This window comes from Melospiza georgiana, chromosome 10 (assembly GCF_028018845.1).
Source record: "Melospiza georgiana isolate bMelGeo1 chromosome 10, bMelGeo1.pri, whole genome shotgun sequence".
Classification (NCBI taxonomy): domain Eukaryota; kingdom Metazoa; phylum Chordata; class Aves; order Passeriformes; family Passerellidae; genus Melospiza; species Melospiza georgiana.
The window spans coordinates 9,717,802-9,831,966 of record NC_080439.1 but is presented as its reverse complement, the minus strand read 5'-3'; the positions used below and the strand labels follow the sequence as shown (position 1 = coordinate 9,831,966).

Here is a 114,165-nt window from a genome sequence, read left to right as displayed (position 1 = left end):
CAGTGCAGGAAATCCATGTGGGCAGGCCTGGACCTCACAGGTTTGCAATGCTGGTGCACCCCATTTTCTGTACAAGGAGTAGTGAGAGAGTCCTGGGAGTTTGCCATTATTTTCATAGGCAAATAAACATCTCTTCTTGGTAGCGTCTCAGGTGATATCCACCTGGCCCCAAAGATGTGAGGATGCATCCACATTTAGCCCTAAACTTCAGTCATAGCTGCCAAGACAGCACCAACCCAAATGGGATACCTGTATCCTACCATGTGGGATGAGAGACCCACAGAGAACATGAGGACACAGAGCAGGGTTTGAACTCAGCACCACCCTGACCTCCAGCCACAAAAATTTCTACAATCTTCTATCACCTGAAGCCCTCTCCAGTCCCACCCTGAGATTAGCTCTGTGGTTTCCAGCCACAGCAGACCTCCCAAGGAAAGTTTTCCATTACAAGACAGCTTCACATCAGCTGTATCTAAGCAATACTTATTTTCAGCAGAATCGTTTCATATAAAACACCCTTTCTTGTCTTTCATCTCTTTCTCAGGGGCTGGTTAGTCCTGCATGACAGTTTATTCATTCTTGCAAGAACCCAGTCCCTTTTCACTGCTTTTGAGGCCACTGATTTAGCTGATTTACAGGTTACCATTGGTGTTCAGTGTTTGTTCATGGCTCCTGTGGCCTACTGCAGGTGTCTGAGTCCTTCTAGACTGACTCAAATCCACCTACCACACCAGGAGTATTCATATCTCCCCAGCTCCCCTCCATAGCCCATGCAGACAAGTCCCAAAAAGGAACAATGTCAGGTGAGCTGTCCTTCCTTCAGCAGGACTTTCTCCTTCATTTGCCAACATAGCTGTAAGCAACATGCAAAAACTGCTTGCTGTGCTCTCTGCGTGCCTGTAGCCTCCTTCAGGCCTCTCTTTCTCCTCCTCCTTTGGTTTTTCCATGAAAGGAAGAAGCCAACAGTGGATGAGCCACTCTGACATTTTGCTATCACCCAAAAAGCCATTTGTAGAACTTGTAGAGGAGCAGAAGGCCTAAGGAAGGTTGAACTTGCAGATACACTATGAACTGTACTCTTGGCTATGTCATGTAATTGCAAGGTATTTTTTAATATATATGTATTTCTTTTTTTATATATATTACATTCTGTAAAATACCTGATGTCAGATAAGGATGGTTCTCTTAGACTTCCTCCTGAGAACAAAATAAAACTTTTGTATGTATTGAGTTTGTGCCCTGTGGCTTTTATTCCAAGAGGAACATGGTTAAGGCTGGTTGCTGATATCTGCCATGCACGCCTGCACTCCCAGGAGAATCTTCACACCATCCCTCACTCTGACAGCTGCTCAGCCTTGGCCTGTGCAGCTTCTAGGGCTGAGACAGACCCTGAGCAGCCCCTGAATACAAATCACAAAAAAAGGGCAACAGAGGAGATCTTGCCTTCAATTATTTATAGCCTTAGCACATCACTGAAGATGGGGGTGGTGGCAGGAGCAGAGGGCAGCAACCTGTTTGCTGAGAATAGCAATTAAGTCTGGGTTCAACTGACATGAGGGAAACAATGTGAGGTTTGTTTAAAAGGTGTGAAAAATCAGCCCATTCCCACTTATTGTTGGACTGAAGGAGAATGTCCTCACAGCAGAGGATCTGCATGTGAGCTGAGACAGGGACAAAACTCTGCCAGACATCTCTGCATCAGAGACTGTGAAAATCTCCACTCTGGAGGGAGCTTAAAATAATGGGGGCTGTTTCCTCCCATGTGCCTGCATCCAGGGCTGGGAGCTGGGTTATTGATCCCTATTTTCCTATGACACAGAACTGAAAAACAGCACCAGGCTCCTCTGCACTGACGGCAGGGAGGAGGATGGTGGGTCTGGCTGGCTCACAGGTCTGCCAACACTTCCACAGACATCACGGGAGTAGAGGAGAGGACAGAGAAAAAGCAAAATGAAGGCCTGGTCCCCTGAGCATTAAACCATCATCTATGAGATCTGAGCCTAGACAGCCCTGGGGCACATTATAAAATATTGCTGCCCTTTAACAGACCGCTGGTGAACACAGACTCTCCCCGCCTCCCGTCAATAGCTCTGCCGGGAAATCCTGACCCAGCCCAGCCCTCGCCCCCTGCTCACCAAGCTGTGCCAGCCCCGAGTGACCCACGGGCACTGTGGTGGCTGCAGGGGGCTGGGGACAGACAGCTGAGGACAAAAGTGAGACCAACAATTGGTTCTGCATTTCTGGCACCTCACAACCTGCCGGAGTGGTGAGAGCTTCTCTCCAGGGAGACAGGCGTGGAGACAGCTATTTATCAGTCTGGCTGTGGTGAAAAGCCAGCAAAACATCCCTGGGTGAAGTTTTGCTGTCCCTGACTGTGAGTGCCAGGCATGAACTGAGAGCTGGCTGTAGCAGAGCCCAATCTCAGACAGACTGGGGGGGCAGACAGGACCTGCACAAAACCCACAGACTGAGCATCCTTCTTCCTTCATCCTCTGGGATGGGCTCACTGCTCCCACGACAGCCAGGCCAGGAGTGCTTGCTCTGAACCCAAAAGTGCCAGGAGCCCCAGAAAGAAGAATTTTAAGGCAGTTTGCTCAGAAACTAGTAATGGTCACAACTGCATGTTGGAAAGGGGTATCCTGGAAAGAACCCCAAAAACGAGGCCATGGCTGAGAAGCCCATTCACGCACATGTGGCTCTGAGGACTGGGGAGGAGATGAGGGGGCTGCATGAGGGAGGGGACATGCTTGCACAGAATGAGGACACAGGCAGGCAAGAAGGCAGCAGCGAGGAGGGAACCAGGGGAAAAGGAGAATATTCACACTGGGCCATGGAAGGGGGAGCACAGGGGGTGTGTAAAAGACTTGCAGGGGAGCAAGAAGTGGGTCTGCCCTTGTAAAAGAGCAGAGAGGCTCAAGCAGGAAAACAGAGACCCCTGCAGGGATGTAGTCTCCACCAGAGCTGGCATCTCGGGCAGAGGCGAGGGAGTTCCCCCTCGGCATCTGGGTGGCTGGGGAGGCACAGACAGCCCGGACACGGTCCCTGGGGCTGGGAAATCCTCAGCATGGAAAGAGAGGGCTGTGGGCAGTGGCAGCAGGAAACTCGGCCGTATCTTTGCTGTCGGGGAGGGGCGGGCTGCTCGCAGCACAGGAGGGAAGGAAGCTGGTCCGGGCTGCAGGATCAGCCTCGTCTGATCACAGCAGAGCACTCATCAGAGCCACTCAGCCACAGACCAGCCCCGGACACACGTGGGGTGGGCTCTGGGGGGACCGTGCTCCAGGGCAGCAGCTGGCCACAGAAACGGGAGGGAGGGAGGGCATCCCCCATGCGGGGAATGCTGTCCCCTCCCAGTGCTGGCGGGTCACTGGTCCCAGTGGTTCCCGGAGCAGTGCCGGAGACCTGCAGCTCCATCTGGTGGCTCCATGGCCAGGGCTGCTGAGGCTGCAGAGAAGGCGCTGTTGAAGAGAATGGTCGGTGGGATAGAAGCAGGTTAGAGCACTTAAGAAACCAAATCCACACGGCGTCTAGAATACACAGTCTTTTCTTGTTATATTTTTTTTTAACCAATTTCTTGTTATATTTATTTTTTAACCAATAGCCTGCAGGTTGCCTAGCTGAGAATAAAGACGAACTTTACAGTAGCAGAAAAAGCAGCATAAAGGGCCCTTCAAGGTACAGCAGGGAGGAGAGGACAGCACATGGGAAGCTGCACAGCCAGGGATTGGTGCTATGTGAGCCACACTGAGTTTGGTTATTTTTTTTCCTTTGGTCCATCATTCTTCCACTAATTCAGTCACAAAATCTTTAATATCGTACCCATCTTCAGCATCAAATCATTTGCAAAGCAAGGAGAGGACGGATACAGCTGCCTCAGTGGTTCTGCAGGTCTGCTTCTTGTTGGACTAATTTGACAGATTTAAAATCTATTTCAGTACCCAAAATTGTTTGGAGGTTGTCAACTCAAATCTGCTACTCAGGTAAGCAGCATGGCTGCATCTCCTGGATTCTCCTGTGACCCCATGGAGATGGATTTCCCATCCCTGGTGTCACCAGTGCACTCCCAGGTGACAGCCCTCACAATGCTCTCTCTCACAGGGCACACCTTGGCCCCCCAACACCACTTGCTCACCCCAGCGTCCCGGAGAAGACAGATCTTGGTAAGCATGGTTGTGTTTGGGGCTTGTGATGTACAGGTTACAGGCTATTTCAAAAGTTTATTCATGTTGCTGTGGTTTAAGCTTAGCCAGTAACTAAGTACAGCACAACCTCTCACTCAGTCAAACCACCCTGCCCCAGCACGACAGGGAGGAGAATTGGAAAAGGGTAAAGTCTGTGAATTGAGATAAGAACAATATTTCAATTGATAATTGAAATAAAATAAATATTAATAATAATAACAATCATGAACAGAGAGATAGAGAGAGACATAATAAAGACAAGAAATGCACACTACAGTTGTTCATCACCCTCTGACTGATGTGCAGCCCATCCCCCAGAGCAAACAGCCCATCCCAGCCAACTCCTCCAGTTTATCCACTGAGCAGCATGATCTATGGTGTGCAAAGTCCCTTGGGCCAGTTCTGGTCAGCTGTCCTGGCCCTGCTCCCTCCCAGCTCCCTGTGCACCTGCTCCACTGGCAGAGCACAGGAAACAGAAAAGTCCTGGACTTAGAGTAAGCACTACTTGCAATTACTAAAACATCAATGTGCTAGCAACATTATTACTCCCATATTAAATCTAAAGTACAGTGCAGTAACAGCTACAAAGAAGAAAATTTTCTCCATCCCATCTCATCCCAGCTGAAATCAGTTGTGGCCACAGGACAAGCTGTGCCCACGGGTGAGTTCTGCAGGAGCCCAGCTGCCCTGCTGGGAAGGTGAGAGTCAGGGTGTTAGGCTGCATGGGGACAGCACGTTTCCTCCCAGCCTTAAGTGACCCACCAGGTCCCTAAATCCCTGAAGGGTGAAGTAGCAGAAGGCAAGAGTCTGCATCTTCCCCGTTGTAGCCCAATATTTGCAATTTCTGCATAACTGGGGCCTAGACTTTGGACTTGCTGCCACAGCCTTCTTGCAACTTGCCAAGTTTGGTACCCTTTGCTCCCTCTGCAGGGTACCCAGACAGCTGGCCAAAGGCAGGGCAGACTGGGCATGTGCCTCTCTGTAAGCAGAGCACCCTGGGAGATAAAAACAGCCCCAAGCTTCCCTTCATGATGCCCACACACACCTAGAAAAGGCTTTTGAGACATTAAAAAGCACAAATGCATTCCTGGGCTGAGGAGAAGGAGGTTGTTTTGTTCCTGCAAGTAATAAACCTCATCCTGTGCTGGTAGGATGAGGGTAGCTGGGAGATTCATCCTCATACAGAATATGTCTCGTAAGAATCCACCAGACCCATCAGTCTTCCAGAGGTTGTTGGGTAAGGTGCCTGGCTGAGGCATCCCATGCCACCAGGAGCTGGGGAGCTTGCTGAGCCAAGAGCAAGGGCTGACTTTGGGTATCCAATTTTCCAGGCAGTTCATCAGTCTCCCTATCCATCACCCCAGCTCCTCTCTGTGATCTCCAGGTCCCTCTACATGATGGTCAAATAAAGCACAACGAAGATGATCAGTGCCAAAACACCGAGCAAAGAACTGCCAATGCAGCAGCACCATTTCCAGGAGAAGTTCCTGTTGGAGGGTGAGGGGTGGTGGGCCGAGGCTTCATGGGGCCTTAAGCCCTGGTGTTTCAGGGTCTGAGATGTCGTGGTTTTTGTTTTACTCTGGGCAACTTGTGTTGGGGCTGACTTCAACTTAGTGCGATGGGTCCTGGCCTTGTCCACACCAACCAAGGGCTTGCAGTCATCTGATCCCAGGGATGACCATGGCTCCGTGTGATGGGTTCCAGCCTCCCCCATATTTGTTAAGGACTTCCAGACATCTGAAGGCCAGGCCACCCATGGCTTGCTGCTGTGCATCCTGGCCTTGTCCTCACCCATCAAGGGCTTCCAGGCATCCAGTGCTAGGGCCCTCTGTGACCTGTTGCAAATGCCGAGCTCGCAGGCCTCGCAGTGGGCACAGTCGTGTGGCCCAGTCACTGGTCTATCCACCACGACTTCCAGGAGGTCAGAGGGCTGGACAGGTTTCTTGTAGAAATACTGGAGGATCTTTATCACCAGGTTGTGCAGAATTGTCTCCACAGTGTCCGGGCTGAACTGAGGATCCTCCAGCCGGGAGTTAGGGCAGCGCCTGCACTTCTGGCGAAAGATCCGCATCCACACCGTGCCCCAGCCTGGGCTGTGGTACATGTGGAACACAATGTGCACTTTGGCAGAAGACCAGTTATAAAAGCACTGGGAGCACTGAAACCTGTCAGGGCAAAGAGGAGACCAGCTCATCGCAGGTGCCCCATGCTGAGCTAGAGGCTTTCAGCACAGTCAGTAGGGACAAGGGTTAACACAGACTATGGACTAACTTCACTCATGCAAGCTTTACACCAAACTGTCCTCCCCCTGACAGCATGATGCCTGTCTGGGAAATTCACCATAGATGTGAGCTGAGGGCTGGCCCCAGCATTAAAGATTTCAGAAGCCAGGCTGTCTTTTGGGATCCTGGCCCCACTGCCAAAAGCAGGGGCCCTTGGGATGGGTAGCATCAGGTCCCTATTTGGGAGACTCCATCCTCTCGCTCGTGCTGGCTCATCACAGCTCAGCAGAAAGCCAGCATCAAGCCCAAGACTGGGTGAGACAATAAAAAGCAAAACAGAAGGAAAGTGTGGGTGGAGGGTGCAGGGCAGGTGCAAAGATATCTTGAGGAGCCAAAAGGTGTGCAACCACAGCTCTTCATCTTGCACAATTTGTATTTGGGCTGGCAACCAAGGTCTTCATTTGCTGCCACTCACGCAAGGTGTCTGAGCAATGCCCAGGGTGGAAATGTTTGGGATGGGGCTTCCCATGAGCAATGCAGAGCCCCAGACTCCCTCTGCCCAAGGCCCTGCAGCCTGGTGCAGGTGCAGGGGCTGCTGAGGCATCACCCCATGTCCCAGAACACAGTGGTTCTCCCTCTTCTCACCCCCTGTGTGCAAACCCAGAAGATTTGGTTCTAGTGAGATATAACTCCCCCTACTTGCTGAAGGAGCTCTTTTCATCTTAACAATGACATGGAGAAATTCTGGCCAAAGAGCAGCTGCCCTTTGGACCTGCTGAACTATTCTCCCCTCCAAATATCATGTTTTCCAGTTTGGCAATAACCCACCGAGATTCAAACAAAAATTAAGAAACCCTTCACAGCCTCATCCACCTCCAAACTCCCCCTTTTTGCTCAAAACCCCATTTCCCGCAAGCAAATTTTGAAAAAGGAAAAGGTCCACATATCAACCCATCAACCCTGATCCCCCTCCAACAGGGTCCATCAGCAGCCCCCTACCTCCCAAGAGCACGGCGCGGCATAAACTCCTTCCAGCCAGGCTTGCAGGCCTGCACCTGCAGGGTATCATCCTCCAGAAGTGTCCATGGATCTGTTACGTGCATTTCTTCAATCTTCACTGCAAAAATGTTCTGCCACATGCTCATAGTTCCACTTGAAGCTGGGGAAGGGGTAGTGACCAAGCTTGCAAGTCAAGCTTGCAGCTTCTGAATGCACATGTGCAACTGCCTTTTCCCTATACTTTTCCTCCTTGTACAACAATGGTTTTGTGCTTGGAGAGGGGAACCTTTGCTCCTGCATGAGCAGCACCACCCCATGCAAATCTCTGGGTCAACAGTCTCTGCTGACACTGCACCAGGTCTTGGCCAGGTGAAATCCCTCCTAAAGTAAGGACAAAGCAGAATTCTTCAATATATGCACATGAACCCCTGACCTTGGAAAGCCACAATGCTGCTCTGTCCATAGGCAGAAAGACTGGAAACAAAACCTCCTGCCAGGCTGCCCACGCCCATTCATGGCAGTGGGGAGAATTTAAGAGAGATTTGCCCGGCTTAGGAATAATGAAAGTGAAACCCATCGAAAATGCAGGACTCAGCAGCTGATAAAGCTCCAGATAACCTTATCTATCTCAGTAGCTGCCACCAACCATGGGCTATTTTTACCTATTTTCAGCCAATTTGAGCAGAAAAAGGCCTAACATGAAACTTCAGGGTGGAAAGTTGGGGAGGACAGCATAGTGCATAAAACCAAAAGAGATGAGGTGTGCTCCGAGCTGAGAGCACCCAGGCAAGGTATAAACAGCAGGGCTGGGGCTGCCTGCTGCCCTCTGCCTCCCAGCTCACCCCTCTCGGAGTGCAGGTCCCCCAGGAAATCCCATGGAGAGCAATGCAGGATGGAAAGCAGGTTAGATAAGATGCCAAATGATAACAGGACTTGAGTTTGAGAAAGATCTTGATAAGGCAGGTTTAACTCCAGGCTGTCCATGTAGGTAAATCCCAGGAACTACAGCCTGGCAGGGAGGCTCTGATGTTTGCTGCTGGAAGGGAAAAGTCAGCAAGTCCTTTGTACCAAGAGCCCTGTAACACCTTCACAACGTGCCCTGCCCCTCCTGTGACAGCAGAGGCAGGAGATCCCAGGAGATCCCAGGGCAGAGCAAACCTTCAGCTTCCACATTTTCCTTCTTTGTAGTTCCTTCCACTCTCAATTACACCTTGATATCATAATCTGGAGCAGGACTGGAAGGACAGAAAGTGCTTGGAAGCAGAGAAGCCAAGACAAGGTCTTCAGGAGGCTTATGAAGAAAGCCTTCACCTATGGATAGACCCTGAGTCACCCCCTTGCCAAGACCCTTGTCATGGGTTCATTGGGTCCTGCTTGGGCTGGGGCAGTGAACTACAAACAGGGCAATGAAGGAGGGATCATCCCACCAGTGTTTTCAATGTTCACAGAAAGGAGCTGGGGGACATCCCTGGCTCAGGGCTGGTGCGTGAGGAGGAAGAGACAAAGCAGCAGATCTTTACAGCCTCCTATCATTCCTTTCCCTGGGGCTCCCATGTCTATAGGTTCATTATAGAAAACCCCTTCATGTATCCTGCCACAGAGGGGTCTTCAGGGCTGCAAATCTCATGGTGCAGAAGGTGGAGCTAAGTAGGGAAAGGGCTGGCCTCACGGCTGGCACCATGGCCAAGCATGGCATGGGGACCCAGCCAACACACAGTGACAAGGATGGAGCCCCCACCCTGCAGCATCTGCCTGTCCACTTCACCCCTTCTGTGTTATTGTCCAAGATTTACCCTGTGGGGGTTGAATGCAGGAAAGACCTAAAGGTTTTGACACCTTCCATTTACATCTAGGGCATGCCTGTGCTAAACATCTCCAGCTATTTTGAGGAGGAGAAGCCCCCTGGAGACACTCTCATATTCACCCAAACAAGGATCTGTGGTTTCAGCCCAGCTCTTCCTCCTCGAGCCTGCTGACACAAGGCATCCTCCCCACAGGACAGGCACCACTCCCCACACTCCCCACCCTGGGGCTAAAACACTGCCCCTCTGGCACACTGCTCAGTGGGGATACAGTGGCATACCTGGTTCCTGGTGTGGGAACAGGTCCCTGCCTTCAAAACCTGGCTGTGATGGAAACCAGTGCCTGCTACGTCATGGCAACACAACTCAAATCACGACCCACAGTGTGCTGAGCCCTCACAGTCATCTCTGACACAGCCGAGTGCTGGTCCCTCTATTAGAGCTTTTGACTTGCCTCTACTAAAGGGACTTTCCTAGAACAGCCCACAGAGACGAAATTGCTTCGACATCCTGTTCCATTTCACACACACCTCCCAGCTCTGCCCAAGCACCCTGCTGCTTATCAGTACCTGCCTGGAAACAAAAGCTGTTCCTACAGGATCTCCCCACAGCCTGGCCTCAGCAGGGAGTGGGGACATGCTCTGTCCTGCACACAGTGTGACCTCATTGGGCTGGCAGCCCTTGCCAGGGCCAGACCCTGCCAATCCTCTTCACTCCAGCACGCTGGCCATGGCTGCTCCGTGGGATGCGTGAAGGAAACACACAAGGTGCAGCCTCAGTGGTAATTTCCCTGCTGTTTTTGCACAGCACAAAATTATTTTTGACTTGAGCTCCCACCCCTGGGTGAGCCGCCTCTGTGTGCACAGGAAGGTTTCCCGAAGTTCTTTCTCCTCCTCTTCATCTCTCACTATGTGTCAGCCTCCACATTCCCCACTCTTCCAGCCAAGGGACAAAGTGCCCACATCGCCCATAAGGACTCTCCTTAGCCCACATGCACCCCTTTCCTGCTGGGACATCCATGCCTTCCTTTGGCATGGGTCACCCCATACCCTGGTGGCTCCGTCCTGCCAGCAGTCCCTGAAAAGGGCAGAAAGGGGCATTCAACCCCAGACCCCATGCAGGACTGCAGAAAGGAGCATCCCCTCAGCAGTGGGGATGCTGCGTCCATGGGCACATCAAGGTTTACAGGACAGATGAACTGACATCTAAGCAACAGGGCAGAACCCTAAACACTTCTCACTGCTTGCTTCATACTGAGGCTTTTTCCCATTCTGAAGACTTCCCTCATTTTTTCCTGAACACATCCAATTCTTTTACATCAGTCATTCTTTCAGGAAATCTTTGCTTGTTTCTCTAGGTCGTCAGGGTTAATTCAGTTTCTAATCCCCCATCCAAACAGCCTTTACACCCTCTTTCAATAGCATCTTGCTTTCATATGAGCCTAGCTTCCCCAGAAAATCTCTGTTGGATGTGTCTGCTGCACAAGCTATTGATAACTGCTCATGGGATAGAGCTTCTTGAGAATCCGTCCACCCACAGTGGCAGAATTTCCCATTTCCTCATTTGGTTATGAGAATGTCATGTAAGGCAGCACAAAGATAGCATCACTCCCGCTTTCCCTGTGGTACCCAGTCTGCCACCCTAATGAAGAGAAAATGAGGATGGTTTGACACACATTCCAGCTAAATCTGTGTTCTCAGCCCCAGCACTTCCCTGTCAGTGTTTGCCACTTGGTGGTAATTTGTTCCAGCAGGTTTCTGGATATTGAGGCAGGTTGGCTCATCTAGAATTTCCCGGATCCTCTTTTTTCTGCTTCCATGAAGCAGACAGTGAATTTTGGACATTCATATCCTCCTGGGACATGGCTCCATGACAGCCCTCTGTGCCTCAGTCCCCCTCCAACCTTGATGCATTTGACAATGAAAGGTTGTCACCCCTCGTCATGGTGAAACCCACCAGCTCTAGGGACAAGCAGTGGCTACAGGTTCCCTTCCATGCTGGACTGTCTGCACAACTGAACCCTTGGAGCAGAAGGGCCCACCTGTCTAAAGGTGGATTTGAGGAAAGGAGGATCAGTTCCTCAGGAAATAGGGCTATGCCCAAGCTGGGCTGTAGAGAGGGCACATTGCCCCGTCATCCTGGATTTCTGGGAAAGAGAGGGATGCTGAGCAATGGAGAGAGATTTAAGGGGGCAAATGGATGTGAAGATATGGGCAGGTATCACTCCACATTAGGCTCCTTGTTCTGTGATGATCCTTCCAGGCATAAGGGGCGAGCTCGACCCCCTCCAACAAGGCTCTGTGCCAGCACCATGGGCAGAGAGTTTGGCCTTGGGACAGAGGAGCAGGCAGGCACAGGGCTCCTGCCTGGCCCTCCAAGCCCCATGCACCAGGATCTGGACTGTCAGCTCCTCATTGAGCATCACATCCTACCAAAGGGAAGAAGAGAGAGGAGAAGAAACTCTGGAGGCAACTCAAAGCAAAACTAGAGAAAGCAGAATGAGGGTGGGAGGAGGAAACACAGATACTCTGCAAGCTACAACAGCTCAGTGACAGGTAGGGTGAGCCTCTCGGTGGGACAGGATGGAGGAGATGTTGTGGACCCAGACCCCTCAGGATACACCAGAGCTGTGCAGCCTGACCGTGGTTAGGGGTCCAGGCAGCCTGCACAGCAGCCCACCCCTCCCACCACCAAGCACAGCACCCACCAACTCCCTCCAGCCTTTCTCTTCCAGGAACAACAGTCTCTTTCCCAGATAGCCAAGGCTATGGCAATGCTCCCACACAACAGTTCCTGACAGACCAGTCCCACCCACAAGCCATCTCATGAACCCAGTGGACAAATAACCCACATACCTCATGCATCACCTCCAGTCCAACCTGTCCTAATCAAAAACTTCTGAGACATCCCAGTGACCAGGACAGTGCTCACTTGAAACTGACCCTGCTGTCCTACAGCCTGACCACCCCTTCTTCCCTCAACACCTGCAATGCCCTGGTGCTCAGGAACAGTGATTTGCTGATTCATGGCATGGGTCTCCTCAAAGACACAGCTGCAAAGAGGATTTCCATTCCATCTTCATCCACCTGTCCAGTTTTCCCAAGACATGGTTTATGAGTTCAGGTTTCTTGAAGAGAAGCTTGCTCAAATGTTGTTTCCAACCACCTTTAATCAAGGCTGGGATGTATAAGGAGCCAGGCTGGCTCTCAAGCATCATGTAGGAGGTTTTTGCTTGCTTAGGTATAGCCCAGGCACGTTGCCACACATCCAGCTTCCTGCAGATGCTGACAGGGACCAGTCCCAGCTCTCTGAGATCTCCCAGAGGGCTCTGGCCATTGCTCATCATCAGGACCCTAGTGTAGGACCAGGCTGAGGCTCCCCAGAGGTCTCAGAGGGTGTGTGGCCTCAGAGGGCTGACGAAGCATTTTGGCACTGAGGTGGTGGCAGCCTCTCCTCGGGGGTGCCCGCGGTCGGAAGCGGCTGCTGTAACTGCCAGACCAGACTGCACAGGAAATGCAGCAGCTCCAGCACACACAGCCTCCCCTGGCTGGTCCTGGCTCCCAGCTCAGCAGAAGCTGTGGCACAGGGATGGGGGCCTGAGGGCATGTGTGTCTGCAGGAGGGTGGTATTTGGTACAGTAGCTGTGCAAATCTGAGGGTGTGCACACAAATTTGTCTGGTGACTTGTTTGCACGTCTCTGCGTCATGAGCATTTGTGTGTGCTTGCACTTGTGTGCACACTTGATTCCCCATTCCCAAGAAGGATAGTGGGGTGTAGGGCCTGACACCCATCTCAGGGCACTACTTGGTCTGGGGAAGCTCAGGCAGCACAGCCAGTGCCAGGCCAGGTTCAGGGGAGTACAGCTCATGTCTGTCAGTGCTGGGCATCCTGTGCTCCAAGCAGGGATGGGAGATGGTGTCTGGCAGCCTGGAGCATCCCCAGCACTCAACCCATGCATCTTGAGGCCCCAGCCTTCCTCCCTGCAATGGGCAGGACTGTAGCCAGGCTGATGGGGATTGGAGTGACACAGGCACTGCAGCAGGCTGGATGCTCTCCCATCCCAAAAGGCAGTGGGAGATGCTTTTGCTACACCTCCAACCCCACTGGATGGCTTGGGAGCCTCTGGTCAGCTGCAGACCACCATCCAACCAGAGAGGAAAGGACTCAGCCACAACTGCACCTGGAGGAGTCATAGCTGCAGCCAGGGAGTGCAGGAAGTGCTGAAGATCTGGCACCTCTGCTGCCTGAGAGGTAGGATGGAAAATATGAAGCAGGGTCCACCCTCTCAGCTATGTCAGTGTCGTGTCTGACGGGAAAGCAAAATGCAGAAGTGCTGACTGAGCTCCCACTTTCCCGCTGCAGCTGCTTCCTGCCTCGTTTGCTGGGGCCTGCTGGCCACAGCAGGTCTCTGTCAGAGCTGCTGGGGCAAAGAGCAGGGCTGCTGCTGGCAAACAGCCCCGATGGGCTGAACCATGAACTGCCATGAGTTATGGGCAGTTATGGCACTGCCCGTGGAAGCTACTGGGAGCCTTCAGCAGCACTGGGGACCAAAGGGGACACCCCATCCACTGTCTTACCCTGAAGAAAGGAGAAAGCTATCCCAAATGGATATTTATACCATCTAGTCCCCTCTGGAAGTTTCTCATGGACTTTCCAGTCCCCACAGAGTACAAGATGAGGTGCCTGGCTTGCCTCACCCCTTCCCCCAGTGCCCAGGTTTGCTCCCACAAGGCTGCACTGGTTTTACTGGGGGGTAAGGGAGAAAGAAACCTGCTGACAGTGCTGCCAAAGTGTAAGATGCAAGTGACTCTTCTCAGTTTTCACTGAGTTTCACACTCTCCTGGCAAGCCTCTGCTGCCTCCAAAGCCACTCCTTACTGGGGTTTCTCCTCTCTCAAGCAGCTGTCATTTCTTCCGCTCTGGTTTCTGGCACGTAGCACATCTCTTTCAAGAGAGAAAGTGGAAGTTTGAAGCCAAAAAAGCTGCACTGAGCACCACGATATGAGCTTTGCCCTGGCTAATGGCAGCCAGACCCCTGGCACAGCAGGGATGCTCATCCCCATGGAGTGGGTGAGTGCCCCAAGACAAGCCTGATTAAGGGAGAGTGTTGGCTTTCAGCCATGCCTGGGTGACCAGCTCAGACAGGGGCAAGGAGAAAATGAGCATTGACCTCTCTAAATTCTTAAGAGCAGCTTTGTGGAAGAGCAGCTTGCATATGTCACGGAGAGGCCCAGGAACCACAACAGATGCTGCCACCTCCCAGCTCTGCCCTGCACTGCAAGAGCCGTTATTTGCCTGCCCACGCACTTGCCATCACGAGTCAACAAACTCCTGGATGCAAAACTCTTTATTCACCCCCATGGCCATATCTGACTCCCACCTGGGGAGGGAGGGACACAGGGGTAGATTACCCCTCATGTAGAGGAGGAAAATGCCTGGAGACAGGCAGAAGACCAGCTGCCTGCTTCCCAGGGGTTTCTGAATAGCGGTACATAGGGCAGCCTCTGCTCCGAGCAAGAAGCTTGCAAGAAGCTTTGGCTCCTGTGAGCAGCATCTCACAGGATTCACTCCAGTTCTGACCTCCAGCCCTTTCTTCAAGTCATGCTTTGATAGTTGGCTCAGACCTAGGGCAGGGAAGCAGCATGGCTACTCCAGAGAGCACTGGGTGAAGGTAGAATACTGTAAGTCACCTTTGGGACAGACCTGTTGGCATCACTGCTCTGCCTCAGCCCTTTTTCCCTGCCTTGAGTGAAGAGGCAGCACATGGAGCACAGCAGGGACCTTCCTGATCCTGTGGTACCCACCCCATGGCCACAACAACGCTGTGGTGAGAACTGTTCAATACTAACTCCAGCAGCAGCATCTCTGTTGCTTTAGTCCTGATATGCTGGATTTTCCCAGAGTGAGGGGCTGGGGCAGCCTCTTCATGCCCACACCCTGGTGAGGAGGGACGCTGACCCTCAGCAGGGCAGTGATGGCAGCTGTCGAGTCCTCTCCTCCCGGTGTTTCTTGCCATGCTCTGGTGTGACAGGTTTCTCCTCAGGGAAGATGATGGTGGCATATTCAGTCTGCTCAACTGGCTGAGTCTTGGAGGGCACTGGGCTGTGCTGGTCCCGCTGAAACTCCAGCACACCATAGTCCACAGTGGATACAAACACCACGGGGGGCTTCTCTTCCTTCTGCAAGGTAACCCCATCGTGGTGGTTCAGCCTCCAGAGGTACCCACCATCCCCAGCACACACCCGTTCTTACAGCAAGTGCCAAAATCAGCTCTGAAGCATCATGGGAGAGTGAGAGTGATACGCAGCAGAAAGATGCACAGACCTGGGGCAGAACATGCACAGAGGAACCGCACCATGAGCCTTGGGGTCTCAGCTCTCTGCCTCTGCAGGCAGGCTGGACTCTGCCCGCCCGGCCATGGAAGGCAGGGCTGTGCTAGGAGCCCCTTTTTTCCACCTCTCCATTGGGCTCCAAGGTGGATGGTGTGCAGGAGAAGAGCCTAGGGCTGAGTTTGCTCAGCCCAGAAAGGAGAGAGTAAAGATCAACCTACTCACTGCCTTCAGCCACCTACTGAATGGGGTTGGAGAGAAAAAGGAAACAGATCCCTCCTACAGGTGCCTGCCTAAAGAGAGGAAAACAGGCACCAGCTGCAACAGAATAAATTTTAGCTTGATATATTGGAGGGTAACATCCTCCCATTCTCTACAGCAGCACAATCCACTGTCAAAGAGAAGCCTGCTTTGAAGAAGAATTGGATTAGAGAGTCACATCCTATCTTGGGTAGTTTTATTTTGATTTTGTGATGGGGCTATGCTGCTGCAGGTGCAGAAAAGCAATTGTAGCCGTGCAGAAAAGATCAAGCAGCAGCAGACAGAAGAAGTGAGATGCTAGTGAAGAGCTGATAAAGGAAGGCCCAGCACCCTCCTTGCCCCGGTGATGCCACAGTGCTCTCCTGCAGCACAAGCAGGGTGGCAGAGGCGGAAAACTCACCACTGGCATGTTTTCACTCGGTGGTTTCTGCACATCTGCAAAGTAACACACTTGGTTAGAGTGAGGAGTTTTGTGTGCCCCACCCAAGAGCACTGGACACCACAATCTTTTCACCACACACACTCCTTGTCCACAGGGCCTAATACCCTGAGCATTACAAGGACAAGTGAGACATCAGCCCAGAGTCTAGGGTTTAATCTGGGATTAGTGGAGTGCAGCAGAACTCTCTGTGAGTCCTTGGGTGCCTGTGGTGTGTCTGAGGTGATGCCCTGTGCTGCAGCAGGGTGAGGTGCTCCAAAGGCACCTGGGCAAGGTGCATGGGAGGGATTCAAGTGCACCACTAAGGCACAACACTAACGAGTGGTGTAGAGCTACAGCACATGGTCTGGGGGCTCTACAAAGGGCAAGCAGAGCTCAAAGCACCCCTCTCGTCCCAGTTTGGAGATATCTGTCCCCCAGGGGCATGCCACAGCTGGGTTTAGCACATTGAACCAGTCCATGTACCCCAGGCAGCTGCAGACACCTGGCTGACCCCAGGTCCCAAACTGGGTTTGTGTGGCCTCCAGGGGAAACATACCTCGTCTCCTGTATGTGAAGGTGAGGTAGCCGAAGATCAGCAGCACAATCACTCCAGCCAGCAGGAGGATGCCCAGGAGCATGGCCTTGATGTGCTCAGAGGGGCTGCCTTCCTCCATCTCCGGCTCGTCAGTAGCATTCACCTGGGGGGCTGCTGCAATGGGCATTCAAAAAAGGGGGAACAAAACAGCAAGTCAGGAGTATAACGTGGCCTCTACAGTCCTTGTGAAAGGCAGCAGGGGAACATAGGGCCGTCCTCAGAAAGGGCTCAGTGCCATGTAGGCTGTCATGGTCTCATTTGTCCTCCAGGGTGCAAAGGAGAAAGGACAGGGCAGGGCTGTGCTCTCCTGACCCATGTCAGGTCCTCTGCCAGCAGGTTACTGCCTGCCTTAACCCCTGGTGCTACAACAGGCTTGGGACCCATCCCCATCAGCTCAGCCCCCAGGCTGACCTGTGACTATCAGCTGGGCCCTCTTGCTCTCCATCACTTTATTGGGCTCATAGAAGGTGATCAGTCCACAGTAGTAGAAGCCTGAGTCATTCTGGTGGAGGTTCAGGATCTCAATCTCAAAGAAAGGAGTGTTGTTGATGAGCCGGTACTTCTCTGTCTCTGTCGTGGGCTTGTATCGGCTGATCTCAGCAGTTTTCTGGGCTTGGCTGTGGTTGGTCTCCTTGTACCAATTGAGGCTGTACTCTGAACCAGAGTCATTCTCCCTGGAGATATTGCAGTAGAAAGTGGCTTTGTCACCTTCAGGGCGAGTTAACACTGCTGGGGAGATGGTCACTGTTTGGGAGAGAGGATACAAGGAGCAGACATGGTTACAGCAGGCACAGGTCTCAGAAACAGCCATACCCTGTGTGGGAGCCAGGGATGCAAGCCCAGTTCACATCATCACTCTGGGACATGGGCAGGTACATCACTCCATGTCTCTGCCATTCCAAATGTATGCCTACTGGCTGGAGAGGGACTCTCAGAGGTAGCAACTGTACTGTGAAATGGTTTCAGCAGACCAAATTGTGCTCCGGGCTACCTAAAATTAGCACTGAACACCTGTACCAGGGAAAACAGACTTTGGGGGTTGTATTATTTTTAAATATATGCTGTATGTTCATGTCTGAGTCATCCTCTCTCCAGCTGAGGTTGACTCTGAAAGTGAGCAGGAGGACAGAGTCCCAGGCTGGGGCAGTGTCTGTGGTTCAGCCCATCACATGCCTGGCTGCCTGCTGGGATCCTCTGGCTCTTTCCACTACACAATGCTGGGAGTTCAGACCAGGCAGGGGCTGCCCCTGGCACAGTATTTGTCATCTCCAGCCTGAGACCACCTGACAGGGAAGAACAACCTGCAGCTTACAGTGCCATCCTTTTCCAGGGGCCTGTCCTCTCCCTGTGTGTGCGTGGGCAGCCAGGTCCCAGGGTTCCAGCTGGGCTTGCCAGGCTGCTCCCAACACAGAGTCCAGCCAGCCACAGGCACAGGCTCCTCTGCTTTAGCAGCAGCCCTGCTGCTTCACCTCATTTCCCTGCCCATTATCCGGGTGGGTTCATCCATCCTGCCTGGTGGGAATGCTGTGAATGTGGGCGAGGCACACAGTGTCCTGCTTCTGCCAGTCCCACACAGCAGAACAGCTGTTGTAATTATTTCTGTTCAGAACAATGAAAAGTGGGAAGAAGCATTTTTCACAAGGGTTACCCAACCAAGCTTCCCCTTTCAGAAATCACCACCGAAAGCAGCCCCAGGGCTCGCACGCAGAGTCAGAAAGTCCCTCCTGTCCCCCCAGCTCTGCCCTGAGGCCATTAGCACCATAACCTCAGCATCACCAACCAGAAAAGGAACCTGGAAATTCTGTGAATAAATACAAAACCAGATAGAAAACTGGGCTGAGAAATGAGGGTCGAGACCAAATAGGAGGTAGGAAGGAGAGAAGTGCCCCAATTCCCACAGGCGGCACTGGCTGTGGCAGTGTCCACACCAAGAGATGGGATTTCTGCCATGTTTTGGATTTCTTGTGTTTAACAGGAAATATTTGGCAGGTTCAGGGCTTTATTTCCTACTAGTGCCAACAATGAATGAAGAGTTCAGATGACTTCTGAAAGTGGATGTTGGGTTTACATGTTTTCCTGTATCTTCCCAGAGGTAACATCTGCTCCAAGGGACACCCAGCCTCTGCCCACCCTCAAGGCAAAAAGTACATGAATTCACCAAAGAAACAGCGGGCTGGAAGGAAAGGGCTTCATCAGCTTTATCAGAGCTCTCACTCACCCTGCCCAGACTCACACCTTCCCTTCAACCTCTCCTTCTGCCACAAAGTTCACCCAGAGCAAGGACCCTAGATCCCTCAGGATCAAGTCCAAACCAGGAGTTGCAGCCCAAGGGCACAGACTGAAGCCACAAGAGCTAGGAAAAAAAAAACCCACACCCCCCTGGCAAATCCATAAGCTCAACACCAAGTTCCAACCACCGTCACTGTGTCACAATACAGCTCTGGTGTCCTGTCCCCTTCTCCATCCTTTAATCCTATTTCTGCCCCAAGAATCCCCAAGTCCTTTGCTTCAGCTGCACATACCCAAAAGCTTTGAGGTTTCTGCCTTCTTGATGCCAGAGCTAGTTTTTAACTACAAAGCTCCCAGCCCTTAGACATCTTCCACCAGCATCAAACAACATGGCCATGCCAGCGAGCCCGCCACACTCCTGTACCTACCCTGGCGGCAGCAGGTCAGCATCGGCCCACAGCAGAGCAGGATGGCACAGAGGTCAACCAGGGCCACCTCCACGCTGCCCCACGACTTCTTAGAGGCCCCTGGAGCCATGCTGAGCCGCCGTGTCCCCTGCCCAGGCAGGCGGGAGGTGCTGTGCCGTGTGCGCTGTGCCGCTCCCGGCTCTCTCCGTGCTTCCTTCCCCGCAGAGGCAGCAGCTTGTTCTCTGTTGTACACAGCGAGGGCTGGGTGGAAATGAAACGTACCCATCTCTGCCCCAGAGGGAAACCCGGGCTGCCTCCCGCCCCCAGCTTCCTCCTCACAGAACCAGGGATCAGCTGAGCCAGACCTGGCCCCTTCCCCTCCCTGCGCGCTCCTGGCATGTGCCCATGCAGGTACCCAGCTGCCAAGCAGTTGGGGACAGCTTAACAGAACAGCTCTTCTGAGCCTGCACCCTTTTTGGGGAAAGCTTCCAGGGTTGGAGGAGGCAGGGACCACAAGGGACATGTCCTCAGCTCTGAGCCTGGCCCATAAGTAAAAGTCATCTTGGGTTCCCAGGCATCCACAGGTGCTCCCACTGGATGCCCAAGGCAGTGGGGTTGTGGGACATGTGGCATTGGGTGGACAGGGTCTGAAAACCATGGGACACCTATTGTAGGCTGCTTCCACCAGGATGGAATGGGATGGGAGATGAGGAGGGGGAGGAGGAAGAGTTTTGCCTCCTTAGGTGTTTTTCTTCTCAGATTTGACGAGAGCAAGGGCAGGTACCCAGGGTGCTGTTATTGGGGCAGAAAACTTCTGTAATTTTTTGCCATCCATGCTCCCCTCTCACTACACTGACTAATACTGGCATAGGAAATAACCAGCGGTGAAAGCACGCTCTTCCATTTCTCTAAAACACAGCCTCGGTGCCCCACAATTTTGAAAATGTCACGGGAAAATTAGTGACTGAAAATTAATAAGAAGGATGTGATTCTAATGATGACTTTGCTATTTTTCCAAGCTTCCACAAACAAGCTGTGGGGCTAGGGCTTGCTCACCTCTCACTTTCAAACATGTCCCTGGCAGGCGAGTGGGCTGGGGCAGCCACCCCTAATTTCATAGAATCATGAAATCATAGAATCATTAAAATTGGAAAAGACCTCTAGGACCATCAGGTTCAGCCAAAAACACCATACCATAAGGATGGCCAAGGAGGGGGTTCTGAGCTGGGACAGACAGGGCTCACCCTGGGAAGGTGGCTCAGTCCAGCCTGTCTTGGTCCTCTTTTCCAGTCTCCTCCTGACATTTGCAGCAACACTCCTTTCTCATGGACTGCTGGCACTACTTGAGCTGCAGAGCCAGGCTGGGTGCTGTGACCACCTTGTCACCTCTCTATGCCATCTGGCCAGAGCCCACCATGCTGCCTAGGTGGGTGGCAAAAGGAAGTGCTCTCCATCATGTACAAGGGTGCACGTGGGTTTTGACTTGGACATCACCTGTTCCTTCAAAATTTCCTAGATTCCCACTAAAAAAAAACCCTGACTAAACTAAACTAAACTGAACTGAACTCCAGGAAAAAAGGAAATTGACAGCAAGGACTTTTCCACCTTGAGGCTTTATGTCCCCAAATAGTGACACCAGGCACGTGAGCCAGGTGTGGGGAGGCTCGTTTGGCACTTGCCACATGTTTTGGTTTCTAGAGGTGGAAGATGTGATGGGTATCACCACCAACATCACAACTCAGCAAGCCAGGGGGATAGGCAGGAAAAACTGGCTCATCCTCCCCACCTCGTGTGGCAGCAGCGGAGCTGATTAGAATCATAGCACAAATTGCTCAAACTTTCCAATGCACACTTGGTATAACACAATGAACAATAGGTATAACTGGTACCCAGGGTGGGGAGGCTGCCGTGTCCATGAGAAACTAACAATGGCAAGATGTCTTTTCTCTGAAACAAAAACCCAACCCATGGTGATGAAAAGAATAAAAGAAAAGATCAAGCTGCTAGGAAGCTGCTGTGGAGGAAAGTGAAGTGAGCAGCAGTCTCAGGTGTCAGCATTGCAGAGGAGCACAGCCCCAGCCCCACAGCAGCCCTGGGGCTTCAGGCAGCCTTTGAACCCTGCCTGCAGCCGGCCAGACCAGAACAGCTCACCCTGGCTCCTCCAAGTTCTCCAGCATGAAGGAAAACAGCCTGGCTCCAACCATGATGCAGCTCCCTGCTCGTGCTGGTAAATCTGCTCCAGCCCAGTGGGATAGATGGTACACCTTGGAGTTTGCTGACAAGCTCATAAAAAGGTCCTTTGGTGCTTAAAAAAATATAAATTCTTTCTGTGAGTTGGAGCATGGCAAATTGCATAGGACAGTCCTTTTCTATTTGTCCACCAAAAGATGAAAATTAAGTCTAAAAAGTAAGGACAAGCAGAAATAAGTGAGAAGACAGTTATTTAAAACTAAGAAACAGCAACTGCAGCAAGCACATGTCACACCAGTTCATTGGAGCACAAATGTCATAGTTTTTCTCCAGCCAGAAGCTGGTGAGTTCCATCTGAGACCCAGAGGAGGACCTGGTCTTCTGCAGCCATCGCTGTTGGGGCACACAGCTGTCACCTGAGCACTCACCTCAGAGGGTAGAGTCAAAATGTTTAGAGGGTAGAGCCCCAAAATGTTTAAAAGCATCTGGGTTATTTAAGGAGCACTGAAAAACTGGAAGAAAAAGAAAGTTGTGATCAAACATCTCTGATGGAGCTGACTGAAGCCAAGAGGTGCATGACCTTGAAGTCCAGGGAAACCATAGCTTCCCAGGTGAAAGAGGAAACACAAACTACCACAAAAAGGTGCCGAGGAAGAGAAGCCCACACGTTCCAAAGATCCTTCCCCCAACGGTTTAACTGAATTCACATCTGTGGCTCTGACCCAGGCGGGAGCCGAGTGGCTGGGGTGAGAGGAGGAAACGGTTGATAGTGTTTGCAAATAAATACAGAATCATGAGGTCTTTCAGATACTTATCAGAAATTATGAAATTTGCATGAGCAGCAACATCTGACCCTGTGGGGACAGGCAGCGTGCTGTGGTTGTGAGTAAGCAGCGGTAAGCAGTGAGTAAGTACAGGGATGGAACAGAGACACAAAACTGTTCCTTTAACAAGCAGAAACCTGCAGGGCCTGGGCAGAGCACTGGTAACTGTGATGGGAAGGTGCCACATGGGTATGGCAAAGGATCAATGTCACCTCCAGCATGGCAGTGAGTGTTCCTGCTGGCGGGCAGAGCTGACACCCAGCCCAGTGGTACTAAGGATTCTGCCAGTCCATCTCTAGCAAGAGGTGCTGGCAAAGTCTGTGGAAATTAGGAGCTGCTGCTGCTCAGGGTCTCAGCAATCCATCCATGCTCAGAGGAGGCTGGGGCAGGATCTGGCACCAGTTGGGATATGCCTGTGCAACCCAAGCAAAACTCTGGCAGTTTTTCCTCCTGGAGCAACCTCACACCTCCTGTACCCGAGGGGCACCTCCAGGCACACCTAGCCCTGTCACAGCTCATGGCCCCCTCCAGCCTCTCATCTGTGTCAGCAGCATCACTCCACAGCAGCACTGGCTGTGCCCTCACAGTGTTTCCATTCGGAGCTGGGTGAGGCACACAGGGACCTTTCTCAGCCGTGTCATCCGCTGCACGTGGGAAGCACAATTGATCGCAGAGATCGCTGCTTCGAGATAACCTGCAGAGGAAACAGAATGTCAGCTTCTCAGCAGGGGCTGCAGCACATGCCGCCTTCCCTGTGACACACAGCTGCTATGGGCAGGGAAAAGGGCACAAGGATTCCGGGGAGCAAGAATTTTAGGCCTTTATGGAGGATTTAAGAAGTTGCTGGAGGAAAGGAGCAAGGCTGGGATCTCCTCCCTGATGTCTGGGACGTGTTGTACAGAGGCAGGAAGGGAGCCCTTCAAGCCCTTGGCAAGGCTCAGCGCAGGGGCTGTGGCTGCTGGCTGGTTTGGGACAGAAGGGGTCACCAGGGAAGCACCCAGTGAGGCCAGGATGTCTTACCCCACTCTCTCCCCATCATACCTCCAGCCACAGCCCAGGCAGCAACTTCTTCAAACCCTTTACTTACAGAATCACAGAATGAATCAGGCTGGGGAAGACCTCTGAGATCGTCACATCCAGCCTATGACTCAACACCACCATGACAACTACAGCCTGGCATTAAGTGTCACATCCAGTCTTTCCTTAAACACCTCCAGGGACAGTGACTCCACCACCTCCCTAGGCTGTCCATTCCAACATTAATCACCCTCTCTACGATGAAGAAATTCCTTCTAATGTCCAACCTAAACCTCCCTGGGAATAGCTGTGCCATCTCACCCTGTTGCTGGTTGTTTGGGAGAAGGGGCTGACCCTCGCCTGGCTGCACCCTCCTTTCAGGGAATTGTAGGGAGGGATAAAGTCCCTCCTGAGCCTCCTTTTCTCCAGACTAAACACTCTCAGCTCCCTCAGCTGCCCCTCACAGGATTTGTGCTCCAGACCCTTCCCCAGCTCCACCGCCCTTCTCTGGACTTGCTCCAGCACCTCAGCATCTTCTACAAGCCATTTCAAAATTTTACAATTATTACATTTATTAAAATAGCCTGCAATTATTTAACACTTATTTACCAACTACTTCATTTAACAAAAAAACCCCAAAAACTTAACTTTTCTTTTCTTTCTTTCTTTCTTTCTTTCTTTCTTTCTTTCTTTCTTTCTTTCTTTCTTTCTTTCTTTCTTTCTTTCTTTCTTTCTTTCTTTCTTTCTTTCTTTCTTTCTTTCTTTCTTTCTTTCTTTCTTTCTTTCTTTCTTTCTTTCTTTCTTTCTTTCTTTCTTTCTTTCTTTCTTTCTTTCTTTCTTTCTTTCTTTCTTTCTTTCTTTCTTTCTTTCTTTCTTTCTTTCTTTCTTTCTTTCTTTTCTTTTTTTTTCTTTTCTTTTTCTCCTTTTCCTTTTCCTTTTCCTTTTCCTTTTCCTTTTCCTTTTCCTTTTCCTTTTCCTTTTCCTTTTCCTTTTCCTTTTCCTTTTTCCTTTCCCAATACAAATGATACCCCACGCTGCAGGTACACGCACACAGCCCAGCCCCGCAGCCCCGCAGCCGTGCCCGGGCGGCGCCGCGCGGGGCGGGCGGCGGAAGCGGCGGCAGCGGCGGAAGCGCCGCGGTTGTCCCGGTAACCAACGCCGGGGCCTGCGGGGCCATGGGCGAGCTGGGCCCGGACGAGGGGGCCGAGGGCGCCGAGGGGGCCGAGAACACGTACAGCCTGCGGCCCGACCTCCAGCACCGGTGAGGCCGCCGGGGAAAGAGGGGCCAGCACGATGGGGAGCTTTGGACTGGGGCGGGTGGGCCCCAGGGGAATGTGGAGCTGCGGTGGGAATGGCGGGAGGGCGTCCCTGGGCGTGAGGCGGTGCGGGTGTGGGGAACGGGGAGCCCCGAGGGCTTGGCGGGCACCGGGCTCCCACACCAGCTCTACACCCACTGGAGTGGGGGTGCTGCTCGAGGGGCAACGTCCAGTGCGGCTGGTTTCACCCCTGCCGATAGGTGTTTGGCTTTTGGCAATATCTCCGTTTTAGTGGAGCTTTTTTTTCATCTATAATTTTTCTCTAATACATGAAAGCTATATTTTCCGAGGAGTGGCACTGTGTGTGTTTCTACACATTGTGTGCAAACTTTCCCACTTCTTTTTACTTTGTTTTTTTTTTTTTTGTTTTTTTTGTTTTTTTTTTTACTTTTTGTTGCCATGATAGATTTAAGTCCTCCACAGTAAAAGAATGCATCCGTGCGATACTGAAGGAGAGGCTGGCCGATGTACAGTACAAACCAGAAGAAATGGCTGAACTTACAAAGTCGTTATCAGACACAATAAAAGACAGACTGAAAGGTAAGGAGGTCTGCTGGGGCTGTAATTTCTTTTCTTGCCATGTCCTCTCCATTTTGACAAGATCTCGCTTTCTTCTTGAAATGTATTCTTTCCCCGTTGACTGACTCGAGTCTGCTGGTATGAAGCAGTCTGTCCTATATATATGCATTCTTTGCCTGCAGAACTGGAGATCTAATTCAAGCAGACAAGATTTGTTTTCGTATAACTTGGCAGGTGTGTGATGTCAGACTTGGAGGGTCTGCAGGGGAAAAGAAGCTACATTAGAGAGAAGAAAGAAGTGATGTTTCACTGCCTTTTGATTCCATAAACAGAACCATTCCTGCTCTTTTTCTGCTGTGAGTTAGATCAGAGCTGGAATAGCAGTGGAGATCAGAACAAGGCTCAGGGGGCACAGGGAAGGTGGGAGGGAGGAGCAGTCAGCCAAGGAGGGGTGTGACTACAGCCTCACAGCTCTGGAAAAAGGTTGTGCTGCTGCACAGGATGCCCTCCAGCATTTTCGAGTTCAAGAAGAAAAGTGCAGGCACCACCAGGTGTTTCCTGAGTTTTGTGCCGGAATAAATATATGGATGTGTGTGCTGGCATGGACACTTTTGTCCCGTTCTTCCTGGGGACACGCTGGTGCTCCACCTGCTGGGCTGGCCTGCCGTGGTGGCAGGAGCCGTGCATTTGTGCTTCTCCCAGAAGCTTCACATCTGCTTCAGAGCCAGCAGCAGCAGCAGCAGCTGTACTCCCTGCACGCTGAGCTCCTCTGCACGGGGCTTGGCTTCAGTCATGTGCAACCACAGTGGCAGCAGCCTGAAGCTAGGCTGGCCCGGGGTGGCCACTTTTATCAGCTGGCATCTCTGATAAGCATTGACTGTTGGATGTTAGCAGAGCCAGCATGCTGCATTCAGTCCTCCAGTGGAAACGGTGCTGGAGTCGTCCCGGGACACTGCTTTGTTGAAGACAGGCATTGGGATCTATATTTGATTTCAAACATGCCTGTTCTGATTTGGCTTATGGAACATTGCCATGGCCTGATTAGATCTAGCCTGTGCCCCAGAGGTACTTTTTACTGTTGTGAAACAATAGCACATCTCTGAAGGCACAAAAATAACACAGCTATTATGTGGCCTTTTATACCACTCGGGAGCAAAGGAAACACCTGTGTGGCAGAAGAATCTCACAATACCTTTGCATCAAACAGTTTTAAAATAAGGCAGTTTTTTTCAAATTGCATTTTGTCCGCCAGCAGCCTTATTTATGTTCTTTCCATGTGGCCAGTTCTTGAAAGTTGTCAAAGCAGAATGCTGACCCACAGTGTATCTGCTCAGGGGTGTCCAGTGCCTTAAGATGCAGCTTCTGATGGATGCCAACTACTCTGTTCACCCTTCAACTCCAGCAAAACCATGGTACTCCATACTAGGAAAATGAAGCTTTGCAAGGCAGTCTGTCCACTTGGCTGCTTGCATAGGCTTGTACAGCCACTTGCTTTGTAGCCAGAAATCTTTAGCTTTCAGGGTCGTGTCTTGGGCTCATATATTTAAAAAGTTATTGCTCTCACTATTATTTTTTTCTCTCTCCAGAGGAGGGATTTGACAGGTACAAGATGGTGGTGCAGGTTGTCATTGGAGAGCAGAGAGGAGAAGGAGTGAAGTAAGTTTTGCATCTTCTAATTGTATTTCTAGCATGTTTTCTGGGTTTAGGTGTAGTTTTTTCCTTTGGAAGCTGCTTCCAATTTCCCTTGCTACAAAGATCTGTCTGCAGATGATAAAGTATAAATCACTTTCTTTTCTCTTTTAGTGGCAACTTGAGTGCTTAGGTTGTGACTGGTTGAATTAGCCAGTGATAATTGGCTCTATAGTGGTTCTTAGCAAGCTGAAATGCTGAAAATCATTTTTGAGGAGTGTGGTAGAAGCCTTTTGTGTTGTATTCATGATGAATTAGGGTACACCCCCATCCATTCCTAAGGCCCTGCTGGAGCACAAAAGCCATAGTAACTCACTTCTGTCTAAAGCCAGAAAGCTTCCATAAGCACTTCATTTACATTTTTCAGAAGTTTCAGTTTCTATAATCCTGCTGCAATACTGCCATGGGAACCAAGCCTAGATTCCCATGTGGGTGCTGAGCACTTGCAGTCAGCTCCAGATGCCTGCAGTCAGATGAAAGAATTCCTCTTGGCTGCAATAGTGGGCTGTAGCTTTCCATTACTCATGGGTAGGGATAAAACAAAAGGGAACAGCTCACAAGGTTTATGTGCTTTATCTGCTGGGCTTATCTTTATTATTGTGCCTGATACTCCAGCAGAAAATAAGTGCAGCAGAGCCGTAATCAGAGCTGCTGCCTCCCTGTTCTGGAGGTCAGAGAGGAATATCTGTACCTGCTGTTCTGGCTTTTGTCAGGAATGTCTGTCTGCAGGCAGGCTGCTCCACAAGCTCTGTGCCAGGGTGAACAGTTCAGTGTTCAGGTGGTCTGATCAGAAATGTGAAGTCCAGCCACACAGGCTGACAGAGCAGTTGGGGAAATTTTCCAGTTTGTAACAGACAGGAAGCAAGATTGAAACACAATCACTGACATCCTTAATGCAAAATACACCTTAGTGCAGTCACTCATACATGATGGGACTGTGCCCCTAAAGGAATCCTGTCAGCTGAGGCTCACTGGGGCAGGCAGGGAGTGGGAGCCTTGAAGCAGAGACAAGGGAATGTCAGTGTCACTAGACAAGGCAGCAGCAAGATCTCCCATGCAATATCCTGTTATGGTGTGGTTGTTTGTGCTCAGGATAGGGCTTGGGTGTAGAAGTCCATCAGGATAGTCAGGGAGCAGAGGGTACAGATATGAAAAGACTTGAAGAGGTCGTGGTCTTGTAGCATGGCATCTGCCAAGGAATACGATAGCTCCCTATAAATAAATTGGGAGTATGTGCCATGAGGGTGCAGGAGGTGAAGGACAAGAACAAATAAGCTAAATTAGCCACTGATATGCATCAGCCAGAAGTCAAAGATTCTTAAGCACCACAGCAATGAGATTTCAAGTCCTGCTGCACAGTGGAAGTGGCAAGGTTGAGAGCTGATGAGTTTGAAGGTGGAGCACATACAGAGGGGATTACAGATGTGGTAGAATTCAGCAGTAGAAAACCAGGCTTGGCATTCAGGAGCATACTTCCCAATCCCATTACCTTTAAAGCAAGCTCAGTTTTGTTTTCAAGGGAAGTATCTGTGATCACTTAGGTCAATACACATGAACTCTGGGTAATGTCCCTGTCTGGCTCCTTTGTCTAGCATGGCTGCACGATGTTTCTGGGACGCTGACACTGACAGCTGTGCTCACGACGTGTTCATGAACGTAAGTATGGGCTGGATTCTCATGGCAAGTGCAAGGCTACTTGCTTTTGTATGAGAGGCAGAGTGACCTTAAATACGAAGCAGAAAAGAAACAACTGCTAGAAGGAAGGAATCAAGATTCTTGAAACAGCCTGATTTACATGCTTGTTCACAAAACATACTTAACTTTAACAGCCAACATAGTTAAAGTTCTCCCCTGAGTAGGTGACACAGTACAGTACAAAAGTCATTGTAGTCACACCATTTACTGGTGGGGAGAGAAAGCACAAGAAATTAAGAATTTTCTTACATACTTTGCTGAACTGCAGTCGTGGAGCATGGCTGAAATCCAGGACTGTGCCAAAGTCAAGGTTTTACTTTATTATTATTTTATTTTAAACTGACACCTAGATACCTGTGGGTGTGTGGATGGAGGAAATTGAGGCAATTCTGGCATTCACATGCACTCACCTGGGTTACACCACAAGTGAGGTGAATAAGAAACTTAAATAAAAGACAGAAAATTGCTATATATTACCATACAGTTATGATCTGGTCTAAATGTTCCCCGATGTTTGCCTGTTCCACTAGACTAGCAAAAAGCTTGCCTTGACTAACACAGAGCTTTTCTCTGTTTTCCCCAGGACAGTCTGTTTTGTGTGGTGGCTGCATTTGGCTGCTTCTACTACTGATGGTGACAAACATTGCACAGAAGGATGGACATTGGGGAGAATGCTTTGGAGTATTTTTTATTTAAGTGTACAAAAGCATCATACTCTTCCTTGAGTACATAACACAATTAACTGCTCTACAAAGCACGTCCTACACCTGTGCTACACACTACAACATTCCCTCTTCCTTGTGGATATTTATATAGCTTTAAGCACAATATTAATATTACTATTATTATTATTATGTCCTTTATTTAAATGGCCCTTTGTTTTTGATATAGTGTTGGTTTTGTCCTAAAAGTGTATTGCCAATAGCCATTGCTTCTAAGGCAAACTCAACTTTTGTCTCGAAAGGGTTCTGTTACTTTTATTTTTTATGAAATTAATGCAATATTTATAAGAAAAAAAATAATAAATCTATGTATTTAATATTTCTTCTCTTGTGGTATTTTCTTCCACTCTACAAGATGCACTATCCTGGATAGCTTGTCTGCATTTCTCAGGTGAGCATTTTGACAATTCTTTGTAAATTAATCCACAAAGCTGATCTCTGATTCTGGTTATCCAGATTTGTTCCTATGACTCCTACAACAATTGGGCTATGAATCTCAGCTGTATCACATGAGATGGTATTAATTGATGGAAAGTCGAGGTATTTAGGACATTAGGTCAGGCCAGCAGCCCACACACCCCGTGACTGCCAGAACTCCTCCCTGCAGTAAGTGCTCCTTGGTTTGGTGCAATTTGGCACCCCTGGATGCTGTGAGTGATCACTGCTCTTCAGGCTCTTCAGCAGATACTGCAGTGATTTCCCAATCTCTCTATAATCGTTTTGGAATATGAGGGTGGATGTTTGGAGACCAGCTTTGCTAGGACTCCAGCCTCAGAAAGGCTGCAGTAGATCTGCAGAAGAATGCTAAATCTTCTCGTCTCCCCAAAAGTTGGAAGACCAAGTGGGTTGCTGAGACAGTGGGTGCCAAGAGAGTACATCTTAGTGTGCCCATTGGAAGATGGGATGCTCTGTGGTGATGCCTGTACTCTCTCTGCTGACAGGGCAAGCACAGCTGAACCATTCCAGTGGGATGAACAGCATTCAGAGTGCCAAAGTGGGGTGAGGTGAGCTCTGAATCCCACCCTCACCAACTGTTACAGCAGAACACACCCTCCCCATGCAGCTCTTGGAAGCCGGGGATGTAAAAAATAACAACGCATCTTCTGGAATCCTTTCAGTGTGCTGGAGGCAGCACACTGCTGCTTCTCTATTGTATTAGTTTGAAATATTTTGGTTATGAGTCTTCCTCTCCTTTTCCTCTGGTGGGAAATGAAGGGTAGATTCACTGACTGCTTCGTTGCTGTCTGTGGCTGTCACCCACTAACGGACCTGCAGAGAGATGTGACAGTGATGCTCTGTTTCTGCACAACCTGGGAGCGTGACTTTTGGGGAACAGCAAAACCCTCCACACAACATTTTCCAGGAGCTGGTACATATGACCTCAGACTCGTTTTGAAGCTTTTATAAAGCCATGGCTGTTCAATCAGAATGTTTAACCTTGCACTTGCTCCATTTTGGAGGTGTTTAATGGCTTCTTCACAAAGATGTTTACAACGCAGGTGAGCAGATTTCAGTCTGTAATCGCTCAGCCTCACCACCCTTGGCTGTGGTGAGGAACAAGTAAGGGATGGTGTATTTCCCCTGGAGAGAGATTGAGCCACTGCTGAAGCACTGCACACCGGTGTGGGCAAGCAGGGCAGCTCCCTCCTTCAAGAGCCTCCGGAATTTACACCAGATACATCCATACACTGGATGAACGGAGAAAAGACTTCATCAGTCTCCCCTCCTCACGATGGGAAGCAGAGGGGCAGGTACTGATCTCTTCTCTGTGGTGACCAGTGACGCGACCAAAGGGAATGGCCTGAAGCTGTGTGCTGGGGTTTAGGTTGGGTATCAGGAAAAGGTTCTGCCCACAGTGGCTGGGCACTGACCAGCCTCCCCAGGGAAGTGGTTATGGCACCAAGCCTGGCAGAGCTCAAGAAGCGTTCGGATAAGGCTCTCAGGCACCTGGTGTGACTCTTGGGATGGTGCTGAGCGGGGCCATGAGCTGGACTCGGTGATCCTTGCGGGTCCCCTCCATCTCGGGAGATTCTGTGACGCGCAGAGCCGCGGGGCAGGACCGTCGCGAGCCGGAACGGAGGTTCCAGGCGCGGATTCCCGGGACGCGGCTTCCCCGCGGCGGGCCGGTCCCTTCCGTGGTTCCGGGCGGACACGCAGCGGCTCCGCCCGCGCCCCGCTGGCGTCGGCGGGAGCGGGGCGGGGCCGGGAGCGGCGGCGGGGCCGGACTCGCCGCGCTGGGCTGCGGAGCGGCGGCGGCGGCGGCGGCTGGTACGGCGGCGTCCGGCGGGAGCGGGGGGCTGTCACCGACGGGGCGGGGGGTGCAGGGCACGGGGAGCGGAGCGCAGCCTGGCACCGGAGCGGAGGCTGCGGAGTGCGGTTAGACCGGCGGCACATGAGGGCACCGCTCGCTCCCCCTGCGGAGCCGCTCGGGGGTCCCGCCCGGGCCCCTCTCCCGGCGGGGTGCTCGGGGCACGGGCTGGGGGCTCCGGGCCGTGCTGGCCGGTCGGGACGTGGCTTTGGGCGAGAGGGCAGTGTCGGCTTGGGTGGTCGTGATGCGCTGCGTCCCCTTTGTGGGGACTTGGGCAGAGGCCGGGGCTCGGGCGTGATCCTCTGGGATGGCAGCACTGGCAGCCGAGAGCAGCACTGGCGGCTCATTGGGAAACTTCTGTAGTGCAGCCGCAGCGCCTGGATGTCCCGGGGGCTCCGGGGGACATCCCCCAGCCAGGGGACACAGCCAGGGCCTAGGGAGGACAGTGACGAGGTGGCCCTGGCTGCGGCGGAGCAAGGTGTGACCCAGCTGCTGCGTAGGCACACATCCTCTCTAACCCTCTTTTTGTGTCCACCGGAGTCCTGGCTGCACTGATTAATGGTTTTGTAATGGGACTTAAAGTCCTCAGGAATTCCGAGAGCTGAGATGCTCCTCTGGAGTCCTCACTCGCTGTGGAGGGCGGTGCAGGATGCTGCAGGTGGCCTTCGCTCTGTCCCCACCCTGTGATGCTGCTGCACCAGGACCCTGGCAAAGGTTGGGGTGGTCAGAAACAGGTAATGCTGCGTTTCCATCTGCAGAAGCCCAGGGTCTGAGGACAGCCACTGTATTTGGTTTTGAAATTCAGGTGACAAATACCCATGCATTATTTCCCAAATAAGTTTTCCAGATATACACAATTAAGGAATTTCCTGATTTTGAATTTTTTTCCTGTGAGATCTGGGTTGTAACACTCTTTAAATCACTTTTCCAAGAGCCACAAACAATACTGTTCCAGTAGGGAATTGGTGTTGATGTGTAAACCTGCTAAAGGAGGGTTACACCTCCAGTCTCAAGAAGCTCTGTTGCTAATCCCTAGAAACAAAACAGTGCAGAAGTCGGGTCAGAATAGCCACCTATTCTCACACTTTATTGTCTCTGACAGTATTTTTTCTGGTATTCTGTAATAAGTAAACCCTATTTCTGCTGCTTCACTCACCCAGCAGGGGCTGTCACATGTCGAGACACTCAGTGCCTGGAGGTCAGGGTATACCCAGAAGGGCTGTGAATTCACAGAGGTCCTGACAGCAGTTTCTCTTTTTTATGTGTATTACTTAGCAGCACTATCTAGGTGACTGCACTGAACTGTTTTCAGTTGTGGTTAGACAGTTATCTTCAGCCATTTGGGACTTTGTTGGAGAAAAGCAGCATCTTTTCATCAATTGCAGGTCATGAGTACCAGAGCTTCTGCTTGAGAGAATATCAGCCTGCCTGGACCAGTAGGGGATGCAAGGCCTAGGGGGTTGTTTTAGCAGGTGTAGCAAAGGTGAGGATGCTGTTGGCCTGATGTGTGGCACTGGCTGGACAGGAATTCCTTTTATATGTTCCTGTGGCTTTTAACACACTGTGGGACAGCTGCTTTTGTTGATCTTGATCCAAAGTGGCTGAAGCAGCCTGTGTTTTACAAGTGCACAGGACTGTGCCAGATCCTGCAGTAACCTTTTTAAGGGGCTCAAGGGCTTGACCATGAGCAGATGCTGACTGTGGGGAGTGGTGCCATCTGTCTGGAGGTGAGCAGGCTGGGTCATATCTATCAGCACTCTGCTCCCAGGCAGGAGCTCTGAGTCTGGAGACTGGGACACAGCTGGGCCTGGCAAGCCTGGGCTGGGCATGAAGTTGCCTTGGAGATTGGGCAAGTTTTTGAAGCGCTGATAGAAGAGATCCATGATGAGTGTTCTGTCATTAACCTCTCCCAGGTCTCTGTGTCTCCGCAGATCTCCATGGGGATACACACCAACCAGTAAGGTTAATTGGAGACTGGGTGTTGCACATGAGGGAGAACAGGGGGAAAAGGATTCTCTTCACTCTATGGTCAAGGAATGCAGAGGAATATAGAGTTGCTTTGGTACTTTATAGCCTGGCAAGGGACCTATCTGAAGTGACTGGACTTCTGCCTTTTCCCTGAGGCTCTTGCTTACATGCTGTCCATGTGTCAAGGCAATTCTCTGCAGACAGCTGGCAGAGTGCAAAGTTTAGTAGTGTTGACTGCAGATGAGTCAGCAGAAGAGAAATATCTTGTTCCTGTAAAGTGCAATGATCTTGTAGGCAAAGCAGCAAATGACAGTCACATCTGACTGTGCCAACGCCTCCCAGGTTCAGAGGGACGATAGGACAGCCTTGGAGCGGGCGGTGCCACCCAGGGAGCTGCGGGTGTCCCGGGGCCTCCCTGGTGCAGCTGCCAGTCTTGTGCTTTGGGTCCCTGGTGGGAATTACAGCAGCTTTGGGCTGGAGCATTTACTGAGTTGGTGCAGCAAGCTCGTTTTCAGTTTAAGTAGCAGCATTTATTTTGCTTCACAGGTAAATCTGCAAGTGAAAAGCAGCAGAAGTGGCAGAAGAAATCCTGCTGCTGATGTAGGTTTGCAGTTAATATTCTCCAAGAAGTTCTTCAGGACATAAAAAAAAAAAAAGGCAGATGGGCCAGGTCCTCATGCCATCAGTGTGCCTAGGGTGTAGAAAGATCTGACCTGCTTCTCCAGTGGAGTGTGATGCTGGAGTTCTCTGACACCACCAAGACTGGAAAATGGCAGCACTGTCCATAAAGATGCAGACAGTGAGGTAAAGCTTTGGCTAAGCAGGAAGATTTGCTGGACCTATTCTCACCTCTTCCACATGCCAGAGGGGTCAGCTTTGGTGTTGTGGTTAAATTCCAGTTCTGATGATGCTGTAGTTAACTGACACCAAGGGAGAAGTTTTAAAATCCTTCCCTGCCTGTATTTTGCTTTCCTTTCTAGTAATCAATGCTTGTCCTCTTTCCCCTCCCAGAAGTGCCTGTGTTTCAGTAGGATTCAGTGATTCCCTGAGAGGAAAAGCAACTCTTTTCCCATCTGGCAGTCAGCTGCTCCTTGCAGAGCCTGTGCAGGGGTCTCTCTCTCGATGAGTTAGCTGGCAGGTGATGCAAGGCCCTTCTTTGATACAGGATACACCAAAGAAATATTTAAGAAGAAAAGCCCTGAGTGTTTTATAAAGTGGTGCAGGGATTGTGATGTGCCCATGGCTTTTCCAAACGGGGCACTTGCAGCTTTGCTCCTTTGGAGCAGTATCTCGTATTCAGCCATGAACTCAATAATGCAGGAGGGTGACACCTTAAAATAGAACAATATTAATATTTTACAGCAAGGCTCTTTCTTCTGGTTATGCTTGGTTTCTATCTTGGCGTGTTCAGAATGAGCTTTGAGAGTTATCTTCTCTTTCCTCTTCCCCATCTGCTGCAAATGTAATTAATTTTAGAGCAGGCAGTGTTTTATGCATTTGGAGAAGCAAAGCCATGTCCTCATGTGTTAAACTCAGCTTCAGGTGCTGGATCCCACTGTTGGTAAATAATTGCTTGAGATGCTATTTTAGTCACTTAGGTCAAAATGAAGCATCCTAAGATGAGTAGGCTTATTGCAGTAAGGTGTGGTGTATTCCCTGTTTTTTGTGAAGCCAAGCCTGGTGATGGGAGGACTTCCCAGAAATGCACCATCCACAGGACAGAGGTTTTAAAGTTCTGAATAGTGGTAAAATTATTGTTTCATTTCTGCATTAATTTGAGTAATTAACAGAGCTGTGTCACTCATGAGATGTCCCGACACTGCAGAGGCCAGTTCAGCAACATCTCACCTGTCAGGCCAGAGCAGACAGAGCATATTTATCCCACCCTTGAAGCTGGCTTCTCACTTGGTACACTGGGGAGAGCTGCGTCTGTGTGGCTGATGCTGTCTCACCACTGCTGCTGATTTAATGCACAGTGAATAATAGAATCTCTGAAGCTAAGTTGTTTTTTGCCATCGTTTAACTGACTGTGTATACCCTGAGAAATGGAAAAGTTAGGGTGGATGGTTGGGTGTGGGAGGAGCTGGAAGAAGCTGTTGGAGTTTTCTCCTGAGCTGGGACAGTGCTGCCCTGTACTGTAACCTGCAGTTCTTTGCCTGGCCATGGGATCTGCACCCAGCAGCAAGGGGCTGCTGATAATTCAGCAGAGACTGTACTTGTGTACGGTGAAGTCTGGTTGCTCTGATGGGGGAAGAGCTTCACCTGGTTGTGTGTGGGGCTGCTGTGTCTGTGCTTCAGCACCAAAGCCTCTGCTTTTGATGTTTTGCTGGGCAGTGGTTCAGAATGTCTGCATTCAGCCCACATTAACAGACCTTTTAATTCTCTCCCAAGGGAAGGAAAGAAAGTGGTCAGAGACCAACAGGTGACTTGAAGCACAGTGAAATTATTTTAACCAAATAACAAAAAAATCGACTGCTGTTTGCCCCCAGTGTTTCCATGAATTCTGGGGTTACTTGAACCAGAGACAGACATTTGCTGCTTTTTTTTGAACTTCATGGTTTCTGCTGGGACCAGGGTGGTGAATGACTGACACAGAGTGTGCTTGCAAGATGACACCTTGCAAAATGTAAGAATGACTCGTGTCATACCCTGTGTTTTTACAGAGGCACTCTGGAAGTTGCTGCATTTATAGCACGGATCTCACCTGAAAGTCAAATGCTTGGTTAAATGTTTAAAGACTTGTACCTGAGGGTTCCAAACTTTTTTGCCTGAGGTTATGTTTGCACTCTCCCATATGTTTGTTCTCGGGAAATAGTAATTTAATTACAGGAATGGGGGAAACGGCAAGCTTGACTCACAGTGAGTACTGGATGGCTCACACAGTTCTGGAATGTCCTTGTGGCTGCTCTTCACTGTCACTTTTATCTTCTCAACAATATTTTTTTGGCTCCCTACTGACCTAAGATTCTCTTTCCTTGTTCTTAGTACATAGTGGTAGGCCTAGCAGAGCAGCCGAGGATACTTTTATGTATGTAGCCCCAAACCAGTTCAGCTGTGTCTGACCCTAAAACTGCCCATAAGGTATCATCATGCTGATGCTCAGTGGGGTGGGAGAGATATTTGCATCTCGTTAAACTGCATTTGTCTTGTTACTTTGGAGCATTCCTTAACCTTGAGTCATGTGTGCTTGAGTAAGTCCGATCACTAAATCTGCTATTTAGCAGCTCTTTCACAAAACACACCCTTCTTGGCTGCCAAACAGCAGAGCTTTGCCAGTGGCCATTTGAGGGCAGTCACAGCTCCTCACGTAGCTCATCCCAAACAGAACACTCAGCAGAGCCCCTCTACTGCTGAAAAGGATGGGATTCAGAGGGGCATCTGCTCTTTGTCACACCTTGCGCTTGCCCCACCTAACATTCCAGCACACCCACTGCATGTGGGTGGGGAGGCGTTTTAAATTCCACCCCACTCTTGTTATTAGGGAGTTGAAGCAGCACCTTAGCATCGTTAAGGATCGTTGCTGGGTGGAGGGGCCGTGCTGCTCTCCAGGCCACAAGTGCCACGTGCTGCCCTGGAGAGGTGCACACTTCAAGTCAACAAGAGACATAATGCTGTTTTCTAGTTTTTGCAAATCTAGCACCCATTTCTAACTCCTGCAGCAGCTGGAAAGGGAATATTCACTGCCATGCCTTCCTATAAATCCCTATTTTTGCTTCAGCTGTGTGAAGCAGGAGTTACTAATACTCCAGGCCCCTCTGCAAAGGTACAGTGACTCCAGCCCAAAGCACAGATAACTTCCCTCTTTATAACTGTCACCATTTCTGTCCCAAATTGGTGGTATGTCTGTCTGTTCATCAGAGAAGCAGTTCAGCTGAGCCACCACTAATTGCAAGCTAGTACATAAAGTGCCAGAAGTGTGGCCTAATGTGGTGTCAGCAGCTGCTTCACCATCTGCTGAGTCACCACTGCGGTGGGGACAAGGGACAAGAGGGGAACACGGTGGCAGCTGTCCCAAGGTGGGCTGTCCTCGCTGGGGAGCTGCAACTTTGTCTTACACAAACAGCAAAGCAAACAGCAAGCCTGTTTAAAGTCATTTAAGTTACGAGCCCTTCCTTTGCCTTTATCCTTCTGCATAGACCCTCCTTCCTCTCTTCAAGACTGTACAGGGAAGAGAAGGAAGAAGGACTGTACATGCACACCCACCAGCTGCCCTTGGGGGTGTAAAGGGTAAAGAATCCAAATGAGAGCTGGATGAGGGCTGAATGTGATGTGGGCATGCCATATCCTTAGCTTGCCTTTAAGATGCAAAAATAGCATTATTAACCTCATAGTAATGATTTATAATTTGCATTGCAACTCTTGTTTCAGTGTCTCTCCAGCCAGCTGACTGCTGCATGCTTCTCTCTGCAGAACAGCTCTGAGTTGCATTAAATGATTCAGTATTCCCACCAGGCACTGTTTGTCAAGCCTTGGCAGCTGATGCCAAATACAACTGGCTAAGCCCCTTGTGAGGTGGCTGTGTCTTTGCACTGACCTTCTGTGCACTGTGCCTGCTGTTGACTGATTCTGTTTTGGAAGAACTGAAAAATATCTCTTTTCTTTTTTTTTCCTTTTTTCCCCTCTCCTTCATTTTGTTCCAGTTCTTTCTGGACGTGCTTGGCAAGATGGAGCCGCCGACCTCATCCAGACTGAATTCCCGAAAGAGAAGAAAAGATGGATCAGGCCCTAATGGGGCAACAGAGCTGGACGGAATCCCTCCAAAAATGTCCCGACGCTCACTCGTAAGTAAGCAGAGATAAGAATTTTGGGAGCCTGTGAGACGAGGACACTGAGCTGTAACAGCAGGAAGATACAGGTGGTGGTTTATCTGTGGACAGAGAAAACAAGGCAGGGGGCAGGGGATAAGAAGCAAATGATAGTAGCTCTCCTTCTTGCAAATCCAGTTTGGAATCTTCCTTTGTTCATACTAATAACATACTTACAACGTGGGCTTAAATTAGGTCTGAGGCAAGCATTGCTAAGCTGCTTTTGTGGTGTGTCCAGCTTGTCGCTTAAGCTGAGCCAAAGAGGCATGCATTTAGATAGCCACAGAGAAGCAGGCCTTTCTCCCAGGTGGGTTTTAAGTGACCCACTGGGAGGGAGAAATACTCAGGAGAAGCACATGACAGCTGCAGGAGGGTCTGAAGCCTGTGAGCACCTGCCGAAGGGATCTGTTGAATCCATGCTCTGACACACAGGGAAGATCACTGTTCATTTGATTTTCTTGGTCTGGAGAGGGACCACATTTATGTTGCTGGTACTTGGGAGTGCCCAGAAAAAAAAAAAAAACCACAACAAACAACCAAAAGGATTTCTTTTCTAGGTCAACCTTGGGGTAGCTTTAACTAGCTAATGCTAGCAGGATCTTTTCTGAAGGGGGTATGATCCAGTTAATGCTACTGACAAGGGCTGTCTTTAACTTGTCCTTGCCACAAGATTGCGACAATTGGCTTTTTATAGTTCTTCTCTGCCCTCTTCCTGGAGCTGTCCTGTGCATCACGTGTGCTCTAGTTGTTCTTTTCTTATCTCTGTCAAAAGCCAGCTACCATCCCTGCCACGTCGTACCAGGGTCATGGTCCTTGGCAGAATGTGGTGATGTGTTGCAATCTTCCTCCTCGATGACAACATTTTGCTCTTCAGGAGGGCTTCAGCCCTGTCACAGGGCATTGACAGTGGTGGTGAAGTAAGAGCAGCACCAGCAGTGAGAACTGGGGAGGCAGGCATTAGGAATGGAGGCTTGAGCTGTTGTGTGACTTATCCCACAGAACATTTATGCCCTTCACTGTTGCCAAAACCCAGCCTGTCCCTCTTAAAGATCTCATGTATTTCAGTAAGGAAAGAGAAGTGTGCAGGTTATTTATTATTCTGTGGGAGTCACTTGCTCTTCAAGTTGCTATCTGTCCTCTGTTAGAAATAAAGCATTGGCAAACAGCACAAGACAAGTAATATCCATCCACTTTCTAAGCTTCCTGCCTGTTTTTAGCCACAGGGCAAATACAGTTCTCCTGGTGAAAGATTTTTTTTTTTCTTCTTTTTGCAAAAGTTTTATTTATTATAGCAAGAGTAATAGTGTTGCCTAACTGTGAGATTACCTTGAAGCCTTTTCCACTCCCAGCTAAGCAGCTGTTGGCAGAATGTTCCCCTGAAGCAGCAGGGCTCAGCAGCAGATGGTGGTAACAAACCTGCTGACACATAAGCCTGTTGTATTGTGCACATCAGGTTGAGTTTTGACCCTCAGTGGCCCTGCAGGGGAAGGGCAAGGTTCAGGCAGGACCTTTTGAGGACATGTCTCTGTGTTCCTCAGATAATTTTAATAGGGCTTTTTGTGCTTCTATTCCTAACTTCAACTAAACTGCCACGAATCTAGTTTTATAGGGAAGTCCTAGACTTACTGGCAGTGATGAGAGGAGAGATTTGCAGGCCTTATCTGCCAGTAAGGATCCTGGTAGAGGAGGTGCTGTGTGAAATGTGGAGCCCTTGGTAACTTAAAGGAGATGTTCAGCAGGAGCAGCTTGTTTGACTGTCGTGGTCAGTGGTTGTTTTCCTGTGCATTTCACTATAAGCACTCTGATAAGGATTGACACTGGCCAGAATAGCAGTGGTTTTTCTGGTTGCAGTGGTGCTGGATGCTGCCAGCATTCTGCAGTGGGACAGGAAGCCAGAGAGGAAACTGCAGATTAGCCCTTTCAGCTTGAAGGTATTATTGTAATGATTTGCAAGCTTGTTTCCTAGTGTTCTGACTCAGGAACAAGATGTCCATTGCAGCCCTACACCTTCTAGCTAGAAGGAAATTCAGCTCTTTGTTTTGTAATGGGAAGGGCAAATGTTTCATTTCCATTCAGAGCAGACCAGAAATGATGGCTGCACTTCAGCTGTTGATTAAATGTACTGCTATTGTCAAGCTAGCAGGCTGGAGGGGTTTTCTTGCAGCAGTTGGAGTTATTCTGACACAGATCAAGATGAGTCTGTCACTTGTATGGCTCAAAAATGGTGACAGCACACACATGCTCTCAGAGTTAGTGCTGCATTGGTATTGCTTTTCTGCTTGTTCATACACTCAGATCAAGGAGCTGTTACAGTTTGTACATCACAGCACAAACACTCAGGCACAGCAGACTGATGGTCTTGCCAGAGTGGTCACAGCTGGAGCTGTGACAGTGAGGTTTGAGCTTGGCCTGTGCTGCTGTGAACTGCTCTTTGTCAAAAGTCTGAGTTTAGCAGCTGCAGCTCTGACCTTCTGATTTTCTTGCTCCAGTAGAAATATTGTCTTCTGAAATCTGCTTTTCTCTCTCTCTCCCTCTCTAAACTCAGGCTAATCAGCCTGCAAGGCTGTTTTGAGGTTTTACACTAATTATTCTTTTGGTACACGTGTCTGAATTATGCAGAGGCAGTGAGTCACCCGGTGGCTGGGACACTGTGATGGCCGTGCTGCCACTACAAACTGCCCTCACTTTTGCAGTCTCTCAGTGAAACTCTCCTGGCTCTTTAGGGCCTGCGGGAGCCAGCCCCGTTCTCAGATGAGGTGGAGATCGACTACAGCAAACCATACATCAGAGTGACCTATGAAGAAGCCATGAGAGGGACCCCCTGTAAGTAAGAACACAGACTGGAAGGGGATGGTATGAATGTTGGGTTTGGGGGATGTGGGTATGATTGGGATATCTCTGAGACCAAGCCAACCTTGTGTGTTTGACCAGGTTTACAGCCAATGACAAAGTGAGTGCTTTGGTGATTAGATAACTGTTTCCATGGGAAATTTGGCTGTCAGTACACCTGAAATTCAAGTTTGTATGTGTGAGGAGATTACAGATACTTCTTTTAAACTCTAGCTGAGCCACTGACAGCCATAGAACTCCACACTTTCTGTTCTACTATGTCTGAGGCAGCTTAAAGTTAAGCCTTAAGCCCTTTAAAAGTCATATTTTTTAAAAGTCATATTTTCTGAAACTTGAAACAGGCAAGTAAAACCAATTTATATCCTTGTCAGACTGTCCCATTCTAGCCTCGATTTGAATTAAAGTCAGTGTCATTAAACACCACAGGCCAGCCCGTCAACAAAAATCTGTCCTTTTATTCTCTAAACCAGGCTGGGAAAAACACTGTTGTCTTTGCAAGTCCACAGGGGAGGCAGAGGCACAGCTGACTCCTGAAGGCTCTCTCCTGCCAAACAGAGTGTGCAGACAGTGCTGTCTTACCTGGGCTCTCTGTTGTGGCTACAGAGGCAATAAAAATGCTGCACTTCTATCTGCTTGACTGCTGAGAGATGAACCAGCTCAGACTGAGACCTGGCTGTGGTTTCCTGCTGGGGTTCTGAAAATCCAGTGTATTTCACAGTCTGCTTTTATTTCCCAGCTGAAAATCTCCAGAGTCTGCACAAAGGTCTCTGATTCAGCAGTGGTGGCTCTCCTGCCTGCTGAGACTAAAACACAGTGCACACTTCCTTGTTGCTGTTTGTGTCTGTGCTCAGGAACTGCAGCTGCTGCAGGTACAGAGGAAAGATAAGGATGTCCCAGCCACTTTCCAGAATGTGAATGAATATTCATAAAGGTCTGCTAGGACCAGTCCTCTTCTGGCATACAGAAAGCTTTTGCAGTCACAGATCTCCTTGGCTCTTCAGAGCCTTCTGGCATCCTCAGATTGCGGTCTTAGAACCACTAAAAAATTATTGTAAGAGGCTGTCCTCAAACTGATTCCTCTGCTCAGTTTGAACTTAAGAACCCTGACCTTTGCATCAACTCCTCTTCTTGCTGCCTCCCAGTCTCTGTCTCTGGGTACCTCCAGGGCTCTCCCCAGACCTGTGGGGTCTCAGCTTCCTGTTAGGTCCTGTTCTCTCTGCCCTTCTTCACTGCAGCTTTGCTGTCCCTGTGCTCACCACTCCTCTGAGTCTGTCTGTCTGAACTGAGCCAAGAGAGCAGCAGGCTGTTCCCAAGTGTGTCACATACAAAGAGTGTGGCTTTTGATTATCAGCAGCAAGAGGACTGTGGTCCTGTGTGGTCCCAAGATCAGAAACCTCCCACTGTTACATGGCAGTGCTAGACTATCTCACTTTACCTCTGTGCTGCCCTCAAAGAACTGAGCTACAGTTTCTCCTGGCAGAGGTGGCCTGAGGGAAGTTTTGATGATGATGATGATGATGATGATGATGATGATGATAATAATAATAGCTATTATTATTATTATTATTATTATTATTATTATTATTATTATTATTATTATTATTATTATTATTATTATTATAGCTGATAATGCCAGTGATTCAGCAGAATTGTGTCTGCTTTTCTTTGAGTAGTTTAGCTGTGTTTTTGAATAAGGCTGTACACTGCTTCTTCCTAGGGGAGCTGATGCTGCTGGTCCCTCCACCAGACTGTGGCAGCAGGCTGCAGAGAGGGATGCTGTAAAGGCCTTGAGATGCCATCCTAGCAGGCAGGAGGAAATCAAGCACCTGTGAAACATTTGGGCCAGTTCCCCTCTGGTGTGCAAAAAGTTAATTCTGCATTTGGATTTCCATAGAAGGGAAATGTTCAGGGTTTGCTTTACCCTTGGTGTCTCCTTCACCTTGTTTGGGTGATACATGGTAGGCTTTCAGTCTGCCTTTATATGTGGCTGTATTTCAGCTCTGTGCTCAGATGCATTTGTTTCCACATGGGAAGGCAGAGAGCCAGGCATTTTTCTTCATAGTTCTGTCCTGATTATGGTGCTGCATTCTGTAACACCTCCGTGACTTTCAGAAGGTCCTCAAACGTGAGTATGAGCAGCAGCTGCTTCTCCAGGCAGGCATATTCACAGCTGTGTCTCTGTTCCTTTGGCACAGTGGATCGCCCTGTCAGAGTTTATGCTGATGGAATATTTGACTTGTTCCACTCTGGACATGCCCGGGCCTTGATGCAAGCAAAGAACCTCTTCCCAAACACATACCTCATTGTTGGAGGTAAGGAGTGACCTTGTTGACTTTGGCTGTTGCAGGAGTACAGTTGAGCTCTGTCTCTGGTTGTGCATACTGGGGTTTAGTCTTTGTGGCCTCAGTGACTCTCACTGCAGACACTTGTCCCAAATGTTGCTGGAGTCTTATTGCAAAACTTTGAGGGCTGGGTATGTCTGCAGAAAGATATCCTGCACCAAATGAGTACTTAAGGAAACGATTTTTGATTGTGCTGTTTTAATTTGACCCATCTATTTTGTGACAGGTACAGGTGAGTTGCACATCTGAGTATCAAAATATATTAGGGATCGTTGAGCATCTACTTTTGACTCATAAATGAGACAGCTAAAGTATGAGCTCCTCCCATGGCTGCTTTGTTCACCTGTATTGCCCTGCAAGTCACTCCCCAGCTCCAGTTTCCTGCTAGAGACTGCTTAGTGTCAAACAGATCCCAGTGGGAGCATGGAGATCACAGTGGTTTCTTGGGCATGTGCCTGGACACCTGGAAGTCAGTTAGGCCTTCCTTCTCAAAATAGAAGTTCCCATTTTGTCTGTTAGGTCATAAGTCTTTAGATGGTGCCAGGAATATCCTGCTGAATGCCTGAAGGGATCTAGCAGAGGTGTTTCAGCCAGGCTCCTTCAAGCATGTAACAGGAGAAAAGATACCCCTTCTCTGGCTGCTGCAGTGCATGGGCCTCTGCCCAGGCAGTGCCTCTGCTCACCCCTCCACCCACACTGAGGGCACATCAGGCTGTGCATGTTGTCCATCAGGAGCTGACCCCTACTCAGGCTGCACAATGATGCTGAAGTATGAGAACTGAAAATACCTTTAACTAGTTTTATCAACTCCTGTTGTCTTCATGAAGAAAATGAAATTCTGACCCTGCCATAGAATGATTATAACATCCTTGAGTGTTTGTTTCCTTATCACAGTTCCAGTCATTGCTGAGAGCATTCTAATAGTGATGTGCCTGCACTTCTTGTGTGCTACAGTAGTGTCTGGAAGGGGAAGGGAGGGAGGGAGGAGAGCTGAAACAGTTGCTCCAACCTACAAACTGCCCTGAGCTTAGAAATCTTAAAGGCTGAAAGACATCCCCATTTACATGAACACTACAACAGACAGGAAAATAACTTCAGGTCAAACTATTGACATGTAGCAAGGAGTGTAATGACATTCTGTGCCTCTGGGAGACTGCTGAGGAGAAGGGCAATGAACTTGCACCAGGACTGAGACAAGAGGCCACATCCCAGAAGAACATTAGCTCCAAGCAGGGAACAGTCTCCCCCAGTCTTTATCATCTGTTTGTCTAGAACATATAAATAAATCCAATACCAGTGAGACTGGTAGTGTCTTGTTTACTTTTGAGTCTGATAATCAAATAGAACTCCTTCTTCAGTATCTTACAGTGCAGATTATGAAGAGTTGTTAATTTACTTTCTCATAGAACATAATAATTAAGCTTGATTTCCTGTGAACTCCCCCTTTGTTTTAACATAAACTTTCCAAGAGCTAGACTGTGGTATGGCATTTTATGAAATCAGAAGTTCAGGCAATAAGTTTTTTCAGATTCCAAGCCTGAGACATCCATTGCTTTAAAGGTGGATTTCTGAGCAGCAGGCCCCCCAGGTGCCGTTTCTTATAGAAGAATGGTCTTCTGTGTTAGCTGGTTTTCTTGACAAGTGTTGAAAGCTCTGGAGGCTTTAAAGGCTTGGGGTGTGTGGGTCCCCAGCTTGGGCAGAAATTCTCCAAGCAGCCTGCCCAGAATTGCTCAGGAGTTTAGTGCCCTGTAGCACTCCCTGTTCCTGGTGTATTGTGGCTGGAAGAGCTGGGTTTGAAACACCAGCCTCTGTCAGCTGCTGGCATTGTCAGGTCCAGCACAGTGTGGGCCAGGTCCTTTTATTGTAAGTCATGGGGGTAAGTGCCTCAGACTGTGTTCTCTGCCTGTTTCTGCAGTGTGCAGTGATGAGCTGACCCACAACTTCAAGGGTTTCACGGTAATGAACGAAAACGAGCGCTACGATGCTGTGCAGCACTGTCGCTATGTGGACGAGGTGGTGAGAAATGCACCCTGGACCCTCACACCCGAGTTCCTGGCAGAGCACAGGGTAATCTGTGACATCTGATCTCCTTGGAATTTCGATTAGCCTCTCTCTGTTTATAGCAAGAATTCATCTTTGGGAGTGACCTCTGCCTGAGCAAGCTGTTTCTGTTGAAGCGCCTTAAATATAGAATGAACTGGGTTATGGGAATTGAGTGGGTTTCTTGGGAGTGTAGAAGCATTTGCTGAGCTGGTATGTAATGTTAAAATAATGTAGAGATTGTGACATAATGAAAAAGGTTCTTGCTATTTCAGTAGAGATTGGTGCTGGTTACAGATAGGTGTGAAATGCAGTAGAGAGAGGAATAGGTGTGTTTGAAGTGATTTCTGGGTGGTGTCTGGTCCAATTCCCTGCTTACAGCAGGAGCAGCTTAGATATACATCAGCCTCCTTGCCACAGGAGACCAGACAAGCTGTCTTGAAAGCCTTTTATCAGCTGGTGAGATAAAGTGAAAGGAATCTCTTAACATCTGTTGAACAGCTTTGGGAGGTGAAGGAGTCTCTAGGGAAGCTTGCTTAGTTTACCGTTGTTGTCGTTAACAAGCCATTTCTCTGTGGAGCTTAAAGCAGCTGTGTACCTATTCCCAGCCTTTTCTTTCCCCTCTGTCATGTGCTTACAATTCACAGGCAATTGCCACTGAGCACTTGGGACTGCTCTGTGTTGTGTTGTTACAGAGGGAACGTCCTGCTGTTCTCTCTCATACCCCTGAGTGGAGGTGTTGAGCCGAAAGTTACCATCTTTCGACAGCAGCAGGAGATCTGCTCGTTCCAGATAAAATGTTGACTTGCTTTTCTAATTTTCAGATCGACTTTGTTGCACATGATGACATCCCCTACTCTTCTGCTGGCAGTGATGATGTCTATAAGCATATAAAAGAAGCAGGTGGGTCCCCCTCAAATTCTCCAGGGCTTCTTATCAAAAATCTTCTGTAGTTTCTCTTGTACCTCTGTAATGCGAGATTATGCCCCTCTGATCTGCCCAGGAGCCTGTGGTGGCAGGAAGGAGAAGCTCAGGGCCCTATTTCATAACACTAGGACTGTTCCATGGCCCAGTATTAATTCCTAATTTCAGTCTAGTTATTTTGATTGAATTAACAGCAACCTCTTGAAAACATACTACAGTTTAGCTTAGAGATTCTCACAAATGGGAAATCTGATGAACTTAGCAGAGGGACATCTCTAGCTGTTAAATTCACTGGGGATGCGGCTTTTTTATATCTATCCAAACTCAGGCATCAGAATGTTATATTTCCATCCATTAAAATGCAGGACCCCTTGTCCTGTCCTTGTCCCCACACTACTCTGTATGCAGTCAATATTTAAGCCAGCTAAAGTGAAGACCTTTTCATTAGAATACCTGCTATTTTGACAGGGTTTTGGCATGTTTTGGTCTTACTTAGGCATCCCAGAAAGGATGGCTCTGGTATTGTACATTTAAGGACAAAGATGTGAGAGCAGTTAGCAAATGTTGACAAGAGAAGTTGTTTTGTGACAGAGGTGGCAGCAGCTTTTTGCCTTGTGTCTTGCTCAAGCTGTCCTGGGTCCTTTTCCCCAACTTTAGGCATGTTTGCACCAACCCAGAGGACCGAGGGCATCTCCACATCCGACATCATCACGCGCATCGTGCGGGACTACGACGTCTACGCCCGGCGGAACCTGCAGCGGGGCTACACGGCCAAGGAGCTGAATGTCAGCTTCATAAACGTGAGTGGAAGTGGGTCTCACCCCACGCTCCAGGAGCCAGAACCTTGCTGAGTGTGAAGGGAGTCTTGTCTAGTGATAGCACAGTCCTGCCATGTGCCAGTGAAAGGCCTGTCTGCAGAGCTAAACGTTGGCACCAAACCAGTGTCCTTGGAGTGAAAAATAGACTTCCACCCCTGAAAGTTCCTCAGGGACCCACTCAGAGGAACTGCGGGGCTGCTAATGCTGCTGTCTTGTTAGAGATGTCTTGATGATGTCTTAACTATTGAAAGAGCCAGAGAGAGGGTGTGTGGCAAAATGTATGTTTTTCTTGAATGAAGAGTGAGTTGTTCTTGACAGGAGCTGCTGTCTCATCTCTCTCCTCTTCCCCTAGCCACCTCCCTAGGGTAGAGTCATTTGTTAGGATAAAATCTGATGCTGTTTCCACTGTACTGTTCCTTTCCTGGAGCTGCAGGAGCAGCAGTGCTTGGGTAGGACAGAAGGATATGCCCTGATCCTGTGCTGTGCAGCTCTAGCCCTCAGAAAGAGTACATGGCAGAAGACATTTTTGATGTTGGAAGTAAAGTCATAAACATTTTTTTTTATCGCTCAGATACTGTGCCTGTGAACAGCAGTGAAACAGGAGAGGTAACGGCTGCTTGGCCTCTCCTTGGCACATAACTCTGCCTCTGTTTAAAAACACCCAGCAGAAAGACTGGTGCTGGTTGTGATATGCAGAGACCTACAGCAAGTCACTCGAATCTAATCTGTGTGCTGTATAAATATTTCCCTCTTCAGTGCACTCCTATTAGATAGTGCTTATCTCTGGCTTTAGTCTTGCTTTGTGTACTGTGCCAGTGCCTGCCACAGAGTGTCTCACAGCCCCACTGTGTCTGCCATGTAGTCTAGGAAAGAAATGTCATAGAAGTGAAGGAGGAATGTCACCAGACTAATGGAGATGCTGAGTCTCAAGCAGCAGTTCAGGGTAGTTACACAGAGCAGAGATGGTCTCCACTCAAATCTGGTGAGCTGTATTCTGATCCACCACTCTCTGTGCAGGAGAAAAAATATCACCTCCAGGAACGTGTGGATAAGGTGAAAAAGAGAGTGAAGGATGTAGAGGAGAAGTCAAAGGAATTTGTCCAGAAAGTGGAAGAGAAGAGTATTGATCTCATTCAGAAATGGGAAGAGAAGTCCCGGGAGTTCATCGGCAATTTCCTGGAGATGTTTGGCCCAGAAGGTGCACTGGTAAGGAGCTGCTATGGGAAAATGGGAAAGGGAATTTTGGAGACATTAACAGACATTGTAGGGCTTCTACAGGGTCTGCAGAGGAAAGGTCTGGCATTTGTTGCAGTGCTCAATGTGCTGCCAGTCTCCAGACAAGCTGTCCCAGGTTTGGGCAGCCTGTTTTCAGGGAGTACCCACCATTGCCAACGAGATAATGCCAGGTACATTGTAGAGTGAAAAACTCCCCTGTCCCAGAGCTGACCTGTAAACTCCAATTTGTGCCCTGCTGACCACTGAGCTGCCAAGGGGATGGTGGTCACTTTGTCATTGGCCTAAGATGAGTCTGAAGCAAATTGTTTATGCTAGGCTTTCCTGCACTGTTGGGTGAATATCACAGGTATTTCATGTTAGAAGTGCTTGAAAAGAAGTGGTGATTACACTGTGTGCAGTTTCCAAAGCCCAGAGTGATGCTGGGGCTTCTTCTGCTCTTAAATAGCATGAAGTTCTGAAGGGGCAAAACTCAAAATGCTGCAAAGGGTGTAAGTAATGTCCATTTCCATGAGTGTGCAACCCATGCTAACAGTCCTCCTGCTTCCCTCACCAGAAACACATGCTGAAGGAGGGCAAGGGCCGGATGCTGCAGGCCATCAGCCCAAAGCAGAGTCCCAGCAGCAGCCCCACACACGATCGCTCCCCATCTCCCTCCTTCCGCTGGCCCTTTTCCACCAAGACTCCTCCTTCCTCCCCTGCCAACCGCTCCAGGAACGAGTCTGCAGTCACCTATGACATCAGTGAGGATGAAGAGGATTAACCTACCTGCCAGGATTTGCTGCGGACCGCTAATCGCTGAATCCTAAGTCCAGACCCACTGGGGAACTCTAAATGAGCAAGAGAGCCATAGGAACAGGGCTGATGGCTGAGCACAGGGCCTTGGAGGCACCCGTTGCTCATAGCAAGGGCTGCTGCCTGGAAGCACATTCAAACCTCCTCTCCCTTCTCCCCCAATCCCCTTTTTATTGTTTACGTTCTAGCGGTTTCCAGGGTGAAGATGGTTTTTATATTTTAAGAAAATATTTGTCAAAAGGGCAAGGAATAGCACTCAAGCGTGGCTTTTGTTTTGGTTTCTTTTCCCTTGTTAAACCTCCAGGCAAGAGAGAGAGTGGGAAGACCCATCTGTCTCTTCTTTCCTTCAGCTCCTCTGTCTTATCCCCCCCCATCCCCAGGCAGTATCTGTGCCACTGCCAAACGAAAGACCCCTCAGTTCCTCAACCAGCATGACCTCGAGAGCATGCACAAAGCAGTGGTGTAATGAGGCTTCTAGGAAATAGAGACATCCCTGCTGGGCTGGAGCTGATAGGAATCTGTCCAGCAGACCCTGTAGTGCTCGCATGCCTCTTAACTGAGCTTCCCAGCGTGTTGCAGTGAGGACGTGCTGGGCACGGGTACCAGCTTGGCACGCAGGAGCTACACCTGGGGAGGACTTGCAGCACTGTAGAGTGGCACACCCTGTAAAGTGCACAGCATTCACAGCTCCAAACTGTAGAGGGGCTGCAGGGGAAAGGCCTTGCCAGCTAATCTTAACAAGACTGCTAAATCCTGAGCTAAAATTGAGCCCTCAGTTGCTGTTGGAGAGAAGAGAATGAATCTTTGCTTCAGGGCATTTGCTGTTGTACATTTCCTTGGGTGTGAGAGCCCAGGTAGGAAATGAATGTGTCTAGTCTTTTGAGAAGTTCCTTGTTCCAATCTGTGGTGTGTTACACATTTTAGTGTCTGTCCAGACAGTCCCTCAGCACTGTGCTCTGTGTGTGTTTGTCTGTGTTTCAGTTGCTGTGCTGTAGGGGCTGCAGGAATCCTTCACACTGGTGCCATGAAGTCGCTGCTCTAAGGGCAAAGCAGCCAGTGTGCTGCTGCTGTCAGTGTGTGCAGCTGGACAGATGAAGGGCCCCAGTTCTGTGTGACAGTTACCTGGCTTGTGCAGTACATGCACAAATCCATGCCTGCTCACTCTGCTCCATGAGGCACGATGGAAGGAGCATCAGAGAGTGCTGCAGCTTTTTAAGGGTATTTAAATGCATAGTGCTCGTGTGAGTCCGTGGTCCAAGTTGTGCCTGCTGTTGTGTCTGTGATACACACTGAGCTTTGTGGCCTGTGGCTCCCCAAGGGGACTTGCCCTCCTCCTGGCTGAGCAGAGCAGGTCCTGCAGCCAGCACTGGAGAAACTGGCCTTGCTGTCATGTAGCTGTGGAGCTTTTCTGCCAGGGTTTGCCTCTGATAACCACTGTCTCTGGGTGGAGCTGCTGGGCTGAGTTGCCTGTATGCTGTGGTGCTGGGAAGAGAGGACAGCTCAGAGCCCTGTCAGCAGTGCTGCTGGGAGGTCTCCAGAGCAGGATGTGAGGCTTGGGGAGCAGCACGTGCAAGGAAGAAACTCATCAAGTGCTGCAACAAGCTCTGCACACTGTGATGCTTCCAGAGCACGTGGTGGCCCTGGGGTAGGAACAGGCTGCAGCTTCTTTCCAGCTTCTGTCTTGATGGTCTTTTGTCACGCTGCCCAAAGAGCTTGACAGAGGTTATGTGCTTCTCTTGAAGTCAGAACCAGTATGGGAAAGGGTATTTTGGGGATCACTAATCTGCCACTTGGACCTCTTTCAGCAGGGATGTGCACAGCTGTGGGAGCATGGCTGGCTGCCGTGGATTTTAAACTCTAAGGAGCAAATAACAGTCACGTGGTAGAAGCCAGTTGTTAATCCTCTGGTTTATGAGTGGTAGAACACTTCCTTTGTATCACTCACGTTGTCTCTTCCCTCATCTTCCCTTCCTCACCCTTCCCTCAGCGTGGATGTTGCAGTTGCGTCCCTGAGCCAGATCACAAAGGCCAGGCTGCTTTAGAGCCTTACTACTGTTTTAAACACAAGTTATGCAACAGTGTTCTGTAAGTTTGGGTATCCATGATGTTCTGGATTGTGGCTTGTTCTGCAGAGACCTTAACAAGCTTGGTCTCTTTGCAAATTCTGGGGTGCTTGGCAAGCCAGCCATGGTTTTACATGTAGCTTGGAATAACAGAGCTGTTTCTTGTAACCAGTAATCTCTGCTTCCTCCTTGCACTGAAATTAAATTGGACACTGAAATCCCAGTCTAGTCCTTTATTTTTCCTTTGTTTTGTTTTCTTCTGGATTGCTGGACCAGTCTTCTCCAGCACTGTCATATTTTATCGGGGATAGGTAAAGCTTGATCTTTCAGCAAAACATGAGCCAAGTTCCCCAGGCTCATCTCATTCCCACAGATACACCCAGTGCTGCTGCTTCAGGGCTGTTCTGCACAACTCTAAGCCATCCCTTCCTCTTCAAAAGAAGCATCCAGAAGAGACATGAAGCAAAAAGTGCAGAAAAACAAAAGTTTACTAGCATGCAGTGAAGAGCCCTGTGGAGTTTGATGCTGCCAAATCTAGAGGCATCTGTTCATGTGAAACAGCCCCATTTCACTTCCTCTGTAGATCTGGGGTGTGAGCCCCGGGAAAGGATTTTCTGATGGCAAAGAACAACAGCAACAGACAGAATTGAGAAGGACCAGGGATGGTGGTAGAAGCAAGAGCATTGGAGAATGCTGCAACTTTTCTTAACATGTGATCTGCTCATTTGAAACCATGGGCTAAGTTGTGCTTCTGGTGTCTGTAATGAACACTTGGGGTCAAAAGATTACCCAGTGGTTTCTGCAAATTGTTACTGCTCCTGATGTCCATCCCCGTGTCTAGAGCAGATACTGGTACTGGACTGAGGCTGGTTAAGGCAGCATTGACTAATTCCCAGTGTTATGAAGGTGCTTCAAGGCTCCTTCCTTTACCTGGCACCTAACTGGCAGGTGTGGATGCTCCCTGTGTGCTTTCAGGAGCAGCTAGTCCCACAGAGGGCAGGCCCCAGGGACGGGCCAGATCCATCCTGATATCCTGGTAGAAATCACCATTGTCCTGGGCTTGCCTTGGCTCTGGGACCCCAGCCAGCAGCACCCAGAGCTCAGTGTCACAGCTGGATGTTGGGCATCCCGTGACAGTCCCACACCATGGCTGTGTTAGTCTGGGCTCCATCCTCCTCCCCCTGCATGGAGTCATCGCCCACCCAGCCTAGGCAGAGATAATATGAAGCCAGTCACCAATGCGAGACTCTTGTAAATATTTATCTTTACTCAGTGCTAGACAAGAGCCCCTGGGCTGGAGGTGGCTCCATGGACCCCCTTGGCTTATGGCTTTCAGGTTTCAGACCTTTCATTCTGTCCCAAGATGCTCTTTCTCCTCCTGCCTCTGCTGCTGCCAGCAGCTCCCCATGGCCAGTGGAGGAGGAGAAGGTTGTGCAGGGTAGACCAACCCCTCACCCCACTCTGCCCTTGGCACTCCAGTCTGTCCCTCCTGCTCACGCCTGGGCGTCGGAGGCTGCGGGTGCGAAGCTCACGGGCTGGTAGCCCGGTTTGTCATCCTGCTTGCGGTAGTACATCCGTGTCAGCACCGCCAGGATGAAGGTCTGTGGGATCAGCAGCTGCACGTTCATCTCTGGAACAGGAGAGGGGCCATTTGAAGCTGCCCTCAGCCACCATGCCCACCCCTCATGCTGGCTGGGAGTGCTGCTCTCTCATCTCCTTACTTACGCTGGGACCTGGCCTTGGAGGAGAAGGGCGGTGAGCAGGCAATGCTGCCGTTGTTGGCCAGGATGCTGAAGATGGCAGGCTGGAGCGCTGTCAGGAGGAGCAGGATCTGCAACCACCAACACCCTGCTGTGAGGGCTGTGCTGCTGCCCAGCTCTCAGCCTTCACCTTCCCCCCGTCCTGCAGCCAGCGGGGCTCTCACCCAGCAGTGGCTCCTGCCCCACCATCTTCCCTCATGCTGCCTCACCCCATCACTGCTGCAGAACCCCTCACCTAGGAGGGAGCGGGGCAGGACAGGGGCTCACCTGGAAACAGGTGAACTTGGCCTGCATGTTCTGCTCAGCCAGGTGCAGCCGGGCCTGCCGGAAGAGGATGCCCAGGCCCCACAGCCCAAAGAGGGCGGAGGCACCAATCAAGGTGTTGATCCAGAGGGCCACGCTCTCCCCTGAAATCTGAGGGGGACACACAGAAAACATTAGTGGGCTGACAAAGTTCAGGTGGAGGCTTCCTGTCTAGGTCATCAACCTGCCCATCCCTGTGCTTTGGCACTCACGTCAGCAGGGTTGTAATTCCCATCGGTGGCCAGGACCAGCCCCAGGAAGACAGCGACTGCCTTGAAGAACGCGTACTGGAAAGTCCCCAGGATCATCAATTTAAGCTTTTTCCTGGCATGGTGAGAGAGACAGGTAGCACTCTAAAGTCCCCAGGTCTCTGCTCAGGGAATTCTCTTCCAGCCCAGCAGAAGCACGGGGTGAAAGCTCTCCAGGGGCAGAGGTTTATCCCAGCTCCCCCTCACCTGCTCATGGTGATTTTGGGCAGGCAGGGACAGCAGCAGCAGCAGGGCCCAGTGCTGACCACCATGGGCACATCCTTCAGGGTGCTGAGCAGTGCTTCCTTCCCCCCAAAGCCCTCCACCATGACCATCATCAGCAGGTAGAAGCAGACAGCAAAGTACCTGGGGAAGAGGAGGAAGGCAGGTCAAGTGCTGTGGGCTCTGTGGTGCCCTGTCCCAGGGTGGGTGATACTCACGCCGTGGTTGCCATCTCCACCACCATCATGGAGCGCGGGAACCACAGGCCAAAGCAGCTGATCACTGACACAACCTGGGGGACACGTGAGCTTGGCACACTGGCACTCCCCCCTCCTGCGGACTGGCACCCCTTGGGTGGCCCTGGCCCCCCAGCACCCCCAGAGCCCAGCTCACCGTAGGGGCTGAGCTGCTCCAGCAGAGGGTCTTCATCTTGATAGGGCAGCGGATCTTGCGGAAGAGGTATGAAACCTCTTCCACATAGATCACAATCGACAGCAGCGTCATGATGGTGCAGAGGCCCAGGATGATGAGTTGGGCCATGTCCAGCTCTGCCAGGGAGGGGTGAGAAGCTGTCTTCATCCTGTCCAGTCCCCCCTGGGGAGCTGCCCCTCGACCCACCACTGCCCAGGTTTAGGAAGCTCTTTGCCCTGCCCTGGACATGCCTGTCTATGCCGGAGCTGGCCTTTCTGTGCCACTGTTCCCTGTCCCATGACAGCTGCCCCTGTGCTGGCCCTTCCTGGGCTGTCCCCATCTCTACAGGCAGGACCATGGGATGGGAGGCTAAGACCCTGGCACCAGTTTCTGACTTCTGAGGCTGCTCCATACCTGCTCTTGCCTCGGCCACCCTACCACCTTTATCCCTGTCCTGCTCCCGCCAGCGACAACAGGAGGGTCCTGCCCACCCTGTCCCCCCACGTACGGTGCAGCAGATGCTGGGAGGTGGGCGGCAGGGAGAAGCAGGCGGCCGGCACGCTGAAGTTCCTGATCAGCATCTCCACCAAAGGGCGGGAGAACCTGCGGAGTAGAACCGGGAGTGCTACACAGGGACACGGGGACACCCGGCCCCGCAGGGTCCGAGCAGTCCCCTGGCTGGTTTGCCTCACCACCAAGGCCTCCCTTCCTTTACGGAGGGAATGAATCATCCAAAGTTCCGACCCAAAAAGTTGGATTTGCCCGGCTGCAAAGCGGCACGGGAGTCTCCAGCACTCACCTGGGGTCATCTGCCAGCTCCCAAGTGGGCTCCATCCTGTTCGGCTCCTCGCTGTCTCCGTCCCGGTGCCTGCGGGGCTGCTCGGCACCGCCTGCCTCGGCTGCCCCGGCCGGCCCACGGGGTCAGAGTCCCCGGGGCAGGGACCGCGGGACGATGCCGCTCCTCCCTCCAGTTCAACCAGAGCCTGCAGAGCCTCCCTCCCGCTCCCGCAGCCGCGGGCACCCATTGGCGTGGCCTCTCGCCATCCCGGCCCTCCGAGTGCTTTGGCCACCAGGTTATCGACCCGGGAAGGCAATTGTCACCCGAGCGGGCACGCCCGCGTGTGCCAAGGCCCGGGGCGCAGGGCGCCTGTGCTGGGGTGACACCGCTGCGCCCTCGGCAGCGCGGACATGGGCTGGTGGTGCTCTGGAGGCTCCGGGACGTGGGCTCACGTCCCCTCATGGGTGTCCTCATGTCCCCTCAGCAGCAGTGTCGGGGTGGGGGGCGGTGCCAGCCCCTGCTCTGCTCCGTGGGCCCTGCGAGGGCTCCGGGGGTCCCAGCTCCAGGCAGCCGGGGCTGAGCCCTGCACGGAGCAGCTCAGGGGCACTAGAGGGCAGGGCTGGCCAGCGCTCAGAGCCCCGGCCTGCGGACAGCAGCAGAGCCCCGGCCTAGGGAGGGGACCGTGGGGCTGGAGGGGACAATCTGAGTGGGAGCTGGGGGTTCAGGCAGGGGAGCAGCGTTCCCTGGTTTTAGATGGATCCCAGAATCATCATGGGCTCCAGGGGTGTCCACAGCTCCAGGCGTTCTCCCAATGCACCAAGGAAAATGAGTTCTGGTTTATACTGGGTTCCCTTGCAACCGCCACCCTTTGCCCCTCTGGCAGGGGGCTTCTGCTGCCGCCAGAGTGGCACCAGGGCCCCAGATGGGCGCTCTGCACCTTGCTATAGGAGCAGGATGCTGCTGTTGTCATGGGAATGGGATGGTGGGGAGGGGCCGGGAGGAGGGAGTGGATGTGGATGCTTCAGTGGGAGGGAGTGGGATGAAGGAGGAGGGAGTCCTGTGGGGACTCTGTGCACACCTGGCCCTCCCCTCCTCTCAGCCCCATTAACCAAGCCCCGTATCCCTGTCCCTACACACTGTACATACTCTTTCCTGCCCTATATGCAGTAACCTAACCTGACACACTGGTGCTGCACACCCAGCCCTCTGCACTCACATTCACACACACAATTACCCACACCTTGCACCAGCAGACCCCTCACCATGGCTGCTCCTGGCCCCACAGCGTGCATGGCACCAATGGGGGCCCCCACCCAGCCCCCCTGTATCACCAACATTGCCTATGGCTGAAGAAACACGTCAGCTCCTGTGACATCTGCTGTGCTGGCCTTTATGTGACAGTCCCTGCAGGCTGTCAGGGCAGTCCTGCTGTCCTGCTCAGCCACCTGGTGCTCATCCCCTGGGGTCCATCAGCGCTGGGATGATCTGCACGTATCCCTGGCCCCAGGGAAGCAGAGCCCAGCCCCGGCAGGCAGCCACACGTGCTGCACTGCCCGGACACGTGCAGGAGCCTCTTCCCCTGCCTGGCATAGCCCAGGGCCAGCACCACCCACGGGTGCCCGCTGCACAGGGGCACATGCCGGTCCCCTTGCCCACCACACCTGTGTCTGGCTGTCCCTGACTCACTGCTGTAGCACCATGATGATGCTTCTGGCCTCTCAGGTGGTACCTGAGCCTGACTGAGCCCTGGTCCCCTGCGTTCCCCAAGCACAGCACACCCCGAGGTGCCAGTACAGCTGTGGGGCATGGAGCAACCTGCCAACCCGTGAGGGGATGCAGAACACGGCTGGGCCCCAAGCCCAGGGCAGAGGGCAGCCCCACACCTTGATGCTCAGCATGAGTGTGCAAGGAGGGCTCCATTGCTGCACACACTCCCCTCTGCATCCCCAGCAGTGACACCCACAGCACTGACCCCCAGCCCCATCACCATGCCCAAGACACCTGCATGGGGCCAGGACACACCCACACACTGTCCTGCTGTGGACAGTCATTGGGGGTCTGGGTGCCACCACCCCAGAGCTGTCCCCTGGGCACATGGAGGGCTCTCACCCTGCAGCCCAAGGTGCTGAGCCCCCCCTGCACCAGCAGGACAGGACGTGCCAGCTCCCTGCTTGCTTCAACCTGCCCCAGGAGCTGGCGGAAATGGGTGTGGAGAGGGGGAATGCAGTGGGATGGGAGAGCCCAGAGTCCCTGCAACTGCTCCCTTATTCCAGCCCCTGTCTGTGCCTGGGATGTATGATCCTGAAGCCACCAGGGCCCATGGCCACCCTTGTTCCCCAGTCAGGATTCTCCACACAGGCTGCTACCATAGCCAAAAGCATCCCCTGGCATGGGCATGGGGGGCAACACATGGGTCAGGCTCCCACCAGTTCTACCTCAGCCCCAGACCTTCAGGATGCTCCAGGGCAGAGCAGCCACAGGGACTCCCTTTCCTGCCAAAACCCCTTTCATCAGAGAAGGAAAAAAGAACACAGAGATGAGAACCATACACCCACCAACCCAGGGCAAGGGGTGGTTTGAAGGTTTGTGGTCCACTCAGTATCAGGGTGGCTGTTTAGCCTCAAGGAGCTGGCAGAGAAACCTGCAGCAGTGCTGGAAATTCTCCCCATTTGCTCATTTAGCTTCAAAAAAAAGCCAAGCAGACCCTCCCAGTATGCCAGCTCTCCCACACTGCTGCTATGTCAGCACTCCCCAAAATACTTGGAAAAGCCCTTAAAATGCAAATATTTGTATAGAGTTTTCCAGCCATCTCTAATTCCCTGTGGTTATGGCCAGAGGGGCTGACCTTGGTGGCACAGGCTCCCAGGCTGACCATCTCAGCAGACATGGCAGGGAAGAAAACTCATTTATATCCTTGGTAGGAGCTGGTAGGAGACCAAAACACATTCCTGCTCATACTGTCCTCTCCCACCCAGAGCCTGAGGCCACGGTGGATGATTGGGATGCTGGGGAGTGAGAAACGCATGCCCAGCTCTAGCACAGCCAGATCTGCACCCTGAGCTTTTGGTGGTCCATGGTCACTGCTGTCACAGGACACAGAGGGACAGACCCTGCTCAGTGCACAGAGCAGCCAGGATGCTCCCTCTCCCAAGGGACCTTCCATGCTGTGCCCAGTCCCTGTGCCAGGCAGGACCAGCCCCCTGAGAGCATTGGCACCTCACAGTGTGGGGGGATGGCTAGCACCCACCTCTGGGGAAAGCCACACTCCACAGGCACCTCCTCAAAGGGATGCCCATGCTTTGCATGGCCAGAGATGACCCTGTTTCCCACACTCCTGGGGTTTAGCAGAGAGTCAGCATCCCCACCCCAGCAGTTTTCCAGCAGCACTCTGCTGAGCCACTGGGAACAGGAGGGTGGCACAACCACAGAAATAAATAAAACATAAAGGTCTATCGGATTTGTGAAAGGGCAGGAAAGCCTTTTCCATGGTGCTGGTCCTTTTGAGCCCCCCTCAGCCCTGCAAGCATCTCCCCGGTGAGGAAATTGCTGCTGAGAGTTTGGTGGAAGTGGATGAGGGATGTGGATTTTGCTGGCAATAATAAGACTGCTGCCACCATCTGCCTTCAACATTCCAACACAATCCACAACTGCCCAGCTCAATGGCCTTGGCTGGACCCCTGCAAATCTGTCAGTGTCACAGCAACAGTGGCCACCAGGCTGGAGAGGGGTCCCAGGACTCTGAGCATCCCCTGCAATGGTCAGTGTGGGCAGTGACAATGCCCCCAGCCCTGGCCCCAGCAGAGCAGGCGTGGGGCTGGCTCCCCTCTGCCCCAGGTCTGGAGCTGTCCCACTGATAGGGATGGCAGGGAGCCCTTCCCACAGCTGGCCTGTAGATAAGGCCCATGTGTTCTCCACTGATTGCCCCAGGAGGCAGCTCCACCATTCCTGGGAGATATGGCCAGGAGGGGCACTGGGGGATGGGGGCAGGGGGGCTGCTGCAGGGCTGTGAGACACTGGGCCCCTCTGGATCCCTCCTCCGGGCAGGTGAACGTTCCTGGGCTGCCCTGACAGCACAGCTGGGCTGGGAGAAAGTGTGAACCCCCAGGCAGGGCAACAGCCCTCCACAAATCCTCCCCTTTCCAGGGGGGACCGGCCCTCTGCCACTGGAAAACACTTCCCAGTGCCCTGCAAACCCACAGGGCTGCACCACGAGTTTGCTGCAAGGCAGAGTCAGGGACCACACTGTACCTCAGTTTCCCCAGCTGTAAAATGAGTCCTGCAGCATGAGAGTATAGAGGGCTCTGTCTCTCATTGCTCTGGTGCCTGGGGACACATCCATGCCAGGTGTTATTTAGAGACCAAGCTGGCATTTTAGAAGAGGGGGATACTGTCATGGAAGCCAGCTGGCTGCCTTCAGTCTCTGCCTCAAAGTCACCAGGAAAGATGCTGGCCTTGGAGAGGTTTGGGGTGGGAGTCCTTCCAGCTGCAGCTTCCCTTTCTAGGCAGGGAAAATCCCCTTTTCCCAGCACGAGGCAATCAGAATCATTCCTGTCAGAGACTACAGCCCCCACATCTCCTGCCTGGCCATGGATGATGGGACACTCCCAGGAGGTGGCCGTGGGGCAGCAATGGTGGCTTGAGAGTGGCAGAGGGCAGCACACAGGGGGGCACAGGGCAGAGCTGGGTCTTGCTAACCAGAACAGCTCACTGTTTCACCAAAAGGCCAGTCCCGGATGTCTAACCTTCTTGGGAAACAGAAGTGCTGCAGAGGGTGTGTGGGCAAAATCTCCCCATGCTCCAGCCCTCAGAAACACTGCTCTGCCACAGCTGGGGGACCAGCTCCTGTGCACAGCCCTGGTGAAACCCTCAAGGGACCCTCCTGTCCCTTCCCAAACAGGTCTGGGTGCCACCACAGACGCTGCCAGCCTGACTAGGCTCCCATGCTGCCCGGCTGGGAAGAGAAGTGAGACATTGGCACAACCAGGATGTCACTGTGTCTGTCCCAGAGCACATAAAGGGGTCACCCCACAGGGAACTGCCTTGGGAACCCTCAGCAGCCCAGCTGCAGCTCAGGTCAGCAAGACACCTCTTCCCAAACTGCTGAGATCATTTGACCGTGTGCATGTGTTCACAGAAAAGCCACACACAAGGTACACACACACCCATAAATGTGTGTGTGACCTTCTATTCTATCTGGGATCTTGTACAGTGCACATAAAGCGCAATCAGCTGAGATGGGTGTGGCCCCAAGTGGGGAACTCTTCCCCACAGGCTGGCTTATCGCCCATGCCATAGCCTCAATCATGATTCCAACCATTCCTGGGGTACTGGCCCATCCAAGGGTCCCCTGACCCCACAGATGACCAAAGGGGCTCCCCAGGTCAGGGGGCTGCCCTTTGCAATGGCCAACATTCCACAGGTCATCCTCCAAACAGAGAAGAGGAAGAGGATGGTGGGGCCTGTCCCTGGTTTGGAAGGAAGAGGAGCCCATGAGAAGAAAGAAGTCCAACCCAAGCTGGATGAAACCTTTCTATGATCTGGATCGAGGCCATCAGAGCAGCTTTGATGGCCTCAGCCTTCATCTCCCGTTTCAACAGAGCCTCACAGATGGGGCACCTGATAACACCCCCGTCTTCTGTCCAGCCCTTCTGGCCCCCTTTCTGTTTGCTTTTCCTCCCAGCAGTTCCATGTCCGATGGCGCTGCCCTGGGCCAGGAGGGAAGTGACCAAGCTGTGGGGCTCAGCGTGATGAGGGCTTTGTGTCCTTCAAAGGGGTTGAACAAACAGCCAGCGCTCCCAGCCTGGCTGGGGACCCTGCGGAAATACCACGGTCAGCACTGGGAGCTGCTTCCTGCCTGATCCAAGCCGCAAGGTAACATCTGCATTTCCAGTGGGTGTCCCAGTGACATGCCACTGGCTTCTGAGAGCCGCCCCCAACCTCTGAATGAAAAGGCACCTTGTTTGAAAAACAGAGGGGCCTTTTTCTGCTACAGCTACCTAAAGTAACCACGTCACTCCTGATGTTTGCTTTTGGTGAATGACGAGCTTAACACACCCTCTGAGTGGGCTGTGAGCGTTTTCTTTGGTCAGGAGCTTTATTTTCATACTCGTCTGTCTTGCAAGAAGCTCACAGGGGAAAATGCTGTTTTAAAAAGTCAGATGGACAGTAGAGACACTGTGTATGTGGAAGGGAGGTGCTGCTCCCCTGATGACCCTGAGCCTTCCCGGCTCTGTGACACTCACCCACCAACCTCGGCCACCCCATGGGGTCACCCACAAACACCTGAGTCAGACATAGGGAGTAGTCCCACCTGCATGGGGAAAGCCTTCAGCCCTTGGTGGGACTTCTTAGATGTCCCTGAGTGATTCTGCCTCCCAACGCAGGTGGGAAAGCATCCCGAGTACAGCTCAATGGGAAAAAAGAAAAACAGCTTCCCCTCCTTTCCTGTCACCTCTACCAGTGCCACATCCACACCAAGGTGCTGGGCAAGCCCTGCCACCTGCTGCCTGCTCCCTCCTGCTTTGGCAGGCAAGGGGGCAGAGGGATGGGAGGGGATGGACATGCCTGGAGAGGTGTGGGCACACTCATGTTGGGGGCATGTGTGGGTAGGGGTGTACATGTGCATGCACACGTGTGCGTGCCCCAACTTGTGATGTACATGTGTAGGACATGGGTTTGTCCACCTGGCTGGTATCCACACCTGTGAGCACAGCACCCTGTGGGGCACAGGGAGCTGAAGCAGAGGTGGTGGGGGCCCAGCATCACCAGTTCTTGCTGACAGCCAAGCAACACTCAGCCCTGGACAAGCCTCTCTCCTGGGTGTCACTTCTTCCCCAAGTCCCTGCTATGGGATAAAGCACAGGGACAAGGCCTTTCAGCCCCAGTCTCCAATGATGAGGAAGAGAAGGGAGGGCTGGAGCAGCACTAGGAGAGGTGCACATCACCCTGGGCCCCTTTGCCATGTTTGCATCACTGAGTAATAAATAAAACCTCCAAATTCACATCTGCCATGAAAGCCACCGGGATGAGCACAGGCAAAGAAAGGTGCTTTCTCCAGGGAGGGGTAATGGCAGTGAGCAAACTCTGTGATGGCATGAGGCTGAGGAGGGAGCCTGCACTGGCACAGGGGGCTCAGCAGCCTCCAGGGCAGTTCTTGTGGACATACTGAGCCAAACGGAGCTAAAGGAGAGGCTGGTGTTAGAAACAGACCCTGCTGACCATGCCTTTACAGACCACAGATGACTAAAAGTCAGGAGCTAAAACCAAACACAGCCCACTATTCACTGGAGGAGTGGGGAAGAGGGCAGGGGAAGTTGTTTCCATTAGTTTGACCTAAGAGTTTTTCTAGCTGCAGGAGAGACTTTGACTCTCAAGCCACATCAAGACAAAAATACAAACTGATTTTTTTTTTTTCCCACCGAGCAAGAGCCCAGCCCTGCCATGTCTGCACCCCAAAGGATGCCTGTTGCAGCTGCCACCAATGCAGAGAGGAGGCAATTAGCAGGTAGTGAGAAAGCTCCTGCTCCCCCTGTCCAGCCCAATTGTGCTAATCCCACCCCAATTAAAGCCCCCTCTCTGCTTTCAGATATTGCTATGAAAGATTAATCCACCATAAAACAAAGTATTCCCAGCAGGTCAACAAGGCAAAGCCAACTCTCAGTTTGCAAAAGGCTCTGGCACCTGCCTGGGAGCGTTTAATTGCCCTGACAATGGCATCAGGAGAAGAAGAGCCACGAGACCCCTTCAATCACGAATCCACAGAGGAGGCACCAGCTTTGCCTGCTGCTCCCACATGCCTGGGGCCAGCACCTGCAGGCTGCAGCCTCTCCCCAAGAGCAGAACCATCACCCAGCCCTCTTAGGGACACCTTTTCTCCCTCAGAGCCTGCAATGCTGCACACGGTACTGGCTTTTTCATGTCGTGCTTTTCCTGTGTCCTTTGCACCGCTCTTACACCAATAAATGCACATAATAAAAAAACAAAGCAGTGGACAGTTCTAATCTCTAAGTCAACATGTGCCCTTATCATAGAGGGTGGTTCCCACTGAGCAGGCTCAGGCTTTTATCCAAAAGCAGCAACGTGTGCACAAATTGGAGGCAAAACTTTCCTGGGCTTTCCAGGCCCTTTGGGAGCACAGGAGTGAGCAGCCAGGGATTCTTGCAGGACCAGGTCCTGCCAGAGAGGTACAGCAGGCACTGCAGGACCCCCGGGCAGGCACATGTCCAGCATACCAAACAAATCACTCCCACCCTATCTTCATGTCCTTCCACGGCTCTGTCCAGCCATTGCACAGAGCTGCTCCCAAGGCTACTCAGTAACAGTAACTTTCCTGCTGGCCTTCTTGAGCAAAATACCACATTGCATGTTCTAGGATTCTAACCATCAAGTCTGGAAGGGAAAAACCCCAACAGCTGAGGAGCTGTGGCAAATGCTGATTCAGGAGAAAGGCTTACAAAATTGCACATGAAGCACTTTGGAAAAGTGACCTGCCTGGAGATGCACTGAAAAAGGAGAAAGAGGGGCTGTGGGCTACAGTCCAGATACAGCACTCCAGATCAGCAAGAGCCACAACAAAGTGGACCAAGGGAATTCATGACAGGCCCATGTTTTCAAGGAAGAGACCCATATGACTGTGTCCCAGCTCCCGTGCTCTCTCCCTGCTGATTTCTTTTCCCTTTCCACTTCCCCTCAGTCAAACCCTTGGTCCCTTGTGCCGGGGCCGGTCCATGGGTAGCCATCAAACACACGGGCTTTTTCAGCAGTGCACAGGGAGACAGACTTTGATGTGCCCCAGGGTGGCCACGCTGCATCCCCCTGCTTTTCAAAGGCCAGTCCTTGGCTATTGTGTTCACATCCTGAGCTTGTTTGTACACTGCTGGAGGGCCCGGCCCCGCAGCCCCCCTGCCCCAGAGGCAGCCACAGCCGCCCTGACCCGCAGATAAAAGCAGGGGCTGCCGGGGCAGGGCTGCTATCAGAGCAAGGACACACGGCAGGGCCGAGGTGCAGCTGCCAAGATAGGCAGAACTGTGCCAGGCCGACCCTGCAGGGTGAGGGCTCCAGGTCAACACGAGCCCCACAGGGCTGCACCGGCCCTGGCCGCAGCCGGGGCGCTCGGGCTCTTGGCAGCAGCGGTATCAGTGCAGCCAAGGGATGTCCTGGCACTGCTGCTCTCCCCCTCAGCTGCCCTTGGGAGGGCCAGCAGCTTGCCAGCAGAGGTAACTGCCAGGCAGCGAGCAACACTCAAGCTGCTGAAGCTCTTTGATCGTCGTTCATCTCTCTGTGCCCTCTGGGCAGGCACAGAGCGGGTAACAGGCCACCCTCCTCCCTGTAGGTAAGGGAGCGTTCCCCACGACTTGGTGGTTAAAATCCCAGTGAAACCCAGTCTTTGCAAGCAAGGAAGCCCATTTAAAAGAGCCAGACTGTTTTAGTACCACTGGGACAGTGTCCAAGCATGAGCCTTTCTGCTGGGCCACCATGCCAGCCCCTGGCAAGCAGAGCAGCAGTAATGAGCATCACTGCACCCACATCCCTCCTTGTGTGACAGGACAGATGGGGAGATGAGCCTCCACATTGCAGGAAGGCAAAGAAAAGAGAAATCCCAGAGGATTTTGAGAGGGTGGTCCATGGGATATCCCAGGTCAGCATCTTTATAGGAGCAAGAGCCCACACTGTCCTCAGCCCCACATCTCTCCTCCAGGTGCTTGGTGCTCTGTCTGCTGTCCAGGACAGCTGTGGAAAATCTGGAGAGCCAGGCCAGCCCCAGGTGCTTCCCCAGGAAGGATGCAAAGACAAGAGTTCTTTTGAAGGGACAACAATGCTGTGGCCAGCTGTAGCTTTATCCACTGCACTTTTATTCTCCCAAGTGCCTTTTCCCTCACCTCCTCCACAGCCTCTTTGCTACAGGACAAGAAAAGGCAGCAGATCCTCTCCCACATGCCAGTGCCTATCACAGTCCCTCTCCTTCCTCAGCCTGCATGGCAGCACGTATCAGGGCCAAGGAACAACAGCTCCCAAGCATGGCTGTGGGTGCCTGGATTGCTGGGAGAGAGCAGGATGGAATGACATTCTCCAAGACAGTATGATGGCCTTTCCGAAGAGGATCATACCCAACTACTTTACCCACTTTTTGCCAGCACAATTGAGAAACGCTGCAGCAAAAGCCAAAATATGTGGTCTTCTGGAGGATGGGGATACTCGTGGTGTTGTGAAATTCTTGGCTATTGCTCTCTTGGCTTGGTGAGACAGGAGCAGAGAGGGCAGGCTCTCGTGGGAGCCCCACCTGCCAGACCTGACCTGGAAGGTTGGGGTAGTAGAGGGGGAGCAGTATGATTCTGACACTGAAAAAAACTAGATTTCTCAGCTTCCTGGGCCCTATAATAGCTGACTGCACCCATGAGGTGCAGCTCATGAGGTGACATGGGAGCACAGCCAGTCTACCCCTTAAACCCAGCAAGGCTGGAGCTGGCACTGCCACTCCTCTGAGTAGCTGGGATCCCCAGGAAGCAGTTACCATTCAGGGCAGAAGATCAAAGTCTTTCTTTTGTCTCCAGAAGCCTGTTGCCTCTCTGGCCCTGCACCCTGGGGTGTCTGGAGTGCCACACAGCCCCTGTTCCATGGAGTGCACAGCCAATGGGAGCCCTATAACCACCTCCCACCCCACAGACCACTGCATGTCCCACAACCCTTGGCCTCAGCCCAACAGCAGATCCAATCCAGCACCACACTCCAGAACTTGGTTCTCGGCTTTTCCATCCCTTCCATGTTAGTTGCAGTATTTCTTGCCATAGAAGTGTTCAAGTCACCTCACAACATTGTTCGTGATAAGCTGCTGGAAAACCAGCTTTTCACAGAATATTCTGAGTTGGAAGGGACCAACAAGGATCACCAAATCCTGCTGCAAAACTGAAGTGAAACTATATTTTGATCACATGTTCTCAGCATCCCAGAGGAAGGACACTGAGCCATCATGAGATATTGTACAAAAAGCATGTGGAGTCATTTGAGTCGTGTCAGAGGACTCACATACCGTCCAGTTTGTGAGTTCAGAGGACACATGGACATCTAAAATAGCCAAATAGGTTGGCTTGCCAAACCACAACGAGGGGGAACACCCTGATGCTGGGAAGACAGATCAGAAGTCAGCAGTAATCAATCCTACATCCTCTTTCTTCTTCATCTATTTCCCAGTTTTTGCTCTCTGTTCCTCGTAAAGATTTTGGGTTGTTCTGGGCAGCCTGAGCATTTGGGCTCGGTATTGGCAGCAGCACAGGCATCACTGTGTGAACAGCAGGTGTCCCTGAGAGAGGTGGCACCAGCATCAAGCACCCATGGCCACCCAGCTCCCAGTCCCTTGCAAGGTGAAGGGCGCTCCACTGCTCAGGGGTACACAGCACTGCTTTTGAAGAACCCGCATTTTAAGGTATTTTACCACCAAAACCAGCTGAGGTGCAAAAACGCCTGAGTTTCTAGAATGTCAGCTTTCTTCTCTTTTTCCTGCACGTGTAGAAATGGGGAACTGACTGCTGAGCACACGCACGCTGCGATGGGGCACGGAAAACACCTGCAGCGAGTGTGTGCAGGGCGGGCCGGGCTGGCACCTCCCCTGCCGTGCCGGAAGGGAGGCGCGGCGGAATAAATCCCATTGCCGCCTTCCTTGTGCACTGCGACCTTGCTGCGGGGAGCGGCCGGGCCCTGAGCGCCCTGCAGGTGTCCCTCCTGTGGCGGGAGCTCGGCGTGGAATCCAGCGCTGCCCTGCGCCTGGCACGCTGTGCACAGGTAAAGGAAGCCGAGGGCTTGGTGGGGGGAGCCCAGGAGGAACATAAAAACCAGGGCAGGGCTGCGGCTGCTCTCCCCGGGTTACGCTTTCCTGAGCAGCAGCTGCATCCAGGCTGGTGTGGTGAGAAATGAGCGGAGCATCCAGCCTGCAGGACTGATCTGAACTCTTTCTGAACCCTCTTAAACCTCTGGCTTCCACCAAGGCACCAGCCAGCACCACATCCCACGTGTCAGTCACATGCCGAGTGACAATGGTTCTCCCTCCCATGACTGCCATCATCACAGCTGGTGAGGGATGAATCTAGAGCAGAGAGAGCCTGGGCACTGGAGCCCAGCTCAGACCTCCTCCGGTAAACAGAACTGGCAGGTCTGCCAGCACATTTTGCCTGAGAGACTCTTTACAGACTCGTCTCCAGTCCTCCGTGCCGAATTTCAGGTCTGGTTAATCCCCCTTTTATCAGCGCAGGAATGTATTGCTTTTCACCAAACGTAATCCTCTTTGCAAATCATGTGTTCTGCCAAACTACAAACTTTCAGCTCCCGTCCTTCTTTCTTGGGAGAGGATTTGAGGCAATAATCCAGGCCTACTGATTTATTTTTCTAATGAGCAAGGGACAAATGAGCACAGCACTGCAGAACATGCACACACAGGAACCTTGAAGTGTTCTGTAACTGTGACATGCATTTGAGGGATGCCCTGAGCTGAAGGACTGAGGCTGGAAGCAGTGACCTTCTCTCACGCTGGGCCACAGCCTGTGTCCTGATGCAGGCTGTCCATACTTCTTGTGTTTAGGAGCTGGAAGTCATAATACCTGCCACGCTTCCCGTTGTACAAATAAAATAGCAATCTGTGCAGCCCAGCACAAAGGAAAGGCACCTCGGGTGTCCCTGCCCATTCAGATCTAAAAAGGCAGCCCTGAGCATGTGAGACTTGCTGGGACCTGAGGGTGCTGAGAGCCTCCCAAGCCAAAGCAAGTCCTGTGTATTGTTTGCACCATCCAGGGAGGAAAATATTTCTCCTGCTCTCATTCCTCAAAATGCTCAGAGGATGTGAATGCTAAATCTGTGACCCACTCCTTCTTCTACTGCATGCCTTCCCACAAAGAGTTATTAACCTCATCTCCCTGCCCCACTTCCAGCCCTTCCTGTGGGGGAAGCTGGGACTTGGGTGTGCAGCCAGTGAAACACATGCCCCTTGGTCAGTGGCTCCTCCACCGTACCAAGGACACCTAAAGGCAATTTATAAAGCAAGCAGCTTCATTCGTTACAAAGGAAGTAGGTCGTAGTGAGGAGGGGACGAGTCTCTTCTAGTATGGCTGCAGTGAGAGGATTAGAGGAAATGGCCTTTAGGTGAGATGGGAGATTCAGATTAGGTATTAGAAATTTATTTTTCACCGTTTCAGGCACTGGAATAGGTTTCTAGAGAGGCCATAGAATCGTGACCCCTGGAGTGCTTAAAAGGTGCCGGGTCACACGGTTTAGTGGTTACAGGGGTGATGCTGGGTTCATGGTTGGACTGGATGATCTTGCAGCTCGGCTCTATAGTTCTGTGCTTCCTTACGTTCCCTGTGCGCAGCAAGGCCGGGGGGGCACACAGCAGCCCGACCCTCGGGTGGGCTGTGGGGCGGCCGGACGCGGCCCCGCACCAGCGGCATGAGCCGCATAAGGGGACGTGCTGAGGGCAGCGGGGAGGCGGAGCCCGCCCTGCGCGGTAGGGGCGTTCCGAATCCGGCCCGCGCCTGGGCCAATCCCGGCCCGCGTTAACTGCACTACGGGCGCCGCAGAGGAGCCCAGCGCGGCGCTGGAGCTGCTGCGGGTGAGCGGGCGCGGAGGCGCGGCGCGGCGGGAGTGGAAGGCCAGGGAGCGGGGCAGGAGGCGGGGACGGACGGGTGGACGGAGGGAGAAAGGGAGGAGGGGAGGCGGCGCGGGAGCCGCGGCGGCGGCGCAGGGGCCCTGTTGGCGCCGGGGGCCGCGCCGCATGCGGCAGAGCCCGCGACCTTGACGAGCCCGCTCGGCGGGCACGGGGCGGACGTGCCCGCGGCTGCCCGCCTATCGCCCCGCCGCTTATCGGGCAGCCCGCAGCTGGGCCCTGCTCGCCACACCGGAGCCGCCCAGCCCCGCGGCGTGGCTGCTCAAACGTGCTCGCTTTTCGCTCTTTTTCTTCTCGTTGCCGTATTTCTGGAACATCGGGGCCTGGCTGGAGGGGCTCGGGGAGGCATCGCGCACCCGGCCAGCATCCCTGCCAGGTGCGATGTCCGCAGGCCCTTTGTGCTTCCCTGCTTCTTCCCCGGTTTCCTTTTAGCAGACCCTCCACATGCTCAGTCCACTTTGCCTTGATAGGAGCCTGCGGCCTCAGGCTGTCGCATGGGGAAGGCTTCTCTAATATGTCGGGGTTTCACCTCCACGTGTTCTTGCCTTAAATAAGAGGTGAAATAAGCAATGGCCACTGTTAACCTTTGATCTCCAAATAAAACCTTGCAGAGCTCCCAGGTGTGGAGCTAATCCACGTGCACCTGAGGACCAGAGCACCTATTAGCAGCGGCGCTTGAGGGCATACTCAGGTTGCTTGTTCCCAACCTCAGCACCTGTCTGGTCACTCGCTGAATTGCAAACCTTCTTCAGGAAGAAATGGAGAAGTAAATCAGTTTTAGTTTACCTTTCAGATATGTTTGCTGTTTGCAGAGAACTTAGAATTTTAAAAGTTGCTGAAATTATTTTGGAAATATGCTCTTATTGATTTTCAGAGATTTTTCAAGACAGAAATTGCCTTCATAAAGTTGTAGAGAACATAGCTTTCTAGGAGGGATGTTTGTATTAGAAGTGTTTTGTCGGGGTTGGAGTTTCTGCTGCTTTGCCTTATGTGACTCTCTTTTCCAGCTGGACTCTTCCTGTCATTGAGACAGAGCCCAGGATATCTAGATATCTGGGGTCCGTGGTGGCAGTTGAGTAAATGCCTCTTGCCAGCACTCCCTAAATGGAGGTGTCCCCACCATTAATAAGACCCTTGGCTGAACTTAGCCATTGGAGACTGTTCCTTGTTTGTATGCCTGTCAGTATGCCCAAAGTTCAACAGAAAGAGTTGATTTGAGCTGATCATTGCCATGGGAACTTCTAGGTTGCATTCAAGGTTCATGCAGGTTCACTAATGTAGTGACTTGGGTGGAAGTATGCACAGAAAATCCATGGGCAAGCAGTGCACTAGTGGCAGTAACTGATCTCAGGTGTGTAATGTATTGGCAATGGAACAGCCTAACCGTGTTGTATTCTGAACTTCTAGGGCTTTGGTGAAGTTGGTTTGCATTTGTCCAGAAGGCAATGGATCATGCCAGAGCAGCAATCTCTAACTTGGTAAGACATGGTACCCCAGTGCTGTGTGTCTCTTGGTGGGCTGATGATACTGCAGAAGACAGGTTCAACAACATCTGTGTATGAGATTATATGTATATGCATATAATATGTAATGATAATAATATGTATATTATTATTTTTATATTTTTCCATGTAGTTCATTGTCTATTTGGACATACAATAGTTGCAGAATTGAGTATTGCTAAACTGTGCAACAGGTGGCTGTGTTGATGGAACTGCATGAAAGATATTTCCTACATGAGTAGGGAGCTATATTTATTTTAAAAATATCACTACTTATCAGTATTGGAGAATATGATAAATCCAAAGCAGCATTAGGAGCTGATGTATGGGTGGTGAGCCAAATGTCACTGCAAGTAGCTGGCCATGATAAGGAAGTGGCTCAAGCAGCTCATGCTGGTGGGTTTATCGTTAGCTGCTATCGTGTTTTGGGTCTCTGAGGGCTAAGGAAGGGGGGGAGGGCCTTGAATAAGGTTGCAGAAGGAAGTGCTGCTGAGGAAGCCGTTCAAATGCCTACTGGGACAATCAACATGTGTTCTATTGTTACTTGGGGGATGGGAATTCAACCACAAGTCCAACTTTTAAAAGCAACCTGTGCTTGAAACAAATATGCAGGAACTTGTTCAGCCAAGCCTGCTGGTCCTAGAGAGCTTGGATTGTGAAATGACCCAAGGCTAGAACTGAGTATGGTGGTTTGGTCTCTGAACAAGAATGGAGGATATGTAGGGTTGGGGCATGTCCTCTGTGTGAGGACATGCCTCAGGTGTGAGGGAAGCCAAGCTGTGGAGCAGCTAAGCAGGGGGAGTGTTAGGACAGATTGCAGTGTTGCCCTTTTCCAAAATATGAGCAGGCAGCCACTTCATTGTGGTTAGTGTGGGTCAGAGTGGAACTGCAAATCTGAAATGACACTGGTTTCTTTTGCCCAAGCAAGCAGAAATCTGGTGTCTTCACTTCCAGCTCTGACATACAGTTGAGAGGGAGCTGAGAACTGTGGATGAGCTGCTGAGGTTGTAACAGAGCTTGGATGCTTGTTACGAGGTGCTTCTCCAGTACAAAGGAGAGTGCTGCTCCCAGAGCTATTCCTTTTTGCCAGTCTCACTCTACTCCCCAGCAGAACCATGGCTGCAGGCAATTTCAGCATCTCTAATGGAAGAGGAGTGGTTCTGCCAGTGCCTGGCTAAGCCTGGAATTGAGTTAATCTGAGCAGCTGCCTTGTGCATGGGCTGCTGTTCTGTGGGAGGCTGGGCTGTGCCTTGCACCTGTTTAGAAAAGTGGGCTCCAGCCTAAGAGCTCTGCTTGGGCACTGGTAAAAACCTGTCAAATAGTGCCAATTGTTGGTGGGTGCAAGAGGTGTAGGCTCAGCTTTCATGTTAGCTAGCGTAATGCCCAGGGGTCATCTCTCTTCAGCCTAGCTGCTTTGTAATACTAGCATATGTGTAATAGTGTAATTTAAGGGTAGCCATAGGGCAGTTTAATACAAAATTATCCAGGTGCTGGATGAGAGTATTTACATCAAAGTGGATGTGGCTCAAAGGCCCGTGAACAGTTGCTTTCTGTTTCCTCTGTGTTCATCAAAGTGTATATTGTACACAGTCAAGACTGATCTGGGCTCTGCTGATTAAAACCAGGAGTTTCTGCATGAATCAGCCTCAGCCATGGGGTCACATGGAAAATGCTGATGCCATTGGCTGCTTCATATCTGTAAGACTCCAGGCTAGACTGATCAGTGTGGCTCCAAACTTGTGCAGGGTAAATGGAATCTAAATAGACTCTGGAGACCCTGAGTGTCTTTGAGTCTTATCTGTGTTTAAAGCATCCATCCTGACTTACTGACAGCCCAAATGCTCGCTGTGCTGGAGCAGCTGCAGATGGACCAGCAGTGTTTGGGGTGGAGCACAGGTGCAGCTGACTGCAAGAACTGTAGCAGGTGTGGCCAACTCTTCCATCTCCTGACTGCCTTTCCTCACAGTTCAGTGGCGAGCCAACATCGTACACGCGCTTCAGCATTGCCCGGCAAACGGACGGAGACAACAGCCATGTGGAGATGAACCTGGCTGCTGATGAGGAGGAAGGAGGGGAAATTGGGAGACCAGAGCACCTGCATGCCAGCATGCCTCCTCCACGGAGGAATGGCAAGAACCTCTGCTTCATAATCATGGCAGCTGCCCTCCTCCTTTTGATTGGTAAGGAAGGGTGGTAGGCAACTGCATGAAGTGGACTCCAGTATTGAATGTAATCTGAGGTTATTAAATTCCAATCTGTATTGTTTTCGGAGATAATTCAACAACTGGGATCCAGGCCACAGCCTCTTGTCACTAACTATGTCTAGATCAGATTTATGGTACATCACTGGCAGAAAGAATTGTGCAGTTTGATGTGGAGAGCTGTGACTTAACTGAAGAGAAGACTGATCCATGTCAAAGTTTTGGTTTTTCCTCCATTAACTCCTAACACTTCTGTAGAGATATAAGTCAACAGATGAGTAAAGCCTTTGGTACTTGTCTCTTAAGGTTTTAACAATGCCATTGGCCTAAAGAGAATATTTTCCTTTCCAAGTGGTGCTGGAGGGACTCTGCCAAGTGTAAGATCAGATTTACAGTGCCCCTTTAAACATGCCAGCTCAGACAAAATGTCAGGCTGCATATTTGTCTGTCCTTGGGTAAGCCAGCTCATCAAAAATGTTGAGAGCAGAGATGTATCTCAACTCTGAAGCTGTGTGGTGAGGTTCAGTAATTTTTCTGCAGCACAAAGAAATTCCTGTTCTTTCCACAGGGTTTCTCATCGGCTACCTGAGTTATCGTGGACGCATGCAGAGGGTTAACAGGTGTCTGGATGGAAGTGGCAACTGTGAGATGACTCCTACTGCATCTTACTTCTCAGATGATGGAATGGAGGAAGAAGTGGTTCCTGGACCACGTATCTTATACTGGCCTGAATTAAGAAACATGTTGTCATCTAAACTGTCAATTGGACGTCTTGAGACCAACCTGAGGTAAGGGTTCCAGGAGGTTTACCTAGAGCTTTGAGAGAGGCACAGCCTGTGAGCAGAACTTGAGCTCATTTGGAGAACAAGGGCCTTATGCAAGGTGGTGTGTTTTAAACTCAGGCTTAAATGGCTTTGCAGGCTGCAGTGCAGCCTGGTGCTGTAGCCTAAGCTATATGTATATCTGTTACCTACAGGCAAAGAGAAGGTAAGAATTCTTTTGAAGCTGGCAAAACTGAAGATGAGAGCACTGCCAGCTACATTCACGACCAGTTCACCAGCTTCCGCATGGATGACGTGTGGAACGATGAGCACTATGTTAGGCTGCAGGATAAAGGCAGGTATGTTAAAGAATAAGTGCACATCTTGTCCATATAGCACCTGGATGGATACATGTACATGGATACCTGTAGTCTTGAGCAAACGTGTGATTTCTGCTTAAAATGATGTGAAAATTGTGAGCCAGTTGCCACTCTGCCAAGTCAGCCTCAATCTAGCAAAGCAATAACTGCTCCTGCCTCTTCTCAGGCTTTCTAAATCCAAAGGGTCTGGAAGCAGCACTCTGGATGTTTCCTGGGGGAGCTGTTTCCTCCAAGTATGCTTAGGAAGTGGACAGAAAACAAACTTGAGTGAAAACTCAGCTGAAAGGCAGATTCCCTGTGTCTAAAACTGCTGGCACAGGTGACTCTGTCTTGTCACCCAGACAGGGCTGCACACCTGGCAGTGGCTCCTCCTGTAGCCCAGGAGGGTGTCAAGAGGCATTGTGTTGTCTGACAGCTCACACCCTCATGTCTTACTTCCCCTTTTTATCAGGGGAAATTAGTTTGCTCAGCTTCTCTTTGGAGGTGACTGAGAGACTTGGAAGCAGATATTCTTTCTGGTACTAGTCTTAGAAATCAGCCTTCATTAATGTCTCTGACCAACTCCAGAGATTTTTACATGGAAGATATTTGGTGGGATGAGTCTGCCTGTTTCAGGCTCCATTGACTTGATCAGAATTGTTAGAGCACAGACTGAATACAGTCAGAATACTAACTCAGACTACTGAGCTAATTAAATTCTCGTGTGAAAAAGTTAAACACTGTCTCTACCTTTAACAGCAGCAGGAACCAAGTGTTCATTGTAGAAGATGGTCAAGAAGAGTTGGAGAGTCCTGATGCATATGTGGCTTACAGCAAGAGTGGCACAGTTACTGTAAGTGACTCCAGAAAAATCCTGGAAATGTCTGTACACTTAAAAAATAAATCCCTTTTAAGATAGGGAGTGTATGAACCCCTCTGAGTTAAGAGAGCTGGGTGGGGTGGTCAGAGTGGGGAGAGAGGAATGGGCCCACATGGTATTCTTACTGCAGCAAGCTGCAGGAGTAACTTTAAACTTCTCTGCTGGAATCCAGACAGGAGCCTTGGCAGAAGTGCTGCTCCAACAGGCATCTTGCACTGGATCAGTTTACATTGCTGAGCTTCAGCTCCCTGCTTTAACAGGAGTCACTGTAACAGTGACTCTGTAGCTGTTTCAGGTATCTTACTGACTTAGGACTGCTGCATTCACAACCAGTGTTCCTGTTGCAGGGCAAACCCGTCTATGCCAACTATGGACGGAAAGAAGATTTTCAGAAGATACGAAATTTGGGTGTTTCAATGAATGGAGCTATAATCATCTTCAGAGCTGGAAAAATAACCCTTGCTGAGAAGGTAAGCAGTGTCTGCCCCAAAGCCTGGCTAGACTTGGCAGCAGGAAGCTATGCTTCCTACTCTTTGAGGTGCAGAGGTATGTCTGTTTTAGGTCTGTAGAACTCCTGTATGTAGGATTGTTCTGCAGGCCTGGTCTTGCTTGTTTGCACTAAAGTCCACGTGCAGGTCTGGACACTGAGGCTGAGCAGAGTTTGTTACTGTTCATGGTGCAATTCTTCTTGGCCTCAGGCAGTTTGCTGGAGCAACCAGACCTCTGGAGCAGTGGGGCTGGGAGCCAGCCTGGGAGCAGAGCTGGCTAATATCACTCTAGACACAGCCATAAGGCTGCCAGAAGCAGGACAGCCTTGCCTCCAGGACACCTCTTGCTGCTGTAGCCAGATACTTTCAAAGTTTGGCTGCAGTGTGTCACTTGGGCCCTTGCTGACTGTTCCCTGGACCACATGGCAGTGCTGGTACTGTGTCCAGCTGGTGGCCATGCATGCTGCTGTAGTGTTCCCTCTGTAGAGAACAGAACCAAATAGCCAAGCGGGCTAAAGGATCCAGGTGTTTCAGTATGCAAGCCTGTTCCATGTCTGACCCAGAGCTGCCTGCTGCCCCTCAGATGGGTGCTCCTGGGGGGGCTGGGGCACAGGACCCTTTGCAGTTGGACTCAGCCTTGTCTGCAGGTATCTGAGACAGACAGAGCCAGAAAGTGCTTCTAAAAAATGCGGTCACTGGTTCTCCAATCCCATTCCCACTTTCCAAACTGGTGTCTAGCTGTACAAGAGTGTTTGTACCAGTGGCATACCAGAGCTGGGTTGTAGGTGTGTTAAACAGGGACCTGGCTAATACACTCTGCCACCATTTTCTGTGTGAAGATGAGCCTCCAGTGGCTGCTTGTCTTGAGACTAATCTCATCTTGGGAAAATGGATGGAGCATAATCAAAATTAAATAACATTACATTTTAAGCTGCTCCAAGGAGCAAGTATGAGCTGAAAGAATAATAGACTGAGACACTGTGATGTGTCCTGACAGTTCAAAAGGATGTTAGACACAGTTTACCTGGAAGTAGGGCTGAGCTGCTAGGATTCAGTTGCCTTGTGTATCTGTCAGGTAGCTGTTAAAATCTGCTGTGGAGTTGGGCACTGAGAAGCACAACCTTCACTCCATGTTCTTGCCTGCACTCCCCTGGCTTGCAGTGCAGATGTACACTCAATGTTTCTCTTTGCTGCAGGTTGCAAATGCCAGAAAGGAAGGAGCAGTTGGTGTCCTGATGTACCCGGGCCCCTCAAATGACAAGAAGGCAGATTCCTATGTCCCCTTTGCACATGTGAGTATGTAACTGGTTCCCCTGGTTGTTCTTGAGAACCTCTCTGGCTGGGGGCTGCAGCCTGAGCAGTCCAGCAGTGTCCTTGTGTAGAGGAAAACTGTTGGACTCTGGTGAGACTTGAGGACTCCTCTTGCTTTTCACAGGCCCACCTTGGAACTGGAGACCCTTTCACCCCAGGCTTCCCTTCTTTCAACCACACCCAGTTCCCACCAGTGGAATCTTCTGGACTACCTCAAATTCCTGTCCAAACTATCTCTAGAGGAGCAGCAGCCAGACTGTTTGGGTAAGTGTTTCTGCTGTCATGCTGGCTGACGTGCTGCCTCTTGCCAGGACTGAGGGTGGTGTGAGGTGCTGTGAGACAGAGCTCTCTGCTGCTCTCTGCTGTGTGTGGCAGGGAGCATGTTCTGGAACTGGCTGGAGAGGAGTCTCATGCCTTAAAGGTTGAACTTAATCTAGTGTTGGATTCCTCTTGGTCTCTGCATTCTACCCCTCCCTGCATAATTAGTGACACAGAACTGCAAACTCTCTCAGAGGCAGGCCCTGAACAAGGTTGCACCTGCATTGCAGGTGTGCATTTTTCACACAAGAGCTAAACAAGGTTAGAGCTGGATAATGAGTTCAAAGGATCTTCTTTTTCTCTCAGAAAAATGGATGGAGAGAAATGCCTTGAGGAGTGGAGAGTTGACATCATGGGATGTAAGGTGACAGTGAGCAGCAGCAGCAAGATGACAGTGAAACTGACTGTGAACAACGTCATGGTGGATAGGAAGATTCTGAACATCTTTGGTGTTATCAAGGGATTTGAAGAACCAGGTAACAACAGCTGCATTGTGGATCAGTCTTGAGAGGAACCCTTCTGTGGCCATTGGAATGGGACAGCTGCTCCCAGACAGATGACAGTTCTTTGTCAGCAGAACCAAGGCCTCCCCCTGAGCATCAGGGAGAAATCTGAACCATGCTGCCAGGGAAAGGCTAATGAGAGCACTCTGTGTGCCAGATTCAGGGATCAGACTGCAGACTCTTTTCCTAAAACAGAAGCTGAAAGCTGCTCTTCTCATAAATGGTACTTGCAGTCTGAAGCTTGCAGCTCAGGTCTTGATCTTGTCTCCTTCACAGACCGGTACGTTGTGCTCGGAGCGCAGAGAGACTCCTGGGGGCCAGGAGCAGCCAAGGCTGGAGTTGGCACTGCCATCTTGTTGGAACTTGCCTATGTGATCTCAGACGTGGTGAAAAGTGGTAAATATTTGTGAACAAAAGCACGAGGGTGGGTGGTGATGCAGGTCTAGCTCTCTGTGTTAACACTGGAGAGCCCAGTTGCAAAGCAGTCCTTTAGAAGGTGTAGGGACTCTGACAAAGCTTCCTGATGAGCTGTTTCTTGTCCAATACAACTTGTCTGCAATGAGCATTCACTTCCAAGGGACTGCCTGCCTGTATCTGGCATGTCTCAGTTACCAGTGTGTCTTTGGATAACACAGGATGCAAGCCTTAAACTTGAGCTGTCTCTTGGACAGCCAGGCCCAAAGTGGGAAAACTCTGAAGTGTCTAACCAGCTGGTAACAGTGGGGACTGCATGGTGGCAGTTAGTGTGAGCACACTTGTCTCCAGGGTTAATTTTGGGCTCAGGCAGCTAAACAAAACAGAGTGGAAATGCAGACAGCATTGTTCTCCTGCGCAGTCCTGCAGCATGTGGGGGCAGGGTGCAGTGTCCGTGCGACGGGCACATTTCTCTGCAGCAGCGCTGTCTGAGGAGCAGGCAATTCATCATCCCAGGCCTGCAGTGCTAATCTGCATCTCCATGGGGAAAGGGCAGACCTCTGAGTCTCTCTCTCTTTACAGAGGACTACAAGCCACGGCGCAGCATTATCTTTGCTAGCTGGAGTGCGGGAGAGTACGGAGCCGTGGGTGCTACCGAGTGGCTGGAGGTATTGGTTGTTCAATAGAGTTCTGCAGGATGGCTGTGCAGTTGTTCCTGTGGATTAAACATTCTGGTGTTGGGCTGCTACTTCTCATTATTAAAATACTTGTTTTGTTCTAGGGGTACTCTACCACGCTGCATGCCAAAGCCTTCACTTATATCAACTTGGATACTGCAGTCCTGGGTAACCTGCTACTATTTCAAGTACTTCTTCAAATTGGGTGAGACTAGAATAGCTTGAACAGACATCCCTTAACCTCTAGGAATGGGGGCTGTGCCACAAGGTGGCTGGTGGGTGTTTGGCTGAAGACTGGCATGACTCCATTTATTATCCTGCTGTCATTGAAGCTGGGAGGCTGGTACAGCCTAAGCCATGAGGAGTCAACTCTGCTAAATCCCAGTAGACTGTCCTGTGTCTGTTGAAGGTCCTTTGGCAACTGTAGCTGCAGATCAGAGGTGGGCAGCTCTAGCAGTAGTGGTTGATGGTGGCAGTATGTCAAATACCCTCTCATTTTTTGCAGGCTCCTCAGACATCAAGATTTCTGCTAGCCCATTGCTGTACTCTTTGCTGGAGACAACTATGAAGAGGGTGAGTTAAAGGGCATTGATCTGATCAAGGTGACTGTGGTTTTAAGGGGGAACTGAAAGCAGACAGAGCTGTGCTGGGTCACTTTGCCCACCTGACAGGAGAAAGACCCATTTAGGAGAAAAACCTGTGATTCTGAAGGGGCCCTGTCTGAAATCAACTGGGCTCTGGGAATTGCAGTTGACACATGCAGAATCTAAAATCAGCAAATGCCACAGTTCAGTGCAGATGTGCCAGTGTGGAGAAAGGTCAGGGGAGCACACCTTACTCTGGCATCTACACATCAGTGTGAGCTCCAGGATGGAGCTAGAAGCCTAGGCAGATGTCAGAACAAGTGCAGTGATTCTCATCTCTGTGCAGGTAAAGGACCCTGCAAACAAGGCGCGTTTCCTGGATAGCAGATTTGGCAGTGACTGGATAAAGAAAGTGTAAGTACTGTCATTCATCTCTTTTATCTGGAGAAAGCAGATCTCCATAAAGGAGCAAACAGTATGGATTCTGCTGGAGTGCCATACTGTTGTCTGGGTGGGCTCTACCTTCTGACATGGGGTTAGGCAAGTGTTAATAGTACAGCACTAACTGTGCTGCCCCAAGCTGCCTGAGGCAGCCCAGCCACCTTCCTGCAGGACAAGAACAGCCTTGTACCAAGTCCAGTGGCAGGGAATGGACAGGAAGGACCATGGATTTGGCTGGGACTCCTTCAGTCTTGTCTAGAGTTCTGTTGTCTCAGAGCTTCAATTGTAGAGCTTGTAGCTTTTCTCCTGGGGTGCCCAAACCAGTTGGTAACTGCTCAGTGCTTATTTTCTGCAGCGTTCCCCTTGATCTGGATAATGCAGCGTTCCCTTTTCTGGCCTACTCTGGAATCCCAGTGGTTTCCTTTGGTTTCTATGATGTAAGTAATTTGTGCTTGCCTGGTGTGCTCATTCCATGCAGAGTGCTGTAAGGATATCTTAGAGCAAAAGTTGGTGGCAGGGCAAAAGGTGCTGTCCATGCTCAATGTCCTTGCAAGAGCCTCTCAGAGGGAGGAGGTGCAGCCTCTGGACCTGGTGGCTGTGGCAGTACTTGCTGTCAAGACTGCTCCTGGGACAAGGCTGGCCTTACAGCCTCTGTTCCAAAGTACTGAATACTTGCAGGTTTTTGGGGAGAGGGGTCACTTGCTTTTCTGGAGGTTCAGATGTCAATGAATTGGAAGCTGAAAGCAATAGAAAGATGTCAATCTGTTGCTGCATCAGTGAAAAACTGTTCTACAGCCTGCTGGTCAGCAAGCAGAGGGCATTGTGGAAGTGATATCATTGCCCTGAGCAAGTACTGAGCAGAACATCCTGCTGGTCACTGAAAGCTGTCAGGGATGAGATACAAGAACTCCATGCCCTTCCCAGTGCTTTGGAGTTTTGCCACTTGAGTCTTTGCTTCTTAGCAGCGCAGGGAGATGGGATGGAGAGGAGGTAACAAGCAACCTTTGGTGGGGGATGAAAAAAGTCTAACTGGAAAAGCATTCTTGGCTAACTTCAATACCTTCTTTCTTGCAGAAAGGTGATGAGTATGCCTTTTTGGGCACTACTGAGGACACTGTGGCTAACCTGAAAAGGAGGACTGTCAACTTGTATGCTCTCATGCTTACTGCTGCAGAAGTTGCTGGACAAATAGCTCTCAGGATGACCCATGACCATGAGCTCTTCCTGGACTTGGATAGATACAGTGACGAATTGCTGTCATTCCAGGAGAAGCTTTGGCATTTCAAAGATGATGTGAAGGTGAGAAGGACTCTGAGTTCACCAAATCCCTGGTGATTATGGGGCCCATGTGCTAATAAGGCCCTGTGCCAGTGCATACAGCAGGATGGACACCTTTCTCCTGTAGACATAAAAGGGTAGTGAAGTGTGGCCAGAATAGATGTTCCTTATAGAGCTGTGCAGGCAGAGTAGCTGTGGCAGACAGATTTAGCTGATCTGGATGTTCTGAGCTCTTGAGGAAATGGATGTGAGCAGTTTCTTCTCTGGTTATCATTCACAGCATAGTGCAGCTTTCCATCTCATTTGCACCTTTGCTGAAAATCTACAAGAAACTGTGGGTAGGGAGTGACCTCAGAAGAGCCTGCCAGGAACTTGTTCTGCTACTTGGCTAAACTGCCAAGAAAAAAAAAATCCCAACACTTTCTTTTGGTAAGAGAGCAGCAAAAGAAGAAAATCAGGTTTGCTAACAGCTCCTCCCTTGCAGGAACTGGGGCTGACCTTGAACTGGCTGTATTTTGCTCGTGGAGACTTCCAGCGAGCTGCACTTGCACTGAGAAGAGACATTGAAAACAGCGACAGGGAAAACAGGATTGTCCGCAGAGCCCTGAATGACAGGATGATGAAGGTGGGTATCTTCAACTGGTTTTTCTTCCTTCACAAAGGAAGAGAGTGCTGGCTGGGATGGGCCTTTCCCTAATGGACACTGTGCAGACTGGTGTCTCTTCCACTTGCTTAGTGGCAACGTGATGGCTTGCTCATGAGAGAGGGTCTGGCCCTTGCAGAGCTGCTGTGGGAAAGGGCTGAGTGGGGATCAGAGATGGGCAGATCAGGAAAGAAAAGCTTAGGAGGTGAGAATATAACCCTCTATTTGCACCTCTACTCAGGTGGAATACGACTTCCTCTCTCCATACCTCTCGCCAAAAGATGCTCCCTTCCGCCACATCTTCTTCGGCAGAGGCAGCCACACCTTGAAGAGTCTGCTGGAGAACCTGGAGCAGCTGGCAGCCAACCAGACCAGCGTGGATGTGAATGAGCTGAAAGAGCAGATGGCCCTGGCGACCTGGACCATTAAAGGGGCTGCCAATGCTTTGGTGGGTGATATCTGGAATACAGACAACGAAATCTAGACACAGCAAACACCTGGATTACCCGTGTAAGGTACAGGAGAGCTGTGTGCTCTCACAGGGAGCACAGCTTCCTTCCTGGCCCTCGTCCCAGCAGAGGGCCTTGCTGTGTAGATCTAGTTCCACCTATAGCAACACACACAAACTCCCTGTACCTCAGATTAGGCATTTGGCATGATTTTTAAATGGCAGCTTCTTGCAGATTTCCAGTACCTTATATATCGTAAAACCTAACCAAACCCCCTGAAATGTAAGTGAAACCCACTCCCTAACATGGCATTACTTTCCTGGAGTAATGCCATGTTCTGGCAGCAAAACATTTTTGACCAAAGTTGAGCATAAAATTTACATCTCACCTTGACAGATTCACAGGAGGCAGTTTTAAAGCAGTAGTAAGATTACCATGAAGTCTCTCACCAGGCTCCCACCTAACCTCAGTCCAAACTGGTTATGTACAGCTGCTCCAGTGTACTTAAAACTAAGAACTCAGGTGTTTCCTGAACTGGTACCTTGAGTGGGGAGGTACCTCATCTATTCAGGCTTGTAATTGTTGGCCACCTAAACCTAGTGACAGGGAATGGATTCCTCTGAACATTTGTTAACAAGGGTCCCTTCTCTAGCAGGGAGCTGCAGTTCAAAAATTAAACAATGTTGTAGTAATTGCCCGCAAGTGCTGGATTATCAGCAAGCTCTGAAGTGCCTGCCTGCCTTTACTCAACAGCAAGGTCCCAGTGACATCTTGCAGGCTTGCTTCTGCCAAGGCAGGTATCAATACCCAGGGAAAATGATCCAAAGATTATTCAATGTCCCCTTGATATCCTCGGCTGGCACCTCAGCAAGTCCTGCAGCAGAAATGTCTTTAGACTGGCACTTCAGACCTTGCTGCTTCAGGGGCCTTGTGTGAAATCGAGTCTCTTGCTGGCCAAACTCTGACTGATGTCATTTTGCAGGTTGGCTCTTGTTTGGCACTGAGATATTTATTTCTTTATTTATTTATCAGTGACAGTGTTCACTATAAATGGTGTGTTTTTTTTATAGAAGATAATTATCGGAAGCAGTGCCTTCCATAATTATGACAGTTATACTGTCGTTTTTGAATAAAGCAGCATCTGCTATTACAATCAAACATGATACTGGAACTTTGCATTTAAAATAATCAAAACAAGACCCTCAAAAAGTTTTGGAAAACTAGCGATTAAGCTTTCTGTGGCGAAAACACCCCTCTGGAAGAAACTTGAAGGTGCAAACCTGGTAGCGAGTATCCAGGTTGCACTCCAAAGTAATCCTTGAAATGCTGATAATCTGGGTGGAAATTCCAATACCAGAAATTTGTCTTCCTTGCAGGGTCTGTGCCCCTCTGTGGGCTTCAGACTTCTCCCTGCTCCCCTTTCTGGATGCTGTGTGCTCTCACAGGGAGCACAGCTTCCTTCCTGGCCCTGGTCCCAGCAGAGGGCCTTGCTGTGTAGCCCTAGTTCCACCTGTGGCAACACACAGAAACTCCCTGTACGTCAGATTAGGCATTGGCACAATTTTCAAAAGGCAGCTTCCTGCAAACTTCCAGTACCTTATGTATCATGAAACCTAACTGACATTATCGGGGGCAGTGTCTCCCATAATGTGTAAAGAACAAGGTAGTTTTTGCCTACCACAGTGTTATATCGGAGGCAGTGACCTCCATATGTTGCACTATGGGTGTACTTAATTATCGGGGACAGTGTTTCCCATAATTGTTCTATGCTTATCACGCAATGTCATCTGCGAAGCTTGATGGTTAGTATCTAACATGGATTAATTTCCTGCAGTCCTATTTTTTCACTCTCCTGTGGTGATGCAGATACAATCTTCAGTCTGTTATGTACATCCTTAGACACTTCCTCCTCCATAGGCTGAACCGTTTCAAATAGCTGTGCTGTCTTGAATTGGCTTCCTGCCTTCAGTCACAAGAGTGGTGCTTGAGTGTTTAGTGGAAACTAGTCAAGTTAGATTGTGTGCTCTGTGGTGTTGTAAATTTCCTTCAAATTAGTTACAAAGACCTGAGGAATTAAAGGTGAATGCAGGGCTTGGGGCTGATAGCTGTCTGGAGGGCTCTGGTCACTGCTCTGGATGGGTACATGTAGCACTTAGAGAGGCTGGCCTGCTGTGGCACTGGGGGGGGTGCTGGTGTGTGGGCATGGGCTGCTCACTCCAGTTGTGGCTGGAAATTCCAGTCTTGCTCCCTTGGGTGTTGAGTGGAGGGAGGAAAATCAGTGTCAGCTCTCTAATGGTGCCACTCTGCTGTGTGACCTGAAGCTGAGCACTGCTGATGTGTGACACCTGCTAACACATCTGCTAAACTGCACTGCCTGTTCCCAGGGCCTGTTGGTTGTTCTTTTCAGTTTGATTTGGCATTTAAATCTAACCCACAGCTTAGTTTTAACCTAAACTCTGCAGTTTGATCTGGCATTTAAACCTAACCTGGGCGAGTGACCTGAGGCCCAGCAGTAGTCCTTGAGGGAAGGAACACTGTTCAGCTGGAGCTCTGCAAGGAAAGGGCAGGGACTGGCCCCCAGCCTAGTTACTGAGCTCAGTGCTCACAAGCTTGGAGGGCTGTATTTTCATCGGTCTCTAGAAACCTGATGCCCAGGCTTGTGGAACTTGTTGTTCTTCCTTAACTTCTCTTAACTCTCTAACTTCCTACAGCCCTGTCTGTGTTAATGTTTTCTCTGACATTCTAGTTTCTAGTGACGTTTCTCTGGATGGCATCTAAGAGCTGCTGTCTGGGAGTCCTCACTGTGGTGTTTGCATGCATCTTGATGTCAAACTTAATCTTGTGCTTTATAGCCAGCAGAGAGAGACAAAAGACAAAGCTTGTCTCCTGGCTAGGCAGCACAGCTGTGACTACTGGGATGTTGGGATGCCTTGCTCACTGCTGGCATCTGACTGCTGTGGGGTGCTAAACTGTTTCTGGATTTACCTGCTGTTTGCTTGAATAAAGTGTTTTTGAAGCTTGAACACTCAGTTTCTCTTGTGGGGTTCTGGATTACCTGCTGTCTGCTTTAATAAAGATGTTGAAGCTTGAACACTCACCTTCTCTTGTGACTTTTTGCAAAGCCATGGTGCTGTTGTGGCATTGTGGCCATGGCTGAGCTTGGGCAGCTGCAGGGAGGCTGTTGTCCTGTTCCATCAGGGCTGCTGTGCAGCAGCTCCAGTATCACTTGGTTGATGTGCAGTAGCAAATCTGAACTTCATGGTGCTGCTCAGCTGAGTCCTCCCTTGTCACAGACAACTGCAATGAGGTGCAGGAGCACAACTGTATGCAAACCCCCAGACCTTCCCCCTCCTTTTATGTCCTACCTCCTGCCTCTCCATCACAACATTGACTCTGAAAAGCCTGTGCTGTATGGGTGAATGATGGGAGGAGGATGAAATGTCAGGGTTTCCCCTGGCCATGGCCTTGCAGGAGAAGGTGTCTGGAGGAGCCTGTGGGTGGCTGTGTCCCAGAAACCCAGCACTTGCTCCTGCCTTGTTCCTGCCCTTCATCATCCTGGAGGTCCCATGGGGCAAGGTGGATATGCAAGTGTGGATACTGCTTAGAGCCCAGGGCAGCTCTGGGAGGGCAGGAGCAGCCTCCTCAGCCCCAGAGGCCTGTTCAGGTGAGACTGCATGGGTTTGGGGCTCTGCATTTAAATAAGTTCAGTTTCTCTCTGCTGTCTTCCCCAATCCCTCATGCGGGTCTCACCTTCTGCTTTACAAGCACCGCATCTCTAGAAGTCCCACTATCTGGGTGAGCGGCAGCTTCTCCAGGATCCCAGCTCGCGCTTTATGGGCTGTCCCGGCGTAGCTCTGGTCCCTCCTCTTCCCCCGGGGATGATTTACTTGTTGGAAGGACGTCGTTTCCCGCAGCTCCTGCCCGCGCCTGGCAGAGCTCTCTCCCTGCGGTAACTCTGCAAAGTGTCCGGAGAGGCTCCTGCGGCCGGGCAGCGCCAGCCCCGCCGGGGCAGAGGGGACGGGGAGCAGCCCCTTCCAACTCACCTGCGAGCAGGGATTTTGGCAGTGCAGGGCAGCCCGCGTCCCCGGTGCAGCGGATCGGTCCCGGGGCCTGGCGCTGCCCCGCGGTGAGTCTGTCTGTCCGCGCGTCCATCCCCGTGCCCATCCATTCATCTGTCCGTCTGTCCGTCCTCACCCCCGCCGTTACGTAAAGCGGCGGGGCGGCGCCTTTAAGAGCAGGGCCGGGGGCGGGTCGGGGGCCGTCCGGGCTCCCGGCGGCGGCGGCAGGAGGAGGCGGGGGGGCAGGAGGGGAGGAAGGGGTGGCGGAGCCGGAGCTCCAGGGGCGCGGCGCGGGGGGGCTTCCCCAGCGTGCGGGGCCGGGGTGGGGCCCGCACCGCGTGCACCATCCGGGGGCAGGGGGCGAGCGGGGCGCCGGGGGTGCCGGAGGGCGGCGGCTTGAGCCCGGCGGTGCCGGAGGGCGGCGGGGTGGCCCCGGGGGTGCAGGAGCAGGGCGGCTTCACTCGCGGCGTGCAGGAGGCGGGGCTGGGGGCGCTGCCCCGCGGCCAGGAGCTGGTGGCCGGCGGCGGGGAGCCGAGGGGCGGCGGGGGGCCGGGCCGGTGGCACTGGGTGCCGCTGGGCGAGCGGACGAGCCTGCAGGAGTGGGGCGAGCGGCCCGGGCCCGTCATCGCCCTCGGCAGCCCCAAGCCGGGCGCGGAGCCGCGGCGGCCCCGGGAGCGGGGGGCGGCGCGGGCGCGGCGGCGGGCGCGGGGCGCGGAGGAGGCGGCGGCGGGCGGCAGCCCCGGGGCGCGGCGGGCGCGGGGCGCGGTGCGGGGCGTGCAGGAGCACGGCCCCAAGGTCCGGCAGGAGCAGGGCCTGGCCCGGCGGGCGCAGCAGGAGCGCGGCGGGGGGCGGCGGGACACGGCGAGCCCCCCGGCCCGCGCCCGCTGGTGGGTGCGGCGGGGCCGGCAGGAGGAGGGAGAGGCCCGGGGCGGAGTGCAGGAGGAGGGCGAGCTCTACCCGGGGGAGCAGGAGCACCCCGGCGGCAACCCCGGCACCCGGACCCCGGCGCCCCGCCTGAGCCGCAGGAGGTCCGCCCGGGTGTGAGGCCGCAGCCCGTGCCCGGTGCCCGCTGCCCCGGGGCTGATCCCAGCCGCGTCCCGGACGTCCCCGGCGTCGATCGTCGCACCCCGCCCCGGCAGGTGTGCGGGCTCGTCTCGCCTGGCATGCTGGCTGTCTGGAGTGCCGCCGTGCCCGTCCTCGCCCTCCGGTGACGCTGCAGACTCGGCGCAGGATGCGGTGGCAGTGGCGGTGAGCGCACAGGTAAGGAACGAGGCGCGACCCCGTGGCTGGGGGTGCTGCGAGGGGCTGGGGGTTCAGGGCTTGGCACTGTGCTGCTGTCCGGTTGACAGCTGAGTTGTGTGGCAACGGTGTGTTGGCACCGTGCCCCGCAGCACTGCGAGCTGCGGTGCTCCCCTCGTGCCCAAGCACTGCGGGACTGCTCAGTCCCGGCCAGCAGCAGGCCCCAGCTCCTGCTCCAGCTGCCAGGGCAGAGCAGGCAGCAGGGTCTGCTGTGAGTGGGTGCCTGGTGCCCTTGAACTCTCCTAAACCACAGCGGAAGCTGGGGGAAGTTTTTAGTTTTTTTTTTTTTTTTTTTTCCTGGAGAAAAGGCAGCTTTGCTCTTCCTCTTCCCTGGGCTCGTGGGAGCTGTGGCACTGAACAGAGGATCCTTGTCCTCCGGGGCCAGCCCCGCTCCTCGGGCTGTTGTGCTGCGGCCGAAACCCCGGGCAGCAGTGAGGTGCCGGGAGCCTCTGACCTCTGGCCCAGCATGCAGCATTGTGGCTGTGTCCAGCCGTGTTGTGGCAATTTTTCTCTGAACAGTTCAGGAGTGCTTGGTACTTTGATCTTTGTTGTTTTGCTCTTGTAAATAAAAGTTTTAAGTTAAACTTGGTAAGGTGGTGCCGACAGTCCAGACAAGGATCCCACCATGCTGGGCAAATCCTGCTCAGCTTCTCACAGCATGATTAGACCCCTTGCCCACTCTGAGCAGCAGCTGGGAAGGAGATTTGGAGTGGCCAGAGGAGCCCGGGCAGGGACAGTGTCTCTGGCAGCAGTACTGGGGCTGGGCTGTCTGGGCAGGACAGGCTGGGGCAGAGCCTGGCGCTGGCACTTCCCCACACCCTCAGCTCCCTGGGGCCACTGGGTGCAGCGGCTACACTGGGGTGTCCCGGTGCTGCTGGGCTCCGGCACCGGCTCAACACCTTGCAAAGGGTGTCCCTCTGCCAGGTGCTGTGGGCTCTGGAGGTTGTGCATTCCCCCTCTTACTCAGCTGTTCATTGAGCTGGCTCAGGGAAAAGCTGTAAACAAAATTTCTGGGCTATGGGCTTTGCAAAAGTCTCCTAAAAACAGGACCTGCCTCATGAAGTGTCTTTGAGCAGGTCTGTGCTACCAGGCACCTCTTTAGGGAGAGGGCCCAGGACAGACCCTGGGTGCTGCACGCCCAGGCTCAGCTGCAGCCCTGCTCCCACTTCCAGCCCTGAGCCCACAGGTGCTGCAGGGAGTGGGGGGTTGAAGCAGCTTCCGCATCCCCCGCCGGGCGCGCCGAGGCCTGGGGGTGCAGGATGGGAGCTGTGCAACCTGTTACCAGCCCCTGGAGCTACTGGAGCCTCCTCAGCCAGGTATTTGTTAGAGCAGGGTGGGGTGTGGTGGGTATGGCTGGGGGGGCTAGCAATGCCTTCCTCCTCCTCAGGCAGCTGCCAGCCTGCTGTCCCACTGTGACTCAGCCTCCCCGGGGCAAGGGGGGCTCCTCATAAGCAGAGGAGCAGCCCCCACAGGACCATGAACTACTGTGAGTTTGTAGCCGAGCCCTGTCCTAACCAACTGCAGGCTAGACTTTACACCATGCCTCAGTTTCCCCCTGAGAAGTCCCATCCTGCCCATGGAGCCACCTGGGTTTTGACTTCAGTTGTGTCCATGAGGGATGATAGCTGTCAGGGGCAAAGCATCCTGGGGGGCATTGCCTACTTGTATGGGTTTTGGGGACAGGAGGAGGCTCTGCTTCATACACAGACCATGCCAGGATAGGCAGACTTAGGAGAAAGTCTTGCTCCATCCCTTTGCTGAGCAGCCCTGGGGGAGGCCTGCTGCTCCCACTGCAGCCTGGCTAATTCGGGTGCTGTCAGTTAGTGCTAATGACCGGCAAATACTGAATGCTCTGGCTAGGAAGCTGCGCTGCTCTGGTGCTGGGGAACTGCAGGGACTGAGCCTTCATTCCCCTCTTCGAGCTCTAGGGGTCCCAGCTCGCCTGCTCTCAGCCCGAAGGGAAGATGCTGCAGTGTGGATGTGGCTTTGTGCCAATCTGGCCTGAGACCTGACAAACTTGTTTTGTGCCAGCTGCAGCCTGGCCCAAGGACACATCCTGTGCTGGGGTGGAGATGGGGGTACTGCTGGCAGCACCCCCGGGGTGGAGGAGCAGGTTGCACCAGGGCTCAGGGTGCATCCTGGTGCCCCCCTTCCCTGGCATTACTGGGGCAAAGCTCTCCTGGGGGGCAGGTCCACAAAGGCTCTTCCAGCTGCCTTGGCAGAGCGGGTCATGACTCTGGATGCAGAGACGCTCCCCATACTTTAACCTCCAGGAAGTCTGGAGTGTCTGGGGTGGACAGATGGGGGTGCCAGGCAGGGATGCCCATTCTGAGTTCTCCCACTTTGCCCCAGGGGGACCCTGTGACCGGTGTCACCTGAGCCCTGACGTTTTGCTGCCTCTCACACTGCCCAGTTCTCTGTGACACCGGCTGGCACTGCTGAGGGATCCCCCTGTGCTGTCCTGTGGCCCAGGTGAGGTCCGTGTGGGGGGCTGGCAGGCACCAACCAGCCTTGCATCAGGGCAGGGTGACAGTGTCCCTACAGTGAGTGACACCAGGGCTCAGTGGTGCCAAGCCTGCTGCCTCTCCACCTCCCCAGCAATGAGGATGCCAGGGACTCTTGCTTTGCGTGTTTGTCCCCCAAAACACCACTGTGACCCTGTCTTGGTGGGAGAGCTGGGGCTGAGGTGAGGATCAGTTATGGGGTCAGCAATTGCTGCCCATGCCAGCGAGCTGGGAGGTGCAAGGGAAGCTAAGCCCGCCCCAGCTCGACCTGCAGAGCGGATTTAGCAGAGGAAAGAGGCTTAGGGAGGGGATTGGGGCTGTGCCGGGCTGGGGGGGCCCCCCACGTGCCTGTGTCTTTCCTTCCCACACATCCACTGCTGCAGGCAGGGGCTCAGAGCAAGCAGGGGATGCTCTGTGCTGGGGGACAGGGTCAGGGCATGGGGCCAGGCTCTGGGAGCCCAGAGATGGCAGCGAGGAGGAACCTGGCACCACGGCCTCCCCGGCCCCCCCTGCCACAGGGGTCACCAGCCCTCCGTGCTGGCCCCCCGAGACCTCCTGCTTGCTCCATCCAGCCAACCAAGCAGCATCAGGTGCCTGCACCGAGGGAGGTAAAGCACCCGCTGATACGGGGGTACGTGGGGTGGCACGGTGCACTGAGGGGCTGGGGGCGGTCCCCGGGGAGCTGGGTGGCAGCAGCATCCCTCAGGTGGGCAGGATGCCGGCGGCAGCCCTGCCTGCGGTGGGAGCGGGCTGTGTTTGTACGCGTGGATGTGTGTGTGTGTGTGTGTGTGTGTGTGTGTGTGTGTGTGTGTGTGTGTGTGTGTGCGCACACCTGCGCCGTGGCAGCCGGGCTGGGGAGTGTGTCACCACAATTTGGGGCCGCCCTCGGGGCCCTGCCAGGGCTGAACAAGCCAGCCCGGGGTGACGGTGCGGCTGCCCTGCTGCCGCCGCAGTCAGTGAGATCACTTCCAGGCGACACAGCTGCCAGGAAGGCGGCAGGAAGGTGGCAGGCGGGCTGTGACAGTGAGCGGGGTGATGTGATGGAGGTGAGTGGGGGAGCCTGTCCCCCTCTGGGAGCTTGTTTCGGGGACCCACCACTTTCTGGGACCCTCAGTATGGGGTAGTGGGCGTAAGGGAGGCTGTGGTACTGGTCCCAGGGATGTGGGGCCAAGTGTGGTGTCCCATAGGGCTGAGGAACGCCAGTGTCCCCACAAAGGGGAGGGACACCTTGTGTTCAGTATTGCTGTCACACCCTGGAGGGTAGAAGACAGTGCTGCCTATCCAGTGGTTATCATTGTGGTGGGACCCCCCTGAGGGTGGGAATTACAGGGAGGTGAGTCAAGGCTGGCAGGGCACAATGCCATTTGTCCCCTTGTACGGTACCTAATCATTTTGGTGTCAGTTAAGCCTGGGCAAGCCAGGACGCCGACGAGTGGAGGGGGTGTGACCCAAATCCATGCCCAAGGCTGTGGGGACAGGGGCTGTCCGTGCTCATCCCGCACAGCATCGCTTTCCCCGGGCAGGCTGGTGAGGGTTTTGGGGTGGCACAGGGCGGCTGTCCCGGGAGGGAAGGTGGCATAGCACGTGCATCAGTCACCGTGCCGCGGCGTGCCAGCGCGGTGACGCCGGCGGGCCGTGCGCGGGGGCGGCTCGCTGCTCCCACGCCGCAGGCCCGGCCCGCCTCGGCTCCGCGGCTGAGCTCACCTCCGTGGTATGGCAGGAGGAGCCGCCAAGGGGCTGCTCCGCCCGGCCCCTCAGCCAGGGCAGATCCCCCCGGGGTTGCGGGTGTTTGTTTCTCCGGAGCGGAGAGAGGGGAAGCGGGGGGGCAGGACACGCTCTTGCCCCCTGCCTTGGCACGGTGACAGCCTGGTGTCACTGCTTTGGCTACACCGGGTTGTCAGGGCTCTGTGGGGGAACAGTGATGGGTCCTGGGGGTCAGATCCATGGGGCATCATTCCCTGTGGCATTGGCATGAGGGGCAAACTGGTCCCTGGGGCCTCTACTGTGCCCCAAAGGACAGGCAGGTCACAGGGGACTTTGAGGGGGCTGCAGGCCCACATCCCCCACCCCCCGATTTCAACCTGCTTGTGGCTGTGGTCCGGGGCTGTGTGAGGGACTGTGGCTGGGCACCGCTGGGGTACAAGCCGGTCCCCATGTGCAGGTGTGGGGGTTCGGGTACAAGCCGGTCCCCATGTGCAGGTGTGGGGGTTCGGGTACAGGCCGGTCCCCAGGCGCAGGTGTGGGGGTTCCCCATCCAGGGAGGTGGCTTCCTGCTGGGGGCTGTGCCAGCTGCGGCAGCGTGTGGCAGAGGTCCAGGAGACCCCCAGCCCCCTCCGAGGGGGTGGAGGGAAGGGATTGATCCTGGCGTGGCCTTCGGCCCCCCATCCCAGCGGCACCCCCGGGGCCTGGCTGCCGTGCCAGCCCTGCCGTGCTTGCGCCGGCGCTGCCGGTCGCTGCGGAGCAGCCATCTTCCCGGTGCATCCCATCCCCCTCTGCCTGCGCAGGGAAGCGGGCGGGATGCTGGGGATACTGCCAGCGCCAGAGCCCCCCCGTCCCTCTGCAGGTGCTTCCCTACCCATCCTGCCTGCTGTAGAGCCCCGGCTGCTTGACGATGGTCCCCCCTCATCCTCCTCCTCCGCCTGCCTGCCTGGTGCACCGTGCCGGGGTGCGGGGAGAAGGGGGCTGCGAGCGCGGCGCGGGCGGCGATGCCACCACCTCTGCACTCAGGAGCCGGAGCAGGGACAGAAGGTGGGCGGTTGGGCTGCTGCGCCGGGAGGAGCACAGTGGTGTCAGGATGGGATTGGGCTGAGGGCAAGCGCTCCAGGGGCTGCCTCCCTTTTCCCTTTTCGTCTGCATCCCTCCATCCATCCTCCACCCCCCCAACCCCCACCATTGCTGTCGCGGTCACCTTCACCCTCTCGCTGTTTTCCGGAACTGCAGCAACTTTCTGCCATGTGATCCCAAACCCGGCTCCAGCCCTCGCCGCCCCCAAGCAGACGCGGGCGTCTCCGCAGAGCCCCCCGCTCGCCGCTGCGCCGCAGCCGCCGCCTCAGCCATGGGCGAGAGATGCGACTACCAGCGCTTGAGCAGCGCCGAGGAGGAGGAGGAAGTGCACGGGCCCCTGCCCCACAGCTTCTCGGACAGCACCGGGCAGCGGGCCCTGCGGCTGGGCAGCAGGCGCCCCACGCCGCCCTCCCGGCAGGACACCGCCCCGGGCATGCCGTGCCGGCGGGTCAGTGGGGGGAATCGGTAGAGGGGAGCAGCGGGGGCACCTGGCTGAGTTTGATGGCCCCAGGATGGGCATGGGTTGGCAGCTGACAGAGGGTCTCTGCATGGCATCTCCCCTCTGCAATGTGCTGTACCCCGCAGCATCCGGGGCAGCATGACATCCTCCCCCCTTTCTCGGCTGTGCTGGCATCCTGACCCACCAGAGGGGGGCTGCCTGCTGCTTCTTGCTGGGGAAACTGAGGCATGGGGGAATGGTGTTGAGGCAGTGAGGCTCAGCTAAGCCTGGCACAGGTCGTGGAGGGGGGAGCACGGTGCCCAGCACAGGATGCCATCCCCCAGCTGCAGCGCTGCAACCAGACGGTGGCCCTGCAGGCTGCCATCCCCGCAATGGAGCGTCCCTGGGGGATGTCAGGCGTTGCATGGATGTGGGGAATGTGTAGGTGCGGGGGCTTGAGGTGTAGGACAGGTGTTGTGGTGTCATTTGGGATAGGTGTGATGGGGGAGGACTGACCCCCCGCGTGCCAGCTCGCACGGGTGTGTGCGCTGCCAGGCGAGCACGGAGGCGACGAACGCGCCCCATCGGGGGTGGGCACCGTGGGCGCGCAGGGGGCCGGCGGCGCCAGGTGCGCGGCGGGCGGAGGCGGGAGCGGGCCGGTGCCGGCGGCGGTGCCGCGGTGTTTGCGCACGTGCGGCCGGGCAGGGCGGCGGCCGGGGCTGCGCGCAGGGGACGTGCGTGGGGGGCGGCTGCGGTTGTGCAGGTGGCGGGAGGCACGCGGGGGGATTGCTCCTGTGTGGTCCTGCACCGTGCATGAGCCTGGGCGCACGTAGGGTGGGTGCATCCCTGGCGCTGCAGGGATGGGTGTGCGTGGCAGGGGCGTGCAGGGCACCGAGGGCCGAGCAGCACCTGTGCGGCGGGGCGAGGGGATTTGTGACTTCCCCAGCTCAGGGTGGGAGTTTGCTGGCAGGATGCCTTGCCCCGCTCAGAGTGGAGGTTGCAGGATCACTCTCTGTACGTGCGGGTCTATTGCAGAGGGGGAAGTTGAGACACGGAACTTCCCCTGGCATGGTGGGCAAAGCTGGGTTCCCCTTTCCCTTTTGGGAACCTGTACTCCCGATGTGAGCACTGAACTGGGCAGCCTCACCTGGGATTTGGGGGTGCAGGAGGCAGTGCACTCGGTGCCAGTCCCGGTGGGTGCCATTTCTGCGTGATGAGGGGGATGCTCTGTCAAGGCAGGACACCCCCCACCCCCGGTGTGCCCCGAGCTGGGACGGGGGAAGCTGGCGCGTGGCAGAGGTTGGTGCCGAGGGCACTGTGCCCAGTTGTCCCCAGTCAATGGGCTTGTTGTGCCCGGTGCTTCTGCTGCTGGGTGCCAGCTGGGATCCCAGCAGCAGTGGAAGCCCCAGTGGAGACTCCTCCTGGGGATGCACTTAATTCCCTCTCAGCTGCCCCCGTGGAACAGCAATGGCCGCGGTTTGGGGGGCCAGGCAGGCGGGGGCTGTGGCAAGAGGTTGCTGTGGGTCCTTCCTCTCTCACGCTGCGGCTGCCGGCGTGGCCAGCTGTTCTCCCTCGGGAGCCCGGGGCGGACAGCGCTGCTGGGGTTGGATGCCAGCCCCACCAGGGATGGGGAGCGAGCCCCGCGGTGCTGGTGGCGCCCCACGGCAGAGCCCCGTGGGGGCTGGCAGCTGGGCAGCGGATATGTTTGCCGAGCCAGAAACTCCCCCCGCAGTGCCCATCGCCCTGGCATCATGCCTGTGGCCTCGGTTGGGGAGCAGAGAGCCGGATGTCTCTTCTGTTTCCCTCCCTCCCTGCTTCCTAGGGGGGAAACTGAGGCCTGGGAGCGTTTCCCAAGGCCGGGGCGAGTTTCCATGGCAATGGGAGCGGGGGTCCGGGCTCCCAGCTGCCGGCAACCGCCGAACAAGGGAGAAAGCGGGACATTGATGGGAGCCCGGCCCCTTGGGCGCGCGTCCCAGCCCGGCTGAAAATAACCCTCCTGGGCAGCGCTGCGGGCAGGCGGCCGGGACCGAACCCCGCTGCCAGCGAGGGGTCCCCAGGAAGCGGCTCCAGCCAGGGGAGTGACCCCCAGCCCTGCCGCCGCCACCCCCCGCCCCGGCCCCGTTGCGTTGGGGAAGGGGAGGGCCGGCCGGCCAGAGGATCGGGAGCCGGATGGAAGGAGGGGCAGAGCCACAGCCCGCGTCCGGCCGACGGACAGCCCGAACCCCCTGCCCGCTCCTGGGGGGGTCTGTGGGCGGTCGAGCCCAGGGGACATCTCTGTAGCGCACATGAAGGGGCCGCGGGTGCCCCGGCTGCAGTGAGCGGGCTCCGCCGTGGGACGCCGGCTCCGGGAAGGGACATCAGCGGTGCCAGGGGCTGGAGCCAGGCAGGATGCGACGCTTCCAGGCTTTGCACCGATCCTTCCCCTTCCTCAGCCGCTTCCGCCTTTACCGAGTAAGTGCCGACCCTCGCCCCGTGCGGACCCTGCGCTGGACGCACCCGGCTCTGTCCCCGTCCCCCCGGGCAGGGGAGCCGCAGCTCCCTTGGCCCCGTGTGGCCCTGCATGCCCCCATGCGCCCCCGTGCCCAGCTGCTCGCCGCGCCCGCCGTATTTTTAGCCCGGTGCCGAGGGTTGTAATTGCGCTGACGCGGCCGAGGGAGCCGAGCACAGCGGGTGAAGACGCCAGGGGCCATGTCGTCTCCCAGGGTAGAGGAGAGGATGGAGGGGGCTGCCGCGCTGTGGAGCTGCGATGGCGAGTCCCAGCCTCCCTCCCGCCCTCAGCAGGAGGAGGCAGAGCCGTATCTCTTTGCAGAACGATGGTGGTTAACGTGGGGAAGAGCCAGGACAACAGGCAGGGATGGGGAGTTGGGAGGGGAGGATGGGGCTCCAGCCCTTCCTCTCTGTGTCCTGGCACAGCTGGGGGCTGATGCCAGCAGCACTGGGGTGTCCTGTACCTCAGCAGTGGAGCAACAGGACCCTCCAGAGGCCAGATTGTTCCTGTCTGCCCCCTCCCTGTGTCTGCCCAGTGAGGTGCCACCACCACCCATAGCAGAGGAGACCCACTGTGAGTCTGTACTACAGCTCAGCCAAGTGTGCCAGCATGCCAGGGGGCCAGGGTGGCTGTCCCTGCTGGGGACAGCTGTCACCTCCCTGCTCAGCCCTTCCAGCTGAGCAGAGAGAATTGGGAAGGCACATCTGTCCTGAGATTCTGCCTCCTCCTGTGTCCTTGGCACTCCTGACCAAGGGATAGCCTGTGCTGGAATGGAGGGGTGGGCTGGTATTTCTGTGGGCAGGACAGGGCAGACTGGGTCACCCTTCCTATCTCTGGGGGTCCTGCTGATTGGGGTGCCTGTGCTGGCCTCACCCAGAGAGGTGGTGACAGGCTCAGGAGACGACTCCACTCATATCCCTCACAGCAGCACCCCAGCCTTGGTCCTGAGCTCCTCTGGGTGACTCCCCAGTGGGGATGGGGCACAGGGGAGTGGAGCAGGGTGCCCCTAACCCGCTGTTGTGTCCCAACAGAGGCTGAGCTGTAGCATGCAGGCGGAGGAGGGCACGGACTGGCTGCTGGAGCTGCTCACCGAGCTGCAGCTGCAGCAGTACTTCCTGTGCATCCGGGACGAGCTCAACGTCACACGCCTCTCCCACTTTGAGTACGTCAAAAATGAGGATCTGGAGAAGATTGGCATGGGACGCCCCGGTGTGTACATCGCCCCCAAACCTCTCCCCTTCCCCCTGGCTGCATGTGCAGCATCTTTTGGGAAGCCCACAGGAGCATATGGGGCTGGAGGGGACCCCCTACCCCAACTGGCCTGTGACAGTCACTGTGTCCCTGTGTCCTGCAGGCCAGCGGCGGCTGTGGGAGGCAGTGAAGCGGAGGAAAGCCATGTGCAAGCGGAAATCCTGGATGAGCAAGGTAGGCATGGGAGAGGGACAGGTGTGGCAGAGAAACTGAGGCAGACAGGAAGATCTGGATCCCTCCCTGTATCCATTCAGGGTGCCTGGCTCCCCCACATCCCTGGAGGCTGACAGGGAAATGGGCAGAAGCTGCTGCCATCCATTCCCTGCCTGTGTGTGACCCTGCCAGTGTGCCTCCCAATCCCCCTCAGGCTCCTGGGTCACTTCCCATCAAAGGATAGCCCTGCTACCGCAGCACTTGGAAAATTCATTCCCCTTGTGTTATTTGCCTCTTTGTCAGGAAACTTGTTTGCAACAAGTGAGCCTTGCTCCAGAGAGCTCTATGGGCAGCAGTGGTGCCCAGGACAGTGAGGGGGCAAAGCCTTGTACCTGCAGGCTGGGGCACACTGTGACAGGGGACCTTGGGATGCTCACATATGCCCTGATACCATCCCACCCAAAGCTGGTACTGCTGGCACCCTATGGCACCTGGCACCCAGAAGCAGAGTTTGGCAGAGCCCAGTTTGCCAGCTGGGCACTGGGCCATGGCCTCTCCCCTGCGTGATTTGTCTGTGCTGGGACATGATGAGGATAGGCTTTTAATAGAAGGCTACTTCTATTAAAGAACAAATAGCAGAAATGCCACCTCCCACCCCAGACACATGCTGGGCCCAGCCTCCACACACTTTGCCTCAAGACTGGGATGGACCCTGTTCATGGGGCACATCATCCATCCCCGCTGAGGGAGCTGGAAGGAGGGCCCACTCTTTCTGAGTGGGGGTAGCCAGCACGCATTGCAAAGCCCACATCGCTGCAGGGATGTGTCACCAGGCTCAGCCCAAGCTGGAGGTTTCCCTTGGCTTTGTGCCCAGGCACATTGTGTGGCCTCAGCCTGGCCAAGGAGTGCCCAGGGCTCTCTGGCTACTGGTCTGTTTTGCTGTGGCTGCTGGGGAACTGCTGCAAGAGAAACAAGCTCTTCCCTCCACGGGAATCACAGCTCAGTGGCAGCAGGAGGAACAGAGCCCTCTCCCACAACCAGCCTTCTCTGGGTTATGGGTCCAGTTATGGGTCATCACTAGGTTCCAGTGTGTACAGCTGAGGCAAGGAGTTGCACCAGAACTTCTCACAGACCCAAGGGCTTGGGGTGTTTCCATGCCCGCGTTTCACCCTCCTCCATGTTCCACAGGTGTTCAGTGGGAAGCGCCCAGAGTCGGAGCTGCCGCCCCAGCCCCAGAGCACCTTCCGCAAGCCTCCCACACCACCACCCCCCGAAGCTGGGGGCCAGCACTCCCTCACCTGCCTCGTGCGGGAGCGGGACCTCTCAATCTTTGAGAAGCTGGGTGATGGCTCCTTTGGGGTCGTACGTCGTGGCGAGTGGTGCACACCCGCTGGCAAGACGGTGAGGGGCTGCTCTGGGGGGTGGGGAGCCAGGCAGTGGGACCACGCACAGGGGAAGACACTTCAGAACTCATCCCTGCTTTGGCCATAGCTGAATGTGGCAGTGAAGTGCCTCAAGACAGATGTGCTGAGCCAGCCGGAGGCACTGGACGACTTCATCCGGGAGGTGAATGCCATGCACTCCCTGGACCACAGGAACCTCATCCGCCTCTATGGCGTGGTGCTCTCCCACCCCATGAAGATGGTGAGTGGGGGGAATGGGGCCCACCCCAGTGACACCCCTATGGGGAGGAGGTCCCACATGATGGCATGAGCCGAGCCAGGCTGGGTCTGTACCCCAAGCTCTCTGCTGGCATTCCCAGTGGGGCATAAGAAGGCTGGAAACCAGCCCAGGCAGGGTGGCCTTGGACTTACTTGCTGTCCTCATCCCATGGCCCAGGTGACAGAGCTGGCCCCTCTGGGCTCCCTGCTGGACCGCCTGCGGAAGAACCAGGGCCATTTCCTCATCTCCACCCTGTGCCAGTATGCCATCCAGGTGGCCAAGGGCATGGCCTACCTGGAGTCCAAGCGCTTCATCCACCGCGACCTCGCTGCCCGCAATATCCTGCTGGCCTCCAATGAGCTCGTCAAGATCGGGGACTTCGGTCTGATGCGGGCACTGCCCAAAAATGACGATCACTATGTGATGCAGGAGCACCGCAAGGTTCCCTTTGCCTGGTGAGCCTTGGGGAGGGGGAGACCTGGAGGGGCAGCACACATGGCCTTCTGATGCTCATGTCCTTCCCCCTGTAGGTGTGCTCCTGAGAGCCTGAAGACACGCACCTTCTCCCACGCCAGTGACACCTGGATGTTCGGAGTGACCCTCTGGGAAATGTTCACCTATGGCCAGGAGCCTTGGATTGGCCTCAATGGCAGCCAGGTAGGTGTACAGCAGCGACCTGCCCCCTCACCTCACCCTGCTTGTGCTGAGGGCGATTTGGGACACCCTGACAGCACACCCTGTCCCACAGATCCTGCACAAGATAGACAAGGAGGGTGAGCGGCTGCCACGGCCTGAGGACTGTCCCCAGGACATCTACAACGTCATGTTGCAGTGCTGGGCACACAAACCCGAGGACCGACCCACCTTCGTGGCCTTGCGAGACTTCTTGGTGGAGGTGGGTGAGCAGGGAGGGGGACAGAGCCCGAACACCTTATGCTGCCAGCTCTGTTCAAGCATGGATAGAGCTAAGAGTATTGCCAAGGTGGGAGGTGACATGGGGAGCTCAGGCCAGGCAGCCCTGCAGGCTGGGAGGTGGAGGGTGGTGACATGGTCACAGCAGGAAGCTCCTGGTTTCTGCCTTGCCATCACACACCCCAGGGATGTGACAGCTGAGGAGGGGCTAGTGGTGATGCTGTCTCTGGTCTATTTTTGGGGCCTCCCTGCCCTCCTTGGGGCTGGGCCTGGCCTCAGAAGAGGCTGGACATGAGGGGCTGCATCCCCTATTGTCACCCACTTCTCCCCCAGGCTCAGCCCACCGACATGAGAGCGCTGCAGGACTTTGAGGAGCCGGACAAGCTGCACATTCAGATGAACGACATCATCACGGTCATTGAGGGCAGGTACTGCATGGGAGGGTGGCAGCTGTTGGAGAGCAGGATGCACTGCCTGCCAGCCTGCATCGGGATAGGGAATGGGACACTGTGAGCACTGGCAGAGCTGTGGGAAGCCGGGAGGGGAAGGGATGGGCTCTGTCCCCAGCACCCCTGGCCGTGTACCCCACGGGTGGACAGAGCTGGTATGTTTGTGGTTCCCCAGGCAGCACAGCATGGTGGGGCCACCCCGGTGTGGGGGGCAGAGCCCTGCCCACACTGCCCACAGTCCTGCCCACACCACCCCTGCTGACTCAGCCCACGGTGCCCGTGGGTTTGCCCAGGGAAACTGCACACCCCAGGGCCCCTCCCTGCTGATAGTGATGGGGACCGTGCCGCCAGCACCCGGACACTGCTACTGTCATCGGGCTGGGAGAGGCACCGTGGGGCTTGGTAGATGCTGGCAGAACCCGCTGTGGGCTCCTTGGTCCCTGCTGACCATGCCAGGGCACAGCTACCCCTCCACCGCCCCAGGGACCTCGGACTGGAGTAGGGGACCCTTTTGTCCCTGCATCCCCATGCCAGGATGTGCCTGTCACCTTCCAGCTGGGCGAGAGCGGGGACCTCACAGAGGAGTTCTGTGCGCCCGCACTAGAGGCGGCCTCCCAACCCCGAGGGGAGGAGGAGGAGGGCTCCGTCCCCGTCCCTCCCTGTCCCCCGCCCCGGGCCGGCTCCCCGCGCTTTAGTCACAACCCGGGGTGAATCAGGCTTGGTTTGTGTGTCTGCAGGGACCGGCTGCTCCCGGTCCGCCGCCGCGGGGATGACTCCTGCCCAGGGTCTGGCGGCTTAATTGAAGGGAGGGAAGGGGAGGGGAAGCAGCGTCGGCGGAGGGAGGGAAGGAGCGGCGGAGGGCGGTGCGGCCGTGCCAGAGCGCCTACATCGTCCCTGCCGCCGCATCGCGGCCGGGCTGCGGCTCCGCGCCCCCCGCCCCGCCGCCGGCCCCAGGTGAGCCGCGCAGGGAAGGGTAGAGCGGGAAGAGGGGCCGGAGGTTCCCCGTCGGGCGGGAATTGCCGGGAGTGGAGTACAGCCGGGGCGCAGCTTCCCTTGCCTCAGTTTCCCCGAGGGACGCCGGTCCTTGGTGACCCCCGTGGGTAGGTTTTGGGGGTGCGGACTCAGGGCACACGCGGTGGGTTCAGCAGCCGAGGGCTCGCAGAAGCCGCGCCGACTGCCGGTACTCCCGGAGGGGAGCCCCCTCTCCGTGCCTCAGTTTCCCCGGCAGCAGGCACCTCCACCGCGCTGCTTGTGGGGATGCTCGGGCAGAGGTGGCGGGGGGAAGGGGGGCGGCCTCCTGCCGGGGGCTGCATCCGGCCCTGCCGAAGCCGCCCGGGGCACCGTAAACACCCCCCACCCCTTTTCAAGCCCCTGCCTGTCGTTCGGCGGGCGCCGGCTGTGCGTACGTGTGTGTGGGCAGGGGCAGGGACCTCCCTGAAAGCCCCCCGGGGACCCAGCCGCTCGTGGGAGGGGGCTGTCGCGGGGAGAGGAGCCAGGGCAGCACCGGAGCGGGTTTGTGCCGGGGGTCCGAGCTCGGGCTCGGTGGGACCGAGGCTGGGAGCGGGGAGAGCGGAGGGATGGCCCGGCTGTAGCATCCTTTGGTCGGGATGTGGCAGCGAGGGGCGCAGGGAGGGCGGGCGGAGGGGAGCTCCCAGGGAGGGGAGCTGTTCCCCGGGCTCCCCCAGCCTGCCGCGGCGAGCGAGGATGCCCGGTACCGGCTGGGCTCTGCCGGAGCTCTGCTGAGGGGTCCCCACGCTGCGTAAGGCGGCTGGCTGGCGGCAGCGGGAAGGTAAACAGGAAAAGGGCTGAGCTGGTGGCCGAGGGTGACTCACAGGTGACTCCAGGAAACTGTGGGGCCTGTGCCAGCCTCACCAGGCTGGCACCCACACTGCCACTGCCCCCTGCCCACGGCACACACCCTGCCCATGGGGAGTGGAGGCCCGTGACAGGCAGGGGGGTAGCTTAGGGTCGGAGCACCCCCACATTTTATTTGGCATGGTGCTGGGTGGGGTACACCACTTGGGATGCCTTCCCCTGCCCCATCCCTGTTCCCCCCACCAGTCCCTCTGGGTTAGATGATCAGTGACTCGTTCTCCCCAGAAGTGGCTGTGTCCTGGACAACTTCTTGGGGACACACTGGGGACCAGTACCCCAGGGTGGCCTGGGCCACTCAGGTGGCTTCAGGAAGACTGACAGCCTAAGCCTGCCTTTTGCCCATCTCCCCCTGCCTGCACGAGCCTGCACAAGGCTCATTGGTAAAGTAGGAATGGAGAGCTGTGGGTTCCCCTCTCCATATGGAGGGGAGGAAGACCCCATAGTCCCTTATATGGGACCCCACAGTCCCCCATATGGGCCCCCCATCAGATGCCAAGTGTGTTCCATGTGCTATCCTTTAGTATGTGGGGCACAGAGGGATTGGTGACAAAGAGCTTGGTGCAGGCATCGCCCCAAAGGCTCCTGTGTACCTTGAGGCAGCAAGGACGAGGAAGGGGCATATCTTTTGGGACACAAGCATGGAGCTTTGTTCCCCACTACTTGCATTCTGCACTACTGCACCACCAGGTGCAGGGTCCACGTCGGGTGGGAGCCAAAGCGTAGTGCCGTGTAGGGTTGGGATCCTGGGCACCCAGAGTCCCTTCCCCCTTGTGTCTCCTCATGCCTTCATGCACTTGGACAAGTCATCTTCCCTCCTCCCCATCACTGGGGCAGGCGCGTGTCACCCTCCCATCCCCTCATCAGTAACGAGGTCCTTTTTATTCCTTAGGGCCGAGAATTACTGGTGGCGGGGTCAGAATAAACGGACCCTAAAAGTGGGCCAATTTCCCCGAAACACGGTGACCTCGGTGGCAGGGCTGTCAGCCCACGACATCAGCCAGCCACTTAAAAACAGCTTCATCCACACAGGCCATGGAGACACCAACCCGCAGCACTGCTGGGGGTTTCCTGATAAAATTGATGAGTAAGAAACTTTTTGTCTTCTCTGCATCCTCTGCCTGCTCCCTCCCTTCCCCGCTGCCCACTGGGCTCGGGAGCAAGACGCGGCTTGGCTACTGCCCCCCTTTTGCCCGTGAAGCATCTCTTTCTGCCCCTGCTGTGTTGGGAATGGTGCCTCTGGGTAGGGTCCCTGCAGCTGGACTAACTTCCTTGCCTCTTCCTACTAATGGGTTTAGGGGACATGGGGGGCTGCTGTGCTTGTGGCTGTCCTAGGGGGGAAGACTTTTGTGGCTGTCCTGGGGCAGGGAGACATCAGTAAGCACCACCCCAGAGGTGGCCACATTATCCCAAAACATTTTTGGGGTGTCCCAGGGCTGCTAAATGTGCGTGGCTTGCAGCCTGTCCCCACGCTTCTAACAGCATGATTCTTTTTGAAAAGCAAAACATGAAAAAAATCCACTGAAATGATTTTTTTCTCCACCCTGCTCTATCAGAAAACACCTGGCTGGACTGTGATGTGGGGAAGGGGGCTGGGTGCTTGTGCTCCAGTGTTCCACGTGCTCTCTGCCAGGTGGGACTGGTTGTGCGACAGTGACCAGGAGCACCTTGGCAAGGAGCATGTGGGGGTCTCTCCCAGCACTGGGCTGGAGGGATGTGGGAGGTCACTGTGGTGGGGGACAGGATAGGATTTCAAAAACCGGAGAGCTCCTGGTGTGTAGGGCCGGCTCCTACGCTCAGCTCAGTCCATCCCCTGGGATATCCCGACTGCTGTTTGTTATCCCAGGCCTGGGACAGCTCTGCCGGTTCCCTCAGTCCCAGCCTGACCCTCGGCAGCTCCCCGTGTCACGGGCTGTCCCGGCGGCCCCGGGAGGGCTGAGCCGCGGCGCCGTGCGCGCGGATCGGGCTCGTGCCCCGGCAGGCCTCCCCGCGCCCCACTGCGTGGGCACGGGCGCTGGGTACGTGCTGCCCGGGCTGCGAGAGAGAACGCACCGAGCCGGGCACACGCCCAAGCCTTGGGGCTGCGCCGGCTCCCGCCGGCTCCCTGGCTTGCGACGGCTCGCCCGGGCCTCCCAGCACCCACCGGCACGCGGGACCGGGGCACCCTGCCTGGGGCACAGCATCGCCCCGGGGCTGCAGGGGTGCCCTGGGCACCGCACACTGCACAGGTACCCTGCGCGCAGTGCCCTGCTTGCAGCCCCCTGGGCACAGCGCAGGCAGCTACAGATGCACATGGAGCCGGAGATAGGTGGGATGGCACTGGGGTGGCACTGGGATGGTACCAGGCTCTGTGCTGTAGCGCTGGAAGCCTCTGGGGTGTGTTGCCCAGCACTCACAGGTACTCGCCAGGTGTGGTTGTGTGGTGGAGGAGCTGTGGGGTGTCCCAAGGCACAAGCCTGGTGAGCGAGGGGTCCCACATGGCCCCTGCTGACTCCCAGGCACTCTTCTCTCTCCCCACAGGCTGTACCTGGGAAATCCCTTGGACCCTCCTGATATTTTAGGTGTGGACCAAACTGCTGCCAGGCCTACACAGCTTCCAGGGAGGGCTAAAAGTGAGTAGCTTTTCTCCTTCCTCCTGCCCATCAGCTGCGCGAAGCCTCCATCCCTGTACCCTGCTGCCAGGGTGATGGGCTGGACCCTCTCCTTTCTGTCCCTGTGCTGGCACTTGCTTTTTGCAGAGCACGGGGAGCTGGGGTGATGGGGCATGTTGTCACCTGGCCATACACCACTGTCAGCAGCATGGGCAGCTGGTGGCTCTGCCTGGCTGGACTCTGCCCTGCTGCCCTTTGTCCGAGTCCCTTGTCCCCTCCTGGCCTCCCACAGCTGGGCTCCCCAGCACGGGGGATCTCAGCGGAGCTGCCACGGGGAGGGAACTCAGATGCTGTGCGTATGCCCCAATCCTAAACCTACAGCTTTTCCTTGGGGGGGCTTCCCACCAGCATCCTCCCCATGCCCCACCAGTGAAGGGCAACACAACAAAGCATGCACCCCATTAACAAGCACCCTGGCTGCCGCTTCTGTGTTCACCCTATGCTTCCCCTTCTCTTGGGTTCTGTCTTCTGCAGGGCAACCTCCTCCGCGCCCACCTCAGCCTACCGTCCTGCTCACCAGTAAGTTGGGCTTCTTTGAGTGCTGCTTTCCCTTCTTAATGTCCCCTTTCTTTTCTCTCTTACCTGGGTGGTCTGGGGCAGGTGCCCTAATATGGCTTGGGAGCAAAGAGGGCTGAAATTAAGGGGTGGTTTGGGGGCTTGGAGATGTAGATGCCCCTTCTTGCACCCTAGGGATGGGTGCTGGGACCCTCACCATCTCTCTTTGCCCCCTTCTAGAGCCTTGCTACGACCCAGTTAGTGAGGAGGAGGAGGGTCTGCCAGGGGGTCTCCGGAAGCTCTGCCTGAAGAAGCCAGGCACAGGGAAGGGTCTGCGACCAGTCAAGCCATCAGCACGAGTCCCGGGCACCAAGGTGGGCGAGCGGCAACCCAGACGGCTGGCAAGCGAGGGGACAGCAAGCAGCGAGGTGACTCTCATTGACTTTGGGGAGGAAGTTCCCCAGGGTAGCCCCTCTCCAGTGGGAGAGCTGACAGCCCTATCATTAGCCGAGCTGGCCATGGAGGCCTTCTCTTTGCTGGACAAGACCCCACCACAGAGCCCCACGCGGGCTCTGCCTCGGCCTCTGCACCCCACGCCGGTGGTGGACTGGGATGCCCGGCCCTTGCCCCCACCGCCTGCCTATGATGATGTGGCACAGGATGAGGACGATATTGAGGTCTGCTCCATCACCAGCCCCCCGAGCCGGCGGGGAAAGACCAACTATGGCTTTGTGGATGAGGGTGAGCGGGGACCGGCACTGGAGGACAACCTCTTCCTGCCCCCCAAGGAGACCAAGCAGCCCAGCATGACACAGACCACCGAGCTCTTCGAGGAGCTGCAGCAGGAGTGCATGAAGAGGCTCAACGTCCCTCTGGGACCGGCTGCACCAGCTGACGACAAGCCCCAGATCCCTCCCCGCGTCCCAATCCCGCCCCGGCCCCTTCGCCGCAATGAGCCTGGGCGCTGGTCAGGGGACCTCTCCCCAGCTTCGGGGGGCGAGGAGGACCGGCCGCCCCAGATCCCCCCGCGGGACCCGCTGTCCCGGCCCACCTCCCGGACACCCAGCCCCATGGCTCTGCAGGTGGGCTCCCCCCAGCAGCGTGCTGCCCTCTGCTCCTGCCTCTCCACCTCACCAGGGAAGCCCATGCCCACCACACAGAGCTTCGCCCTCGACCCTAAGTACGCCACCCCCAAGGTCATCCAGGCGCAGGGCAAGGACTGCTCCAAGGGGCCCTGCATCCTGCCCATTGTGAAGGATGGGCAGAAGGTCAGCAGCACCCACTACTACCTGCTACCCGAGCGCCCAGCCTACCTGGACAAGTATGAGAAGTTTTTCAAGGAGGCTAAAAGCCCTGAGGAGGTGGCAGCGTCCCGCCAGGTCACCACAGCCACCGTCCGTCCCATGGTGCAGCAGCCACTGTCAGACTGCAAGGGCAACTTTTCCTCCAACAACAGCAACCCTGGGCCCAAGTGCCTGGTGAAAGCCTCCTGCAGCCTCCAGAAGATCGTGTACGACGGGCCGGATGTTTGCCGTCCTGCTGACAAGATCCGGCTGGTAAGTGTCGTCTCCCAGCATCCATGAGAAGTGGGCTTACACGGGCAAGAGCTTTGCCCACCCTGTGCCTCGGTTTCCACAAGTCCAGCCCCAGGGGATTGGCTACAAGAAAGCCCCAGATATTCAGGAGGACATAAATGTCACTGCAATGCCAAAATGGGAATTGAAGGCCCTGGGGAGGAGGAAGGTGGCTGCTGCTATGGTCTCCTTAGGGATGGGGATATTGTGGCCCACCCAGACCCAGGGAAGTTTAAGATCCCAGAGATGAGCCTGATCCCAGCTCCAGGCTGATAGTACTCCCTGAAGACAGAACCAGGGACGGGGGCAGCCCCAGTGGTCTCCTGTTTCAGTCACAGGCTTCTTGCTGCCCAGGGGTGGCAGCAGACAGTGACCACGAGCTCCCCCCCAGGTGCAGGACATGGTGCATGGTGTGACCACCGAGGAATGCCAGGCAGCCCTTCAGAGCCATGGCTGGAACGTCCAACGGGCTATCCAGTACCTGAAGGTACAGCACACCCCTGTTCCCTTGTCCCAGCTCCATCAAGAGTGGTGGCACCCCTGTCACCCCTCTGGCCATGCCCTGTCCCCTTGCAGGTGGAGCAGCTCTTCTGCCTGGGGCTGAAGTCCCGTGGTGAGTGCCAGCAGGTGCTGGAGAAGTTCAACTGGAACCTGGCACAGGCCAGCTCCCACCTCCTCGGTCCCTACAGCGCCACCCGCCAGAAGTAGGGACATCCATGTTTTTGGGGGGCAGTTCTCTGTGCCACACTGCTCTGGGCAGACTGGCACTATCGCCCCCCCTGAGTTCATGTCCTGTCTTCTCCTTACAGGTGGTGACAGCGGGGACAGAGCGAGCTGTGTTGGATCCAGAGCAGGCATCTCGCCGTGGGGCCAGTCCCACCGCCTCCACCCATACAACCTGCTGCAGGACTCTGGACTGAGCCCCCACTTGAGGGTGGAGACACCCCAAAAGGGACCCTGCCTAGTGCCACAAACTTTCCAGGATGTTTGTGCCCTGGCCTTGGCAATGGGCTTCATCCCCTGGCCCCTTGTTGAATTGTTTTTGTAAAGAGAAATGTAATTTTAATATATATATAATGTATATATATAAAAATATTCTATGGAGAGGCTGAGGGTACCTATGGCCATCTCCCAGGTTTATCCCTACCAATACACAGGGACAGGCCACACATCCATGGGTGCTGGTTCTTCCCTGCAGGCAGCTGGGACTGTGACCCTTGGGATCCCCAAGGGTGGGATGTGGGATCCCCACAAGGCTGTGACAGTGGGATGAAGCTCGGGAAGGGATGCACAGACTCTTGGGGATCCGCAGGAAGCTGTGTGACTATGTGCACCTATAAAACCTCCTGCTGAGTCCTCCCAGGCTGCTTTAGGGTGCAAAATTCTCCCCATCCACAGCTGCTGGAGTTAGTCACAGTATATCCCAGCCCCAGGCCCCACGCTGGAGGGCTGGGCATTGGTTGTGCCTGCTCTGAGTGGGCAGTGTTTGCCTGCAGGGGAGCCCCTGCAGCCGGGCCCCCTTGCCCGAGGCTCCCACCTGACTCATGCCCGGGCAGGGAGCAGCGTCGCCCCCACCCACGTGTGGCTGTTGTGCAACCGCGTGCCTCTGCTGCAGACTGAGCCGGGAGCAGGTGAGGGAGAGGAGAGGTGGCTCCTGCGGGGTCCCAGAGCCGGTGTCAAGTGCTCACTTCCCCCTCCAGGTGGGTATCAGAGCCCCTTAGCTGGGTTTCCTGCAGTGCTGCCTTGTAGCAGCATCAGGAAGAGATCTTGGTGCCCAAACCTGCCAGGTCCATTTAGTGGTGGTCCCTGCTCCCCAGGATACTCTGCTCCAGAGCTGGTGGCTCCAGAGGAGAGACCCTGTTCTACACGGTGAGGAAGGGCTGCCTTGGCGTGACCATGGATCCACCCCTGTGGCAGATGGGACCTGGCCACATCCTGTGCACCCACAGCTCCCTCTGCTCGGGTCCCCTGGCCCTCCCTCAGCTTGGGGACTGGGAGCTGGTGCTGCTGTGAGCACAGTCACGCCTCGCTGCTTGGGACTCTGTGCTTCTGTGTTCCTGCGTGAGGTGCAGCTGCCATGGCAGGGTGTCAGTGAAGCGAGGAAGGCAAAACACCATCACTGCCTTCCTTCCCTCTCCTTAAGTGATCCTGGAGATGCGTGAGACCTTGTGAAGAAGCAAACACATTTGCTGCAGTGGATCTGTTCATGCAGCAAGGTCCATCCAGCCTCTGTTGCTGGTGGAAGGTGACCTGCAACCCAGGGCAATGCCTGGCCCCTCCACCTATGCAGGAACAACCTTCCCTCCCCTCCATCCGGGTGTGTGTGGGCGTTTGCCGCGATGTGCAGATAACGCCTGGCACCGGCAGTGCCCAAGGGGGGGACAGGGCAGGGTCAAGACGTGGGACCCCAAGGCATCAGCGCTAGCCTGCTCCTTCCTTCTTCCTCCTTGGTGACAAGCCAAGCCCTGCCAGGGGTTATCGGCCATGCAGCCAAGTGTGGAGGGACCTGACAGCGACCAGGAGGGTGGATAGGGGTGCAGAGCCCAGGGCTGACCCACCCCTCCCAGAGATGTTTGGGACCCCTGTCCCCACCTGCCGTCCCAGTGTCTTCAGGCCAAGTGACTTTGAACCCCCCGGGGTGGCTCCCCAGCGGTTGGGGACCCCATCCACGGGCTGCCAACAGTGGGGTCGGCCTGGGAAGGACCTTAAAGCTTCCCATGGCACAATGGGTGTGACCCCCAGCATCAGTGGGTGCCCAGAACTGGGACGCTGCCACCTCAGCGCGGGCTGCGAGGACACGGAGACGTCAGTGCCCCAGGCAGGGCACGTGGTGTCCCTGTCCCCCCCACCTGGAGGAGTGCTCGCCGCTGGAGTCACCCTTGGCACGCTCCCTTGAGAGAGTGAGAGCTGCAGCCGCGTCGCCTTCCTCCCTGACACCGAAGGGGCACTATGGGGTGCCGGGGCCCGTGGCCGCTCTGGAGCTGGGTGCTGTGGGGGTGCTGGCTGCTGCCAGGTAAGTGCCAGGGTCCCTCGCATGCTGCCGGGCTGACCAGGTGCCTGACACCATGCGGGTGATGGGCTGCAAACAACCCTGCAAGGTCGAGCCCGAGTGCCCGGCCGGGGTTTGCCCTGTTTCCGCGGGTGCCGACGCTTTGTCACGGTCCCCAGCTGCAGCAGGGGAAGGTGGCGGGAATTGTGGATCAAATGGAGAGACGCACACTCGGGGAATGTCCCTGTCCTGGTTTTGGTGTTGGTCCTCCCGCAGAAGGGAGGAGGGGTGGGGGTGATGGCGACTCCGGGCTGGCTTTTTCCTCACCTGCCCTCACCTGCCTTCTGCACAAGCCGGGGAGATGAAGGGGCAACTCCTTGTCCCCACGCTGGACCCATGCGAGTCGGGCAGCATCTCCCATGTGGCCGAGAGCACCAGCACCAGCGCCGAGCTGCCCTCAGAGCCGGGCAGGAGCCGGGAGCTCCCCGGAGCCGCAGCCGCACGGGCAGAGCTGCCCTGGCCCGCCGGCCCCGCCGCCCCCGCGGGCAGCCCGAGCTCAGGTGAGGCCGGCAGGGCTGGCCGCGGGCAGGTTCGTGCCTGCTGGCGCCGCGGCCGATCCAGCTGGAGCTGCTTTGTCTCGCTCCACAGGCATCGCGGTGCCACCGGCAACAGAGACAGGGCTGCTCCCAGCTGGGAGTAGTGCTGAGCAGGAGGGACCTCCCGGCCCGGCAGCCCTCTCTGGGGGCCCAGCAACGCAAGGCAGCCCCCAGGCAGGGTCAGGGGCTGGGCTCTCCTCTGCAGGTGCTGCCCCAACCAGCGTCCCTCCAGCTCCCACCACCAGTTGGGACACGCAGCCTCTGTCCTTCAAGCCAGCGGGGCACACACTGGGTCATGCCCTGGGTGCTGTCACCGTGGAGCAGACACCAGTGACAGCAGGGACCACAGAGCCATTGCTGCCCCAGGATGAGCACAGCACAGCGACATCATCCCCCAGCACGAGCAGGAGCTCTGCTGAGCCATGTAGTACTGCCATGCTGCTGTCCCAGGAGGTCATACCAGGGCTGGATGAGGCCACCTCACCTCTGGCCACACCTGCCAGCATCTCTCAGGACAGGGCCAGCCCCATGAAGATGGCAGCAGCCACAGCCAGTCCCCCTGATACAGCCACAGAAGGAGCCTTTTCTTCTACAACCACTGGCACCAGCAAGGCTGCAGAGCCAGGGACACGTGCCTTACCCAACGCTGGCCACAGTGCCTCACAGGACCTTCCTGGGATCCCCACTCAGCTGCCTGCAGTCCTTTTGCCCCAGCTTCCTGGTAAGGCTGTGCTGGGCACAGGGGAGACGCTTCCCCCCAGCCTCAGCACCACCCTGGGCACTGCTGGACATGGGCTGCCTGCAGACAACGCTGCCCACCAGCCCCAGGCCACCACACAAGCTGTGGGCACACCAGCCACAGTGATGGATGTCACAGCTGGAGAGCACATCCCACCTCTGGGAAGCACCACTACTGAGCTGGTGTCCATCAGGAATGAGGCCAGTACCAAAGCCACAACAGGCACTGCCATCCCAGAAACCCAGGACACACCAGGGGGGCTCAGCATGAGTGTGTCCCCCCATGCAGCTCTCAGAGACCCTGATGGTCCCTCTCCAAGGCCCTTTCCACAGTCCATGGGCTCTCTGCTCCCTCAGTCCCTCTCAGCAGGCCTTGGGACCACCACAGCAGAGGCAGCTGCAGGCAGATCTCCTTCAGCCACTCCCAGCATGGCCATGCCTTCATCCCTCACGGGCACCACTGGAGCAAAGCCAGACAGGGCCCCTCGAGCTGCTGCTGCACCACCACCTTCCATCGCTGCGTTTGGCATCGGGACTGTGCCAGCCACCCATCCATCCTCCTCTGTTAGCAACTCTCCAAGTAGTGAAGCAGGGATGGGATCAGCATCACTGGCCAGTGGCAGTGCCACCACAATGCTGGGGGACACCGAAGCCACCCTGCCTGTGCCTGATGCACACCCCAGCCACAGCCAGCCAGGGCCCACAGCAGGCTCAACAACCCCAGGAACTGGTGTCATACCCAGATCTGCACTAACCCCAGTGCTCTGGGCTGGGTCCCAGATTGTGCAAGCTCCAGGGACAGAGATGCCATCACCCAACACTGCACCAGGCACCGGCAGAGCTGTATCAGATACCCCTGGGGGACCCAGAGCAGTCACTGTCCCCATGGCATCACAAGCGGACGTCTCCCCTCTCCTGGAAGGCAGAGCCAATGTAGGGATGGCTCTGGAGATGTCCCCAACCAGCATCCCCCAAGAGATGGCAGCAGTCACGTCTCCACTGTCCCTGACTGCCCCACTGCAAGCAATGGGGGCTTCAGGTGACCCCCAGCCCAATGGCAGCACCACAGGGCAAGCAACAGGCATGGGGTTCCTGGAGGTGAGCACGGAGGAGAGCCCAGGTGTCAGTGCAGCAGGGCCAGCTCCCAGCCACGCGATTGTCACTGCCAGGCCATCACCAGAGCCACCTGACACTGAGAACAAGCCCACCGCTGGGATCACCTTGCTGGCTGCTGGCCACACAAATGTGTGGGAGGCTACAGCTGCACCCCAGACAGGTGCCACAGGCACCACTGCCCATGTGGACACCACCAGCTCTGAGAGCGGCACCGAGGCTGCAGCACCCTCAGCCAGCAGCAGCAGCACCTCTGTCCCTGACTCCAACGCCAGTGGCACAAGCCTGGCCACCACGCCAGCCACCACACCATCCACCAGTACATTCACCAGCAATGCTAACCTGCCAACCACCTCCACAGGCTGGGACACCTTTGTGACCAGTGTCACCACAGCCATGCCATCTGCCACAGCACGGGCCACCAGCACCAGCAGTGCCCCATCCCTTGCTGTGACACACAGCGAGGCAAGCGGACGTGGGCAGCCTGTCCCATCCCCAGCAGCACGAACCCCCGTGCTGGAGACAACTCTTGGACCCTGGGGCATCCCTGGTCCCAGCACTGCTGCTGCAGTGTCCAGTTCTCCCCTCCCCAGCCTGCACAGCCCAGCAGAGGAGGCAACAACAGCCCCCTTGTCCCTGCTTGGTATTGGTGCAACTGGGGTGGCAGCAGCTGGACAGACTGCCACCGAGTCAGCTACAGACACCACTTCCCCTGCATCCATCGGCTACCAGGACATGGGACAAGCAGCGAGCACGTCACCTCCTGCCTTCCAGACATCTCCAGGGGCACCTGCCTGGAAGGAGAAAACAGCCAACAGCACAGGCAGCACCACAGCCACTGCTGCAGGGAGCACCATGGCCAGCACCACAGGCAGCAGCAGTGCCACCACTGCAGGACACAGCACTGCCAACACTGCAGGACACAGCACTGCCAACACTGCCACCACTGCCACCACTGCCACCACTGCAGGGAGCACCATGGCCAGCACCACAGGCAGCACCACTGCCACCACTGCAGGACACAGCACTGCCAACACTGCCACCCCTGCAGGGAACAGCACTGCTACCACTGCAGGACACAGCACTGCCACCACTGCAGGACACAGCACTGCCACCACTGCCACCACTGCAGGGAACACCATGGCCAGCACCACAGGCAGCACCACTGCCACCACTGCAGGGAACACCATTGCCACCACTGTCTTGACTGCAGGCAGCACCACAGCCATCACTACAGGGAACATCTCTGCCACCACAGCCACCACAGCCACCACTGCAGGAGGCACCACAGCTATTGCATCCACAGCCCCAGTGAGCCCAGCCAAGGAGGCAGGGAGTCTCCCAGGCACCACGGCACCAGTGACACCACCAGCCACCACCAGCCCTGCCACCACCCTGTCCCAAGCCTTTGGGACACAGAGAGGACCATCCACCGAACTGAGCACATCTGCCCACACCACCACTGGGCACAGAACTCCTGCACCTGAGCCCAAACCCACCCATGAGCTTATCAGTAAGTACATTTTCTTTTTCCCAAGGACAGGAGTAGGAAAGGGGTTTTCAGCCAGTCAAGCATTGGGATGGATGAGGGTACGGCCTGGTCTGGGGTGTCTCATCTTCATTGCACATTGGGCTGCCAGATTAATAGAAAAAGGCAAAGTAGGACATTTGAGAGCATCCCAAAAGTGGGTTGAAAATTGGGTTACAATCCATCAGAGCACAGGCACAGCATCCTGGCAAGCAGGTGGGTTTGTCCTGGGTGCAGGATGGATAAAGCAGACAATAATGATTTCACACTTTTTTCATTGATCTCCTGCCCGTGGCAGAGCCAGCAACTTCACTCTACCCCTTTGGCGTGGAAGCAGGGGATCAAGAGTACGTCCGGAGGATGGTGGATTTTAACTCACCCCTGTTCAAGCCAGAAATTGGATTTCCCTTTGGGAAGTCACTGCGAGATGTTCTCTATGTGAGTGCCCCCTTTGGTGAGCACATAATGGATGTGCTGCCTTTTTGGTAAAAAAACCTTAACATTGAAATGGAACAGAAACCAAATTTCATTGGAATCTATATTTTTTTTTTTACATTTAAAATGGCTGGTTTCTGCTTACCCATGGAGGCTAAAAGCTATCCCAGTCAGCAAATAACAAGCTCTTTTGGTTAGTTTACAGATAACGGACAGATCATTTTTCCATCCACGGACAACTATGTCCCAACCAACCCCAACCCCCCGCCCCGGGGCTTCACTGGCCGGGAGAGCTTGCCAATGGTGGCTGCCTTTTGGGATGATGCAGACTTCTCCAAGGGTGTTGGCACCACTTGGTACCAGGTGAGGGCCACCAGAGGTGTTCTGGCAGAATCCAGTTCCCAGCTCACTCATTTAATTCTCTCTCTTGCCATGTGGC

At 54.1% G+C, this 114,165-nt stretch overlaps 7 protein-coding genes across 12 annotated transcripts in view; 5 read left to right on the top strand and 2 right to left on the bottom strand.

The window, feature by feature from the left end:
- Positions 1-15,160: 15,160 nt before the first annotated feature.
- On the bottom strand, positions 15,161-19,572 carry LOC131087693 (programmed cell death protein 1-like). Its single transcript, XM_058031516.1, has 5 exons — positions 19,464-19,572; positions 17,218-17,550; positions 16,768-16,920; positions 16,191-16,225; positions 15,161-15,376 (listed from the first exon to the last, which is right to left on the bottom strand). Exons 1-5 carry the CDS (start codon positions 19,570-19,572, stop codon positions 15,161-15,163), a joined length of 846 nt encoding a protein of 281 aa, XP_057887499.1.
- Positions 19,573-24,593: 5,021 nt separating this feature from the next.
- On the top strand, positions 24,594-29,735 carry DYNLT2B (dynein light chain Tctex-type 2B). The gene is made up of 5 exons (XM_058031197.1): positions 24,594-24,734; positions 25,196-25,329; positions 26,895-26,964; positions 28,590-28,653; positions 29,276-29,735. The coding sequence occupies exons 1-5, from the start codon at positions 24,649-24,651 to the stop codon at positions 29,321-29,323; spliced, it is 402 nt and encodes a 133-aa protein (XP_057887180.1). The 5' UTR covers positions 24,594-24,648; the 3' UTR covers positions 29,324-29,735.
- A 1,900-nt stretch (positions 29,736-31,635) lies between these two features.
- Positions 31,636-51,783, top strand: PCYT1A (phosphate cytidylyltransferase 1A, choline). Its single transcript, XM_058030973.1, has 9 exons — positions 31,636-31,682; positions 38,331-38,471; positions 41,219-41,318; positions 43,541-43,657; positions 45,603-45,754; positions 46,552-46,630; positions 47,309-47,451; positions 48,487-48,675; positions 49,259-51,783. Exons 2-9 carry the CDS (start codon positions 38,355-38,357, stop codon positions 49,463-49,465), a joined length of 1,104 nt encoding a protein of 367 aa, XP_057886956.1. The 5' UTR covers positions 31,636-31,682; positions 38,331-38,354; the 3' UTR covers positions 49,466-51,783.
- Positions 51,784-52,809: 1,026 nt separating this feature from the next.
- Positions 52,810-55,338, bottom strand: SLC51A (solute carrier family 51 subunit alpha). The gene is made up of 9 exons (XM_058031426.1): positions 55,304-55,338; positions 55,013-55,107; positions 54,487-54,641; positions 54,312-54,385; positions 54,079-54,237; positions 53,836-53,947; positions 53,588-53,734; positions 53,286-53,391; positions 52,810-53,190 (listed from the first exon to the last, which is right to left on the bottom strand). The coding sequence occupies exons 1-9, from the start codon at positions 55,336-55,338 to the stop codon at positions 53,054-53,056; spliced, it is 1,020 nt and encodes a 339-aa protein (XP_057887409.1). The 3' UTR covers positions 52,810-53,053.
- Positions 55,339-68,789: 13,451 nt separating this feature from the next.
- TFRC (transferrin receptor) lies at positions 68,790-84,827 on the top strand. The gene is given in 20 exon segments (XM_058031335.1): positions 68,790-68,873; positions 70,335-70,405; positions 72,396-72,609; positions 73,199-73,418; positions 73,607-73,750; positions 74,510-74,603; positions 74,978-75,100; positions 76,315-76,410; positions 76,554-76,693; positions 77,054-77,223; positions 77,527-77,646; positions 78,247-78,332; positions 78,446-78,509; positions 78,847-78,914; positions 79,272-79,339; positions 79,722-79,803; positions 80,441-80,665; positions 81,129-81,269; positions 81,529-81,723; positions 81,725-84,827. Coding segments are annotated over 19 exon segments (2,505 nt in total). The 5' UTR covers positions 68,790-68,873; positions 70,335-70,372; the 3' UTR covers positions 81,947-84,827.
- Positions 84,828-86,780: 1,953 nt separating this feature from the next.
- On the top strand, positions 86,781-107,596 carry TNK2 (tyrosine kinase non receptor 2). Of its 6 annotated transcripts, XM_058030986.1 has the most exons (17): positions 92,128-92,345; positions 92,538-92,829; positions 96,340-96,517; positions 96,663-96,733; positions 97,901-98,113; positions 98,204-98,356; positions 98,552-98,829; positions 98,905-99,031; positions 99,123-99,269; positions 99,620-99,714; positions 102,500-102,694; positions 104,128-104,219; positions 104,733-104,777; positions 104,994-106,309; positions 106,719-106,814; positions 106,904-107,031; positions 107,137-107,229. In XM_058030986.1, exons 1-17 carry the CDS (start codon positions 92,209-92,211, stop codon positions 107,141-107,143), a joined length of 3,570 nt encoding a protein of 1,189 aa, XP_057886969.1. In that variant the 5' UTR covers positions 92,128-92,208; the 3' UTR covers positions 107,144-107,229. The 6 variants fall into 6 exon arrangements, with proteins under 6 accessions (XP_057886976.1, XP_057886972.1, XP_057886970.1 ...); XM_058030993.1 differs by lacking the exons at positions 92,128-92,345; positions 92,538-92,829 and adding an exon at positions 86,781-87,054; XM_058030989.1 differs by lacking the exon at positions 92,538-92,829 and having other exon boundaries at positions 92,073-92,345.
- Positions 107,597-111,733: 4,137 nt separating this feature from the next.
- Positions 111,734-114,165, top strand: part of MUC4 (mucin 4, cell surface associated) — an 11,658-nt gene continuing 9,226 nt past the window's right edge. Inside the window, exons 1-4 of the mRNA XM_058031393.1 lie at positions 111,734-112,238; positions 112,734-113,276; positions 113,590-113,729; positions 113,925-114,089. Of these exons, the coding sequence (XP_057887376.1) occupies positions 111,734-112,238; positions 112,734-113,276; positions 113,590-113,729; positions 113,925-114,089 (1,353 nt within the window). The remainder of the gene's footprint in view (positions 112,239-112,733; positions 113,277-113,589; positions 113,730-113,924; positions 114,090-114,165) is intronic.

Bases quoted from the DNA above. Each gene is read 5' to 3' on its own strand.
- LOC131087693 (XM_058031516.1), bottom strand. From the start codon at position 19,572: ATGGCTCCAGGGGCCTCTAAGAAGTCGTGGGGCAGCGTGGAGGTGGCC. The intron at 16,921-17,217 runs GTCAGCCTGGGG...TGCCCATTGCAG, and splicing joins GGCCCAGCTGATAGTCACAG to CAGCCCCCCAGGTGAATGCT. The intron at 15,377-16,190 runs GTGAGTTTTCCG...ACCTTGCAGAAG, and splicing joins CGAGTGAAAACATGCCAGTG to GAAGAGAAGCCCCCCGTGGT.
- DYNLT2B (XM_058031197.1), top strand. From the start codon at position 24,649: ATGGGCGAGCTGGGCCCGGACGAGGGGGCCGAGGGCGCCGAGGGGGCC. The intron at 25,330-26,894 runs GTAAGGAGGTCT...TTCTCTCTCCAG, and splicing joins AATAAAAGACAGACTGAAAG to AGGAGGGATTTGACAGGTAC. The intron at 28,654-29,275 runs GTAAGTATGGGC...TGTTTTCCCCAG, and splicing joins CTCACGACGTGTTCATGAAC to GACAGTCTGTTTTGTGTGGT.
- PCYT1A (XM_058030973.1), top strand. From the start codon at position 38,355: ATGGAGCCGCCGACCTCATCCAGACTGAATTCCCGAAAGAGAAGAAAA. The intron at 43,658-45,602 runs GTAAGGAGTGAC...CTGTTTCTGCAG, and splicing joins CACATACCTCATTGTTGGAG to TGTGCAGTGATGAGCTGACC. The intron at 48,676-49,258 runs GTAAGGAGCTGC...TTCCCTCACCAG, and splicing joins TTGGCCCAGAAGGTGCACTG to AAACACATGCTGAAGGAGGG.
- SLC51A (XM_058031426.1), bottom strand. From the start codon at position 55,338: ATGGAGCCCACTTGGGAGCTGGCAGATGACCCCAG. The intron at 54,386-54,486 runs GTGAGCTGGGCT...CGTGTCCCCCAG, and splicing joins GGAGCAGCTCAGCCCCTACG to GTTGTGTCAGTGATCAGCTG. The intron at 53,948-54,078 runs GTGAGGGGGAGC...TCACCATGCCAG, and splicing joins CCCAAAATCACCATGAGCAG to GAAAAAGCTTAAATTGATGA.
- TNK2 (XM_058030986.1), top strand. From the start codon at position 92,209: ATGGTCCCCCCTCATCCTCCTCCTCCGCCTGCCTGCCTGGTGCACCGT. The intron at 96,734-97,900 runs GTAGGCATGGGA...CATGTTCCACAG, and splicing joins GGAAATCCTGGATGAGCAAG to GTGTTCAGTGGGAAGCGCCC. The intron at 106,310-106,718 runs GTAAGTGTCGTC...GCTCCCCCCCAG, and splicing joins CTGCTGACAAGATCCGGCTG to GTGCAGGACATGGTGCATGG.